The 110,040-nt window shown below is 32.3% G+C and overlaps 8 protein-coding genes and 1 long non-coding RNA gene across 22 annotated transcripts; 5 read left to right on the top strand and 4 right to left on the bottom strand.

Moving 5' to 3' along the window:
• The first annotated feature begins 18,287 nt into the window (after positions 1 to 18,287).
• On the top strand, positions 18,288 to 28,912 carry Syd (JNK-interacting protein syd). Of its 13 annotated transcripts, none has more exons than XM_074251061.1 (19): positions 18,293 to 18,872; positions 19,629 to 19,957; positions 20,225 to 20,399; positions 20,782 to 21,189; positions 21,260 to 21,466; positions 21,544 to 21,579; positions 21,779 to 21,796; positions 21,931 to 21,988; positions 22,065 to 22,121; positions 22,200 to 22,535; positions 22,612 to 22,791; positions 23,416 to 23,629; positions 24,315 to 25,219; positions 25,298 to 25,517; positions 25,650 to 25,935; positions 26,017 to 26,214; positions 26,352 to 26,441; positions 26,588 to 26,648; positions 27,079 to 27,215. In XM_074251061.1, exons 2-19 carry the CDS (start codon positions 19,664 to 19,666, stop codon positions 27,080 to 27,082), a joined length of 3,747 nt encoding a protein of 1,248 aa, XP_074107162.1. In that variant the 5' UTR covers positions 18,293 to 18,872; positions 19,629 to 19,663; the 3' UTR covers positions 27,083 to 27,215. The 13 variants fall into 13 exon arrangements, 12 of the variants coding, with proteins under 12 accessions (XP_074107164.1, XP_074107162.1, XP_074107155.1 ...); XR_012480120.1 differs by lacking the exon at positions 26,588 to 26,648 and adding an exon at positions 27,391 to 28,912 and having other exon boundaries at positions 18,295 to 18,872; positions 27,079 to 27,309; XM_074251054.1 differs by lacking the exon at positions 26,588 to 26,648 and having other exon boundaries at positions 18,295 to 18,872; positions 19,645 to 19,957; positions 27,079 to 28,912.
• A 137-nt stretch (positions 28,913 to 29,049) lies between these two features.
• LOC141532622 (catalase-like) lies at positions 29,050 to 40,343 on the top strand. The gene is made up of 7 exons (XM_074251067.1): positions 29,050 to 29,240; positions 35,748 to 35,922; positions 36,009 to 36,150; positions 36,306 to 36,636; positions 39,134 to 39,325; positions 39,413 to 39,649; positions 39,750 to 40,343. Exons 1-7 carry the CDS (start codon positions 29,151 to 29,153, stop codon positions 40,149 to 40,151), a joined length of 1,569 nt encoding a protein of 522 aa, XP_074107168.1. The 5' UTR covers positions 29,050 to 29,150; the 3' UTR covers positions 40,152 to 40,343.
• A 3,266-nt stretch (positions 40,344 to 43,609) lies between these two features.
• Positions 43,610 to 52,334, top strand: LOC141532501 (mitochondrial amidoxime-reducing component 1-like). Its single transcript, XM_074250864.1, has 4 exons — positions 43,610 to 43,724; positions 50,608 to 51,179; positions 51,249 to 51,526; positions 51,701 to 52,334. The coding sequence occupies exons 1-4, from the start codon at positions 43,721 to 43,723 to the stop codon at positions 51,837 to 51,839; spliced, it is 993 nt and encodes a 330-aa protein (XP_074106965.1). The 5' UTR covers positions 43,610 to 43,720; the 3' UTR covers positions 51,840 to 52,334.
• LOC141532549 (uncharacterized) lies at positions 44,942 to 46,556 on the bottom strand. The gene is made up of 3 exons (XM_074250937.1): positions 46,371 to 46,556; positions 45,962 to 46,285; positions 44,942 to 45,436 (listed from the first exon to the last, which is right to left on the bottom strand). The coding sequence occupies exons 1-3, from the start codon at positions 46,504 to 46,506 to the stop codon at positions 45,096 to 45,098; spliced, it is 801 nt and encodes a 266-aa protein (XP_074107038.1). The 5' UTR covers positions 46,507 to 46,556; the 3' UTR covers positions 44,942 to 45,095.
• A 3,704-nt stretch (positions 52,335 to 56,038) lies between the features above and the next one.
• On the bottom strand, positions 56,039 to 58,052 carry LOC141532667 (uncharacterized). The gene is made up of 3 exons (XM_074251116.1): positions 57,276 to 58,052; positions 56,255 to 57,231; positions 56,039 to 56,081 (listed from the first exon to the last, which is right to left on the bottom strand). Exons 1-3 carry the CDS (start codon positions 58,050 to 58,052, stop codon positions 56,039 to 56,041), a joined length of 1,797 nt encoding a protein of 598 aa, XP_074107217.1.
• A 16,166-nt stretch (positions 58,053 to 74,218) lies between these two features.
• LOC141532562 (uncharacterized) lies at positions 74,219 to 76,052 on the bottom strand. The gene is made up of 4 exons (XR_012480111.1): positions 76,007 to 76,052; positions 75,800 to 75,912; positions 75,462 to 75,633; positions 74,219 to 74,382 (listed from the first exon to the last, which is right to left on the bottom strand). It is a non-coding gene; the product is annotated as an uncharacterized LOC141532562 (long non-coding RNA).
• An 8,537-nt stretch (positions 76,053 to 84,589) lies between these two features.
• Positions 84,590 to 85,984, top strand: LOC141532583 (uncharacterized). Its single transcript, XM_074250997.1, has 2 exons — positions 84,590 to 85,365; positions 85,738 to 85,984. Exon 1 carries the CDS (start codon positions 84,618 to 84,620, stop codon positions 85,362 to 85,364), a length of 747 nt encoding a protein of 248 aa, XP_074107098.1. The 5' UTR covers positions 84,590 to 84,617; the 3' UTR covers position 85,365; positions 85,738 to 85,984.
• Positions 85,985 to 92,988: 7,004 nt separating this feature from the next.
• Positions 92,989 to 94,709, top strand: LOC141532553 (uncharacterized). Of its 2 annotated transcripts, none has more exons than XM_074250944.1 (3): positions 92,989 to 93,501; positions 93,678 to 94,262; positions 94,450 to 94,709. In XM_074250944.1, exons 1-3 carry the CDS (start codon positions 93,318 to 93,320, stop codon positions 94,506 to 94,508), a joined length of 828 nt encoding a protein of 275 aa, XP_074107045.1. In that variant the 5' UTR covers positions 92,989 to 93,317; the 3' UTR covers positions 94,509 to 94,709. The 2 variants fall into 2 exon arrangements, with proteins under 2 accessions (XP_074107045.1, XP_074107044.1); XM_074250943.1 differs by having other exon boundaries at positions 93,666 to 94,262.
• A 1,947-nt stretch (positions 94,710 to 96,656) lies between these two features.
• On the bottom strand, positions 96,657 to 97,923 carry LOC141532576 (uncharacterized). Its single transcript, XM_074250985.1, has 2 exons — positions 97,236 to 97,923; positions 96,657 to 96,887 (listed from the first exon to the last, which is right to left on the bottom strand). The coding sequence occupies exon 1, from the start codon at positions 97,853 to 97,855 to the stop codon at positions 97,238 to 97,240; it is 618 nt and encodes a 205-aa protein (XP_074107086.1). The 5' UTR covers positions 97,856 to 97,923; the 3' UTR covers positions 96,657 to 96,887; positions 97,236 to 97,237.
• Positions 97,924 to 110,040: the final 12,117 nt, after the last annotated feature.

The raw sequence follows: 110,040 nt of genomic DNA, 5'->3' as shown, positions 1-110,040 counted from the left end.
TTAATTTAAGAAAATCTAATTCAAAATTATTTTGAAACGATTTAAACTATTACAAATATTAATAATTAATATTTAATAATTTACAATTCAGACAAAATAATATCATACTAAAGATTTACAATCCGCGTGATAATTATCCGCAGCAATAATTTTAATATTATTTGTCATGAAATATGATATAATTTTTATAATATTTTGGAGTAATTATACATTAAAATTAAAACTCTCATGTCACATAAAATCGCGAAATTACACGAAAAATCGTGATTAAAAATTTTTTTCTTTTTTTTTTTTAAGAAAATTAAGACGATTTATCCGCGAAGTACTTTTTAAATATACATAATTTAATAATTCTCATTTTTAATTTATAAATAAAATATATTTTAATATTTTACTTTTGTTTTACCTGCCTGCAGGTAGATAATGAAGGGGAATGGGTAGAGTGCCTGAACGCTGGCTAGCGCTCTGGGCAATTTCACCAGGGTGAGAACAGCTAATAAGCGCTCTTACCCTGGGGGTAATAGTTAGGATATTTTTGGATAGGATACCCGAACGCTGGCTAGCGCTCGAGGTAAAGGAACCAGGGTGAAACGTTGATAAGCGCTCTCAACCCTGGTTGAAGGTTTCAATAAGTACCCATTTTAATCGATTGACAATTAAAAAAGAAGTATTTATTAATAAGGAATTGGCAGGTTCAGCCTCGGACCAGCAGAGATTCCTCCTCTGCTAAGTCCTCGGACTGACTGTTCCAGAGGAAGTCTGGAGACTGAATGTATCATACAATAATAATTACAATGAGTTTTATAATGAATTTAAGCAACGTTGCATCTCAGGTTACCTTATGAGAACATCAACGCAGTCCAAAACCCACAACGTAGACTGTTTAGTCTACTAGGCTGCGTTGACGTTCTATAAATCTGTTATCTCGAGGTATTTCCGTTACGAAATACCTCGGATAATAATTAAATGATTTTTAAAATAGATTTATAAAACTTTAAATAAATTTAAAATTTACGAGAACGTAACAGTATAATCAAAAGTTTTCACTTGCAAAGTGGCAGATTGAGTAATTAAATTCTGTCCAAATGTTCGATTGATACTGCAGCTTTTTCACATCGTTAATACTAAAATATTCTGTACAATAGATAATTGTTAATAATCTATAATCTATAATATACTAGCGACCCGGCCACGCGTTGCTGTGGCTGAGTGATTTAGAAAACGTGCACAACACTGAGAAAATTTAAATTAAAACTTACCGCCATCTATGATATATTTATGTCAGGCAGTACTACAGTGTAGGGTGTTTTTGTACTACCACTACATAAATTAAACAAAGGTATTCTTTGGCAGGTTAATAACATTTATTAGATAATTCAAATAATTTAACAAGCTTTAATAAGTGTACTGAAATTACTTCGATAATTAGTATTATATACATCCACAGCTGTAGCGTGTGATAGTAGTTGTGTTTTTCGCCACCATGAGTCTTGGCGCTGCTGTTGCTAAATTGGTTCACCGGCTGGTTGTAGGTACCGTCGAAGCGCGTTTAATTGCGACTCCCGTCGCTGTGGCATGACCGAGCTTATCATGCTGCCACAACCACTCCCCCCGAGTGAGTTTCCGCGGGAAGTTTGAAGGTGACTTTTCGTGTATAGGTCTTTTGTGGTCTACCAATGGTTGATCCCCAGTGATGTGATTGTGACTGCGATTGCGTCGATGGTGGAGTTGATGCTTCGTCGGTGACTGGATGAGAGTCGTCATTTTTGGCGATGTATGCCGGTTTTAATCGCTCGATTGATATGTTTTTTTCTTCGCCGTCGATGTCAAGAGTGTATACTCGATCGGAGATTCTGTTGAGGACTTTGTACGGTCCGATGTATGGGGCTTCCAATGGTGCTTTGACTTGGTCGCATCTGACAAGGACGTGAGAGCATGTGTCCAGGTTTTTTAGAATGAAAATGCGTGCTTTGTTGTGGTGAGCTGTCGTTGTTGGACGAAGACCGCGCATATACTCGCGATGTTTCTCAACGAATATTTGAGGTTCAGATGGCATCTCAGCGGATGTGAAGAATTCGCCACACGGAAAAAAGTAAACTGTAATATTCACTCGGATTCCGGTTAGTTTTTATAGTTTCAAACAGTAAAGCGGACATCGGGGTGGCAAAAATATAAATATTACAGAACTTAATGTAGAAAGTATAAAAGCCACAATTTATAATTTAATATCCAAAATAAGTAATTAGTAGTTGTCACTATAGTAAATAACGACTCTTTTATCTTTAAAAATTACAGTTTCAAACAGTAAAAATTGCCATTTCAATATATAGTCCATATTATAAAGAGAAGGGGAACTCAGATGAAAGAGAAGGGGGTCTCACTCTGGGAGAATTTAATATTTCAAACAGTAAAAATTATACTTTCAAAATATACATTTTACCAGTCTAAGCAAGTCAATAATTACAGTTTGATTTTTAGCGTTGCGTTTAAAATTTACCATTTTACTTTGTAAATATTGACGTTGCTTGTATTAGAAATTTACTAACTTTATTCTATACTTTTTACATATCATAACATCATTTTTTAGGTACGAAATGATAAATATTAAAGTCTGAATTCTTTATTATTATACTTTAACATTTTAGACATTTACATGGCGAATATTACTGTTTGAAATAGTATTTTCTTCCACGTAAAGAGTAAATTGTAAGGTTTAAATTGTAAATATTACAATGTGAATAGTAGAATCATGATTTTACTGTTTGAAGTGGTAATTTTTAGCAGTTGATCATTACTTATTATAAATCGACTGTTATTTATTACAGTTTACTTTTTTCCGTGCAGGTACTCGGAGACATGTTCCGTATAGAAGGTCGGCAGGAGTGGCCTGGATATCTTCTTTGAAGCTGGTTCGTAGTCCAAGTAGAGCTGTTGACAGGATTTCTGTCCAAGGTTTTGGAGAACACATAAGTGCGGCTTTTAAAGTCCGGTGCATTCGTTCGACGATTCCGTTTGATTGCGGATGATACGGTGTTGTCCGTGTTTTCTGGGCTCCGACGAGTTGTGCAAGTGCTGTGAAGAGGGCCGATTCAAACTGGGTTCCCTGATCAGTAGTGATTTGTGTAGGAGTACCGTAATGAGCAATCCAATGATCGAAGAATGCGGTGACGACGGTGTCAGCTGTCATATCCTTGATGGGAATGGCGACTGGCCATCGGGTGAAGCGATCGATGAGGGTGAGGCGGTATTGGTATTCACCGACTTTTGGTAACGTGATTATGTCTAGGTGGATGTGGTTGAATCTATTGTCGGGAGCTTCGAAATGGTTTGGCTTGATTTTGGTATGAGGGTGTACTTTGGCTCGTTGACATGCTAAGCATTCGCGGGGCCATTTTATTGCGTCTTTTCTTATTCCTGGCCATATGTATTTGGCTCGTAGATTGTTTGACGTGGCTTTACGTCCAGGATGCGACGGATTGTGCACTGAGTCGAATGCAGCTTTGCGGAGGGTCTGAGGAATGTAAGATTTGACAGTTCCAGATGAAATTTCGCAGTAGACATCAGAGTTTTCAATTGATAATTTTTGTAATTTTAACGACGTTGAATTTTGGAGTAAGTTCACCAGTTCTTCGTCGTTTTCTTGCTCTTGGTGAGTTGTTGCAGGTGTGAGTACTGACGGCATGTTGATGGTGTTGACTCGTGACAAAGCATCTGCAACGATGTTGTCTTCGCCTTTCACATAGACTATGTCTGTTGAGAGCTGTGCGATGTAATCAAGTTGTCGTAGTTGACGTTCAGATGCTTTGTCCAATTTCTGTTTAAATGCGTATGTTAATGGCTTGTGATCAGTTTTTATGATGAAGTTGCGACATTCCAGGAGATGACGGAAGAATTTTGTAGCAGCGAAAATTCCTAGTAGTTCCCGGTCGTAAGTACTATATCTTTTCTCGGTCTCGGAGAGTTTCCTGGAGAAAAATCCTATAGGCTTCCAGGTATCACCTTCGAGTTGTTCGAGTTTGGCTCCAATGGCTGTGGATGAAGCGTCGGTGGTGAGAGCCAGTGGTTCAGTTGATGACGGAAATGTGAGTAGCGTGGTTTTTGCTAATTCTCGTTTGCAGGCGTGGAATGCGTCATTGGCCTCTGGTGTCCAATCGATTTGTGTTTTGTCATTTTTTATGGACTTCTTCAAGTAGGCGTTGAGAGGTAGCATGATTTGCGCTGCATGAGGGATGTTTCGTCGGTAATAATTGATCATGCCTAGAAACCTGCGAAGTTTGCAGATAGTTTCTGGCTTATTGAAGTCTAGGATAGCATCAACACGTTCTTGAGTGGGCGCATAGCCGTGCTCGTTGATCGTGAATCCCAGGAAATTTATTTTTGATTGATCGAAAAGACATTTCTTAAGGTTGATGATGAGGTTGTGTTTTTTGAGGAGTTCAAAGACGGTGCGGACATGCTCAAAGTGTTCTTCCTCGTTGTCCGAGAAGATCAAAATGTCGTCTATATAGACGAACACGAAGTCGAGGTCCCTGAAGAGGTCATCCATGTATCTTTGGTAAGCTTGCCCGGCGTTTCTTAGATCATAAGGCATACCTAGGTACTCATATAAGCCCCACGGTGTGATTATGGCGGTTTTAGCAATGTCATCCGGGTGGATTGGCAGCTGCAAGTAGGCCTTTTCCATGTCAAGTTTGGTAAATCTTTTTTTGTTTTTTAAACGTGAAAAAAGATTCTGTTTAGCGGTGGTGGATAATTGTCATGCTCAGTGGTCTCGTTTAATTTTCTGTAATCGCCGCACATCCTCCATGAGTTATCTTTTTTACGAGTCATGTGGATTGGACTCGCGTATTTGCTTTTCGATGGTCGCAGGATGCCAGAGTCGAGAAGTTCTCGTATTTGTTGTTTTGCGGAGACGGATTTTTCCCCACCGAGCTTGCGTGCACGTGCTGTTACAGGTGCACCACGTGTGATGATTCTGTGCGCGAATTCCGTCGACGTAATACGAGGCTTGCTTATGGGCTTCGTGATGACGACGTATTGTTTCAAGAGTTCCGCATATTTAGGCGGTAGATCTGCGCTGATCGTTGAAATAGTGTGGTATTGCGTAGCACTGGTGTGACCTTTCGAAGTTATCTGCGTAGTTGGATCGATCAGCTGCTGATTTTTCAGGTCTATCAGTAAGTTGTAATACGTGAGAAAGTCGGCACCGATGATTGCAGTGTCGACATCGGCTATGATGAATGACCAAGAGAAGTCTCGGCGTAGATTGAGCTCCAGGTTGATGATTGTTGTGCCGTATGTGCTTATTTGTGAAGAATTTGCTGCATACAATGTTAATTGTTCTGCCTTTCGGTTTTTTCGAAAGGTTTTTGCTGGCAATATTGATACTACCGACCCGGAATCAATTAAAAATTTCTGGTGGGTAATATTGTCGACGATGTGCAGGCGGAGCTCTTTTGGACATAGAGGGTCGCTGTCACTCACTGCTCCTAGTGTTGACAGCGGCTCTAGTTTTCCTGGTTTTGTGTCGTCGTGTTCAGCGTGGATGCAAGTGTGCATGGCAAGAGACAACGACGAGCGGAGTTTCCGTATTTTTGATGATAGTAACAGATACCATTCCTGGTTGGCGTTGGTGATCTGCGTCTCGATCGATTTAGGAAAGGAAGTTGACCAGTCGCTTGCTGAATTTACGATTGTTGTTGTTGCATTTGTTGTTGACTGATAAATTGATTGTTTATCAGTTGTTGAGTCTGTTCCTGTTTTGCTTTTAAGTTGATAATTTCCTGCATGCAGGTGGCCAGGGTTTGTTGTAGTTCGTTGATCTTCAGCTCGAGGTTGTTCTGGCTTTATTGTGTTGCTGGGCGTGCAGAAGTTGCCATGACCTGCGTGCTGGGCATTAGTTCTATGAAGCGGTTAGCGAATTCTGCGATGGTGTCCAACGGGAGCTTGCTGGTCGTGATCAAATGTGGTCTAACCTCTGGAGGTAGTCGTTCTAGCCATAACTGCTGCAAGATGCTGTCGTCAATTGAACCGTCTGCTTGTTCGCGCATTATGCGTAGTAATTGAGACGGGGTTCGACCCGCGAGGGTGGTTTCCCGCAATGTGTACTTGTTTTTGCCTGGAATCAGTAACGCGTGAGATAATTGCATTTTTTAGTGTTTTGTACTTATCTGTTGCTGGTTCCTGGCGAACGACGTCTGCGAGCTGTTCGATGATATCTGGATCCAGCGCTCGTATGACGGTGAGATACCTGGTGGTATCATCGTCAGTGTTTGTCGTGGTGAACTCGGCGTCGACCAGGATGAACCATAAATCAGGTCTGGTATTGTTGAATGGCGGCAATTTTGGTTTCATGACCGTTGATTGATTTTGGCGGGAAAGTCCAGCCAGTAATTTAACAAGCTTTAATAAGTGTACTGAAATTACTTCGATAATTAGTATTATACTAGAATTCAAATTTGCGCGCGCAAGCGCCCGCTTCGACTGTAGAGTTTGCATATATTTTCTTGCTTATGATATATTCAACCAATCACGTTACGAATAGTTTGATTACATGATATATTTTCATATTTTTCATCTAAATTATAAAAGTGGACTAGACTTAACACGCTCGCTTCGCTCGCCTTCATTCTTTTAAAAATCCTGCCACTATCTCAGTCGACAAATCAACAACCGAATAAAATAGTCACAGAAGTGACGTAAAACGATACGGCATCCGGCCATCAACTTTTTAGAAGAGTTATATTTGTTTGATATATTTATGTGTCGTTTATGTATATTATATTCACTTTCAACCAATCATAATGAGAATAGTTATTTTCAACCAATCATATCACGAATAAATTGGTTTCACATACATTTCATCTCTATTTTAATATTAAGATACATCCACAGCTGTAGCGTGTGATAGTAGTTGTGTTTTTCGCCACCATGAGTCTTGGCGCTGCTGTTGCTGAATTGCTTCACCGGCTGGTTGTAGGTGCCGCCGAGGCGCGTTTAATTGCGACTCCCGTCGCTGTGGCGTGACCGAGCTTATCGTACCGCCACAACAGTGTGGCGGAATTGGCACCTCTGTCATGCCTCTACCGGACTCGGCAGGCAACAACGCTACCAAAGCGCCAACTACAGTTGGGATTAACAAACACACTCACACACACACCCAAACACACAAATACAAACAAAAACAGTCTCACAAATACATACTGAGACACGCCACAGCTATAGCGGACAAGCAACGCTAAATTAATTATTATTTATTACAAGTTTTACCGCCAAGTGCATTACTCTCTCTTACCTGTATTTATTAAATCGTTGTTAATAAAGTTAATCATTGATTGTTTAATTAAGCTAGTTATCATTTCTATAATTAAAGTAGATTTAGCCCCTTTTTAATCTACAAATGGTGACCCCGACGTGATTACTAAAGTGAATATCAGTGATTAAAAAATCTAACCCTCACCGCGAAAACAAGCCACACCGGCAGCCATTTTTCGCACTTTCCGCAAGCAGATCCTTTTTTTTTTTTGTGACTTCTTATCATATGATCACCAGATCTCCTGTGAAAGATTCCTCCAGAATAATCATGAACGACGACATTCCAGTGGGCTTGCCCTTGGCTGATCTTACCAATGTAACCAACCCGATCAACCCGCTAACGGACGAGGGTGCTGTAGGATACACTGGCGCCTACAAGAAAACTCAAGACCCTATCAGACCTCCAAACAACAACCAACCACTGCTGCAAATTAACACAGGTAACGCAAACCAAGCTAACCTTAATACATATCCTGAACATGTTTATGCAGTTAACCTAAACTTGCCACAATTTACTACCGATGAGCCGGAAATGAGGTTCGCAATAGCTGAAGCCGATTTCGTTGCCAATCGCATAACCAGTGACAATCAAAAGTACAGCCAAATCCTGAAGTCTTTACCAATCAAGGTGACAAAACAGCTCTGGGACATCATCGGCAACCCGCCAACGCAAAACAAATTCAACGCCTTGAAAGCTGCAATTCTGGACCGTTTCTCAGACACACGACAAGTGAAACTCCGCAAGCTCCTCAAGGACCTACGACTTGAAGACAAGAGACCGTCACAGCTTCTCCGAGAGATGCGGGCTCTAGCACAAAATGCCATCACCGATGAAGTGCTGCATGAGCTCTGGATAGCTCAACTTCCTACTCAGGTACGTCCCTACTTACTCATGTCACCTGATCTTAATAACTTAAACGCTCTAGCTGAGCTTGCAGATCGATTTGTACTCAACTCCACCAACAATTCGATTTTCGCGGTCAACAACTGCACCGCTCCTCCAACGATCTCGGGCAGCAAAACTGAACGTGCTTTACTTGAGGTGCAGCTCACCCTCAAAACGCTTCAACAAGAGATCATGAATTGATCGGGGAAGTCAATGACAGCCCGAGTAAAATTCCCATTCAGGAACTCCGGCTACACATCTACGATTTTTCCACTCATCAAAACTTCCTCATTGACTCGGGATCAGTTGTCTCCATCATACCAGTGCAATTTTTCAAGAAGAAGCTTGAAGAGGATTCCTTAAAGCTCTACGCCGCAAACGCCTCAGCCATCAGCACGTATGGCCGCAAAACCGTCCACATAGACCTAAATCTACGTAGGGATTTCGCCTGGTCGTTCATCATTGCGGATGTACAAATCCCAATAATTGGAGCGGACTTCCTCACTCACTTCAATCTTCTCATTGATCTCAGGAACCAACGCCTCATTGATCCACTTACGTCACTCTCAACAAAGGGAGAAACTCTACAGACCCGCACTTACAACGTTTCGACTGTTGACTCAACTTTACCACAAAGTTACGCAGAGTTGCTCAACAGCTTCATCGAAATTACCAAACCCATCAACAAACCAAATTTCGCTAACATGGATCACGCTCATCGCATCATCACCAAGGGACCACCAGTTACTGCGCGTGCCTACAAACTTGCCGGTGAGAAAGCGGCATCTGCAAAACATCAGATCTCTGACATGTTGGAAAACGGCATCATCAGACCTTCCAGCAGTTCCTACGCCAGCCCCATACACATGGTTCGCAAGAAGAACAAGGACTGGAGACTCTGTGGTGATTATCGTCACCTCAACTCTAACACAGAGCCGGACATGTATCCACCACCTCTGATCCACGATCTTTTCCTTCGTCTACATGACAAGCACATCTTCTCCAAGCTTGATCTGGACAGAGCGTATCACCAAATCCCTATGCACGAAGATGACGTACACAAAACTGCCATCATTACGCCTTGGGGTTTATATGAATATCTAGTCATGCCTTTCGGACTTCGAAATGCAATCCAGAGATTCCAAAGATTCATGGACACAATCTTCAGAGACCTGGACTTCGTTTTTGTATACATCGATGACATCCTCATCATGTCAAAAGACGAACAGGAACACCAAAAACACCTCAAAATGGTCTTCGAGCGTCTTCAATCTCACTCACTCAGCATCAACACCAGCAAATGTGTTTTCGGTCAACCTCAAGTTGATTTTCTAGGCTATCACATTACTGCTCAAGGTTACTCACCCATCACTGAACGAGTCGAAGCCATTCTCAATTATACTAAGCCTAACACGGTCGAAGAGCTCAGACGCTTTCTTGGAGTAATCAATTATTACAGAACGTGCATGCCACAGGCAGCACATTCTCAACTTCCTCTCTACGCCTACATCAAAAACTCCATAAAGAAAGACAAAACAAAAATTAACTGGACCACCGAGGCTGAAAAAGGTTTTGAAGAATGTAAAAGCAAACTTGCCAAGATCACTCTTCTTGCCTATCCATCTCCAGATGCAACTATGACTCTCACCACTGATGCTTCATCCACTGCAATTGGAGAACAACTTCAACAACTCGTCAACGACGTCTGGCAACCGCTAGGTTTCTTCTCGAGGAAGCTCAGTCCCACGGAGCAACGCTACAGCACTTATGACCGTGAGTTATTAGCCATTTTCTCATCCATTAGATTCTTTCAGCATCTCTTAAACTGCCGCAACTTCACCATCAACACAGATCACAAGCCTCTGATCTACGCCTTCAAACAAAAACACGACAAATCCTGTGAACGTCGTCTGCGACAGCTGGATTTTATCTCATCATTCTCTACAGACATCAGGTATGTAAAAGGTGATGATAACACTGTAGCTGATGCTCTTTCTCGCATCTACTCCATCAAGATGCCCACTGAACTCAGCCCTGAAAACATTCGGGATGAACAGGCCAAGGACATTGACCTTCAACATCTTTTACAGTCCAACACTAACCTTAAACTCCAGAAACTGGAAGTCGAACCTGACATTCACATACACTGTGACATCTCCACAGGTACAGTCAAACCCTACATTCCAGTCAGCCTAAGAAAAACAGCCTTCAACGTCGTACACAACCCTGCTCATCCGAGCGGTAGAACAACCTCCAAGCTCCTCAGAGAGAAGTTTGTCTGGCCCAAAATTCGTAAAGACGCCATTTTATGGTCTCGAGAATGTCTTGCATGCCAACAATCCAAAGTTCACCGTCATACCAAGCTCCAACCTAATCACATTGCAGTACTTGATTCCAGGTTCAATCACATACATGTGGACATCATCATCTTAACTAATGTCCGTGGTTACCAATACTGTCTTACCATGATTGACAGATTCTCCAGGTGGCCAGAAGCAATTCTCATACAAGACATGACAGCAGAAGAAACCGTTGCCAATGAACTCTTCAACCATTGGATCTGCCGTTTTGGTTCACCGATCACCATCACCTCAGATCAAGGTACACAATTTGAATCCTCTCTGTTTCAGGCTCTGACTCATCTCGTGGGCACACAAAAAATTCGCACTACAGCCTATCATCCTCAGTCCAACGGCATCGTGGAACGTATGCACAGAACTTTGAAAGCTGCTCTCATGTGCTCACCTAAACCTTGGCTGGAAATCTTACCGACAGTATTACTAGGTTTAAGAACATCTTTCAAAGAAGATCTCCAAACCAGCCCAGCGGAAATTCTATATGGAACATGCCTGTGGATCCCCGGAGAATTCTTCGTCTCAGCTGATCTATCTCCAGACCCGAAAATATTCGTCGAGAAACATCGCGAATACATGCGTAGTGTTCGTCCCACACAAACAGCACATCACAACAAAGCCAGAGTCTTCATCCTCAAGGATTTACACACATGTTCACAAATCTGGCTACGATGTGATCATGTCAAGGCTCCTCTTGAACCACCGTACCAAGGGCCTTACCTAGTCATTGATCGGCCTTCTGATCGTCTCTTCAACATAAACGTCAACGGAGAAGAAAAAATGATTTCAGTCGACCGACTTAAACCCTGCTACTTCAGCAAAACTGACGACCAACCTGCCGAGAGTGATACATCACCAGCTTCACAGATGCAACCACATCACTGGGGTTCATCCCTGGATCCACCTCAAGGCACCTATTCTCGTACCGTGACTTTTAAAAAACCCGCGAAAAGTCACTTGGAGGGGAGTAGTTGTGGCGGAATTGGCACCTCTGTCATGCCTCTACCGGACTCGGCAGGCAACAACGCTACCAAAGCGCCAACTACAGTTGGGATTAACAAACACACTCACACACACACCCAAACACACAAATACAAACAAAAACAGTCTCACAAATACATACTGAGACACGCCACAGCTATAGCGGACAAGCAACGCTAAATTAATTATTATTTATTACAAGTTTTACCGCCAAGTGCATTACTCTCTCTTACCTGTACTTATTAAATCGTTGTTAATAAAGTTAATCATTGATTGTTTAATTAAGCTAGTTATCATTTCTATAATTAAAGTAGATTTAGCCCCTTTTTAATCTACAATAGTTAACTAGAAGGCGCCATCTGTTTCAGACTTATGAAACTTACAATTAATAACAATGATCAACATAAGTAATCATTTTATTGTTAATTAATAAATATTGCGACCATGAATTGAAATGAAAACTATCCTATCTCTCAAGTTGGAACAAAACACACATTTAAAAGAAAAAATAACTAAAATCGGTTAAGTAGTTTAGGAGTCCATCGCGGACAAACATCGTGACAGGAGATTTATATATATCAAGATAAGATATACATAAAATGCTTTGTTAGTACGTAAATACGCGGTTTTCTTTATCACCACCAACTCCAATCAACTTTCCGTTGGGGTGGTAGATACCTCTTGGTCTTCAGGTGGTAGTGAGTTTGGTCGCGGTGGGTGGAAGTGGGTAGTTGTGGGTGGCGAAAATGTGAAAATATGTATTTCTGTCCTTTTTTAACTCTTGAGGACTTCTGAAAAGATCTAAAAATTTCTAAAATGGTCTAGAAAGTTCCAAAATGTGTATGACTGTTGTTATTGATCTGAAATGTTTTAGAAAGTTCTAAAAATATCTGGAATGATCCAGAAAATCTATCTATCTATATATATATATATATATATATATATATATATATATATATATATATATATATATATATATATGTATAGATTTATATTATAAATGTGTGTATATATTTATATAAATTTTTTTCCGCTAATAAACACAAAAGACTTATTTTTCATTCATTTGTTTTTAATACGATTTTCCTTTGTTTTTATTACATAAACTTAATATTTGATTGGTTTAACGTTATTTAAAAAAAGTAAGAAAGAAGCTAATTATATCTGGTGAACTAAGTGTTGAAAATTTATATTTGTATGCTGATCGTGTGTTTGGTTATGATAATTGCTTCCATGCAATGAAATGGTTAGATTTCTATAAAATCTACTAAAACCGATGTTGTTTATAAACTAGGACTTTTTGAAAGATGAAATTTAGGCCATGTCTATTGAGTTTCAATAACATTTACTAAAAATTTCCTTATAACAAACGTCTCTTTAGCAGCGGGAAAAAAGTCATTGTACGGTTTTCGAAACTTAACATTACATGTAGTAATTCAGTCAATGGACTCACAATTTTACATACATGTTATTTTTGCTGATTACATAATTTATAAATTGTTCTTTTTGCGGGATCGCGGGAATGTAACAGATTAAAATGAATGGATTTTCCAAACACTAAATATGTGAAAAATAAATTTGGCTCTTTATTTAAATAGAATTCGTAAAAAAAATGTTAAATTTATTTTCTATAAAAAATTGATCTCACTGAGAAAATTTTAAAGAACAGAAAAATTATTCGCACTTGAAGCTAAACAGATTTCAACTTGACTTATGAGACTTGCGATGACTTTAACTAAAACTTTCAATGCTCATTTGGAATCTGTAAAAATCAAAACAGTACTCCGATTAAATTTTGTCTAGATCTAAAAATGCAATTCTATAACAGAACCCAGCGAAGCGGGCGGGTAACAGCTAGTTCTTAAATAAAAACAAACTATTATAATCGATTCAATTTGTTAATTACAATTATTTCAATTTGTTAACTGTTTACTCCATTAGATATTCTCAATATATACCGTATATTTAAGGGCCGAATATGTCTCTTAAAATTAAAAAATAGATATCTATATAATATCTATGTTAAAAAATGGATCCTTATATATTTTTATGCCATTAAACATGCGATGCATTTTAACCCGAGCAACGCAGGGTTTCGCTGCTAATATATTAGTATACTCAATAAAACTTAAAAAAGTTATTTTTCATTGCAGTGGTTGTAACAGTTAAACTAAGTAATAACTGTGTTACACTTATACTGAAAAATGGTAGGTTAACTTGAGATGTTGTTTATATGTGACACTTCCCAAAATGCAATATTATGAGCTGATATTAGTACATTGCTTGCCGTTGAACATTACTTTAACATTTTGACGAAGTTGGCAGCATTCGACGTAGTTTCTTAAGCCCCATGAAGAATCTTTAAGTTTGAATTGATCGAAATAGAAATTTTGAAGCAATTCCAAAAAAAAATTTTTTCGGTTTTCTTTCGACAACGAGAACTCACGGACAAATCGATTGATTTCGACCGGGCCACCGGCGATCGATGTAGTTTTATGATGTTAAGAGCTAATTAATTTTTGGAATCGATCGGTTAAGCTGTTTAAAAATTATTCCAAAAAAACCACATTTGAAAAAAATTTTTTTGTTGTTTTTTTTTTATTTCTCAAAATCCACTCATTTGAATCGGTTTAAGTTGTATTCAAAATATAAGTTTGCTCAAGTCCTATTGAATAGCGTCAATTGCGATGAAATCAGTTAAGCTGTCAAAATTTATGAGAGGTTTACATACGGCCACACACGGACATCATTGCAAAAACATTCGGAGAAGCTTCCTAGGACCCCAACATCTCAACATCTTGAACAGCTTGAAAGAGAGCCTAAGTAAATATTAAAAAAAAAAAAAAAAAAAAAAACAATATTTTGAAGTTTAAAATGCTTAATCATCTTACTCATCTATATACTTTTCAGCATTTCAAGCGGGACATTTCAGGAACGGGATACAGTGTCAACCGTTTGTGAAATATCATTTATTTTTAGATATTTTACATTATCGGATTATATCAGTTACTTTATTGTATATTATTTTTATGAATTTGTTGATAAGTGCATAAACGTATTTTACGCGTTTCGCCGATACAGTCATATGCTTGCGTAAGCGATGATACATCTGGGTCGACCATGCACGGTAATGAGAGAGTTTCGAACCAGCTACGCAAACCAATTTATGTATATAATATATTATTTTAAACTTATCCCAATATGGTTGTTAATTGATTATAAGGTCGGTCATCAATTTTATGTTGAAAAATACTGAGTTATTTCATAATCTAAATCCGTTTTAAAACAAAAAAAAAAAAAAAGAAACAAAAAGATAAAACTAAACATTATTAAATCTTTAAATATGTAAGGCACTCCATGCCATATATTGGCAAATTTTTAATCTGGACTCTTCTCATTTGTCTAAAATTTTTTTCATTAATCCTAAAAATAAAAAAATTAGGATAACGATTAACCTTAAAGGCCATCATCCTGCAACTTCCCACTAACTCCATACATAAGCGCTCAACATTTCATTTCTTTTGTTTTTGAGCTCTTCGAGTTCAAAAATATAATTTTGTGTTATTTTGAGCTCTCTAAGCTCAAAGAGATAAATGTTCTATGATTTTGAGCTTTTCGAACTCCAAAATCTGATAGAAGCTTCATAGAACCTGATTTTTTGAATTTTCAAACCACAATTACTTTTGAATGAATCAACCGATTTTCTCGCAGTTGGCAGTATTCAACGCAGTTTTTTAGCTCTTTCAAGAATCTTAAAAGACCCAAAAAGACCCACAAAAGAATCAATCGATTTTGACCGCCCTGTTTAAAAATATTGATTGAAAAGAATTAAAAATAACGAAATTCGAATTCTTTTCAATAATTTCAATTCTTTTGTTTGTATATATAAATATACAGATTGCGTGGAGTGACCACTTCTCAATTCTTTTCAATCAGTATTTTTAACCAGGGCGGACCGGTGGTTTTTTGAGGTTAAGAGCTGGTTTGTTTTTAAAATCGATCGGTTGAGCCGTTCAGAAATTATTCCAAGAAAACAGTTTTTTAAAATATTTTTTCTTTAATTTCTCAAAATTTAACTAACTTAATCAATTCAAATTTTCACGAAATCTAATAGCAATGATACTCTTTGGATCGCTACCTATCTCGATTTGATCGGTCGAGCCGTTCAAAAGTTATAAGCAGTTTACATACACACTCCTACCCACCCACACACAGACACACATACACACACGCGCGCACGCGCGCGCGCGTACACATACATCCGTACGTAGGGACCTATCTATTTAATATAGATTTCTTTAGGTTTTAGAGAAACAATTTAAACGTTATATTAGGTCCGGATACTGCTAATTATGATTTAACCCTGATTAAAAATATTGATTGAAAAGTATTGGGAATCAGTCACCCTATGTGAACTGTATATCTATATATACATGAAAAAGAATTGAAATTATTCAAAAGTATTCTAATTTCATCATTTTCAATCAATATTTTTAACCAGGGAACAAACGTGGAAAGAAAGTCAACAAAAATCTCTTGTTTACAAAATACCAAAGATAATTTAACTACTTTATAACATGTTACTGTGATGTTCTCAGATACCTTCGGTAACTGATTTTCGTATTTCTTTATTGTTGTTTAAATTTTTTCACAATTGACAATAAGATTATCTTATGAAATCATGGGAAATGAAGGCAGTAGTTATTATTTCATAATTTTTATGTTGTTGATCGCGTAGTGCCACTTCCGTGAGAATCTATTCTAAAAACTTCTCATCCTCTAAAAAAAATTTACCAATAGTGAAATTCAACGGGCAATTTTTCGTTAAAGTTTATATATTATTACGAAATATCATAAATTTTTCGGAAGTAGATTGAAAAGTCATTAGACATTTTTTATCATTCTTTGTAGTTGTTAATAGTGCAATGCTATCGGAATATTTTTCATATGTGTAACTGTGTGTTTTGGTAATTTTTAGAAGCCCAATATAAATCAATTAAGACAGATATTAATCGTGACAATAATATTTTGAATAGCAAAATATTTTAATAGACTTGATGGAACCATGGTACGATTAAGTGATACTTTTATTACCTCGAATAAACATATTGTCAATAAAATATTTAAGAGTATATTTATAACTCTTTATTCTTATCAGGATTTTCGTCTTTACTACTAAAATTTGAAATTGTATTATATATGGGGTATTCCATGCCAAATCGACCACTTTTGACCCCGACCCTTTTCGATTTGGCCGAAAGTTTTCCATCCTTTTCTACCCTATAAAAAACGGTTCTCAGAATTTTTTTGAATTTTTTTACCTAACTCCAAAAAAGTTATGAATTTTTCAAAAAAATGGCTTTTTTATTTTCAAATAGCCATAACTTTTTAGCCCAATCTGGGTTCTACAGGGATAACTGTGGAATTGATTAAAGTTTATTTTAGAAAAAAAAATTAAAAAAAAAAATGTCGAACTTCGAAAAATCATTGATTTTTGTCAAAAAACTGAAAAATTCCATATGTATTGACTTACAAAAATTTTTTAATATTTTTATCGGAAAGTACATCTAAAAACAAAAATTTAAAAAAAAAAGGTACCTAAATGTTTAGTTTTGAAAAAGTTATGGCTATTTGAAAATAAAAAAGCCATTTTTTTGAAAAATTCATAACTTTTTTGGAGTTAGGTAAAAAAAATTCAAAAAAATTCTGAGAACCGTTTTTTATAGGGTAGAAAAGGATGGAAAACTTTCGGCCAAATCGAAAAGGGTCGGGGTCAAAAGTGGTCGATTTGGCATGGAATACCCCATATGCATTGATTTAAATCAGATTGTTCATAGGAGCCATCTAAAATTAAAATATTTAACAATTTTTATAAAATCACTTTTAATAAATTTTCATACACTTACCACAATTACCACAATTAATGCTACTTTTATTTGATGTTTGAGCTTCGAAATTGTGTAATTTAAAAAAATTTTCTGGACCTAAAAAATAATAAAAATAATAAATAAATATATTTTTCGTACTAAATCTTGGAATTTTTTGCATAAATCTTATATTTTTACTTTAAAGTAAAAAATTTTTTCACAATATCGAGTACATTATTGTTGTCCGGAAAATATGATTTAATTATGAAATAATAATAAAATAAAGCAGGATAAATGGGATAAATGTACACAATATTTGTAGATATACAGTCTCTTAGTTTTTTTTTATTTTATTAATTATAAATAAACAACTCTGAGTTACCTAGCCTAGTCATTCGTATTCGTTGACTTACAATTCTTTCAGAGAAATTTTTTTTCTAAATTTAACTTAATCAGTGGATTTTTTCGCAAGTTACAGTGTTTTCAGGGTTCCATGCATGACGGACAGGAAAATTTTTTCGATCGTAAAGCACTCTCTGAAGCTTCGCATTATAAGTCATGCAATTATCCCATGTCTCTGAATATCAATGTCATTTTTTTTATCCTAAAATTTATTTGGGGCGTAAAAGAGAATATTCTAAAAATAAATTTACTATGACCTAGCTTTAAATTTCAAAATTACCGCCGTTTATTTATGGTAATATTTTTTTTTCGGTAAGTGATTCATGAAAGATAACATACCGACTAAGCATATCAACATTTCTAACTGCCATCTAGTATATACGATTTTAACTATAAAATAAGCCTGGAAATGACGACTGACACCTGCAACAATATTATTTGACATCACTTTCATACACACACATACACACATACATTATTTATTATTCTTTGGACTTGACAAAAACGATTAAGTGTAACAATATTGTCTGTCAATTGAATAGTGGTTAACAATATTCAATAGGGTTGTAGATGGTAATTTCGTAATGTGTGAAGACGTCACCATTAATGTATTAAACATGTCATCATTACCACCACCACCACCATTATCAACTAGTGAAATTTATTAACTACTCTAATTTCGTTTGATTTAATTTAAAGGTTGTCAGAAAGATAGTTTATTTACTTGCATTGAAATTCCTCTTGTGTGTGGGTTTAAAAAATGGGACGGTCAACAGTAGTGATGGTGTAATGCCAGATAACGTTGATATTAAATAAATATAAGTGCACATAACAAATTGATAAGTGTCACTAGTTTAATTATTCATTTAAGTATACAAAAATAATTATTAGCAGAATGTCATCTGTAATACGGTTCGTTGATGATACCTGTTTCATCTGAGCGAGCAAGTGCTTCATGGAAGAGTGTTTTTGAACGGTGCTTCATCCTAGAAAAATCATAAGATTTTTAGTACTATAGCTACAAAGAAATAAAAATAAAGCATCACAATTCAACGATCCACATAAAAGGTAATTTTGATTTTAGAAAGAGTCCTAGTTTTTCACTAGTGAAAATCGTTAGTCAACTGCGACATTGAGAGGTAGTTACATATATAGTTACTTACTTTTAAATATATGTACACTGTTAACTGAATATGTACATGATTTTTACACTAGTCGGAGTTTTATTTATCCAAGGTTAAAATAGTTAATCAGAAGTAATGGTGATTCATTATTCTATTAAATGTCTACTTTTTCTAATCAAATTTTATAACTTATTTTTACCCATTTATTATCATATTTTATAATTACTTGCTCATTAAGCTAAAGATGATTATTTTCAGCAATGAATGTGAGAAATAGATTTAATACAGTTATTCATGTGTTAAATTTACGTAATTGTTTCATTTAATTGTTAATTGATAGGGTATTCTTAATGAGAATGATTGTAGCAAACGTTTAAGAATTATGTTTAAATTTGAATATAATTTATTTATTACAAAAATAATAATATAAAAAAAAATGCATTTGAAAATTTTAAAATACTTCCTGTGCAGTTGAAAAAAAAAATTTTTTTCCAGTTATTTAGGTACAAATTATTTGAAAACTTTTTAAAATTATTCATCTGCTAATTTCTCACTCACATTTTTTAATTTATTATTTTGTAGTATAGAAAAAACATTGATTTAACTTTAAAAATGTGAATGCTATGTAAACAAATTTTTTAATTTTTAAGTATTCATAATAAATTGAACTTATTTTTTATTACTATATTTATTGTTGTAGATTTTTTGGGTTGCAGAAAATAAAAGGACTTTAAAATGGATCAAGAAACAGTATATGGAACCCATGAGGATAATCATGTGGTGATGTCTGAAAAAGTTCAGTCATTAGCTGGAAGTATCTATCAAGAATTTGAAAGGATGATAGCTCGATATGATGAAGATGTTGTAAAAGAATTGATGCCATTACTAGTCAATGTATTAGAGTGTTTAGATATAGCATATACTGAAAATCAAGAGCATGAAGTTGAATTGGAATTATTGAGAGAAGACAATGAACAATTAGTTACTCAGTATGAACGAGAAAAACAGCTACGGAAAGCATCGGATCAGGTATTTTTTATATTTATTTCATTGATATTCATTCTCAGTAGTCGACAATGCCATGTGGAGTCATTATATTCCAATGGATTTTTTTTGTGTATAGTGATAATACTTTTTTACTTGGCAGAAATTTTTATCTCGTGTGATGTATCAAGTAACAAGTAAAAAGATTTTCTTTTCCACTGATACTAAACACACTGTTACTGTATAATTGATACCTTAAAGTAATAAGAAAAAAATAATTAGAGTTTAATATTAAAAATTTTTGTCATTTAGAAACTGTTGGAGCTCGAAGATGTTGCTGAAGATGAACGAAAGGAGTTGCTATCGAAGATTGATAGTTTGGAATCAATACTAAAAATGTTGGAGCTCAAGACTAAAAATTCACATGATCATGGTACAATTGCAAATACCACTTCGAGTTATTGCCCCCACAGTGCACAATCCTACAGTAGAGTAGATTATTTTTTTGTTATTATTTTTTGTAGCTGATGATCATCTATCTTGTATCATTTTTAATTGTTGATGATTTTTATCCAAATTTCCTGCACCTTGCTACTGATGTTTTATTTTATTATTTAAATTTTTCGAATTGCAACCTATGGTACTTGTGCTTACTTCAATGAGGTTTGCATGGTTAATAGAATATTGATATACATTTTTTAAATGCCACTCCTTTTTTATATTATATTAAATTTATAAGTTAATTGTGTGAATTTTTTGCATCATTATTATAAATGAAACTATCATAAAATAGCTTGAATTCCTCATTTGAGAATATTTATGTGCTAAAAAAGTTTGATAGATTTAATTTTAATTGTTATTGTTTTTAGTTGTTCGCTTGGAAGAAAAGGAAGCTGAATTAAAACGTGAATATTCACGTTTACATGATCGATATACGGAACTATTCAAAACCCATGTCGATTATATGGAACGAACAAAAATGTTAGTAGGTAGCTCGGAAAGACTTGAAAATTCAACAAATAATCGTGGTCCAAATAGATTACCTGGACTTAATTTAGCTCATATGTCACGAAGCTCTGGACCTTTAAGTTATGGATTTCAGAGTTTAGAAGGTAGTATGAATGCTGAAGATATACAGGAAGAAAGTCCTACACAAGGTGCTAGTTTAAAATCTGAAATGCAAGACAGTAGTAGTGAAGCAGTCATCGAAACTTCAGATAAAAGTCAATTGACGGACAATCCAACTCAAGATAATCAAGTACCGAGTTTATCACGACGTAAGTTTGTTACCAAGTATAATAATTTAATCATTGAAAATAGTCAATGAATATTCAATTTTTTAACCAGCATACATCGACGAAAGTCCAGAAACTGATGTTCCACCTCCTGCAATAACAACTCCAACAACACCTATTATAGATAAACAAGTAAGTACTCCTAGTGGACGAAGTCGAACTGAACGAGAGCAACGTAGTGGTAATACGTTGTATCAAGAGCTCAGTTTCCAAGATGCTGACGCTTTAGGAGAAATGGACGAAGGTGCAGATATTACTGGTGAGTAATTTTTCATCCGCGTTATTAACTTTATCATTTGTATAACTAACTTATCATGACAATTGCCGGATTTACAGGCAGTTGGGTTCATCCAGGGGAGTATGCATCATCGGGTATGTTGTAAATTGAATGAACAAAATCATTTCAAATAACTAATTTCATTACAATTTTATTATAATATAAATGATAAAATGTGAATATTGAAATACATAATTTTTTTTATTTAAATAATAAGCTTATTAATAATTTTTGATTTTTTTTATGTCGGTCTACTCATGTTTGATTAATAATGCATGCAACGAATAACAACAGTTAATGATAACTTTTTTGGTAAGATTTTATTTTTTATATTCAAAAATGATATAAATAGTAATAAAAAAAATAATAACTATATTTTTACTTGATACAAAAAATTTATTGTTTATAATTTATGCATTCGTAAAATTATTATTTCTTTTCAACAGGAATGGGAAAAGAAGTTGAAAATCTTATTATGGAAAATAATGAACTCTTAGCGACAAAGTGAGTATTTTCTCGGTGTACTAAAAATATAAATTCTTAAGTATTATTACACATTTTAATAAATTTTTTCTTTAAGGAATGCTTTGAATATTGTAAAAGACGATTTGATAGTAAAAGTAGACGAATTGACAAGGTAAAATAACATACTTAACGATGAATTAAAATGAAGTTTTAAAGGCTGTTAAACAAAAATGATTTGTAATACTTCTAGTGAACAAGAAATTTTACGTGACGAAATAAGAGTTCATCAGCAAGCTCGTGAACGACTATGCCAAAAAATAGCGACATTAGAAGAAGAATTGAAGAAAGTTAAAGAGGAAGCTGAAGCTGCTGCAAAAGCGACCAAAAGTGACGATGAAGAAGACGTACCATTAGCACAAAGGAAAAGATTCACCCGAGTTGAGATGGCAAGAGTACTTATGGAAAGAAATCAATATAAAGAACGATTTATGGAGCTTCAGGAAGCCGTTAGATGGACTGAAATGATTCGAGCTAGCAAAACAGATCCAGCTAGTATTTCTGGTGGAAAACAATCTGTTTGGAAGTTGTAAGTATTAAACATAACTTAATATTAATGTACTTAAAAATGATAAATTACATTAGTAAATTTTTTGAACTTTTAGTTTTAGTAATCTCTTTACCGGACCAGCTGATCGGGGGTCTTTACATCGAAATCCTCATGCATTGCCTCATATTCGATATAGCGCTCCGACTAATCAAGTTGTACCAGCTCCACCATTAGATGCAATGCGTAGACGTACACTAAAAAATCGTCATGAGATTTTTGACCAAGGAGATACAATGTGAGAATCAAAATTAACTTTGAAGCACTCAAGATTTTAAATAGTTGTAAATAGCTTTTTTCAAACTCCGAATTATATAGATTTTTATTATATTCTCTTGTTCTATTTATATCTCTATCTTCACTCAAATTATTCAATCTTGGCGTTCATTTAAAAAAAAAATTTAGATTTAATTAGGTGTGAATTCCTTCTTTGATTTTTACAACTGATCTAGATTAATATTTTTAATTAAAACCTGAAAACAATAAATATCACTCATCATATCTATTTTTATATCAATCATTTATATTTTTGATTTCTATTCTTCACTTATTTCATAATAGTTATTTCATCGCATCTTCAAGCAACATTCTCACTTGAAATATTTTCAGCCGTATCTGTTTTTTATATGATTTTTAATGAAATTACGTACTAGTCAAAAATTTTTTAAATGTAAAAAAATAATCTGTAATTAATGAACGGTTCTACTTACATATTATTTCAACTATCTAGTATTTATTGAAATAAAATAAATTTTCTTTTCCATCGCACGCTCGCTTTATATTCTTTTATAATTTTTACTGCTATTAATTTTTGTTTAATATTTCGCTTTTGTTGTGTGACTATGAAACCTTATTCACACAGTAGACATTTCAGCTCATCAGAAAAACGAGTGGCCAGACTTGCAAACGAAAGGAAAGAACAATATCGACAAGTTAGGGCACACGTGAGAAAAGAAGATGGCCGATTGCAAGCTTATGGATGGAGTTTGCCTGGAAAACCTAGTGCACCTGCTAGACAGCCAGTTCCAGTTCCTGTTTATTGTCGTCCACTTCAAGAAACTGAACCGGGAATGAAGGTACAGTGTCAATGCATATTATTTAAAAGTCGGTAAAAAATATTCTTCTAATTCTATAGATACGAAAACATCATGTGAAAAGAGAGTTGTTAATTAAAAGTTTGAAAAATATAGTATCGCGTATTTGAATTTAGTTGAAAAAAGACTAATAAACATGTAAACACCTTAAATTAATTTGTTACATTATTTCTTCATAGTTCATGATATATATCAGAAAGTATGGTTGAAATCTCAGTACTATTTTAATCAATTAACTCAAGAATTTAATATATAATTGAGGCCTATAAAGAAGCCATAAAAATAATATGTTCTTTTATATAATTTTGGGGTCTACCCTATTTTTAGCAATGAAATATAAAAAAATAAATATCTTTTCGCATTTTTTTTTTAATCATTTTATTTTTTGGCACATTTGCAATATCAATCATTAATATAATCAAAAATAAATTTTTCAGTTTATTTTTAACAAAAGTTAATAATTATATATCCTTTGAATTTAAAAATATAGTTCATTTATTGCAAGGATTCAAAAAATTGATGATAATCATAAATAATTTTTCTTTTTAATAGCTGACTAATCATAAAAATTGTTAGTTGTAAAAAAATTATAATCTTATATATTTCTTTATAACGTATTTATTATTTTATTTTTTAGTAAAAAATACTGTATTACAATATATTTCAGATATGGTGTGGGGCTGGAGTTAATTTAAGTGGTGGCAAAACCCGTGATGGTGGATTAGCTGTCGGTGGAAGTGTTTTTTATGCTGACGAAGCTAAAGAAACATCAGTAGTAAAAGGAGAGGTTGAGGATGCTGTTGAACATCTGGACAAAGAACTACATGAATCTGAACAACGTCGCTTGGAAGCCGAACACCAAGATCAACAATTAAGTTCTCTTGTATGGATCTGCACTTCAACTCAAAAAATGTCCAAAGTATCTGTGATAGATGCTAACAATCCAGCAGATATTTTACAAGTGTTTAACGTTTGTCAGAGTCATTTGCTCTGCATTGCAAGTGTACCTGGTGCCAAACAAAGCGATTACATTCATAATACAGATGACTGTTCACCTCGAACAATGAATGGAATGGGTGAAATAGATCTTGGTAATCTTCAAAATGCCAATCATAACAGTGATAACTTAATTGCTGGAGAAGCTACAACGAATAGTGACACTAAAAACTGCCAGAAAACAGAAGACTTTATTGATCGCAGCCAAGCAACCTCTGAAGGACCTAGTTCTTTGGAAGAAAAACCGAGTGATGATTCTGAAAAAATTACTGACATTGATCATAGTTCAAATACTGAACCTCAAAGTTTAGAAGCAACTGATGGTGAATCAGTACTTATAGGTAAAATACATTTTGTTCAAAGTAGTATTGACAATCCGTCGATTAAAAAAGAAATAGATTCAAACGTACCGACAGCTAACGTTGATAGTGATACAACTATTGAAAAAATGTCATCAATCCAACCTACTATGTGGTTAGGAGCTCAAAACGGAGCTATTTATGTTCACTCAGCAGTTGCTCAATGGTCTGTCTGTTTGCATACAGTAATGCTCAAAGATGCAGTGTTGGGAATAGTGTAAATATTTTTTTTTATTCATGTTTCTTAATATGTATTTAAGTTTCATAAAACTTCAGTAATAATATTTATTTGCAGTCACATACAAGGTAGAGTGCTAGTAGCTCTTGCTGATGGAACAGTGGTAATATTTCGTCGAGGATCTGATGGGCAATGGGATTTATCCAAATATCATGTTATAACTTTAGGAAGTCCACAGCATGCAATTAGATGCATGACATCTGTATCAGGAAAAACAGTTTGGTGTGGATATAGAAATAAAATTCATGTAATTGATCCAGTTCTCATGACTCTCGAGGTAAATTAATTATAGTATTATCAATCACTGTAATTCAATGTTAAATACTTCATAAAATGTTAAATTAATTATGTTGTTTATTATATTAAATTATTAAAAATATAAGAGTGAAAATTAGGAATCTGTTTTTAGTGTACCGTTGACGCACACCCAAGACGAGAATCACAAGTCCGACAATTAGCTTGGCTTGGTGAAGGTGTCTGGGTTAGCATTAGACTAGACTCTACATTAAGATTATATCATGCTCATACGTATCAACATCTTCAAGACGTAGACATTGAACCATATGTCAGTAAAATGCTTGGTACTGGAAAACTTGGTTTTTCTTTTGTTAGGATCACCGCATTGCTTATTTCCTCTAACCGACTGTGGATTGGAACGGGCAATGGTGTAATCATATCTGTACCATTATCTGAAAGTAAGTAATCATGCGAAAATTTTATCATAATTAACGATCATAAAAATTATAACTATGAGAGAATTATTTAAATATAAAAAGGTGCTGGAGGATCTTTAGCAGTATCTAGAGTCCTAAGTGTGGGAAGTAAAAGTGATGCGCCTGGAGTTGGAGTAAGGGTATTCGCGTCAGAGCACGGGGTAACACCGGGAAGTTTTGTACCATATTGCAGTATGGCACATGCTCAACTCAGTTTTCATGGACATCGAGACGCGGTCAAAATGTTTGTCGCTGTCCCTGGTAATACATAGTTAACACAATTTGATATTCATAAACATTTTAAACTTAGTTTTAGACATTTCTGATAGATTTACAATAATTATTTTGTGATCAACTGTAAAAAACAATTTTTTTTTTTTCTACTATTTAACTATCAGGACATGGAGGTCAAAGTGCTGTTTCAGATGGTTCTCAACCAGCAATGTTAGTTTTATCAGGTGGAGAAGGCTACATTGATTTTCGTGTTGGTAAGTTACAAAAATATAATATACTTTTTAACTAATGAACAACTTTTAATAAACAGTGCTTCCAAAATAATAGCTAAATATTTTTATGATGAAGTAATTGGATGAAATTATAATTATCAGGATAATTAGATAATTCATAATTTCAGCAGAAGAAGCTGAAGACGAAAATGATGTCGCAACTCATCTTATAGTTTGGCAGTTGGTCAGGTATGCCCCCAGAGAGTAACATCATGTGTTAGATTGTCACTCACAATTTTACAGTACTAACAATTAATAATTCTAATATCTTAAATAAGAAAATAAAATGCTTTTCTAACATAACTTTTGATCAATCACTTAAAAATAAATGAAATATACTAACAATGCGTATGAATGTATTGATTGTTATTTAATAGCAAAAATTTTATTGCATCAGTAATTTTGCACATAAATTATGTCAATCATAAATATTAATTTTTTGTCATAAAATCACTTATTTTCTGGCTCTCTGGGGGTAAAGTGGGACATCTTTTAACTGAAATATATTAGGTAGTCAATAATAATGAACTCGACTTCTTCAAAAATAACTACCACTTTTATAATTAAAACATTTTTATTTGTGAAATAACATTGATAAAATTACTGCAATATTTTTCAGGTGATGGTGATGAAACTGAAGAAGGTTTGGAGCGTACAAATGTTACAGTCGCTAGTCATGAAGAACACAGTGAACAAAGTCATCTTATTGTTTGGCAAGTTCAATCGCCTATTCAAATAAATGGCTAAATTTATTGTGGTTGTTGAGATTCAATATTTCAAGCGGTGCATACCTTAAAATAATTTATAAAAACATAATAAAATATTAAAAAAACTTTGGATCAACGGTCAGGTAATTAATAACTTAATGAAAATGAATTCTTTAAATGCCGGAATAATATTATACACTATCCAATTTGTTCAATTATTGTAGACACGGTTACTATAAGATGAATGTAGATTATGGCAACAAAGTATGACAATGATGGGGCTTGATTGTTTATTTTTAATTGATAAAAAAATTAAATTCAAATTTTTAACATGACTAATATAATTGTAAATTAGCTAATTAAATAATAATTTATAGAAAACAAAAAAATACAGTTATATGCGTCTCTTTTTGTACGGAGCAATAGTTCATCGTTCTAAAAAAAGTAATCATTGTTTAGTTTTATTATGCATTAAAAACTCAAAAGTAGTATAAAGATTCACGTGAAGTACTTTTTTTTTTAATTCTTTATCTCAGGTTTTGTATAAAAAAAAATTTTTTTTCATAGTCAATATCTTATTTATATTATAAATCCATAATATTGAGTTTATGATTAATATTAAATTAATTGAGTTATGTATATAGTTAATATAATTTCTTAATTTATGTGACACTTAGTTTTTATCAAAAAAATGCTATTAATGTTGTATAAATAATGTTATTCTTATTTTATATAATTCATTTTTGTAAACATTTTGTTGAATTGACGTGAGCTAGTCACTCATTAATTTTCATCGCCAAATTGAGACTGTATTAGCTTGAAATTCTTCAAGTGCATTATGCTTTAACATTGAGGGCCTTAGAGAGTAAGCGTAAATTTTAAAACCATTATAATATTCATAACATTAGTAATATTACCGTCATGAAGTTAAGCTCTGAAACACTTTGTATAAAAAATATTATTTTTTAAAAATACAATTATAATATATGCTTTCTCTCGCTTCAATGTTTCTGCTCAGTCTTTTACCAAAGATTTAACAAAATTCGATTTAATTGGTTTATATTTGTCGAGTGGAAAATTTTCTCGAGAAAGTTTTCATGCATTCCGATGATTTGAGTAATTGATAATTAAATTTGATCATGCTGTTTTATTTATATAAAAGTTGTACCTGGTTCGTTCAAACGGAACCCTAACAGCATTAAAATAAAAAAATAAAAAAAAAAAATTATTAAAATAATGATTGTTTTTACTCATTTTTCAAGTTTGTCAATTTGGTATAATTATTACATCTCTCAAAGAGTTTAAATTATTATTAAATAATACAAAAAATTGAAAACAACAAACGCCTGAGAAATATATTTTGTTTTTTATTTGTTAATAAAGTATATATTAATAAAAATTATTTGAAAGTATGCACAAGGTAATTCTTTACATGAACTAGCTAGAATTCTTTTTTTATATCTATTTATGATTTTATTAAGTATTTTAAATAAAAAATTAATAGGCGTTTGCTACTTTTACTACCATACTGTTACTATGTCATGAAGTTATGCTATAACCATACATTTTTATATAATTTATTGCAAGTAATGAGTACATTGAACTTAGTCTATAAGGAGTAAATTATTTTTTTTCTTTCACCGCCTAATACTACATTTTAATGACAGATGTACTTATAAGTAAATAAATCTATTGTCGTAATTAATTTATTTATAAAGGTGAACAATAAAATAGCTGCTACAATAATTGAGTGATGAGATTATCTATATCAAGACCTTGCCAGACTTTACAAGTTATATCAACACGTAAATCATTTTTGCAATTCGCGCTTGCTTTCCCCTGCCAAGTTCAACTGAACAGAAGTAATAAAACCGCGCGGTTGTTATCGGAGAGTGCAAATATATCGTTGTGGACTTCGCATTGTAACTTATGTTTATTATCTCTTAATTTTTCAAAGTATTCTTCGCTCAGTAATAAACGTTTTATGAGTAATTACGCCGATAAAAATAAGAATAACGAAATGGACCGAGATCCAGCTTCTCAACAATTAAATGAATACAAAGAGTCAGTAAAGGTATTATTATTTTTATATTTATATCTACGTTTAATATAAATACATAAATTTATTATCTATATCATTCATTTCGATTTTTATTCAAATGATTTGAGAATGATACTTCAATTTTTTAAAAGTTTTTAGAAGATAAAAACATGTTTATATTAGAAGAATGCTTTCTTACGAAAGCAAGCTTAAATAAATTATTAATGATGCATTGAAACTGGTTTTCTTTAAGTTTATTTACCAATAAAAGAAAAATAATATGCAGTTGCACGGAAATATGTTACTTAATTTTATACTGAAACTAACAGATATTTGACAAAATTTCAAATTTTTTCTAACAAATAAAATATGATGAAAAATACAAAATAAATTCTTTATTTAGAAACAAAAAAAAACTCATTTAAGTATGATTGTACAATTAAATTAATACATATTTTTTTAAACAATTGTTTACTTAACACAATCAATTTTTTATCAAGTAAATTCATTAATTTCTACAAATTATTTTTTTTTTCGATTAAGTGAAAAAATAATAAAAAATTTTTTATAAATAAAAGTTAGTGGTTTACTAAGGGATTGCTTAATTATATGTAATATTTCGAAACCGAAGGATTATACAGTTGAGAATGATGGCTAAAAAGGAAAATTTTTCTTAAAAATTAATATTTGACATCTTGCAATAAGATAAGTGATTATAAATATATTAGTAAATTTTCCAAAACGTTAACATGACATTGAGCAACGTTTATTATAAATATTTTTTTTGAATTCATGAACATTATAATTTTTTTTTATTTACTTATATTTATTATTCATTTATTATCAATTTATTATTTATATCTATTTATTTTAAAATACGCTATTTTTAACTTAGCAATTTATAATGAGAAATAAAATTATATCATTTGTAGCTTTAAAATATTTGGAATGATCCAATCATTTTATATTTAATATTAATAATAATACATTTAATATTGATTTAGGAAATACATTTATTTATTTATTATTTATTAAAACCAGAATATACAATATATACATGAATATATAATCATACTTAATACATAAGCATGCAATTATAGAGGCATATTGGCTAAATAAGATTACTTTACGTCCAGATTGCAGATGCAAATACTAGCATAAAAAGAATTTCATACTTGCGTCGAAAGACCTTCATGCCCCGCTGTCCATTTTACGGCTTTAAATAAAATATTTTATCTTTAGTTTTGAAATACTCGATATATTGATCAACTGCAAAAAATTTGAAATTTTGATTTCATACGTGTAAATATATTACTCATAATTCTACATGATATTTCAAACAAAATGATGCACACAATGATAATAATTATAAAAATCAATGCAATCAATCATATCAAGATGAACTGCGTAGTTATAATGTTAAATATGCCTATGCAAACACTAATGTTAATGTAATACACTTGTTTTCATATTTTATACTAAGTCATACATAACACCACAGAAAATGAAGGTTGTTGCAATTAAGTGATTATCCATATTTAAATTTCCTAATTAGTGGATAAGGCACTATAAAAATTTCCCATGTAAATTATTCATTATGATGAAAGATCACATACTTGTAATTATCATGATATTGTTATTTTTTATTAAAATTTTATACTCATCTAATCTTAACTCAGAAATGTTATACAGGGTGATTCAGAATGACCTTCACAGCGGAAAACTGTAGATAGAGGAGTCGATTCTAAGAATAAAGTTCCTTAGTCGCTTTTCGATATTTTCAATAGTTTTTGAGTTATTCAAAATGTAAATTGACCAATCACAGACAAGCTTTAGAAATTAAAAAAAAATAAAAAAGAATAATAAATAAGTTAAGTAACACTGCCACAGCAGACTTCAAGTTAAATGATATTTATTTAATTTGAAAAGTTCGATTTCTCACAGAAAAAAAAACAAAACATGCAATTACAACCTAGAACGTATTTGTATATTTTTTTTTATCTTTTCCTTTTCACAGAAAACATTATTGACTTCAGATGATGCAATTATTAAAAATATAACTTCCAGAGAATTGACAAAATAAATTACGTATTTTTAAATACGTCTCGCTGAATATCTCGCTGGACGTCTCGCCGGACATCTCGCTGGCCGTCTCGCTGAGAGTCTCGCAAATATGCTATGACATACATCAAGCGCTTAGCGAAGTCCTGAGCGAGACCGAGCAAGCAAAATCAAATATTTTTCAATAATTATTTTATGTATTGTCTATATCTATATTTTTGTCTGTTTGAAATTGCTATTATTTCAGTAAGACAATTTTATTAGTTAAAATTTTTTTCTTTATTCTTGGTTGAAGTTTAATATTTAAAAATACATAATTTATTTTGTCAATTCTCCGGAAGTTATATTTTTAATAATTGCATCATCTTAAATCAATAATGTTTTCTGTGAAAAGGAAAAGATAACAAAATATATATATAAATACGTTCTAGGTTATAATTGCATATTTTGTTTTTTTTCTGTGAGAAATCAAACTTTTCAAATTAAATAAATATCATTTAACTTGAAGTCTGCTGTGGCAGTGTTACTTAACTTATTTATTATTCTTTTTTATTTTTTTTTTTTATTTCTAGAGCTTGTCTGTGATTGGTCAATTTACATTTTGAATAACTCAAAAACTATTGAGAATATCGAAAAGCGACTAAGGAACTTTATTCATAGAATCGTCTCCTCTATCTACAGTTTCCCGCTGTGAAGGTCATTCTGAATCACCCTGTATTTCTATTTTATTCAATCGAAAATAATCTAATATTAATATAAAGTTGTATTTAATGTTTGTAGCACAGGTAAAAAAAATTATATATAATTGCAAATATACCGATATATAATTATAAATGAAAAATGGCCCTATATAATTATAAATGGTTATATAGAATTAGATATAATTATATATGATCTATATATCTATTCATAGATAAGCAAAATAGGGGTTCTTTGACGTCACTTAAGACTTTTCTCAGAAAATTTACACAGAATTCTTAAAAAAATTTCCGTTACTATGTAACATAGTAATGGTTACCATTCTACATAAGGAATAAGACCTATTATTTTCTCTCCGTGTAGAACTTCTTGAAACATGAAATTTAGGACATGTCTATCAAACTTCAGTAACATATATATATATATATATATATATATATATATATATATATATATATATATATATATATATATATTGACGAAAAATTTCCTTATGATAATCATCTCTTTGATAAAGGGAAAAAAGTCATTACGAGGTTTTCAAAAACTCAACTTTATATGTAGTTATTTAGTCAAAGGACTAAGAATTTTACATACATTTTTGCTAATCACATAAACGATTAAATGTCTTTTTGAAGGAACAAATATTGTATCATTACACAAAATGTTAATGTTTGATTAATATTTGCAATTTCGATGAGTATAATATTTTAAATGAATGTGAGAATATTATCTTTAGCTCTATGGGTTACCGTCACTTCCGTTGCGTTGCTATAAGCTTTCGAAAGAGTATTATTTTTAAATAACTATTTTAAATTTATTGTTGAATCAATTTTCTATCCTTGGATAATTTTAGTATTTATAAAACTGTATTCGTATTTATAAAACTTAATTGATAAATTAATTTAGTTCAGTCATCAATTAAATGAAAAATTTTTTTATCGAAAGATATATTCATTAATAGCTTACTACCAAAGTTTCAGATCGATTTAGCACATCCTTTCTGAGTAATTAATTTTTGAAACTGCTTCTTTTTTATGTAAAGGTATGGAGATCCGATAAAGTCAGTTTAAAACCTTTCGTAACGCACGAGTGACGCAACCAAATTTCATATACTAACTTAATGGAATCACCATATTTTCGCTAGTAAAAGAAACAGTTTCAAAAATTAATTACTCAGAAACGGTGTGGTGAATCAATCTGAAATTTTGGTGCATCAGCTACAAAAGTAGCTTTAGTTTTGTTGTCATACCACAAAAATACGTTTGTTACTGCTACCAGAAAAACTTCTGGCTACTATAGAATTACTTTGTGCAGAACAAGCTTTCCCAGAGAGAGGAAATTATGACAGAACTAGGCTTCTCTCAATGTTGTAAATCTTCGGCTGTGGCTTATCCAACAGGGTCAAATTTTCTAAAAAAAGTAGATTATGAAATATATTTAGATTTTAATTGATTCGTCTAAGTCTAATGAGTACTCAGAACTTAATTTCGAGTTAATTGAACCCTCTGAAAAATCAGCGAAATTTGATCAAAGGGTTGCATTAGTGGGTATAAAACAGATAGGTGTTGGTTAGCATAATGAAAAAAAAAATTTGATTTAATAATAATTTATTTTCATATTGATAAAGCACAAAAGCGAACTTAGGACGTTTAACACTAAATTTTGACCTAAATTTTACTAATTGTAGAGATAACATTAAAGTCGCACTTACTCTAACTATGAGATACGAATCTGAATCATGCGCTTGTTAAACCGATACGTAACCCTCTACGTCGGATGACTTATATGTTGTTTCACATCTTATTATTCTTATAATTTAATTCTATGTAGAGTAATGGAGTGTTACAGCTAATTATTTGTCGAGAAAAGGGAGGGGAGGGGGCAAATATGGTGCCACAAAAAGTTTTTCAGTTTTTTAAAATTAAAGACAGATTTAAATACGATTAAAAATTTGAATAGCGCGCTGCGCGCGAGCCTAACATTTAACCAATTATGAATCGTGGCCCGTTTTTTGCAAAAATTTTAAAATATCGAAAATCACTAACTTCAAACATTTTTTATAAAAAAATGAATATCGCTCGTTTATGTTATTTTTGATAGAAAATACGTGTTATATCTTCAATTAATGATTCCCAGTATTTTGAAACAATCCTAAGAAAAGTATGATTGATATTTAATAAAACGTTCGCTTCAACGTCGATCAGCATAGGGTTTGTTTGTAAAATATACAAATTTTAAATGCTAATATTTCAAAATTTAGTGCCGCAATTAAGAACTATTTAAAAAAATTTCCGCGTGTAGAGGATATTTATGAGTATAAGTACTCAAAATTTAGAAAAATTTTAAGAAAACGGTTTTTTCTCGGAATTTCCTTAACTGAAACATAATCATTGGTTTTTAAAGTCTAATCAGCCTATTTTACCTTCCAAACACTTTGAGTGTTGAAAATGTTGGGGGCCCATTCTGCCCCCAAATATTTTTGGATATCGAAAATTTTTGGCCCATTTGGTCCCTCCTCTTTCCCTACATACATACATACATGCATACATACATACATACATACATACATACATACATACATACATACATACATACATACATACATACATACATACATACATACATACATACATACATACATACATACATACATACATACATACATACATACATACATACATACATACATACATACAGATATAGTGACAAATCGCGGGGGTCATCAAGGAAGCTTTCTGTGGCCCCAAAACATCGAGATCTGATGAGAATTCAATTTTCGCAAAACGGAGTAAAACAATAACCGTTCGATTTTTGAAAATTTTTGATTTTCTTAGAAGGAAATTAAAAATTATATCACACAATAAATTCTTAAATTATGAGTGAAAAATCATAATTAATTTCTAATCAAACCACCGTGAGTTGTATGCACGAACTAATACAACCCGTTTACCAAAAACTGGCAGAAAATGAAATTCTTAATCTTAAAATAAAATTGTCATTCGGTAAATGTTTTATAGATCAAATTAAAGACAATTTTATCAGCCTTAAAATAAATTTTCAAGAAATAAGCTATCTTATTTTAATTAATCGTTTTTTATAAATAAAAAGACAGAAAATGCAATTCTCCCTATTTTCAGAAAAATTCAAATCGCTATTATTTCTAAACTTATTGACCGACTTAGCTCATCTTTGAATTTATCTGAGGTAATCGTCTGAGAAAGATGTGTACTAAATTTTATTTTGATCCGATAATAACTATAAGCATAATCGCGGAACATGCCCTGGGCTGTCCCTTCACTTACTAATTATTAAATTAGGATTGAAAACGCGATTTTCATACCCTAAACCGATTAATTTTCTGAAAGTTTTTAGTTGAATGTCAACAATCCAAAAACGTTTTACATGCATCGTGGTTTCATAAAACCACACAATGTTTTTTTAACTTCCCGTTAAGAAAATTGAAAATTTAAAAAAATCGGGAAGTTATTGGTTTCACCCTGTTTTTCCAAAATCGAGTTCTCATCAGATCTTTATTAGATACGGTATCTCATCGCCGTTCCCGGACCGTACATACTAGATATATGAGAATAAGTACTTATTATCACACGTGTGTTAAAATATTTGTCAAAAAGTTATGAATAAGTCATAAACGTTATTCTTGAACTAATACAAAATATAGAAGATTATTTGAAAAAATTGGAAATCTAAAAGCTAAATGAAGATTAATTTTATGTAAAATCTTGTGAATGTACACACATTGACACATTCTATTTTTAGGACAAGCCACCCGTTTTACTTACTGGAAACGGAGCTCCAATCGCCAATAAAACAGCAAGTCTTACAGTTGGGCCACGAGGACCTTTGCTTCTGCAAGATTTTGTGTACCTGGATGAACAGACGCATTTTGATAGAGAAAGAATTCCAGAGAGAGTTGTCCACGCTAAAGGCGCAGGTAATTAAAAATTATAATTTTATGATTTTATTATCAAATATTGTAAGTTCGAATAATTAGATAAGAAAATTGCTTAAATTTTACAGGTGCATTCGGTTACTTCGAAGTTACTCATGATATTACGCAATATACGAGAGCTAAAATATTCTCAAAAATTGGTAAAAAAACTCCTATAGCTGTACGTTTTTCTACTGTAGGCGGAGAAAGTGGATCAGCCGACACAGTGAGGTATACAAGAAAAAAATATTCTTAATGATTGGCTTCAAAATGTAAACTTTGTAATAATACTGTTTAAAAATTTAGCAATAGTAAATGATGCATTTTATGTAAGAAAAGCATTCAACACTAATAATTCATGTCGATTCTTTCATTTTTTATTATAGAGATCCACGCGGTTTTGCTGTGAAATTTTATACCGAGGAGGGAATATGGGATCTTGTTGGAAACAATACTCCAATCTTTTTCGTAAAAGATCCTCTACTTTTCCCAAGTTTTATTCACACACAGAAACGAAATCCAGTAACTCACTTGAAAGATATGGATATGTTTTGGGATTTTCTTTCACTCCGACCTGAATCAACTCATCAAGTTATGATATTATTTAGTGATCGTGGTATACCTGATGGTTATCCTCATATGAATGGATATGGTTCTCATACATTTAAACTTGTCAATAACAATAATGAGTTTGTTTATTGTAAATTTCATTACAAGGTAAAAATTACTAATCTTTTTTTAACATACGATTTCACTAAAAATACCGATCATCGTAGTTATTTAAAAGCAAAATGCATTCCATCTTGTAACGGTAGTATATTCTTGTCACTTGGTCGCCTCTACATATTTATAAAGGTCGCCATTGAAATTTTGCAACACGGTTTCCAAAACTGAACCGAGCAAGAGAAATATCGAAGGATCGAGAGAAATTGTGATTAGGTTTACAAAAATAATAACAAATTATATTTAATCTCAACTAGAGATTTATTTAAGAACAATAATCCAAATTCTTTTTGAAACCAGGGTATGTAGCCCCCATTCAATTGGTCACCCCTTTCCTCTTTGAAAAGGACGCCACTGGGATTTTAGATACGGTGTCCCAGAAACCGGGTAGCATGAAAGGGGAAAGACAAGGTTTTGAGAAGTTCGAGAGGGCTGTAAATAATGCTGAGAAAATTATTAATAACAACGAATTTTTTTTTTTTTTTTTTTAATTGGTTATTATTTAGAGTCGGTTTTAACTGCTGTGGTTATATCGCCGACTTTAAATGTTGGGAGTGGTATGTTGGGGTCTTTTTGGGTTGTGAAAATCTTAAATCTAAGCGGCTAGGGTCGAATATCAACCAAGATGGTTTCTAAGACCAGCTTGGGATTCGAACCCACGCCTGGCCGGTGAGCCAGTCCCGAGTGCTCTATAGGCCTTGCGCCTTAGACCATTTGGCTAACATCACCGATTAACAACGAAATTATTTATTCAACTTCAATAATAAAATTAACAAATGAAAAATTTATTACTAACAATTACTTTCAAAAATTTAACTTAGTACTTAACTGTGAGAACCCCTCACCTAAATTTTCCACTAGCGACTTGCTAAAAAATTTTACAACTAAATATCGCTTAACTCTTTATTTTTCCTAAACCTCGCCACCCTGACGAAATACCATAATATACCATAATCTACCTCGTCAACCTGACGGACTACCATATAATATCATAAATTTACCTCGTTAACCTGATGGACTACCATGTAACATCTTAACTAACAATTAAAACCTTATTTCCGATTGCGCCTCCGATTCGGGCGTCTATTCAATGTTTTTTAAGTGACTGTCTAGGAAACAGAAGAGGATACTATGAATACTTAGACAGCACTGTACTCACACGCTATCTTAATTCACAATTTTACTAATTACTAAATTTCTTCTAATTACTATTCAACTCAATTCCGGATTTTCACACTGTCATAATTCACAAATTTTAACGTCTAGCAATTATTCAATACAAAAATTCCGATTCACTAATTCAATTCATTGCTAGATTTCCTAACTAAATTCATTAACCAAATTTCTTTATTAAATTCATTTATTAATCTTTTTAACTAAATTCATTTTATAAATTAATTGAATTCAGCCCAACAGCGTAAATTTAATTTTACAAAATTTCTAATTTCAAATCCTACAAACTTAACACGTCTTATTATAATTTTAAACTACAAAAATTTCCAGAAAGATCTTGACTATTTAAATTATACAATTACTTTTACTATTTCAAATTTTGTCGTGATAATTTTAACCAAAATAATTTAATTATGCCAAAAAGTCTGTAACAAACTAACTGAATGATCTTGACGAATAATTTACGTATAAAAGAACAAACTAAACATTTTATATATATATGTATCATATACACATACGTTAAAAGTAATCGGAAGCAGTTTTCAATTTGATATAGAAGCATTTATCTAAATACAATTTACTGACTATTTTAAGAAGTAGGGGAGCAAGATACAATGAGACTTTTGACAAAAAATGTTCACAATGTTAGTTTTTCTCACTCGTTTGACTTTTTTTTTTAGTCCCTCGACACTTATTTGGTATTAATATGATTCGTCCGTTGAAAAATAAAAACTTTGAACAGTAAGGAGGGGGGCTCCCAAAAAACATTTGCTATTTGCGTTTTTTCACTCATTTTACTAATTTGGGGTAAAATGGACTGCCTATAAATTTTAATTGTTTCAGTATTTATATTTGTTTTACTTTACTTAAAGCTTTTACCCGATAGTAAAACTAACTCGAAACACGAGCGAAAATCTTCAACCCGAAAAATCACTTTGAAGAATTTTATAATCTTTAATCAAGCACCAAAGTTCTTGATCTGAGACAATTTACTTGATTAAAAACTTTTCTGCTTCAATCAAGATAATCAAATTCTTTAAAATGGTGTTCTTGGTTCAAGATTTTCGCTCTTGTACCGGGTCAATTTTTTTATAATTGGCCGTATTTGTTATCAATGGGCTCGCTAAAAAATCAACTAATATCGTTTCATTAGTTAGTCTTACTACAATTTATAATAAATAAGTCATTCAGAATATTGTTTTTCCACTTCTGATGATCTTATTTCTTCCCCTTTAGAGGATTATTGTGATAATTATCAGGACCAGAAACTTTCTATGGTAGTTGTTAATTGAAATCTTTTCTATCATTTATTTTTCAGACAGACCAAGGCATAAAAAATCTCACAGCTGAAGAAGCTGCAAAAATAAGCTCACAAGATCCAGATTATGCTATTAGAAATTTATACAACACAATTGCAAAAAAAAAATTTCCTTCATGGACATTTTATATTCAAGTTATGACCGAGCAGCAAGCAGACAAATTTCAATGGAACCCTTTTGATTTAACTAAGGTCCTATTATGAAGCTTGTCTTTTCATTTTTTACTCTTATTACAGATTTTGGTAAGGGAATCTATATAAAATGTGATTCTATAATAGGTATGGCCCCATAAAGAATATCCACTCATTCCGGTTGGTAAACTCGTTTTGGACAAAAATCCATCAAATTATTTTTCTGATGTTGAACAATTGGCTTTTGATCCTGCACATATGGTACCAGGTATTGAACCAAGTCCAGATAAAATGCTTCAAGGTCGACTCTTCGCTTATAGTGATACTCACAGACACCGTCTTGGGCCAAATCATCTTCAGCTTCCTATAAATTGTCCTTACAAAGTAATAATTTTTTTTTTTCAAGCGATAAGTATTTTTATATTGCTAAAATCAAGAAAAAATAAAATTTCCAATTTTCACACTAATATTCAATTTTTTATAGAGTATATCAATAATGAATTATCAGCGTGATGGCTCAATGACTATACATGATCAGGATGGAGCTCCAAACTATTATCCAAACAGCTTCAAAGGCCCTGAAGTATGTCCTGCTGTAAAATCTCCAGCATTTAGTGCTTTTGGAGATATAGATCGTTATGAACCGGTGAATGAGGATAACTTCGGCCAAGTTACAACTTTTTGGCAGATAGTACTTGATGTTGATGCAAAGACTCGACTTGTAACGAACATGGCTAACAGCCTTGCAAAAGCTTCAAATTTCATAGCTGAACGTGCGATTAGAAACTTTTCCCAAGTGGATGTTGATCTTGGTCAGAGATTAACGGATGCATTGCGGAAGAAGGGAAAAATGATAAATATTTCTGGAAAGGGAGCTAACTTGTAAAAATATTTTTAGTTACATAAAAAAACTTATATATGAGTTGAGCAATAATACGAAAAAGTAAAAAATATTTCATGTTTCACCACTAATTTCGAAAACTGAGAGTTATAGATTTTGTATGTATACCACTTTCTATTTTTTTCGACGTTTTACACTTTGTTTTCATTTACAATAAATCAAGTAAGAGCAAAAAAATTAAGATTTATTCACTTGTAAACAACTGCTTAAATAAATATAAAACAGAGAAATAGCTTTAATGAATATACACTGTATATTATACAGGGTACACTGAGAGAAAAATTTTCAAGGTAAACTTTTTTTAGATTTTTTTTATTTTAAAGCAATCAACTTTTCCAAAAATTAACTTTGAATTGAATAAATTTACGTTTTCGCTAAAAAAAAAAAAAAAAAAAAAAAAAAAAATATTTTTATGATTGAATTATATATTATTATCGAGCGAGTTCAGTTGTGGTTCAAATACGTTATGTAATAATAATCCGAATACTGGTTTCTAATTCGCAGCAACATTGAATGTAGTTACAAGAGTAAAACGCTGCGAGAAATCCGGAGTTTTTTCGGAAAATCTAAAAAACGACGATGAAGATAGGTTTGAATAATTCTTTTCTATTTTTTCCCAAAAAGAACATTTAATAAAAAAAATTTTGAAAAAAAAAAACTTCCCGATAAGTTAATTTTTGAAAAAGTTATGGCAATTAATAAATAAAAAAGCCGTTTTGTTAAAAAATTCATAACTTTTTTTTTGGTTGGGTAAAAAAATTTTTTTAAAATTATAAGAGACGTTTTTGACATGGTAGAAAAGGAGGATAGACTTTCAACCGAATCAAAAGGGGTCGGGATCAAAAGCGGTCGATTTGGCGTAGAATGCCTCATATACATTAAGCCACATTGTCCATAATCCGCTAGATTTTTTATTTTTGTGAAATGTAAAGCAAAATTTGAAAAAAATTTCCTCGAATTTTTTTATCACAAACCGAATGTGTATCAATGTTTCATTTTTAAATTATCTGAAATTGCTCGAATGAGAAAATTGTTATATAAATTTGTAATTATTAAATTAAGTTACTTAAATTTTAGTGATAATAGTATATTACACCCCTTGGGAAGGAAAATAAGAAAAGCCTCAGATCACATTTTTGTTTCTAGTAAATTGTTAATTAAATAATTTTTCGTAGATTTGATTTTTCATAAGATCTCCTATAAAAATTAAAAAAATGTGTCTATAAATTTGTTTTCTTTTGGGAGCTCTTATTATATAAATAATGAACAAGACCGCGTAGTAAAAGTTTTTTCACTTGTTTATAATCATTTTTCAAAGTTGTCAAAAATAGAAATATCCGGCGAATGTTATAAAAAATTTTTTTTTCCTAAATTTAAAATTTTTGTTATTTTTGTATCAATATATAGCGTTTTACAACTTGGCTAAAAAATTTTTAACAGTAATAAAAATATTTTTCTTAAAAAAATTTTTTTAATTTTTTATAATGGTTTTTTTCATTTATCCACCATTTAAATTATTTATTAAGAAATCATTTTTTTTTAAATCATCATTTATAAATCTCAATATAATTATAAAAAAAATTTTTTTTTCTATTTAAATTTTCATTATTTATTTTATAAACAATTTGTTATAAACAAATTTCCATTTTCGATTTATTTTTTTTTTCCGTTGCTTTAAAAAATTACAAATTCAGCCATGTGCATCAAACTTGTAAACAAAATTTTTCTCTATTTTTTATTGAATTTTAAAATAATTTACCTTATCAAAGTTGAAGCGCTCAACTATTTTGTCAACTTATAAATTGTTGTAACTTTTAAACTATTGATGATATGGTCTTTGACACCCAAGACGATCTTTTAGACAATTTAATGATTTTCATAATAAATTTTTCATATGCTCAATATCTATTATGGTTCAATTTTTATAAACATTTGTTTATAAAGGAATGGATTACTTGAATATTTTAATCATTAAATCTTCTAAACTATTGAAGTTACGGCTTTTATGATTCAGGACAATTTTATGGGTAATTATTGTACTACAATTAAAAAACAATTTTTTTTATGTTTTTAATTACATTTTTTTATCAGTTTTTTTATTTATTCTAATTATTACGCGGTTAAGGGTACGTTTTCTGGACTTTATTGTCCTTATTTTCTTACCTAACGCCAATAATTTATGTTGAGAATAAATGAAAAAAACAATTATAAACAGTTAAAAAAATTTTTTTTAAGAAAAAAATTTTTATTTTTTGAACCATTATTTTATTAAGACAACAAAATGATAAAACAAAATTTTTGAAAAGTATTGAATTTGTCTATTTATTGATAAAAAGTTTTTAAACTATTACTATTAAAAATTTTTTAGCCAAGCTATTAAACGCTGTATATTGATACAAAAACAAAAAAATTTAAAAATTAAGGAAAAAAAAATTTTTTGATAACAGAGCTCCCAAAAGAACAAAAATTTATAGACACATTTTTTTAACTTTTATAAGAGATTTTATGAAAACTCAAATCTACGAAAAATTAGTTAATTAACAATTAAATAACTTAAACAAAAATCGAGCTAAAATTTTTTTTCTGCAGGGCTATATTCCTTTAAGTGTCTAGATGTCACTATAATTGACTACTCATATATAATATATAATAGCCATATATAATATAGCCATATATAATAGCTAAATTTGTCATTAAAGACAAATTTGGGAATTAGGGAAATAAAGGATAAGGAGAAAGGGGAGGACCTTTACTCAGTAGGAATTTTCGGTAATTGAAAAAAGTAGTTCGGACAACCCAGACTGGGACTCGAACCCGGATCGTTTGGTTATGCGCCAAAGGCTCTACCAGTTAAGCTATCCGAGACACAATTAAATAACTTAAACAAAAATCGAGCTAAAATTTTTTTTCTGTAGGGCTATATTCCTTTAAGTGCCTAGATGTCACTATAATTTATTTAGATTTTTAAATTAATATTGAATGTTATAAAAATATTATTTTGTGTTGCATACTTTGCTTAGCGGCAACGCGTAGGCACCGAAACTGCCGCGTGGAGCCCAATTTTCAATGTTAAATTAAAATTATAAATAATGGAGCTACAACTCCGGGGGTGATCATTTATTTTACTGAAGTTCTTTTCTCTTTTAGGATCTTTCTTTAAATTTCAGATATCTTTAATATTTTTGAAGTTATTACAACGAAATTGAGACCATCTTTTTTTCTCTTCGTTTTTTGTTTATAGAAAATGAAATTTGTAATGGCGGTTAAATTAAAAAATACCTCTTTCTCAGAATTAGATTCTGAATCCAATGCACCAATTGCCATATTTTTAACAGGCTAGGATCGTTTTTTTGCAGAAAACTTACTTCTCGATTAGACTATACGTATATATTAGTTTTTATAGCGTGTGTTAGTGCTACTATCTCAGTTGCTCGGTAGCTATAGAAGAACCAACATTAAAATATTTTTATTACATATAGTATTTAGATGTGATATAACCTGTTACTAGAAGAAAAAAAATTAATGTTAATGTGAGCGAATTTATACATAAAGTGATGGGTAAGTACTGGCTCACAATTGTATATTAAAATGGTTGTATTGTTAGAAAAGAATTTCAAGTAAGCAAATTGGGGTTTTTTAAAAATTATTTTATAATCTAATCTGTTTATTGTATATTTTGTATAGAGTTGATAATTTAATCGAAGAAGTTCAAGAGCAGACATTTTTTATCATTATAAAGACGAATATATAAGATGATATGTATATGGGTCATTCCATGCCAAATCGACAAATTTATTACCTGACCTCTTTCGATTTCGCTAAAAATTTTCTATCTTTTTCTACCCCCCGAAAGACATTTTTCAGAATTTTTAAAAATTTTTTTCCAAACTCAAAAAAAGTTACGAATTTTCGAAAAAAACCCGCTCTTTTTTTTTTTTGAAAATGCTAGAACTTTTTCAAAAATTGACCGTTTGGGAACTTTTTTTTCAAAATTTTTGTTTTTAAATGTAGTTTTTGAAAAAAATATGAAAAAATTTTCAGAATCCCAGATATATGAAATATTTTAGTTTTTTTGAAAAAACCGTGATTTTCTCAAAGTTGGACCATTTTTTTTTTTTTTTTTTTCTAAAAAAACTTCAACTAATTCCGCAGTGATCCCCGCATATTTCAGGATGTGATCGCTATTGCTTCTAATTTTTTTACTGTTTAAAAAAAAGTTTTTTTACAATTTAGTTTATTTTTTTAACTTTTCGGCCAAATTTTTTTAGCTTACTCGTGAAACTTCAGAAGTTGAAAAATAATGTATCTTTCGAAAATTTTAAGTCGTTATCTTCCAAAATTTTTTTTTTTAAATTCATACTTCCAACCTCATATTTCTACATAAATAAAAATCACTTTTATTACTTGTCCTGAAATCAACACGGAAAAAAAAGTGATACAAATTTTACGTCAGGTGATGCTATATTCGGTTCACTACTATAGAAAATGCTGTATCATAGTATAGTAAAGTATAGGACATAATACATTAGATACAAAATTAGCGTCTACAGTGATATAAATTTTACATCACCTTTTTATCCGTGAATGTATTTCATATAAAACATTTTCTTCTGACCAGGTTCTAATATTTATTGATTTATTTATTCATTAATTAGTTTATTTATTTACAATAACATCTATTCTTTATGATAACATCTATTTCCTTATTTCTTTTTACTTAATGATTGTCTTCTTTTTTCACTGTGCTATGAGTTAAAGACTGATCCGAAAAAGAAAATGACTTAACTTCCACTATACCATCTTCCAACGGCGAAATTTTATGTATTTTCTGTGTTGCTGGGATGGTTTTGGCATTTTTAAAACGATCTTCTAGTTTGTCTTTCATCAGATTGTAGGCGTCAACTGTTGAGAATCGCACATTTATATTTGTCAAATTTTTGACACCCATTCAAAAAATTGTACAGGTGTTAATATTTGCTCATCAGGTGGTAATTGCAGACTTGCTCTCGAGGCCCTCATTTTAACCGTCCCACCGACTCCGTCACAAGGCCCTTTGCCGTGAGCCGTTGCAAAAAAATTCCATTCAACTGGTACACCAAAATCTTCACGATAATGGGATAAATTACTAAAATGCTTATAATTTTTATACTGTTGCGGTGCACCATCCGAAAAAAAAAATACTTTGGAGACTGTGGGCGAAAGAGATTTGATAAAGTCGAAAATAATTCCAGAATAAACATGGACAGCAATAGAATCATGGTTTAAGCAGTCTGAAATTATAACCATACTCTGATGAGTTAGTTGATTATTAACCTTATAATAAATAACGACTGTGTAAACTGTTGCTTGATCGTTATTCCAATGGAATCCCGGTGCAGCATTTTGAACAATAAACGCATAATTTTCAGCAAAATCTACAATTACTATGAATTCGTTATCGGTTATCGATTCTTTTAGCGCTCTTAGATATGCCGATTGTTCTTTTGCAATGAAATTATGTGGTAATAGACCAACAAGCTTATCACAAAAATCATCAACAAAATCCGAAGCATTTTTCAGCGTTGTTTCAAGAGTTACTTTTGGGGTAGACACCCATTGTTTGTAACGAATTTCATCGATTGCATGATTATCCATTTCTGTGAAAATTAATTGTTTTATGTTGTCAATGCCTGGACAATTTAGACATGTATTGAAATAGCACTCAGTCTTGGGATTGTCACAGATAATAGCATTCACACAGTCGCTGTAAGTTTTCAATGGCATATTTGAACCTTCTGTTAATCGATTTAATTTACCTCCTAAAATCATTAATTTGACATTCTGATGAATAGAACAAACGCAAACTGTATGAGTCCCCGAACCACCAGCTAAGAGACAGTGTTTTGGACGTAAAGATGCAAATGACGAAAATCCGATCTTAATTCCGGGAAATCTTGATTGAAATATCTTATGTAACTCCTTTAAATTACAGAGTACTAAGCGTTTTTCAATTTGAATTTTCGTACCATCATCATTACGCAATGAAACAAAATCTTTTTTCCCTGGCAGAGGACTGCTCATTTCATCGTCATTATAAAAATTTATAACAGCTGATGACACTTCAACAGATAATCCATGCCCTGAAAAATTGAGTGATGATTAAAATTATATATAAATACGTATAAATTGTTCATACAAAAATTAGTTAGTAAGTCAATATCTCACCCATTTTCTTTTCAGGTATTGATAATATTCCTTTATCAGCTTCAAGATTTATTGCTAATCGCGCCATATACGTAGTTGTGCCCATTACTTCAACAATCTTCTCAATACTCCAACTTGACGGCATAAGAGTCAACATTTGTATACGTAAAGATTTGGTCGTATTGGTATCATGGAACTTTTCTCTTAATTTTTAATTATTTCAGCAGCATCTGTGTTGCTGCATTGAAAATCTACAGGATTTGGAATTCCTAATGCCTTTTTCAAACTATCAGCAACACGAGAAACTTTATTGTTTAAATACGTTTCATCACTTACTCTTCTAGCTAGCAATGGAGATTGGTTTAATAATAATAAAGCTTCATTTACGATCGGACGAGTTATTTCCAAACTGAGTTCAGATAACGACGAACTACTTTGCTGAATTTGTGATTCTCCAACACTTGTTGTTGGATCTAAAAAAAAATAATCAATAGAAAATACAAAGAACAATGATAGTTGAACATCGAAACATAAAAGCTTCAAAAATACCTGTCAGGTTATTGCCTCCGGAATTATCAACTTCTATAGATCCGGTAAGAATATTTTTATCATTCTCAGAACGCTCATCGGGTTCATTGTCATCACTTTCATCAGAAAGACTTTCAGCGTAATGATGAAGTAATTTTTATAGCATGAACTGCATATTCGATCAACAGTTGACAAATTGTATCGATTAGCTAAATTTTGTGGTACATTACGCAAAGATGATGTTTTCCGATGGTTCTCCAAATTATGTGGATTACAACATCGATCGCGAAACTTTGGCATTGTAATCACTTGTAAACAAAAATTCGATAAAAAGAACTCTCCGTCAAACTGTGTAAATTTATTTAATAATGTTATATCTTTGTGACACTTTGAACACATCAACGATACGATTATTCTTTTAACATAACCTTCATTTTAACAGAATAAAGTAGAGATGATCTCTTTTTACCGATAGACGACAGTTTAAAAATTATCGGCTGAGGATATTTTTCTGCACACTTCAATAGTGCAGTTGTGATTTTTTAGTACAAAAAAATTGAACAAATATGAAACAAAAACATAATTATCATTTAATTTAAAAAAAAAAAAAAAATTTGGAAGATAATGACTTAAAATTTTCGAAAGATACATTATTTTTCAACTTCTGAAGTTTCACGAGTAAGCTAAAAAAATTTGGCCGAAAAGCTAAAAAAATAAACTAAATTGTAAAAAAACTTTTTTTTAAACAGTAAAAAAATTAGAAGCAATAGCGATCACATCCTGAAATATGCGGCGATCACTGCGGAATTAGTTGAAGTTTTTTAGAAAAAAAAAAAAAAAAAAATGGTCCAACTTTGAGAAAATCACGGTTTTTTCAAAAAAACTAAAATATTTCATATATCTGGGATTCTGAAAATTTTTTCATATTTTTTTTCAAAAACTACATTTAAAAACAAAAATTTTGAAAAAAAAAAGTTCCCAAACGGTCAATTTTTAAAAAAGTTCTAGCATTTTCAAAAAAAAAGAGCGGTTTTTTTCGAAAATTCGTAACTTTTTTTGAGTTTGGAAAAAAAATTTTTAAAAATTCTGAAAAATGTCTTTCGGGGGGTAGAAAAAGATAGAAAATTTTTAGCGAAATCGAAAGAGGTCAGGTAATAAATTTGTCGATTTGGCATGGAATGACCCATATATAATGAAACAGATTGAATCGAATTCAACTTACTATTTGTTTCAATTCGATTCAATAAGTTTTCTGAAATCTCTGATTTTCAATTCGTTCCAATGCGATTTAATCTGACACACGGTTCCGGGCAAGCTAGAAATATTTCTTACCGACCTATTAACATAAAAATCCTAATAAACCAGCTCACAAAAAAAACTAGGGGTGTGCGAATATTCGAATCTATAAATTATTCACCTCGAATTCGAATCGAATATTCGAATAATTCGAGCAGTTCAAATAATTCAAACAGTCGTATTTTGTTGATAAACTAACTAATTTTTAGGTAAAAATTAAGTTATTTTGTTTATTTGACTAAATGTAGACTTCACTAATTATTTGATAATGAAAACTCGATTTTTTTTTAAATTAGATCTACGACACTTGATATAAAATTAGCGGGAAGTTGCACGGATGGCCTTCAGGGTCTACCGTTTTTCTAATTTTTTATATATTTTACAAATATGAGAAATATCATACATATAGAATATATGAAAAAATCGTGTGGGTACTCAAATGAAAGATCTCGATGAATGGAACATCAGAATGAGCTTACATCCCGAAAAATGTCATCAGTAAACACAATACGCAGCCATTTCTTAATTATTGACATTTTTCAGGATATAAGCTTATCTTGATGTTTCATTTATCGTGACCTTTCATTTGAGTATCCACACGAATTTTTTTATCTATTTTATATAGTTCACAAACATGAGAAATATATGTATATATAAAATATATGAAAAAAATTGTGTGGGTACTCAAATGAAAGGTCTCGATGAACGTAACATCAGGGTGAGCTTACCCTTAAAAAATGTCAATAATTAAGAAATGATGTTATATTTTGTCCACTGATGATATTCTTAATTATGTAAGCTTATCTTGACGTTACACTTATCGAGATTCTTCACTTGAATATTCACACGGATCTGTTATATGTTTTATATATTTCACAAATATGAGAAATATCATATATCTAAAATCTTCTATTAAGAAGCTTATGCGACGTTTTCATTATTGTTGCTTTTCGTTGCTACATTTACACTCTTTCAATGTCTGATACATCGTGTCCTAGATCTCATTTAAAAAAAAAAATCGAGTTTTTCCGGAGAAATGTCAAAACGGTGAGGTGCCCCGAGGCGGGGGGTCCGAATACACCAAGAAATATTTATTACCACTAATAAGCAGACTTTGCTATCAAATAATTATGAAGACTTCTTTTAGTCAAATACGATATAATAAAACAAATTAATTTTTACACAAAAATTAGTTAGTTTATCAACAGAAAACAACTGGTTGAATTATTTAAACTATTCGAATTTCGAATCGAATAGTACTATTCGATTCGATTCGATTCAAACACTATTCGCACACCCCTAAAAAAATCCTAGTAGCCATGCTGAACAAAACCCTGATAGCCACACTTACTACACAAATAATGGTAGCATAGAAAGTTTAGTCGAAGTTAACGTTAAGTTCACTCTAATACTTGTACAGTAAAACTGATTTATACAATATGTGTTGAAATTTCATAGTAACTTTACGTTAAGCTACGGCCGCAATTTGAATCTGAGTTTTAAGCAACTTTTAATCTGTAAAAAATTATCGTTACATTAGTTATGACTTCTTAATCAAAAATAAGGAAAACTTTGACGGCAAAATTTATAGAAAAATTAATGTGACTTCGAGTTACATTAATTTGGACCTTCAAGTTTATTAGAAAACCATGATTTAAAAAAGTGATTTGCAAGTTTATTGTCAATCACTTCTTATAAGAAATTACTGAAAAATAATAGCACGATAAAAAAAAATTTTTCTCTATACCTCATTCGAAAGTACGCATATTTTCCACCTATTTCGAGGCAGAAAGTTAAAGATTTGTGCATTGGTAAAGCTGCATATTCACACTCTGTAACAGCAGGAACAAAAAATCCTTTCATTAACCCGACTGACATTAGTTATTTGTTACTAACTATGTTTTGTTTACGCTGGTTATTTACCATTGATAGTACTAAAATACAATTTGACAGTGACGTGTATAAAATAAATCAAATTTCATTATTATTGATTATTGTCAATTTTCAGTTAATGTGCTCGTCTTTTTATTTTTATGTTTGTTGAATTTCAGAATTTTCAGTTTTATTTAAGCTCAAAACATATCAAATAAAATGTTGGTCATTTATCTACGTTGATTTTTTTTATTTGATGCCTGCCTCCCCGACCAGTAGCACTCGCTTCGATTGTGCCGCAAATGTCGGAGGCAGGCATCAATTTTTTTTTCGATCCAGTACATTACAATATTTACGTACTTTCGACCGGCTATAAAGAAAAATAGTATACACCACTTGGGCAGAAGTTTGAGAGCTCTGAACTGCGCGCCAAGATGCCCGAGGCGTAGCCGAGTGCAGAAATCTCAAACTTTCTGCCCTAGTAGTGTAGTATACTATTACGTATTTTAATTAGAATGTCCCCTTGTTTAATTCAGTTTATAATCTACAGTATAATTTTCAGAGAAAATTCATATGAGCTACATAACTGCTCTAGCAATAGGAGTGACAGCTCTATCTTATGCACTTTGGAAATGGAGTGAGCAGAGAAAATTGCCAACCAAGTGGTGTAAACTTGGCGAGTTGAGTGACATCTTGGTGTACCCTGTGAAGTCCCTTGGGTATATTCGAGAGACAGAGGTTGAATGTACTCAATTAGGTTGCAAGAAAGGCTGGTTGAGGGATCGTACCCTGATGGTAATCAACTTAACTGATAGATTCGTGACCGCAAGAAAGTATCCGCGAATGGTTTTAGTAACTCCAACCATAGAAGGTTCAATTTTAACCTTAAGAGCGCCAGGATTGATCGATATCAGCATTGACTTGGCTTATGTAAGTTCCAAAAAATTGAAAGTAGTAATTTGGGATCAGGCAACTCCTGCCTGCGATTGTGGGGACAAAGTTGCTCGCTGGCTATCTCAGTTTCTACTTCAAGAAGACTCGGGGCTTAGACTGGTCTACTACCCTTTAGAAAAACCCTCTCGTGATGCAAGGAAACATAATCAGGGGTTCCCACTTGTGACCAACGCTCATATTGTACGTAAATTTGGGAATTTTAGTAATTAGGTACATGGAGAAATTGTAATTGTTCAATCTTATTTACAGGGTGTGTTCTCGGATGAAACGTCATTCTCTTTGATGAACCAAGCTTCGATAGATGACTTGAACACACGCATGAAAGAACGGATTCCTTCTCTTCAGTTCCGGTTGAACTTTCTTGTAAAAGGACCAGCTGCTCTGGAAGAAGATTCTTGGGAGTGGGTCAAAATTGGAGCTGTTACATTTCGGAATATTAGGCCTTGTACAAGGTGCTTGCTGACAACCATTCACCCGGAGAAGGGAGAAAAAAATCGTGAAATGGAACCAGTGGCTACTTTACGAAAGTAAGTTCTGCGCTGACCGGAGTTACTTTTCTTGATCAAGAATATAATCTTTGAATGTACAATATTCCATTATTTTTTCGTCATGCTCATTCTAAAAAATTACTTACACGATGTTAATGATTTTTTAAAGGTCTTGTTAAAGATAGTTTGACAAGCAAATGGACTTTTTTCTAGATACAGAAAAGTACAAGACCCTGCTATGCGGCGCTTCACTGGAGAGAGCCCAGTCATGGGTATTCATTTGGGGCTTCATGGACCAGAGGGCACTGTGAAGATTGGAGACCCTGTTTACGTGGGTGTTTCTAAAGCTTAAGAAGACCAAAAAATGCATTTTTAGTTTAGATTTTCTGAAATTGAGTATAATTAAATTTTTTGATTTCAGTCGTTCGTATGTTTTATTTTAATTTCCATCTAGTTTAATAGTGATTTATATCTGTGCTTATAAGTTGTCTATTTATTAATCGTCGTGAATTTTTAACTTTCCGCCATGAAAATGGTACTTCCAAACTTAAATTTAAAAAAAATTTTAACCGATTAGACTTTGACAGATCTTCAAATATCTCAGAGATAAAATTAGTGATACAATTGTATGAGGGGCATTCTACCCCTATTCATCAAAAACTCTTCCAGATAAATTTTGAGATTTTTTTAATTACCGGTTCAGAAGATATATTTCGAAAAAATTACGATTTCTTTTGGTTTTTCGCTCATAATTTCTTTGTAACAGTTTTGATTGCTCAAATTGGCTCCTAATCAATTTATAAACAAACTAAAAATTTAACAATAAACAACAATAATTATTAGGGCGCCACCAGGTTTATTATCACGGTGCCTGGAACCGGTCCAGAGCTGAGAAAACTTATCTTAGGGTAGAGAGAGTGGAGAAAGGTGCTGTTGAATAATAAATATTTAATTAACAATCTGATCAGTATTTATTAACAATAAAAAATTAAAGAATTTAACAATTTAAGCGCTCACTTATACACACTATAATTAATTTATTATCTAACGAAGCGGAGAATAACTGCGAGATAAACGATATTTACAAACGAACCTTCCCAAACGACGATACGACGACTAGACGAGCTTTTTCTAATAAACGGTCTCCGACACCTGTCCTAAAACTAAGCTTAAAACTATAAGTCCACCGGACTGCCAAAACAAACCAAACTAAACTTTTCCAGACTTTTACTTAAAATTAAGTCTACTGGACTACCAAAACTTAACACTATAAACACTCTCTATCACACATTACCCATACAATTCTTCACACACATAACACACACTTTACTTAATTGATTTATTAATTTATTTTGAAAATTGATTTTTAATTAAATTGATTAAAATTACTTAATTAAATTATTCAATCATTAGCTTCTTTAATTAAACACTATTTCAAATTAACAACCAAATTCCAAATAACTTTGAACTAATATCCAATTTTCAAATTCCGATTGCTAATTTTATTTTTGATTAGATGTATTAAAATAGATTAAAATTCCTAACTCATTTATTGCCGTGGTCTTAATAATACAACAATAAATATTTAATTACAAGAGGTCTTAATATCTTGAATTAATAGATTAAAATACGCAGACAGAGATCTTAATAATCTGCCGAAATAGTAATTGTCCTTTCCGGGAATTTACAAGATTAATTTTTGATAATTAATTTAATCTTAATAAATAATTAAGTTCCGAACTGTTCCCGGGAAAAAAAGATTTTGCCTAATTATATATGGTTATATATTAGGGTGGGTCAAAAAAATCGAATAATTTATTTTTGATTTTATACTCTGAAAAATAGGTTCGTAGACACCTAAAAAGAATTCTCTCCAAGTATAAGCTCTTAATTATAACGGGAAGGTCCTCCGCTTTGCGGGTTTCTATTTTTTTCGAATAATCAGATAAAAAAATTTATATCTCGCTTCCAACTGCTTGGAAAAATATTCCGTGGCATAGATTTTGTGAGAAATTGAATGCTTTACAAAAAAGGTCTCTTATGACTTTTTCAAAAACTCAACCGATTAAAAGATATTCATAGTTGAAGTTTGGCTATTTTAAGGAAAATATTCGTTTTTATTATGAATTTTATAAGTCGATGAAAAAAATTATTTCGGATTGCGGAACTCATGATTTTGTAGGAAATTTACTGCTCTACAAAAATGGTCTCTTATGATTTTTTGATTAAGTGAAGCCGTTACGAGATATTCATCGTCAAACATTAACGAATATCAATATTTCCAGTTTTTGATCAATAATTCGATAAATTTTAATTTAAACTATGAGTTTCAGGAAAATTTACATAAATTTGAGTTTCGATCGATAAAGAAATGTTATAAACAATTTTTTTAATATTGTTTTCAGTCTTGAGCTTGTTTGATTGCATTAAAACAAGAAATTAGAGCATTTTTTCGACATATAGCCAATGATTAGTTTAATTTGAAGTGAATGACATATTTCTTTGTCAAATTTAATATGAAAAGTATTGAATCAAGTGAGAAACAACCAGTATTTAACTTTTTTATAGATAAATTTTTTATTGAATTATCAATTGCAATATAATTGTCTATATTTTTAACATAACAGTACGCTATTACTATAAATAATTTCTTTTATTACAATTTGGGAATGTTTTTGATGTTTTTGACAACTTGCAATAAGTACTGGAATTGTTCTTCATTTTTGTCAAGCATTGATTATATTCACTAACTAATGCAACAGCTCGCTCTGCTGAATCATTGACAACTTTTAGTTGTTGAAAGTATTCTTTATTTTCGAGATAACTCTCATTAGTAGGCCATAATTCAACATCGACATCAAGAAAGTCATACGGTAGATCGAAGATTTTGAAAAGATTTAATGACTTTTTAGACACAAAGTCACTCAGAGTTCTCTGCGCCAGTGAATTCAAATCTTTTTAGCAATTACAAATCTTTTAGCTTTAGAATCTGTACCTTCACGAGTATTAACAGCTTCAACAATACTTTTTTACTTCTAATGGAACGCCATCGTCAAACAGTGATAAAATGGCAAGTTCATCGCTCAAATACCATAAGTGCGAAATCATTTTTTCACACGTAGCTGAAGAAATCAAAGGATTGATATGTTTGTACTCCAATAAATTTTTCATAAACTGCAAGTCATGATAAGCAGCAGTTGTTGCAGAAGTTGATGAAAACCAAGCTTTTAAATACAATGTGACTATAAAAATACAGAAATGACGAAGACCATGCAATTCTTTCTGAGAAAGTTTGAATTCATCTCTGAATAGATACATTTTCAAACTATAAATGGCCTTAGCCATCCATCTAGCATGATGAACAGCACCAGGACGTTTGAAAGAAATCTTTTCTTGAGGCATTTCTCCAAGGAAAATCAATGATAATTCCAATAATTCTTTATCTAACTTATTATAACATTTCTTTATCGATCGAAACTCAAATTTATGTAAATTTTCCTGAAACTCATAGTTTAAATTAAAATTTATCGAATTATTGATCAAAAACTGGAAATATTGATATTCGTTAATGTTTGACGATGAATATCTCGTAACGGCTTCACTTAATCAAAAAATCATAAGAGACCATTTTTGTAGAGCAGTAAATTTCCTACAAAATCATGAGTTCCGCAATCCGAAATAATTTTTTTCATCGACTTATAAAATTCATAATAAAAACGAATATTTTCCTTAAAATAGCCAAACTTCAACTATGAATATCTTTTAATCGGTTGAGTTTTTGAAAAAGTCATAAGAGACCTTTTTTGTAAAGCATTCAATTTCTCACAAAATCTATGCCACGGAATATTTTTCCAAGCAGTTGGAAGCGAGATATAAATTTTTTTATCTGATTATTCGAAAAAAATAGAAACCCGCAAAGCGGAGGACCTTCCCGTTATAATTAAGAGCTTATACTTGGAGAGAATTCTTTTTAGGTGTCTACGAACCTATTTTTCAGAGTATAAAATCAAAAATAAATTATTCGATTTTTTTGACCCACCCTATTATATATAATATAACTTATATATAATTTATATATAATTTAGACCTGAAAATTGGCCAGGTCTAATTATATATAATCATATATAAGTTATATATAATTTTATATACTCATATATAACTACATGTAACAACATTAAATTATATATCATTACCCCTAATTACATATGTGGTTATTTTTAGGGATATAATTGATTGATCAAACGAGGCCGCCGAAGGCAGCCGAAGTTTGATTCTAATTATCCGAGTATCTCGCACAAGAGATTACAAAGATAGTATCACTACTTTTATGTTTCAAACCACAAGTTCAAAGCTTAAAAATATTTTATTTACGCGCGGCTACTGTCATCTGTGGCGCCACCGCGCTGCTATTCCTCATCTAGTTTAAAGTTAATTAATTTTTTCCTATTTTAATAATCGGGTGGGTATCTCCGGATGGCAGTCGGGTGGGAATCTCTCGTGCGAGAAATCAATCAAGATCAATCAATCAACAAGGCGGCCTCGTTTGATCAATCAATTATCCTTCGTGTCTCGCACTTCGAGATTACGAAGGTAACTGTTTAGAGATAACGTTTAAAAAGAAAATTAAAAAACTCTTTCCTTTTTTTTTTTTTAAATGTTTATTAAATGTATTGAGCAAACTGTATTGGACAATCAGAATAATAGAGAAAACATTTGTTTACTGATAATATTTCTATGTTTAATCTACTTGTTCGATAAAATTGATACCACGGTTGATACCACTTTCTACAAGGTTGCTTGTAGAAAGTCGCAAATATTTGAGACGTTGGGGACCAACCGGCAACCTTCTTGATCTCTTGCACACTAACACCTCTCTCATATGCTTTGGAAGTCGACGCATGCCTTGTGGAATGCGCGGTAAACTTCTTATCCACTCCAAATGATATAAGTGCTGCTCTTATCCAGCGACTTATGGCCTCACTTTTGACTGGACCATGAGGCTTATTAAATGAAATGAATAAGGTGTCCGTATCTATTCTCAACTTCTTTGTCACTTCCAGGTATTTAATTAGAGTCTTGGCGACACAAAGTTCTGGTTTTTCTGTGAAGAAAGGAACTTTCAACAAGGGTTGAGGTACCCCTCGTCGACTCGTTTTAATTCTATCCGGTATTCGGATCTCGATTCTTGACTCCAAAATCTCAATATTAGTCACTTTAAAGGCCAGAGTCTGCGCTCTGTGTGCAGTACCTAAAGCCAGAAGCACTATCAGTTTATTTGAAAGATCTTTTAAGGATAAAGAATCCAATGGAAAGAATGAAGCCAATTTTTCCAAGACAGGATCCACGTCCCAGGTGGAATGGTATTTTGGTAAGCTAGGACGCATTTTATACGTTCCTTTGATAAATCTAGTCACCAAGGCGTTGTTAGCAATATCTATACTCGATATCAACGAAAGGGCAGCTCTTGCTGCGTTGAGCGCACTGTGTCCAATCCCTTGCTCAAATCTTTCCGATAAAAATTTGAGAGTTTTGCTGATCAAAACTTCAAAGGGATCCTCCGAAGCCTGTTGATTCCATTGCCACCATAAATTTAAGGTCCCGTTGTACTGTTTTAATGTTGAGTCCTCCAGAGACGCAATTGTAATATCAATTGCTTCTTTTGGAGTTCCTCTTCTTAAAAGCGTCTGGCTGACAACTTGGCGGCAACCAGCGTAAGCTTCGATGACAACGGGTGATGCTTTAACCTGCAAGGGGAAATAAGTAAATTAGCATCTGGATTGAACCAAACCCAGTCGCCCACAATCAATCTTTGGGAGGCAGGAAACCAATTTTGCGTGGGCCAAAAAGGTACCACTAAAATCCCTTCTGCCCTGTCATCTCTTATTTTTTTAATTACTCGAGCAATCAAGGAAAAGGGGGGAAAGGCATAGAAAAACCACTGTGTCCAACTAATTGTCAAAGCATCGAATGCAAAAGCCTCAGGATCTCTTCGCCATGAACAGTATAGCTGGCATTTAGAGTTTATGCGCGAGGCAAAAAGATCAACTTCCATTGTCCCGAAACACTTCGTGATCTCATCAAATGTAGCATCAGCTAACTCCCACTCAGTGTCCGTATTATCAATACGAGACGAGTAATCTGCCTCGCAATTCTCCTTTGAAGACATGTAGGTCGCGTGTACCCATAACCTTCGTTCCTCACACCAACTCCAAAAATCACAGGCTAGATCATGCAAACCAGCAAACCGTACACCACCCATTCTATTAATGTAGGCCATGGTAGTTGTGTTGTCTACTTTGAGCAAAATTTCGGCATCCCGTAAGCCTGCTGCGAAACATTTCAGTGCTAAAAGCGCTGCTTTTAACTCTAGGTGGTTGATATGAAGACTTCTCTCTGTCTCGTCCCAGAGACCGTTAGCACTCTCACAAAACGCTCCCCAACCTGACAATGAAGCGTCCGAAAAAATTGTCCTTATGAATTTATACTCTGTAATAGCCCTATTAGCTACCGGTATGATCCTCATCCACCAGTCCCAATCTCTCTGTACAAATCCTGGCATTGACATCATGGCATCGAATGACCCTCAATTACTATTGAAGGCCCGAACCTTAGCCCTCTCGAATAATCTACAATGTAATAACCCATATTCGACTGCCGGACAACATGCTACCAATGATCCAACTAACTGAGCAAAATCTCGGATCTTGAATTTTTTCTTCTTCTTAAAAATTTTCATCTGAGCTAATAATAATAACCTCTTATTTTCAGGCAACTCAACTTTCATAGTGACTGAATCCAGTAAAAAACCCCAGGTATTTAAACCTAGTTTTAGGAATCAAACATGATTTCTCGTGGTTGATAATAAACCCTAAACGATTGAGTAAGTCAACTGTTTGTTCGATATTGTCTTTGCATTCCTCCATTGATCTACCAAGACATAAGAAGTCATCTAAATACAACACCGATAAATAACCACGCGACCGCAGATTATTTATAACGGGTTTTAAAAGCTTAATGAACACAAATGCACTAGTATATAAACCGAAAGGAAGACATAAAAATTCGTACAATTGACCATCGAAAATGAATCTCAGGTATTTCCGGTGTTCTTTAAAAATTCGTATCAAAAAATACGCATCTCCGAGATCAACGGTGCCCATAAAACAATTAACTTCTAGTAGGTTACACGCCGATCGAAGGTCTTCCAGCTTAAAATGCTCCGTTTCGATGAAGAAATTTAGACCTTTCAGGTTTAAAATAAACCTTTGTTTTCCATCCGATTTAGGGACTAGGAAAAACGGAGACAGAAATTGATTGTTGACTGCTTCTGCTGCAGCAATGGCACCAATTGCCAGCAGTCTTTCAATTTCTACCTGAATCAGCGCAGACTCGAGAGGTGTCCAATTTCTTGTAGGTGGAGGGCAAGTTTGAACCGGAGACGAACTAAGGGGTATTTTATAACCTTTAATATATTAGATCACGGATTTATCATCCGTTATTTTCCTCCATGCTTCCAAAAATTGACTTAACCGTCCTCCTGTTATACTTACGTCCTCCCCTATCGGTTCTGCGATCGTGGATTCGAATGGCGAGGCTGGCCTAGCTTCTGGTACGCCGACTGTCTCGTCTGGTTCCTCGAAGTCGGTGGCTTTCTGTGTATCGAAGGCTTCAAGCTCGATTGAGGCACCGACTTCTGGCTCAACGAGCTTTTCCAGTTTAAAGAACTAGGTGGAACCGTAGTCTTCTTGGAGGCCTATGGGTTCATCTCATCTCGTACCTTCCCCATTGCCTTGATCTCTTTTACTTTGTCCACCAGTTTATCGCCGAATAAAAATTTATCCGTGACTCTTTTTTCCAAGGCTGTTGCCCATTGTTTTGATAGAGTTGGTAGTATGCATGCCTTACGAGCTACCGTCTGAGAACGGTGAATCTCAATAAGAAGCTTAGCTGCATCCCAAACCTTCTCCAGCATGCCTATGCGCTCAGAATCTTTTGATGGAGCAAGTGATTCCACTACTGGCGCCAGAGCAGATAAAGCTGACCCAGCCAACTACTGTGTCCAACAAAAATACTTGTCACGCTTCTGGGCGGAATCATTTAAATATCCCATAACCTCTTCATTCAACAATGGAGCCTCGAAGGATAATTCACATGCACGTGAATATTTTTCTAACAAGGTGTCTTTAACCTCCTTGATTAGGCTATCCGTGAGGTATTTTTTCCACCTCTTGGCAACATTTGAGTGTAATACCAGTTGTGGGTCCTCACCGATTGGTTCCTCTCCAAAAATGCGAAGAGCATCTTCCAAAACCCAGGGAACCTCAGTTTCAGCTTCTTTATTATTTTGAGTCTCAGACCCATCAATCGTAACAACGGGTACATTTGTCTCAGAATTAACTGGCGGTTGCTTATTAGTCACGTCTTTCAAGACTCCAGCTACCTCCGGTTCGTTCATGATTTCTGAAGGTGGAGCATCATTTATTTTATCTTCGACTTGAACAATAGGATCACGATTTCCGTCATCACCTAACAAAAAACAGGAAAAAAAAAAAGATATAAAACACTTGGTACTGGTATGCATGGACCAACATATTTGTTTATTTATTTTCTTTAAGAGGTTAGCTGATTTTTTTACATTTTTAATTACCTCCCGGGCAATTAAAATAACATCATCTCTACTTTACCTTCCAGGCAAAGTAAGATTATCATGTGAGAATCTATTGTGCCTCTCAGGTTAAATAGATTCCTCTATTATCCGCCTAAAAAGACGCTACCAAAAAATCAACCTCTCGGGTATACTGATTCAATGATATAAACTAGCCTCTCGGGCTAGTTTAAGAGCATTTCAAGAGATTTACTCTTGAAATGAATAAAAATCCAATTTACCTTCATCAGTTTTATCTCCAATAGACTCATGGTCATGGAATTCGGGTGATGCAGGCAAATCTTTCGTCGAAATGGCTTGTTGGATAGATGCAATGCTGGACAACATTCCACTCATCATATCTTCTAGTTTACGCAATCTTTTCGAATTACTTCTTTCTTCCGAACGATCTTGATTTCGCGATCTGTTCTTTTTGCCACCCATCGTGCTTGATACTTATAAAAAAAAACTCAAAACGCAAAAGAATTATAATTTGATTGAATCTAAACGTGTGGTCTGTATAACACAAAAACAATGAATGAAGAATAGCAGCGAGGTGGCACTACAGATGCCAGTAGCCGCGCATAAACAAAATATTTTTAAGCTCTGAACTTGTGGTTTGAAACATAAACGTAGTGATACTACCTTCGTAATCTCGAAGTGCGAGACACGAAGGATAATATTTGATTTCGTCGTACCTAATCCTGTTACCAAAAAAAAAATCATTACAGATGATTTTACAGCTATAACTCCGACGCGGTCATCCATCCAATTACTAACCGCGCTCAATGCTGCTTAAATTTGATGATCTCAGTGCGTCTTGAAATTCCGGCTGCTATGCTGTCGTCTTATAAGTATTGATAATTCTATGAAGTACATAACGTATCAAATCAATTTATCAGAAATATAATATAAAAATTAATTTTATATTAAATTTTGATACTTTTGATTTGCTTATTTCACTGAATCTAATTATAACAACATATTTATTCCAATAATCGCTTAATTATTAAACAGTAGCAGGGCAAACCAAGACATCCTATAGGAAGTGCAATAAATTTTTTTATTTTATAACTATTTAAACGAATTGTTAAACATCATTTTGTACTTTAAGTGATATCCAAAAAAATGTTTGCTTAGGTCTGCCTATGCATGAACGTATGTATAATTATATATTAACTTATATATAATTTAATAATACATGATAATCTATAAAAGGCTAATTATGTTAGCCAAGTTTGATCACATCCAATTATATATGGACCCGTATATAATCAGATCTGATTATATACAGATTCATATTAGTCAAGTATGAGTAGGTATAATCATATATAAGTTTACATATGGTTATATATAATTAGATATAACTATATATGATTAGGCAAAATCATTTTCTTCGGGAGTATGATCAGATCTAATATAACAAAGTATCCTCTATTAAAATACTAAAAAATATATCATGTAAAATTTAGGAAATATTATACATAATCTATAATAAATGTATTACTTCAATATATATAAGCAAAATGTATTATTAATTTAGTATTGATTTATAAATAATAATAATGAAAAAATAAAATAAAATATAACTTAGCTCTTCATCTGCAATTATTAATAAAAAAATTCAGATCTTATATTTATGTTAAAATCACTAAAGAACATAAAATCAATAATCATTGATAAATATATAATTTACATTTGATTAGATGTAATTATGTACATAGCTTTACGTTTGATTATATATATATATATATATATATATATATATATATATATATATATATATATATATATATATATATATATATAGTCCTATATAAATTAGATCTGATTAGATATAATCATATATAGATTTATATATAATCATGTGTGAACCTAGATAATTCAGGTCTGATCAGATTTAATTATATAGAGATTTATATATAATCATATATAGCTCTAGATAACTCAGATCTAATTAGATCTAATTATTTATAGACTTATATACACTAGTCACAAAAATTAAGGGATATAAAAAAAATTCCAAATTTTTTGGTGATTTTCAGCGAGCTGTAACTCCGAGGAAAATGATCGCACAGAAAAAAAAAAAAAAGCAAATTGTAGCTCCAAGTGTCTAGTTTTTAGATATGACCATGAAAATTTTTGGTCATCGTCAGGTCTGGAGAAATCCTAAGAAAACTACTGAAAAAAAATTTTTCGAAATTTTTTTCGTCTTAAAAAGGTCTACGGGCTTCAAAAAAATTTTCGATTGTTTCGTTTAAAAGCTCTTTTAGTAAATTTATTACCCTTTAATTTGACGTAATCAAAAAGCCTGTACGATAATTTGCCGCGGAGTTATCGTCAATCAAAGCAAAAAGTTTTTTTGACTTTGGAAATCAATAACTCTGGAAATAATGACCGTATAGGAAATCGAAGGAGGGTTTTGAAAACTACACAATATTCTCTATAAGAAAACGTAAACCGCTTTTGAAGAAAAAATTTTTTTTGAATTGAAAACTCGGACTGAAAAAAAGACAAAAATTCGCATAATTAAGGATATTTGGATAACTCGGTATAACCTTGGATAAAATGGAAGAACGAAGGATATCGTTGGTAATTTTTTAACTTCAAAGTGTCCCCTAAAATCCCTAAGAAATTCAAAGCGCTGCGATTTTTTGTTCATAGTGCCCAGAAGCTTCAAATTCTGTGTTTTCGCAAAAATCACCATTATGAGCAATTTTGTGATTTTTATTCATTTTTCCATTGAAAAAATTTTTTTCAAAATTCTTTATTTTTCGATCAAAGAGATTGATTTTTCAAGAAATTTGAAAAAAAAAAAAAAATATTTTCAATTTTTTCGAAAATTTTTTCGAAATTTTTTTATCAAAAATTTTTTTTTTTTTTTTTTTTTTTATCGTCTTCAGAATGCTTCACTATTGTCAAAAAAATTAACTCAATTTTTTCTGTCCGCTACAACTGCCTTAGTTTTAAATCTCATTTTAAAAATTCAATAAAAACAAATTGATATACCCCCGCGGAGTTCGGCTTTTCCTCACACAAAACTTGAATTTTACGTTTTCTTTTTAGCCTAAATTCCTTACGTGAATTTTATGTAAGCTTTTCTTTGATAAGCACCTTTTGATATGCCTCGTCGACATTTAGCTGCCACAGATGTGGCTCGCATTGTTACCCTCCTTCAAGAGGGCTACAGTCAGGTGGAAGTAGCAGCTTCTATGGGAGTGAGCCAGTCCGTTATCAGTCGGGCCTATGCCCGATTTAACGCGACTCAAAGTTACGATCGTCGTCCGGGTCAAGGTAGACTACGAATCACTACCGAGCGTGATGATCGAGCTATCATTGGAGAAGCTCGTCGAAACCCTACTGCGCATGCCCACACGATCGCTCATCAATTTCGCAATCGTCGACAACGTCCTCCCCAACAACACATATCGGCATCGACGGTTCGAAATCGCTTTCGAGAGCAAGGACTACGCGCTAGACGCGCAAATCGCGTGCCTATGCTCACTCCACGACATCGCCGAGCCCGATTGGCCTATGCTCATGATCATCACCATTGGGGTCGTAGACAGTGGACCAGTGTATTATGGACTGACGAAACTCGATTTTGTCTTCATGGCAGCGATAGACGATCTCTCGTTTGGCGTCGTCGTGGAGAACGAGATCGGGATGGTTTTACGAGACCAGTTACAGCTTTCAATGGTGGATCAGTCATGGTGTGGGCAGGCGTGTCCTTCAATACCAGAACCCCGTTGGTCATCGTTCGTGGGACGTTGACTGCCGATAGGTACGTCGACGAAATTCTGGAGCCACACGTCCTGCCTATGCGCACACGCATGGGGGCAAGACGGTTCATTTTGATGCAGGATAATGCTCGTCCTCACACTGCAGTTCAGTGTGCACAGAGGTCATTCGGCAGCTGCAAACAGACAAACACGCAGACAAAGACACACGCACACACACACACACACACACACACACACACACACACACACACACACACACACACACACACACACACACACACGTGTGTGTGTGTGTGTGTGTGTGTGTGTGTGTGTGTGTGTGTGTGTGTGTGTGTGTGTGAGAGAGAGAGAGAGAGAAGCGTAAATCCGACCGAGCAACCTCCACGTGGTACGCTTTGGGTAACGCTAATGCCGGCGGTAAAACAACAGTCGAAAAAAATTTAGATAATTTCGAAAAAAATTTTCGAAAAAAATTGAAATTTTTTTTTTTTCAAATTTCTTGAAAAATCAATCTCTTTGATCGAAAAATAAAGAATTTTGAAAAAAATTTTTTCAATGGAAAAATGAATAAAAATCACAAAATTGCTCATAATGGTGATTTTTGCGAAAACACAGAATTTGAAGCTTCTGGGCACTATGAACAAAAAATCGCAGCGCTTTGAATTTCTTAGGGATTTTAGGGGACACTTTGAAGTTAAAAATTACCAACGATATCCTTCGTTCATCCATTTTATCCAAAGTTATACCAAGTTATTCAAATATCCTTAATTATGCGAATTTTTGTCTTTTTTCAGTCCGAGTTTTCAATTCAAAAAAATTTTTTCTTCAAAAGCGGTTTACGTTTTCTTATAGAGAATATTGTGTAGTTTTCAAAACCCTCCTTCGATTTCCTATACGGTCATTATTTCCAGAGTTATTGATTTCCAAAGTCAAAAAAACTTTTTTGCTTTGATTGACGATAACTCCGCGGCAAATTATCGTACAGGCTTTTGATTACGTCAAATTAAAGGGTAATAAATTTACTAAAAGAGCTTTTAAACGAAACAATCGAAAAAATTTTTTTGAAGCCCGTAGACCTTTTTTAAGACGAAAAAAAATTTCGAAAAATTTTTTTTCAGTAGTTTTCTTAGGATTTCTCCAGACCTGACGATGACAAAAAATTTTCATGGTCATATCTAAAAACTAGATACTTGGAGCTACAATTTGCTTTTTTTTTTTTTTCTGTGCGATCATTTTCCTCGGAGTTACAGCTCGCTGAAAATCACCAAAAAATTTGGAATTTTTTTTATATCCCTTAATTTTTGTGACTAGTGTAGAATAAACTTATAATATATTAGTCTATATATGATTATAGATATTTTATATAAAAATTTATATATAATCATATATAATTCTATTTATTTAATATATAATCATATATAAATATATATGATTAGGCAAAATCATTTTTTCCCGGGTATAGACTTATATATAATCATATGTAGCCCTAGATAACTCAGGTCTAATCAGATCTAATTGTATATAAATTTATATATAATCATGTATGGACCTAGATAACTCAGGTCTCATCAGATCTAAATATATATAGACTTATATATAATCATATATAGACTTATATAAAACATACATATAATACATTAGTCCATATATGATTATATATATTTTATACACTACTGGAAAAAATTAAGGGATCAAAAAAAAATTACAAATTTTTCGGTAGTTTTTAACAGGCCGTAACTTTGAGAGAAATGGTCGGACAGGAAATAAAAAAAAAGGAAATTGTAGCTCCAAGTGTCTTGGAACTTCAAAATTTTGTAGCCTCCGCGGTTTCTGAGTAATCGTAGAAAAACCAGCAACAAAAAAATTCTCAAAATTTTTTTAGTTTTTTTTTTTTTTTTGGTCTACGGGCGTGGAAAAAATTTTTTTAGCTTAACCACCATAAGAATCGGATACTTTGTTCATTTAGCTTTAATTTCTTTTTTTAAACACCCTGATACGTCCACTCCTCGCTGAGATATCGGTCTTCAAATGGAAAAGGATCTTTTTGTCTTTGATTATCGATATCTCAGCAACCAATGATCGCACAGAAAGTTAAAGGTGGGTTTCAAGAACTTGAATGAATTCCCCTTAACGACTGTCCATTGTTTTTTCGAAAAAAATTTTTTCTTTCCGTCACATGAATTTGGAAATGCAACAAAAAAGGGATTTTAGTGGTTTTTGGAAAATCAAGCGCTGGATCGAAAATATTGAGGAAACCACTAATGTTAAGTGTGCCTTTTACAGTTCAATATGTCCACAAAAACCCTACAAAGAATCAAATTAATCCAGCCAGCCGTTTTTTTGTTTCACTTGATCGAATTTTTGAAAAAATTAAAGGATCACGTTTTTTGCTCTGAAAAGCTCATAATTTTTAAAAATGAGAAAAAAAATTGTTTTTTCGAGCTTTTTCCACATTTTTGTTCCAGAAAGTGCTTAAATTGAAAAAAAAAAAAATTTTTTTAAAAAAAAAATTTTTTCGAAAAAAAAATTAAAAAAAAAGAATTTTTTTTGGAAAAATTTTTTTTTTAACAAGTTAAGGAAACTCAAAAAACCATCGCCCAATGATTTTTATCACCTTTCCACCGCTGCATTCCTTGATTCTACTGATCTCCTTTTAATTAAATTAATAAAAAAAGTTAATACCCCCAATCGAATTTCGATTTTTTTCATACGCTTTTCGGAGTTTTTTTTTTCTTTTCTTTTTGTGAATCCTTAGCAAATCGCTTCATTCAACAGTTTTTTTCAAAACTAATCCCTCTGCGCTAAAAAAAATTTTTTTTAATTTTTTGGTCAAAATTGAAAATTTCTGACTTTTGATTCTTAATCATGGTTAGACGACATTTATCGGAGATGGAAGTCGCTCGGTTAGTGACTCTTATCGACGAAGGTTACACTCAACATGCAGTTGCTATCCGGATGGGTGTAAGTCAATCTGTCGTATCTCGAGCTTATACCAGATACCAAGAGACGAATCAATATCATCGTCGCCCCGGACAAGGTCGCCATCGAGTCACTAATGCCCGCGATGATCGAACAATTGTTAGAGAAGTTCGACGACAACCTTTCGTCAATGCGAATATTGTCGCTCGAAACTTCCCCAATCGCAGACAACAGCAACAACAACAGCAACAGCGACGACGGCATCAAGTGCGCAACATTTGCTCTCGAACAATCATCAACCGTCTTCGTGAAACTGGGTTACACGCACGACATCGTAATCGTGTACCCCTGTTGACAGCAAGACATCGTCGAGCTCGTTTAGCGTATGCTTAGGATCATCGAAATTGGAACTTGAGGGAATGGACAAATGTTTTATTCACTGATGAGTCTCGTTTTAATCTGTATGGCAACGATTGACGTCCTCTCGTTTGGCGCCGTCGTGGAGAACGTTTTCGCCAGAACTTTGTCCGTCCAGTCGTTGCCTACGGCGGTGGATCAGTTATGGTGTGGGGCGGCGTTTCACGAAATTGGAGAACACCTTTAGTAATTGTACGCGAAAATTTGACAGCTAGACGTTACATTGTTGCGACACCCAGCAATGAGTCCAGATCTCAACCCCATATAGAGCACGTTTGGGACATAATGGGCCGTCGGTTGCGCAGAGAGTACCCAAATTTGCAGCACTTAGCTGCTTTGGAGCGCGCGCTTCAGCACATTTGGAATACCATTCCGCAGCCTCAAATTACCGTCTGCATAAACATGGCTGAACGTTTGAGAGCCGTTATTGAAAACAGGGGTGGTAATACCCGGTATTGAACCAACAAAAACCTTCAGAGAATGAGTTTGGAGTCATTAAATACGGTGGAACTGACGAGCCACCGGGTCTCAATTCTCCTGAAATACTTTACACACACACACACACACACACACACACACACACACACACACACACACACACACACACACACACACACACACACACACACACACACACACACACACACACACACACACACACACACACACACACACACACACACACACACACACACACACACACACACACACACACACACACACACACACACACACACACACACACACACACACAGAGAGAGAGAGAGAGAGAGAGAGAGAGAGAGAGAGAGAGAGAGAGAGAGAGAGAGAGAGAGAGAGAGAGAGAGAGAGAGAGAGAGAGAGAAGCGTAAATCCGACCGCGCGACCTCCACGTGGTACGCTTTGGATAACGCTAATGCCGGCGGTAATTGTTTTATTAAACTTTTCAAGAGAAAAAATTAAAAAAAAAATTTTTTTTTTTAATTTTTTTTTTTTTCAATTTAAGCACTTTCTGGAACAAAAATGTGGAAAAAGCTCGAAAAAACAATTTTTTTTCTCGTTTTTAAAAATTATGAGCTTTTCAGAGCAAAAAACGTGATCCTTTAATTTTTTCAAAAATTCGATCAAGTGAAACAAAAAAACGGCTGGCTGGATTAATTTGATTCTTTGTAAGGTTTTTGTGGACATATTGAACTGTAAAAGGCACACTTAACATTAGTGGTTTCCTCAATATTTTCGATCCAGCGCTTGATTTTCCAAAAACCACTAAAAGCCCTTTTTTGTTGCATTTCCAAATTCATGTGACGGAAAGAAAAAATTTTTTTCGAAAAAACAATGGACAGTCGTTAAGGGAATTCATTCAAGTTCTTGAAACCCGCCTTTATTTTTCTGTGCGATCATTGGTTGCTGAGATATCGATAATCAAAGACAAAAAGATCCTTTTCCATTTGAAGACCGATATCTCAGCGAGGAGTGGACGTATCAGGGTGTTTAAAAAAGAAATTAAAGCTAAATGAACAAAGTATCCGATTCTTATGGTGGTTAAGCTAAAAAAATTTTTTCCCACGCCCGTAGACCAAAAAAAAAAAACTAAAAAAATTTTGAGAATTTTTTTGTTGCTGGTTTTTCTACGATTACTCAGAAACCGCGGAGGCTACAAAATTTTGAAGTTCCAAGACACTTGGAGCTACAATTTCCTTTTTTTTTATTTCCTGTACGACCATTTCTCTCAAAGTTACGGCCTGTTGAAAACTACCGAAAAATTTGGAATTTTTTTTTGATCCCTTAATTTTTTCCAGTAGTGTACTTATTTTTTTATTTGATGATTAGTTTTGTGTAGGGGTGTGCAAATAGTATTCGAATCGAATAGTAGGGTAAGTGGGGGGGGTGGTAAAATGGGCCACTTAAAAAAAATGTTGAAATCCTAAGTGTTTTTAACTGGTATTAATTTTTTTTAGTCCCTTGCCAAATATTTGTTTGACTTTCATTTGCTCTGTCCATTGAAAATGAAAAATTAAAAATGTGGGGCAAAATGGGCCACTTTCAGAAAATTTCGATGTTATGAGTTTATCAGCTCGTTTTACTTTTTTTGGCCTTTTACTGAGTTTATGGTATTAATTTTTTTGTGTCTATCGAAATTAAAAAATTGGGGTAAAATGGGCCCCCAAAAAAACTCAACATGTTTCTTACTTGTTTTATGCTCTGAATCTTTTTATTATATATTCAATAAAAACAATAAAAATAAAAATTCGATGGAGTACAAGCAGGCCAAAAAGGCTCTGAATAAAGCTATTAAAGCGAGTAAAGCGATATTGTGGAAAGAGATCTGCAACGACCTCAAAAATGACCTCTAGGATAAGGCCTACCAAATCGTAACGAAACGAGTTGGAAAGGCTTTGCCAGAAGCGCCAAAATGTCTTGCCTTGATGAACAGCATCGTGGCGGAGCTGTTTCCCAGACGCCCGCTCCGGGAGAAGAGACATTATGCGAAAAATGACAAAACAACACCCTTTACCACCAAGGAACTGCAACACGCGGCAAAGACTATCAAGACAGGAAAAGCACCTGGTCTTGACGGCATACCGGCATCTGTCATCAAGATTGTAGCCCTGGAGTACCCAGACATACTCTTAAGCGCTTACAATGTCTGTCTGACAACCAGCACGTTCCCTAAGATCTGGAAGCGACAGAGATTGGTCCTTTTGGACAAGGGGAAGGGAGCCCCTATAACACCTTCGTCGTTCAGACCACTCTGCATGCTGGACATTGCCGGAAAGCTGCTCGAGAAGCTCATTCAAGGGAGGCTACGCAATGACATCGATCGTGCTGGAGGTTTTGCCTTTAACCAACATGGCTTCCGGAAAGGACGATCAACAATCGGTGTAATTCAGAAGGTAACGGAGATAGCAAGAGGAACATGGTCTGGTAGTCTCAAAGCTCGCACGGTCTGTCTTCTCCTAACATTTGACGTTAAAAACGCCTTTAACAGCGGGAATCGGGAGGATATTTTAGACGCTCTGGAGCACAAATTTGACGTGGAGCCAGAAAATCTGAAAATGATCGACGATTACCTTGATGAGAGAAAGCTGATTGTGGAAACAACAGAGGGCTATTAAGAACATCAAGTAACGGCTGGCGTGCCCCAAGGCTCAATTGTGGGGGCCGACCTATGGAACGCTGACTACGACGAGTTCCTGCGAATTCCGCTGCCGAAGCAGGTGGAACTCACGGGCTTCGCGGATGACGTCGCGGCTACGATTGTAGTAGACAGTGCCGAGGAGGCAGAACTGCTAGTTCGAGACACCACTGATGCTATCGAAGCCTGGCTTGAGAAACACCACCTAAAACTCGCCAAGCAAAAAAAAGAGATGGTTGTCCTAACTCGACAAAAATGGTTTCCAAAACCATTCGCTGTGGACTTGGGAGGAACAACACTCACGTCAACAAGGGCCCTGCGCTATCTAGGGGTAATGATAAACGAGAAATTATCTTTTCGTGAACACCTCGACAATGCATGCAAGAAAGCCAGCAAGACTGTGTCTAGCCTAGCACGAATTATGACCAACACCATCGGACCAAGGACAAAAAAGAGAAGAGTTCTTCTAGAAGCAGTCCACTCGGTAATGCTTTATGGAGCGGAGATATGGGCAGACATATTAAAGCAGAAGACCTACTGGCGAAAGATAGCAGCAGTACAGCGGCGAGGCGCTCTCAGGGTTGCCTGCGCCTACCGCACAGTTTCAGAAGCGGCTGTATTGGTCATTGCGGGAGCCGCGCCCATCGACCTATTAGCGTTCGAAAGAGCAAAACTCTACGACGCTAAAATCGGCGGCGAAAACATGAAGGAGGCAAAAACGAAGATAAAAACGGAAACGCAGCAAGAGTGGCAGGACCGATGGACGTCGGGAGAGACAGGCAGATGGACAGCGCGACTGATCCCAAACATCAACGCCTGGCTCTCTCGGAAACACGGGGACACGGATTTTTTCCTGATCCAACTACTGACAGGACATGGGCAGTACAACGCCTATCTCTTCAAGATGGATTTACTCAACACACCAACATGCAAATACTGCCCAGTTAAAATCGACGACGCCGAACACACATTCTTCGAGTGTGCTCGGTGGAAGGACTACAGAAGAAGCACCAAAGAGATCATTGGCACCAGACTCTCCCCCTCAAGCCTGGTGACCTATATGATCAAACAAGAGAAAAACTGGTCTGCTGTTGCAGCTTATGCACAGCACCTTCTGAAAGACCAAATCGCAGAAAGAGACTAGTAGCCAGGAGTAGGCGTCGTGAGACGCAGCACGGCTGGATTTAAGTAATGCTAACGCGGTTCCAATTCAGTTCTCCCCGTACCATCTAGGGGAGAGGGGAAGAGGAGTGTTTTTTTTAGTGGATAAAAATCTCCATACTACCGACTACCGATATCTGCCGCAAGATGGGCGACAGAGTTAACGATAGCAGTGTCTTTTGAAGATCTTTTTTCGTACCTCTTTGGAAAAAAAAAAAAAAAAAAAAAACACACACACACACACACACATACACACCATCGTAAAAATAGTCAGGGAAGCTATTGTAAAACTGTTGATAAACTAACTAATTTTAGTGTGAAAAGTAATTTGTTTCATTTAATTTGACTAAATGAAGTCTTAATAATTATTTGAGAGTAATGTCTGCTCATTATTTCTAATGAATATTTCTTGGTGTATTCGGACCCCCCGCCTGGAAGCACCTTACCATTTTGACATTTCTCCAGGAAAATTCGATTTTTTTTTTAAATGAGATGTAGGACATAATGGATCAGACATTGAAAGAGTGTAAATGTAGCAACGAAAAGCTACAACAATGAAAACGTCGCATAAGCTTTGTAATAAAAGATTTTATGTATATGATATTTCTTATATTTGTGAAATATATGAAACATAATACAGATCCGTGTGGATATTTAAATGAAGAGTCTCGATAAATGTAACATCAAGATGATACATTTATCGAGATTTATCGCTTACTTAATTAAAAATATCATTAGTGGACAAAATACATCATTTCTTAATTAATAACATTTTTGAAGTGTAAACTAATCCTGACGTTACGCTCGTCGATACTTTTCATTTGAGTACCTACACGATTTTTTTCATGTATTTTGTATTTATAATTTATGATATTTCTCATATTTGTGAAATATATAAAATATATGGAAAAAGTCGTGTGGGTACTCAAATGGAATTGATAAATAGAACATCAGGATAAGCTTATATCCTGAGAGATGTCAATAACTAAGAAATGACTGCATATTTTGCTTGCCGATGACATTTTTCGGGATATAAGGTCGTTCGCATGAGAAACTTTAGTGCAAAAGCTTATATAGAAGTCACGGCATTTTGTAAAGATTGCAATAAAATCAACAACCATTTTTTTAACTTCCCGCTATGAAAATCAATGATTGTTAAAAAAATAAGGAAGTTATTGGTTCACCCAGTCTTCGAAAATCGAGTCTGCATCAGATCTCTACGTTTTAAGATATTAAGAAGCATACAGCTTTCTGACTATTTCCGCGATGATATGTGTGTATGTGTGTGTGTGTGTTCCTGTAAATTTGAACCGATTCGGACTGACAGATTTTAATAAATCTCAAAAAAACTAAGAAAAAATTTTTTTTTAAATGTGTTTTTTTTTGGAATAACATTTTAACGGCTCTATCGATCAACTCCAAAAACTAATTAGCTCTTAACTTCGAAGAACCACGTTGATCGCCGCTAATCCGGTCCAAATCGGTTGATTCGTTCGAGAGATATCGCGAACGAAAGAAAATCGAAAAAAGTATTTTTTTGAAATTACTCCGAAATTGTATTGATAATAAAGAGAGACATAAATTTCAATGCAAATATTTATTTAGTTACCCTTGCGACTAATAAAAAAAACAAACATATGTAAAGACATATAGTTATATATAAATTATATGAAATCATATATAGATTATATATGGTTCTATAGAATTATATATAATTTTTTTTTCCCGGGATCAAACTGATCCCTATGTGAATTTCTAGTATTTTCAAAATAAAATCTTTTTAAGTCATACAAAAATTCATAACATTTAAAAATTTTTAAATAGGGAATCAATTAATAATGTATAATACTAAATTCACCTGTTGACTTCATAATTTAATATAATAAAGATAAAAATAGACCTTTAACTAATTGAAAGTATTTTCAAATTACAAAATTTGTTATCTCTTATTTTGTAGAATGAAATGGTTGTTAATTATGTAGTCGAAAAATGCTATATGATTATCAATTTATTAACCATTTGTCGTCTAACTGTTAATATAATTAGGTAAATTATGAAAACTCAATACACTACACTCGTGTTAAAGTTATCATAAATATACTCAGGACAAAATTGAGAATTATTCGAATTTACTCTGAAAAGCGCTAAACCCACGTTGAAAACATTTTCAAGACATTCTAAAAACACTCTAGTTTCATTTTGAATTCACTCTGAGATTACTCTGAATTCACTCTGAGATTACTCTGAATTCACTCTGAGATTACTCTGAATTCATTCTGGGATCACTGAATTCACTCTAGGATCACTCTGGATTCACTGTGATTTGACTCTGGAAAAAAGGCACAAAACCACTCCGGATCCACACTGGTTTCAATATGATTTCACTCTGACTCTGAATACAGAGTGATTCCAGAGTGAGGTGAAGGTTGCAAGGGTTAATACTCAGTAATTCTAGGTGTGATTTAAATGATAATCATTCTATTTTCTTTCTAGTGGCAGAAACAATATAAATTCGCGTAGATTCCATTCAACAAGCAAGCACAGTGAGAAGAACAATATAAATTTCAATTTTATTTCTTAACAAGTTATTTTTAAATTAAATATGTCATTAAGTAAGTAAATGATGTTTTAATTACTATCGATGTAAGTGTTAGTTTTGGGAATAATTAAAGTAAATTTTTGTAAGAAATTAAATTTTTTTTCTTTTTAATTTAATACTTTATTTATCGCAACAAAACTTATACAAGAGAACTTTAACATTAGTATTCAAAATTTCATTTTTGCTTGATAAAAATGAAAATAGTAACAATTGCAATTACGTGATCTGCAGTCGTCGACCAAGTAAGATAAGAAATTAAGAATAAAAAAAATTTCTTTTTCGACAATCACCACCAACCTGCAATTATTAAGATTTATTAACTAAGGTTTCAATTTCAGCATATATAATTAAAATATATATATATATATATATATAATTAAAACTAATTAAAATATGAAAACAAGAAATTGAGCTATCTCTTTAATGGTAACCTACTTAATCAGATTTAAAAGTTATTCACAAATTTACGTTTTACTTATTTGTTACATATCATGATATCGAAAATGATTGTAACATGTAATGATATCTATATAAAAATAACCGTCGTAATTCTTCGCAATGAAAGTTTATAGAAATATCAAAATGAGATTATTTTTAGTTATAAACAGATAGTATAATTTTGAATTCTTCAGCAAAATTCAATTTTTTTACAATAAAAATAATCTTGAGATTCGCTGTTTTGATAAAACAGTTTATTCAACTGGTGTGAGACGATATTATGAATGAACAAATAAAAAATTGCAGATTGTCAAACTTTCAACAAATATGGTAATGAACATTTTTTCACTCGTCTATATCTTGTATTGTTTATTTGTTTGAGTAACGAAGCGGGCTAAAATTGCATTAAAAAAATGCTGTCAATGTCGAAAAAGTGTTTAATTAAGCACAAAATTATTTTGAAAGATAAAGAATACCTTTCTCCAACTGTTAACTACATTGTTTACAATAAAAACAAAAAGTTTTTTTACTTCAAAAAATTTTTTCACCACAACTTTATGTTTAATACTTTTTAATAAACAAAAAATTTCATGTTTCGTAAGGCTGGAAAATTTGTAGTTTCGTCTTTTTTTGCTATCATTTATAATATCATCTCACACCAGATTCTACGCTTACCTAGTGGTTAGGAATTTTTTCCAATCTCAGTGCTAGTCCCTTACCTGATTTGTGAATGGATGAATACTCATATAGTTTTTTGATTACTAGAGTTTATGTTAACAATTAAAATAAAGTTTTTTGTCACATATTTCTGGATAAAAAATTTACATATTTAATTAAGATTCCTGACACAAAGTAAATCTTTAAAAGAAAAAAAAATGAATTTGATCATTTAAATGTATCTGATTATAAAATATGAAGTAACTTCAGTAAATAGTTACCTTCGCTGGACCAACCACTAGGTTGCCATCCACCATGACTCCATCCAGACGGTTTCCACCCTCCACCAAGCTTCCATCCATGGCCATAATCGCTTCTGTACTTGTAATTATTAGTTGGCCATCCACTTGAGTACCCGCCACTTGGCCAGCTATCCCCGCTTATCGTTATCACCTTTATGAATTTATTGATTTTTTAATTTTTTTTATCTTTTCTTAACAGAAATTTAGGAATGTTGTATCAGTAAGATTATAGGTTAAATAAAAATTTACTTTTGTTTCCTGAAGTTGTGTAAGATTTTAATTAACTGTCAATTTTCAGCATATTTGAGTACACTTACTTTAATTATTTTTCCTTTTGTAGCTCCGCTGTGCCAACCACCACCATAATTTGAAGCCTCGTAATTCCAATCATCGGCACCCGGATTATCAGTCCATCCATGGAGGACACCACCTTTTCAAAAACAAAAAATTTTTCATTGGAGTCTAGAAAAATAAACTATGACAAGTTTATAAATTATGAACGAGAAGTATAAATAATAGTATACCATATGCAGTTGCGATAAGCGCACACAAAAGAATAAGACTAAAAATCTGAAACACATAAGTGATGTTAATTAAATAAGTAAAAAATTTTCAATTCTTATTAATTTTTTTGAAAAACTTTTTATTTCAGTTAAACGTACTTTCATCTTTAGACGTATGTAAGGATGTCTCTCTGTTCGATTGCAAACTTCATATATATATAGCCCCATCCTTTCTTCATAGAACCCCCGCTCAGCTACCTTGGTGAAGTTGTAATCCAAAACCTACTGGACACTTGTCACGATTATCTGGACATTATTTTAACAACCTGTACTACTGATCCTTCTATTGACTCACTTCTTGAACATTGTATTGTTTTAAATTACATGAGTTCTTACTTACAAGATAAACGCAAAATAGAAAAATATATTTTGACATTTACATACTTTACCATATCTTTTGTTCGCAATTTTCTCATTAATAAAATTGATGATAATTTTTTCTATCTAATTAATCTTAATTAGTATTTACAAGTCATTGTGGAAATATTAAGAAATTTGATCATGAAATACAGATAATAAAAAAATAAAAAATAATTAGTTTCAAAAACTTGGAAGGCCACAAATATTGCCCAGCCTTTCACTAATTAACTCTCGATGCAACGAGCAAAATATCTTGCTTCTTAAATGATCAGTTTCATTTTCAATATCAGTTATATAATTTATTTTAATTAACTCGTTCCATAGGTTAATGAATTTTAAAGATAATTAGGCAGCACATTGAGAGAAATTATATAATAAATTTAACAAGCATCACATATATTTAATTTAATAATTTTGGAAAAAACTATACTGTCACATTAAATATTCCAACTATGGACAAAAATAGTTGCGTGAATTGGAGGAAAATAAAAACTTAAAATGTTTAAAAATATAACTTATCTTGTTTCTGCTAAAAAATGTGGGATGGTGTTCCATTCTCCGACAATTATACTCTTGGCATATGTCGTAAAAGTAATCAGTTGAATGACCGGTTTTACGTACCTTTCTTATAACGTCAGTCTCGATCCATGTACCAATCGTAATTACGTTAAATGAAGACGAGACAGTTTATTGTGAAATTAATAAGATTTAATAAGTTTATGACAATAAATTATATTGAGTAACAATAATTCATTCAGTGATTATTCTCACAATTCACAGCGCTTATCACATGGGGATAAATGTGTACATGATAATTAATGAAGCTTCACAGAAAAATATTCAATAAATCCTCTAAATTAAAATACATGATAGTCTTGAAGTTAGTCAAAAGTCGAAACTCGCAAAAAACGGGCTACGATTCATTATTGGTGAAAGCTATTCGAATTTCTAGTATATATTAAAATCCATTTTAGATGTTTCACACGCTAACAAAGTATTTTTGTAAGACTCATGATGCGAAGCATCGGAGAGTGCTTTACGATCGAAAAATTTTTTTCGCCTCATTTCGGCAACTATTTTTAGTAGATTTCATAGAAATCTAACTATTACATTAGTCCTCATGACGGAACTTTTGAAAAATTGTGCTATATTTAGACTCAGCTCGTCAAGCAGATTCAGAAAATGCATACGGTTCAAAAATTTATGTATTAGGGCGTTTCAGAGGAAAAAAAATTTTTTTTAACTTCCTGCTAAGAAAATCGAAGATTTTCAAAAATCGGGAAGTTATTGTTTTCACCCCGGCTTATAAAAATCGAATTTTCATCAGATCTCGACGTTTTAGGGCCACAGAATGCTTCCCTGATTTTTTTTCAGAATTTCTATAAAATTTTTAGTCTGACCAGTTCGCGCTCTAAGATTCCTTGAAGAACTCAAACGATTGGGTTGAATGCCGTTAAGCACGAGGAAATTGGCTCATTCATTCAAAAGTTATTGCGGTTTTAACATTCAAAAAATAGTGTTACATGAAACTTCCATCAGACTTTGGAGCTAAAATAGCTCAGAAGCATAGAACAGCTATCTCATTGAGCTTGGAGAGTTCAAAATAACACTAATTATATTTATATATAAAGTATATAATATCACATAATTGTTTATATATAAATAATTGGCCTTGTCTCTTCTCTAACTTCTGCAATTCTATACGGATCTCAATAAAACGTAACATACTCATTCTTAAGATAATTTTTGAGGTTGAGTTTTAAGATGAGCCAAATCTGCCGATTAGTTTCGAAATGAGATCAATTCAAAAATTTTTAAAAATCGCAAGAATTTTTACTTTTACCGCATGCCTGTGTAACAACAAATGAACACGATATAAGAGCTCAAAAGTTTGGGACAGCTAACTCTTTGAGATCGGGGAGCTCAAAAACGTCACAAGTGCAATTTTAAGCGCTTAGATATTAAATTAGCGGGAAGTTTCAGGGATGACCTTTAGGGTCATCCACTTTCCTAATTTTTGTTCAAAAAATTCTTCGAGAGAATTGTAGGTCACTGAATGTGAATGACTATACGGAGAGAATTTTATGTTAACAGTAACCATCCCTATTTTGTAGCTCCTACTATCCAGTATAGTAACTAACTTTTCCAAAGTTAAAATGATAATTATAACTATCTGGCGATTATAATGAGCACAATCATTGGATATTAATTCCCACAATTATGATTATACGATTTACTATCTAGATGGTAACTTTTATCACCGGAGATAGTAAAAATCATATCATGATTGCAATCATATAAAAACTACACAGAAAGTATGAAAAATGAAACTTTTTCGATTTTACAGTCCAAATATAATAATATTCTAATGTTTGATATAAGAGTGAGTACTGAAAAAATTTTAATCTATATTATTAAGAGAATAACAAAAATTTTGTCTCCAGGATAGTCATGTGATAAAATCGGTTTTTTTTTTTAGGGAAATTTAGTGTCATTGCAAAGGCCTTGACTTGAATTTGCGTCTTTTCGAGGCTTCATATCATTCTCATCGATAGTCAATTTATCATGATAAGTATTTAGGCTGCATTCGAAAATGTATCTCTAGACACATAATTAAGAAATGACCTCATATCTCGTGAACTATTGACATTTTTCAAGATATAAGCTCACCCCGGCATTACACTCATCGAGACCTTTCATTTGAGTACCCACATCAATTTTTCATATATTTTATATATTTCACAAATACCATACATATAAAATATATAAAAATTGCCACGTGGGTACTTAAATAAAAGGTCTCAATAAGTGTAACATTGGGATGAGCTTATATCTTTAAAAATGTCAATAATTAAGAAATGACATTGTATCTTGTGAATTATTGACATTTTTGCAGATATAAGCTCACTCCGACATTACACTCATCGAGACCTTTCATTTGAGTAGCCACATCAATTTTTCATACATATATATATATATATATATATATATATATATATTGTAACGGGTAATTTTTTGAGTGTTTCTTCTTTTTGATCGAATAAACGCTGAACGATATGAACGATACTGCGACACAAAACGCCCCCTTGCTCGAATCTGAAGCTCGCCGGAGTCCATCAGGGTAAAAGGGGGTCAAACCACAATATTCAATCAGAAATAAAACCGACAGGACTCAGTTACCTATAAACTATAAATAATTACGTCTAATGATTAAAGTCAAAATGTCAGACAGGTTATGATAGAGAATCAAAATAATCATTTAATTATCAAAATCAATTCATTAGGTTAATGAAAAAGGTTACAAAAAAAAAATAACAACACTCTCGTAGTACAATTTTAGGTTATATCAAACCTCAAAACTAAATCTAACGACAATAATATAAAAAAATGACTTCACAACGTCGGTCAACGCACGAGTATCAAGGCCTGATCAAAACTGATCTGTACAAGACAACCTCTCACACACTCTCACTCTCGAGAGCGTCAAAATCGCGAACTAAAACTCCAAAACTGGTTACCCGTTTCCCCAGGAGACTAGCCGTCACCCTGGGCCTAAATCTCTACCCCGAGAGCGGATGGAGAGTATCCTCTCCGCTCCCACCTGCACGGCGTGTGATTACCTACCGGATTTTTGACAGAGGGTCAAAAATCCAGGGAAGTCAAATCTTGCTGAGAGTTCAAAAGGTACTTACCAGTGTTCAAGACGAACCAAGGTAATGTCCCTCCAGCTGTTATTGGTAGAAGAATATTCCCTCAATAACACTCTGTCACAAGACTCGCTTTTTTGTGAAAAGTTTTTGGGCTTTATCATTTTCCCAAAAACTCACTTACAACGAACCGGAATGATCGTTTTTGCCATCTATACGGTGTTTACAAACTATCAATTTAATTGGTATTCCTTCATTCTATATCCATTCGGTTCGTCAAATTCCGAGTTTTACTTTTCACTTTGAAAATTAAATATCAAATACATTCGATCATTTTCAACAGATTACATACAAATTCGACAGAATACATTCCCATACTAAAACTTGCTCGGGACTTAGAATAATTTCTTTTATAAATTGGAAATTTACAATAATTTGTTTCCAAAATAATTAAATTAATTTTCTTTGAATAAATTTTAACTAAAGAAATATAATCACAATTAATAATCGTCATAGACAAAATAATACTTTTATAACTAAACTAATTATTATCCCGTCTAGATATTCCACATTGGTAACTAAAATAATAAATATTAATTGTTTTAAACAAGCAATATTAACTAACAAAAGAATAGTTTTCGATCTTTATAATCAAATCTAAATTAAATAATAATATTTTCACAAGTTTTTAGTGAATAATACTCTCAATATCGTAAATTATCATTATTAATAATTAGAATAATAATACTGCACTCGTAAACAACAACTTAAATAAAGAAAAACGGGTTGTTTACAATGTTAGATAATAATTTCTCGAGAAAATACGCCCGAAAAATATATCAAAAATGCATGTGGGTACTCAATTGACAGCTCTTGATGAGTGTAACATCGGGATGAGCTTATATCTTTAAAAACGTCAATATTTAAGAAAGTACAGTGCAATTTAACGAAAGAAATTATTTAATAAAGCAAAATTTTTGTTTATTTATAGTTCACAAGTCACCGTAGTCACATAGTGACTGCAAAGTTGCTAGTATATACATGTATTAGATCGAAATATGACTGCAGCACTCGACATTTAAAAAAAAAAAACTTTCTTAAATCGAAATAGTGACTATAGTGACTATTCACTATTTTTGCAGTGCAGAGTAGATCACTAATTTAAATAGTGGTATACTTTTCACTACTAAATAGTGAATGGTCACTATTTCACAAGCGACAGTGACTATTTCGATTTAAGAGAGAAGTGTATCATATTACTAGCTACGATGGCAGTAGTTACCATCATGATAGTAGAATTTATATCAACATTATTTTAGCGGTTAATACACTAGTCACAAAAATTAAGGGATATAAAAAAAATTCCAAATTTTTGGGTGATTTTCAACAAGCTGTAACTCCGAGGAAAATGGTCGTACAGAAAAAATAAAGAAAGCAAATTGTAGCTCCAAGTGTCTAGATTTCAGATATAACCATGAAAAATTTTTTTCATGTCCAGGTCTGGAGAAATCCTAAGAAAACTACCGAAAAAAAATTTTTCGCGAACTTTTCTCCGCGCCAACAACGTAACAACGCTTAACCATCCAGCTATGAGTCCTGATTTGAGCCCAATTGAGCATGTTTGGGACATGCTTGGGCGTCGATTGCTGCGAGACTATCCGCAACTGCACGATCTTCATCAGTTGACTCAAGCGTTGTTACGTTGTTGGCAAGGAATTTCGCAACGTGACATTCGACGATGCATCAACATGCAAGAGCGCTTACGAGCTGTGATTCGGAACAGAGGTGGCAATACACGGTACTGGACTGTGATTGCCGTGCGTACAGAGGTCCTTCAACAGCTGCAGACAGACAGACAGACAAACACATAGAAGCACACAGAAGCGCACACACACACACGCACATACACACAAGCGTAAATCTGACCGTGCAACCTCCACGTGGTGCGCTTTGGGTAACGCTAATGCCGGCGGTAAAACAGCAGTCGAAAAAAATCAAGAAAATTTCAAAAAAAAATTGAAAATTTTTTTTTTTTAATTTTTCAAAAAATCAATCTCTTTACTCGAAAAAATAAAGATTTTAGAGAGAAAAAAATTTTTTTCATTGAAAAAGTGAATAAAAATCACAAAATTGCTCATAATGGTGATTTTTGCAAAAACAAAGAATTTGAAGCTTCGGGGCACAATGAAAAAAAAATCGCAGCGCTTTGAATTTTTAAGGGATTTTAGGGGACACTTTGAGGTTAGAAAATTACCGACGATATCCTTCGTTTATCCATTTTATCCAAAGTTACACCAAGTTATCCAAATATCCTTAATTATGCGAATTTTTGTCTTTTTTTCAGTCTGAGTTTTCAATTCAAAAAAAATTTTTTTTCTAAAAGATGTTTACATTTTCTTACAGAGAATATCGTGCAGTTTTCAAAACCCTCCTTTGATTTCCTGTACAATCATTATTTCCGGAGTTATTGAATATCAAAGTCAAAAAGAACTTTTTTGCTTTGATTGACGATAACACCGCGGCAAATCGTCGTACACTGAGAACACCGTTTATTTAAATGAAATGAGGCTCGTTAACTATAAATAAATCTCTTATTTAAATATCACCAGAAATATTTATTTGATACAAATAAATTGATTTATTTGAGACAAAGTTCTAGTATATTTGAATGAAATCCAGATTTGTTTATAGTTAACAAATATTTCTTTGGTGCAAACAATGATATATTTCAACCAAATGAGATTTGTTAACTATAAACATATGGTATGTTTGAATATACTCAAAGCAATGATTTTTAGTTTTAGGTTAGGAAAGTAGTAAAAGTAGACATATCGAACGTTTGGGGTAAAATGGGCACTTCTTTTGGAATTATTAATTATTCTGAAATTAACAATAAAACTAAAGTTAGCCGACGTTATTAATGTTTTTTTTTTCATTTATTAAATTAAAATTGAAAAATATTTTAAAAAATTGCACTTATAATTTTTCAATTTTTTTACAAATGAATTTTTTTTTTTTTAATTTCTTTTGTAACAATTTTTTTAATAAAACAAATTCTAAAAATTTTTAGATATCAGGTAACTTAATTTTCATAAATTAAGGGGGATAGCCACTGTAAAATTTCGGAAAAAAATTTTTTTTTTTTTTTTCATTAAACTGAAGTTTATATATTCAAAATTATGTATTTCAAATTTTATAGAAAAATTCCGAATAGTTTTCGAGTTATAGTCATTTTTATAAGAGCGCGTCGATTGACCGTTTTACGCGCGGCGCTTCGACGAAAACGTCGCCTGCTCGCTCCGTCTTTGATTCGTACGGGTTGGCGATTGTTTTCCCTCACGATTGTCAACCGTTACAATTATTTGACTTTTAACGTATATTTTTTCTTATTGTTGAGATACTGTACCTCATAGTTTAGTTGTTTTGTATGAATACACACTCGTTCTTTAATTTATTGAGTTTCTTAGTGTACTCGTTATTGTTTACTTACTTATTTTTTTAAATCTTCTGATCTTTTTTTTTTTGTTTATTTAACAAAAAAATTTGTTAAATAATGGATCGTAAACAAAGTAAAGTTATTAAAAACGAAAGAAAACTGCCAAACGACAGGAAAAAATTTAATCGACCGCTCAACAGATATGAAACTGAAAAAATACTGGCTCTCAACGACGTGATAGTGCTTCCAAGAGGAAATTATCACAAAAATCTGATTGTACAATCGATTCGAGTATTAGCTACAAAATTATAAATTTTTTTCGATATTTAATTTACTAAGTGGCTGTGTATCGTGTAAAAAGTGTGGTGGTGATGTAAACTTTACTGAGACAAGTATTCGAGGATTAGGTTTTAAACTAGTTGTGAATTGCAAAAATGTGATCCAGTTTTGATAAATTCATGTCCACTCATCAAGAATGCGTATGAAATTAATCGCCGTTTCATCTTTGCAATGCGGATAATTAGTATTGGGTTATCTGGAGCTGAAAGATTTTGTGCTTTCATGGATTTACCACGACCAATGTTCCATAGCTTTTACGATCGTCTGGTCACACAAATCAGAAATGCAGCTAGAAACTGTTGTGATTTAGTGTTGAAAAAAGCTGCTAAAGAAGAAATCCAAGAAACCTGCAAGCATTTAAAATCCAATGACATTCCTGGAATTTCTGTCTCCGGTGACGGTAGTTGGAAGAAAAGAGGGTTTAAATCTTCATTTGGTATATCTTCTCTAATTGGTTACTTCACTGGCAAAATCGTAGATGTAAGTATGAAATCCAGTTATTGTAAGATGTGTGCGCTAATGAGCTCAAAAAAGGAACAGCTGAATACGATCAATTTATGCAAGACCATGCTCTAGACTGTCCAATAAACCATGAAAATTCTTCTGGACAAATGGAGGTAGATGGAATAAAAGAGATGTTTATGCGATCAGAGTTATTACATAACGTTAAGTATGTAAACTATATAGGTGATGGTGACACTAAAACGTATAAAAATATTTGTGATGCTAAACCGTATGGGGACATGGTGAAGATAAAAAAAAGGAATGTATTAATCACGTGCAAAAACGAATGGGCAGTCGACTAAGGGCTTTGAAGAAGCAACGAACTAACAAGAAGACAAAAACAGGAAAAGAAGAAAATACACAGAAAAGTTTAGGTGGGAAAGGTCGATTAACGGACAAAGCAATTAATGAATTTACAAAGTATTATGGTTTAGCAATCAGACGTCATTCTAATGATGTTGATGAGATGTATAATGCTATTTGGCAAACATTTTATCACAAGTTTTCATCACCCGAAGATCGGCAGCATTTTCTTTGTCCTGAAGGTGCAAATTCGTGGTGTCAATTTCAAAAAGCTGTGGCAACAAATACTTTGGACTCATTAGTTGAAAAACCACCACTTCCTGCAGATATTGCGGAAGCTTTAATACCGATTTATGAAGATCTATCGAATCCAGAGTTATTGGAACGATGTGTCGGTGGGTTTACACAAAATAATAATGAAAGCTTCAATGCATTAGTGTGGCAGCTCGCCCCAAAAACAAATTCTTCTTATTCCCTTATTGTTGAAATAGCTTTATATATTTCAACAATTACATTCAATGATGGGGCTCTAGCAACTCTGAAGATATTAGAGAATCTCGATGTTAAAGTAGGACCAACACTCTACTCATACTGCGCTGAGCGCGACGCTACTCGGGTTAAAGCTGCTGAAAGCCGCATGGAAACGGCCAGTAAAAAAATAAAAAAGTCAAGGTCAATACTAAAGATAAGGAGGAAGAACCCTCATATGGCCCAGGACTTGATAGTTTGATGTGAGTATGAATATTTTGTGAAAGACTAGATTTTAAAGTTGCGAGAATCTTCTTAAAACTTTACTCGCGTTTTTCTCAAAACGACTTTTTCAAACTTTCCGGTACTGTAACTTTCGTAAATATGAACCGATTCTCAATTTTTTTGTTTCCCCGTATTCGTCTACTTAGTGGCTATTGTCGCACGTAGGGGATTTTGAAAATTTTAATTTTTAAGATTTTTAAGGCTGTTTGAGTCCAAAAAATGAGGAAAAAGACGAAAAAATTTTTCAATATGGCGCCATTTTTTCTCAAATCAAAATTTTCAAAATCCCCTACGTGCGACGATAGCGACATTCCTATAGATTAAAATGCCGTTTGGTTTTTTTGTTTCAGATAATCCGTTTTTGAATTACAGTACCGGCAATGGAGGGGGAAATTTTTTTGGTGCTCTACAAAAATGTTTATAACTTTGTGATAACAAAATATTTTTGAATAAAAATTTAGGAGAATTATCCTCAACATATACTTTATAAAACAAAAAAAACCCGATCCCCAAATTCCTTTATTATCCTAGTAAAAAAAATTCCCGAAAATTGCCTATTTTTTCCAGCGTCACAGTGGCTATCCCCCTTAAATAATAAGAAAAGACGCTTACTCGTTTTACCGGTCTGGAAATAAAGTATATCCGAACAAAAACAGTTTCACTGTAAAAAAATTGCGCCAAGTCCACGTTCATAAAACTCATCTCAATAACGTTTGCACTTTACAAAAAAAATAAGACTCAATATAATAATTGTCATTCTCTACAAAAAAAAGTGAAATACAAAAAAATACCAAGAAACTGTCATAATGTTAAAAAAATTGAAAGAAAATTTGTTGAAAATTTAAAAATTAAAAAAAAATTTTTTTATCGTACTTGGCGCGCGTCATTGAGTACCCCAAATTTTTTCGGAAGAATTTCAACCCGAGAAAAAACGATTTTGCTCGAATTTATGTAATTATGTATAGTTATACATATTCGGGCTGATCAGCTCTAATTACATAATATATGATTTCATACATTCTTATACTTATAAATTTACATTAGTCAAGCATACTCAACTCATTAAAAACACTGCTTACTCGATTAATTATCAGTTTCAGTGAAAAAATCCGTTTTAAAATTTTTTTTAAAATTTTTAGTGGACATAACTATCAATATGGTGGTGTGGTGAAATCATCTGAAATTATATAAAATTTTTGGATTCAATTTTTTTCAGCTCTGTCATTAAGCTTCAATGAAGAAACTTGATATTGCTTAGTTTAATTGTAATTAACACATTTTGATTGGCAATCACACCGCATTTTCTCAATTTAGTCGGCCATATGTTTTCTTTTCTAGAGCACTCAATTGTATCTACTTTGAAGTAGTTTTCATAACCAAACACGAGAGGGCGTTTTAGTAAAATCATAAATGATGTCTGGAAGATTAAAAAATTTCAAATAACATATGTATGACATGTCGATTTTACTTAAATTTTGTAAAACTTATTATTAAATAATAATAGTTGATTAATTAAATTCATGCATTTTATAGGTTGACTTAATTATAAATTTTTAATCATTCAAAGGATGTTTATTTATCCTGAAAAAATTTGGGGTACTCAATGACGCGCGCCAAGTACGATAAAAAAATTTTTTTTTAATTTTTAAATTTTCAACAAATTTTCTTTCAATTTTTTTAACATTATGACAGTTTCTTGGTATTTTTTGTATTTCACTTTTTTTTGTAGAGAATGACAATTATTATATTGAGTCTTATTTTTTTGTAAAGTGCAAACGTTATTGAGATGAGTTTTATGAACGTGGACTTGGCGCAATTTTTTTACAGTGAAACTGTTTTTGTTCGGATTTCACATCTTTTTGTAAAGAATGAAAATTTTTGAAACGAGTCTTATTTTTTTGTAAAGTGCTAATGTTATTGAGATGAGTTTTATGAACGTGGACTTGGCGCAATTTTTTACAGTGAAACTGTTTTTATTCGGATTTATTAATAACAACAATAATTTTAGTAATAATAATGATAATGATAAACATTATTATTGCTTTCATTTTTAACATCAATTTATTATTACCGATATTAATACTTTCAGTATTATAATTACTATTATTGTTATTTTTATTATGGTTACCAATATTATTTATTGTTATTATGATATTGTTGTTAGTAAATGACGCAATATATCAAACGCGCAGTCATGTTTCGTATTATCAAGAGATTAAGATTATTTGAAACCCGCTCAATTGGATGACAGTGCCACCTACAGGCAATAACCATAAGATCACAGAATGTTCACACTTTTTAATGCGAATTCCCCAGACACTGAACATCTGGTTTATCCGAAGAAAGTATAACTCATACAATATTTGTGTGTTTATTAAACACTGTTTAAATTAATTTAAACACTGTTTAAACTGGTTAACAAATAAAATTTAATTAAAAAAATATGTTTCAAACATAAACATGGAAGGTTGTATGATAATTTGTTCTATAAAATTTTTTGTTTCATAAGATACTTTTACATTTATAATTTCAAACGTAAACTTTTCCCGCGCAATATTAAAAATTCATAAATAAATGAATTTTTTCAGGCAAAGCTATAATCATATGAAAAGTCGTTCGTTCTTTGATTTTACAGCTCAAATTATGATAAAAAAAATTAAAGTTTTCTTTTCTCATATTAGCTAGTGGTATTAAAAAATTTAAATTGACTAATCCGCGAAAACGCCTCCGGTTTAAATCGATAACTTAAATTATCGATGGAAATTATACATTTCTTATATATACAAAGAGAATTTTGACATTTTCTTAATAAGAAAAAATTTTAATTTAGATTTAATACTGCAATACACATTAATTCAATGAAAATAACAAACAATTATTTTAGTAATAATAATTATAATGATAAATATTATTATTGCTGTCATTTTTAACATCAATTTATTATTACCGATATTATTACTTTTAGTATTATAATTAGTATTATTGTTAAAAAGTGTTCCTATGCATAGATATCTGAATAAAAAATTATAATAGGGACAAAATTTAAGCAGTTATATTTAACGCTGTCTGAACCGAAATAATTCTGATTCATAGAACTAAACAATTTTTTCATATTTTTTCAATTAATTAATATTAGGAAAAAAAGGTATGAACTACTGTTATAATAGAAATTTAAGAAAAAGAAAGAACGTAGAATTTAAAATAAAATTTGCAACCTCAGAAAAACGTCATGCTTACAGTAAACACAGTCGGTAGTCTGACGCTCCGTTTACAACGTAATTTTTGAACGGAACTTGGTGCCAGATTCTACCGAATCTGTGGATTATTTTTTTTTTATTTAGTATTATAATTTAAAAAATTTTTGTTTTGTTGTTTGTGCTCATTTACTTAAGTATTTTTTTTAACTTTAAAAGAAGTTAGTAGTAGTTATTTTATTTAATTTCTTGTCAAGTTTAAGATAAGTTAATATATTTTAAGTATTAAGATGTCATATATACATAGAAAAAGAAAATTTCTTGAACTAAGAAAATTGTAAGGAAGACCGAAGTTATTTTGGAGCAAGAAGGAATTTTCTTGGCTTAAAAAAAATTAACTTCATTCAAGAAATTTTCAATCTTCCTTAAGATTTTTTTGATTTAAGAAAATTTACGCTTGACGTAAGACTTTCTTTCTTTCGGTGTACCTCAAGTTTTCAATTTACTTCTTTTGTAAGAAAAATACGTAAGCACTTTTAGAATTCGCAGGCCATCTTACTGATTGTACAGTCTCATCATCTATTTGGATCCATGATAAATTATGTTTAATCATCGCAAATAAAACATTTGTCCATTCCCTCAAGTTCCAATTTCGATGATCGTAAGCATGCGCTAAACGAGCTCGACGATGTCTTGCTGTCAACAGGGGTACACGATTAGGATGTCGTGCGTGTAACCCAGTTTCACGAAGACGGTTGATGATTGTTCGAGAGCAAATGTTTCGCACTTGATGCCGTCATCGCTGTTGCTGTTGTTGTTGCTGTTGTCTGCGATTGGGGAAGTTTCGAGCGACAATATTCGCATTGACGAAAGGTTGTCGTCGAACTTCTCTAACAATTGTTCGATCATCGCGGGCATTAGTGACTCGATGGCGACCTTGTCCGGGGCGACGATGATATTGATTCGTCTCTTGGTATCTGGTATAAGCTCGAGATACGACAGATTGACTTACACCCATCCGGATAACAACTGCATGTTGAGTGTAACCTTCGTCGATAAGAGTCACTAACCGAGCGACTTCCACCTCCGATAAATGTCGTCTAACCATGATTAAGAATCAAAAGTCAGAAATTTTCAATTTTGACCAAAAAATTAAAAAAATTTTTTTAGCGCAGAGGGATTAGTTTTGAAAAAACTGTTGAATGAAGCGATTTGCTAAGGATTCACAAAAAGAAAAGAAAAAAAAAACTCCGAAAAGCGTATGAAAAAATCGAAATTCGATTGGGGGTATTAACTTTTTTTATTAATTTAATTAAAAGGAGATCAGTAGAATCAAGGAATGCAGCGGTGGAAAGGTGATAAAAATCATTGGGCGATGGTTTTTTGAGTTTCCTTAACTTGTTAAAAAAAAAATTTTTCGAAAAAAATTTTTTTTTTTGAAAATTTTTTTTTTTTGAAAATTTAAGCACTTTTTGGAACGAAAATGTGGAAAAAGCTCGAAAAAAACCATTTTTTTCTCATTTTTAAAAATTATGAGCTTTTCAGAGCAAAAACGTGATCCTTTAATTTTTCAAAAATTCGATCAAGTGAAACAAAAAAACGGCTGGCTGGATTAATTTGATTCTTTGTAGGGTTTTTGTGGACATATTGAACTGTAAAAGGCACACTTAACATTAGTGGTTTCCTCAATATTTTCGATCCAGCGCTTGATTTTCCAAAAACCACTAAAATCCCTTTTTTGTTGCATTTTCAAATTCATGTGACGGAAAAAAATTTTTTTCGAAAAACAATGGACAATCGTTAAGGGAATTCATTCAAGTTCTTGAAACCCACCTTTAACTTTCTGTGCGATCAATGGTTGCTGAGATATCGATAATCAAAGACAAAAAGATCCTTTTCCATTTGAAGACCGATATCTCAGCGAGGAGTGGACGTATCAGGTGTTTAAAAAAGAAATTAAAGCTAAATGAACAAAATATCCGATCCTTATGGTGGTTAAGCTAAAAAAATTTTTTCCACGCCCGTAGACCAAAAAAACTAAAAAAATTTTTGAGAGAATTTTTTGTTGCTGGTTTTTCTACGATTACTCAGAAACCGCGGAGGCTACAAAATTTTGAAGTTCTAATCCAAAAACTAGACACTTGGAGCTACAATTTCCTTTTTTTTTATTTCCTGTACGACCATTTCTCTCAAAGTTACGGCCTGTTGAAAACTACCGAAAAATTTGGAATTTTTTTTTGATCCCTTAATTTTTTCCAGTAGTGTAGTATATTTTTATATAAATTATAAGAGTGGATTCGCTACTTAATTTTTAATTAATTTACAAATAGTTTTTATGTATATTAAAGTATAAATTTTTTTTACTTACATTTTATATCCAATTAATTATAAATAATTTTATTTGGTGGAAAATCGATTATAAAAAATTGCATTTTTTAATTAAAATAAAATTACTTAAAAATTATTATTCATGAGACATTGAAAAATTATGAAAATTAATTTAGCAGATATTTAATAATTTTTCTGACAAATAAACTGTCGAAAAAAATTGACAAGTTTGAAAAAATTTTAAATGTAATTTTTCAAAAACAATTATAATAATAAAATATGATGAAACTTTTTTTTTTTAATAAATATTGACAGTATATTTTTATGTAAATTATGAGAGTGGATTGCTACTGAGTCGTTACTTAATTTACAAATAGTTTTTATATTTATTGAACTACATATTTTTTATACATAAATTTATTTTTTACAAAAATGCAATTATAAGTGTTACAAAAATATTAGTTATCCCATATAAATGTTATTGCTACTCTCATTCGTGACTATTTATGGGCATTGCAACATAATTTTGATCCTGAATTTGTATGTAAAAGCAAGGTGTGATTAGTGACTCAACGGCAATGACCTTCACATTATCAGTTTCTTGGCATTTCAGTAAAAATGATCTACTGTCATATACAAAGTGATCACCATTAGCAATAAGTGCGTCAGTACACATAATTTCCCGAATAATTGCAAAATGATGTTTATCACATTGACAAACATTTTGAAAGCAAATACAATGTGACCATAATATAAAACAATAAATCAATCCCCATCGGAGTTGGTTATTTTCAGAATATTGAACCACAGACGATAATGTTTGCAAATTATCTTTATACATGTCAGATACATATAATTTTTTATGCTTCATAAGTCTAAAATACTATTTAACTGAAATATTATCAATTAATAATCTGCTTTGGTGCAATGCATGCATAACAATTAATGGTAGCTCATCAACCATGAGATTTTTATAATTGCCAACAGTATAACAATGGTCAGATATTTGATCAATAATTTTGACTTGTAATTTTTTTTCGGAACAAAAATTGCGTACTTTTTCATTTTGAGATTGATCGGTAAGCCTAGTCATAGTTAAAAATTGACTTTGAGATCTTGCTAATTGGGTGTCAATATTAGGGTGATTCAAAAAAAAAGAATATTTTTTTTTTCGTTTGGTACTCTGAAAAATAGGTTCCTAGACACCTCTAAGAAAGCCTCTCCAAGCATGAGTTCTTAATTGTAACGGGAAGGTCCTCCTTCTTACAGTTTTCTATTTTTTCTTATTATCAGATAGAAAAATTTATATCTCGCTTCCAACTACTTGAAAAAATATCTTGTTCCTTAGATTTTGTAGGAAATTGAATGCTCTACAAAAAAGGTCTCTTACGATTTTTTCGTAAACCCAACCGTTTAAAAGATATTAACGGTTAAAGTTTGATTATTTTTGGGAAAATTTTTTATTTCTTATGAATTTTATAACTCAATGAAAAAAATCATTATGAATGATGAAACTCATAGTTTTGTAGGAAATTTACTGCTCTATAAAAATGGTCTCTTATGATTTTTCGATCAAGTTGAGCGTTTACGAGATATTCATCGTCAAACATCAATGCATATCAATTTTTCTAGTTTTTGATCAATAATTCGAAAAATTTCAATTTATTCTGTGAGTTTCAAGGAAATTTAGACAAATTTGAGTTTTTATTATAAAAGCAACTCCTATAGATGTTTTCTGTTCAAAAATTCATTTGAAAGTTTTTATTCTAATAATATTTTTTTAATTTTATCTTTAATAATTTAAAATCTTAATCGCGTTGTCATTTATTATTATGAAATTTGTTCAGTGCGTATTTTTAATTTGTTTTTCACAAAATATACATAAAATTTTCGTTCGAGGGGATTTTTGTTTTGAATTCCATTTCTTCTTCTGTTTGTCTTCTGAAACTAACGCCATCTATGTTTTTACTCTCAACTATCTTCAGTATCTACCCATTTAATACCGTATTTTCAGTGTTCCTAAAATTGATCATCTTGAATACGTAATAAAATAATTCATTTTAAATAAGTCTTATAATCATCACATAAATTTATTTATCATCAATTAACCTACAATGAATAAAGAAATACGTTTTATCGGAATACCTCTACAAAGAATTTCGGAACGTAAGTTACCAAAAGTGAAAGAGGTTATGCGTGTGTTTTTCTACCAACTTAAAATTTTAAAGTATTCAATCAAACAAAGTGCTAAAAATTCAGTTGACCAAGTTATTGAACTATGGAGAAAAAATTAGATTCCAACTAGTGGAGCTCCTAATGCAGTCAAAAAATTTCTTCGCTATCACAGTCAATAGTTAAAATTACAAAAAAATTTCGATAAAAAGAATTCAGCGCAAAACCAAAAGGAAATGAAATTTCAGACTGATCTTGAACAATTATTCGACATTGTGAGCGAAAAATCCTTAAAAGTGCTTGATGATAATATTAGAAAGTTGTATTTGGATCAAAAATTCGGTACCCATAAAGAGATTCTTTCTAATAATGTACCTGTATCAAACTTAACCACAACTATGATGGGAATAGATGAGAGTAGTAAGTATCTGAGATATTTAATTATTATAAAGTCAGGTAGTAGTGTAACTTTTCATAGATGACTAGATGACATTTGACTAGACAATTTTTGGAGTCCTTTCTTAATTATTTGTCATCAAAATGAATAAATTCTATACATTTTCTTCGTTTAATTTATAAAACAGATCTTATTCCAGACTTAGATCAACCGTCTACCAGTCATGCGATTGTTCCAAGTGAAAAATCAGAGTCGTTCTCTACGTATACATTAAGTGGAGTTACAAATTTTGGATCTGATTCAGAGTATGAACCTCCAATTCCGACAAAACGAGCAAAACTTGATGTCTTAACTCCTGAAGTCATTTTTGGACTCGACCGAGCTAATGTCAGCAGTAGAAATGCGATGTTTATTATTGCTCCGGTTTTACTAGCAGTAGGTATTAAAATTGAAGATACAACGCTCAGTTATAGTTCAATTCAACGAGCTCGTATCCTTCAAAGAGAAGACATTGCTAAAGGACTTAATGACAACTTTAAGACACACGATAAATACGTTGTGCATTGGGACGGAAAAATGCTGAATGACCTTGTTGGATCAAAATCTGTGGAACGGCTACCAGTTATTTTAACTGCATTTGGTACCGAACAATTACTTGGGGTTCCAAAAATGAATTCTGGGACGGCAGACAATCAAACATCAGCCATTTTATCGACATTGAGTGAATGGGGTATTACTAATTATGTTAAGGCGATGTGTTTTGACACGACGGCAGTTAATACAGGTAACTTATCAATGATAATTTAATCTAAAAAATATTTAATTATTAACGTTCTAGTTTAATTTTTATTGCTTACTGAATTTCACTTTTGAAATTATTGAGAATTATTTACTCATTTGGATTTTAAATATAATCTACAATTTGTTGAAAATATTAAATTTAACGATAGTTATCTATTTTCTTTATACAGGAATTCATAACGGTACATGTAAGGCAATTGAAAAGACTTTGGGAAGAGAGTTAATCTAGTTACCATGTCGTCACCACATTTTTGAGATCATATTGAGAAGTGCATTTGAAGTATATTGGCCTGTGTCATCTGGGCCAAACGTACCAATGTTCGGAAGATTTAAAAAATCATGGGATGAAATAAATAAAACTAATTATAAATCTGGAATTGAAGATACTGTTGTTGCTGATATCATTTTGGATAAAAAAATGAAATATCTAGTTTAATTGCACAATCCTTACAGGTATGATTTAACTGCGATTTTAAGAAAAAAATTTTCTTGTTTCTGACAAATTTTTAATTGTTTTTGATAGTTACTACAACCCCGAGATGACTATAAAGAATTGTTGGAATTGTCGTTGATTTTCCTTGGAGAAATGCCTCAAGAAGAAATTTTTTCAAACGTCCTGGTGCAATTCATCATGCTAGGTGGATGGCGAAGGCAATTTACAGTTTAAAAATGTTTCTATTCAGAAATGAATTTAAACTTTCTAATAAAGAATTGGACGGTCTTCGGCAAATTTGTATATTTATAGTTACACTGTATTTAAAAGCTTGGTTTTCATCAACTTCTGCAACAACTGCTGCTAATCATGACTTGCAGTTTATGAAAAATTTATTGGAGTACAAACATATCAATCCTTTGATTTCTTCAGCTACGTGTGAAAAAATGATTTCGCACTTATGGTATTTGAGCGATGAACTTGCCATTTTATCACTGTTTGACGATGGCGTTCCATTAGAAGTAAAAAAAAGTATTGTTAGAGCTGTTAATACTCGTAACGGTACAGATTCTAAAGCTAAAAAATTTATAATTGATAAAAACGATTTGAATTCATTAACGCAAAAAAGTCTGAGTGACTTTGTTTCTAAAAAGTCTTTAAATCTCTTTAAAATCTTTGATTTACCATATGACTTCCTTGATAAAGATATTGAATCGTGGCCTACTAATGACAGTTACATTGAAAATAAAGAATACTTTAACCAATTGAAAGTTGTTAATGATTCAGCAGAACGAGCTGTTGCATTAGTTAGTGAGTATAATCAATGCTTGACAAAAAATGAAGAGCAATTCCAATACTTATTGCAAATTATCAAAGAACATCGAAAAAACTACCCAAACTGCAATAGAGGAAATTATTTACAGTAAAAGTGTACCGTTATGTTGAAAATATTGAAAATTATATGGCAGTTGATAATTAAATAAATAAATTCTTCGATAAAAAAGTGAAACACATGTGAAACACACTAAATTGAATTATATATTTAAAAAAATGCACGAATTTTTTGTTTTAATGTAATCAAACATGTCCAAGACTAAAAAAACTAATTAAAAAAATAGTTCATAACATATTTCTATTCATAGAAACTCAAATTTGTCTAAATTTCCTTGAAACTCACAGAATAAATTGAAATTTTTCGAATTATTGATCAAAAACTAGAAAAATTGATATGCATTGATGTTTGACGATGAATATCTCGTAAACGCTCAACTTGATCGAAAAATCATAAGAGACCATTTTTATAGAGCAGTAAATTTCCTACAAAACTATGGGTTTCATCATTCATAATGATTTTTTTTCATTGAGTTATAAAATTCATAAGAAATAAAAAATTTTCCCAAAAATAATCAAACTTTAACCGTTAATATCTTTTAAACGGTTGGGTTTACGAAAAAATCGTAAGAGACCTTTTTTGTAGAGCATTCAATTTCCTACAAAATCTAAGGAACAAGATATTTTTTCAAGTAGTTGGAAGCGAGATATAAATTTTTCTATCTGATAATAAGAAAAAATAGAAAACTGTAAGAAGGAGGACCTTCCCGTTACAATTAAGAACTCATGCTTGGAGAGGCTTTCTTAGAGGTGTCTAGGAACCTATTTTTCAGAGTACCAAACGAAAAAAAAAATATTCTTTTTTTTTGAATCACCCTAGTCAATATGCCAGGTACCATGAAATAACTTTAGTATTTGGCCATTTAAATCTTCGGATTCATAGCAGGTGTGGGCCCATAAGGGTCCTAAATTTTTCACTGAGTCTGGTAAATGTATCAATAGGTGGATATTTATAGAACAGTATCTTAATCCATATAGCTGCTCGAAATCGCGAACAAAGCAATTTAATAAGTCACGGCCTACTTCAATCATATCGTAATTAAGGGGCACACCTAGTGTAACGGCCTAAAAAAAACGTGATTTTTGGGAATTTTTATTAAAAAAAATACTTTATCAATTATTTTAAAATTTTAAGAATATATTTATACATGTTTTAAGAATACATAATGAAATTTTTGAAGAAAAAAATTAAATATTTTTTAAGTTATCGTCGATCTCTAACGGCGCGAAAAAAAAAAGGTCCTTCACTGCTGCAGTGATTCCGGCCTTCTCCGTGGATGAAATCTAAAAAAATATCTCGTTAAACTAGATAATATTGTCTGTACAATGACCTACGATAAAAAAAAATCAAAAATTGACAATATGGCGGCGTTTTAAAAAAATAGTCGAATTTTACCTAAAATTTTGGTCGTTTGTGGCCTGCGAAAATTCGATTTTTGATCAGATCAAAAAATCGATAGGTCATTGTACGGAGAACTATATATAGAACATGTAAAAAAATTCGATAGTGATCGGATCATTTGTTTTTGAGTAATCACTGCAGCAAATTCGGAAAATGCTGTTTCGAGAAAAACGCGTTTAAAGATAAAATGATCGTTTCCACTGTTATAAGTGGTTTAAAATCATATTTACAGCTAATCTGCTATTCCAGGGCCATATAATACACCTTCTTCTTCTTCGAAAAGGGCTTGTTCAGCTGAAGAAGCTTTTCTTCGAGATGATCGACCTTCTTTTGAAGAAGCCCTTTGGCGATAATCAGCGATTCGTATTCTCGTGTCGTCCTTAAGAGCCGCAAAATCTCTTGCTGCAGGTCCAACTATCACTCCCATTACATTGAATATCTTCAAAATTGACGAATAACCGTCATTAAATATTGCAGTTGTAAAATTATTTGACAATTCAATAGTTTTGAAGCCATTATGAAGATGCTTGGGTGAAAAGTGCCAAAGTAAACCGTTGTAGCTTTCATTGTTGTTTTGAGTATTGTTACCTTTACATCTATCAAGCAATTCATATCGAGATAAGTCTTCATAAATAGGTTTTATAGCTTCTTGTACTTCTGGATCCAGTGGGAGGTAATCGTGTTTAAATGTACTAGTGATTCCTTCAGCTTCCGCGCGGCGATAAGCGCACCAACTTTCAGCGCCTTCTGGACAATTTTTATGATTTGGGTTTTTGTCAGTTGAACAGAAATGATAAAATGTTGCCCAGATTGCTTTATACATTTCATCTACATTATCTTGATTCCTCATAATTGCTAAACCATAATATTTTTGGAGTTTATTTACAAAATTTACAGTTAACTTTTGTGATGTTTTACTTTTTCCTCCTAATTTCTTATTAATGTTCTTTACACTTCGGCAACGTGTTCCCATTCTTTTTTCACATGTAGATAGCATTCCAATTTAGCAACAGGAATATCATAAGGATTCAAATCTATAAGTCCTTTGTGGGTAACGCTATCACCATCACCAATATAGCGGGTATATTTTACACCATATTTACTAATGGAACGACCAAACATGTCTTTTACACTATCCACTTCCATTTTTGAGGCAGATCCTTTTATGATTGGCATCACATTCTTCATCGTGTAATGATAGCCATTCCTCATAATCTTCAGGTTCGCTATCTTTTTTTTCTTCCAAAAACACAACTCTGACAATATGTAGATTTTACGCATGAATCAAGAATTTTCTTGCTGTATTTTCCTGCCAGCGTAACTACTCCGAAACGGGAAGTATGGCCACGTTTTTTCCAGGTACCATCGCCGCTAACAGTCAAATTTGTCTCCAAATTTTCTTTCTTTAATGTAAGCTCTTTTTCTTCATTTATAGCTTGCTGCATACTGAGCTTACAAACAGTTTCGGCTGCAATCTGTAAATTCGTAAAACATCCCGCAAAAGTTTGGTCGTAAAATTTGCATGCTAAATCCATTAATCCACAGAAAAATTTATCCCATTTATTCCGATGCCCAATAGACGCATCACAGCAACAATACGTTTATTTATTTCAAATGCGTTATTAATCATTGGTCCAGAATTAATATACGAATTGCCACATTCACAAATAATAGCAATTTTGAACCCTAGACCTCTTGAACTTGCTTGATTGAAAGTAACTTTTTTTTGACAGGTTTTACACACCACTAAATTACTAATTGCACTAAAAACTGATAAAAATTGCAAAATACAATATCCATGAGATGGGTCAATCACAACATTATTGTCATTATTTTGTAATAACTTTTCTGCGGACGTACTGGTATTCGCAGTAGATTGCTCAAATGTAAATCTATTTCCGGTAAACTTGCGTTTTTTCGCAATTGATCGATGCTTAGGAACATTGTAAGTTCCTTTTTTATTTGAATATGAAGATTGATCACTCATTTTCAAGAAAATAGCACGTGTAAAATTATGATGCGCTCGATACAACGATCACAATGAGACTAAATGTGTCTGGCTCTGAAAATAATTTACGTGGCAGTAAACGAAAAATTTCTAGAAATTTCTAGAAATTATTATAATGATATATTTTTGTATACCTGAGAGCCAACAATAGAAACTGGAATCGTGTTATAGGGGCTGGAAGAGACAGTAGACTCTGAACAATACTTCAGGTACGTTTCGCAGCTAATGACACTCTAGCTGCCGAGCGGCTGCTCTTTAAAATGTTATAACTCAAAAACTATTTGCGATATCGATTTGAAATTTTAATATGTTATTTTTAAAGGTGTAATCTACCGAAATATGAAAAAAAAAATCGACTTTTTCGAAATTTCACACTAGGTGTGCCCCTTAATAACATCACAGCTTAAAATATACAACCCAATAATTAGTTTTAACAAATGTTGAAAGTAATCAATGCGCATGATACCTTCAAATATAGGTATCGCATAATAAAAGCAAAATATTTCCAACTCAGATGCTTTCCAGTGTTTTAAGTCAGTAATTGTTCGAGGTAGCCGATGGATGAACTTAGGTGGTTTAATACCTATTAATCGATTATCAATTTGATCGATGACGGCACGTAATGAAAATGCATTATCACTATAATTAGAATCAAATAATAAGCTAAGAATTTTTTAACCACGCCACCATCACAGCAATGCATACGGTCTATAGCTGTGCCTCTGATAAAATCCGGCATAATTAAAAACAAAGCTGAATTGCCCTTAACTCCCATTACCGGTTGATCTGGCGTTGCGAGGTTACCGTGTGCCACTGTTTGTAATGATGTTCTTAGTTGTATTTGAGGCTCATTTGGATAGACATGAACGTGCCCACCGGCATCTGTACGCAATGACTGACCTCTTAATAAACAAGAAGTACAGCCAAAATCAGCATTGTATAGCATAAAATTGAAGCAATCGCTCTTCGCCGGCTGATCACAAACACCCATCAATACTACTCCTCTTACGATTATTTGACGGTTTCCAGGAAGACAAATTTCAACTCCTTCAGCTATACTTTGTAATTCTTCTCGAAATTGGTATATAAAGTTGTTCATGTATGGTTTTTTATCATCAAACCAGTAGCCCAGGAGCAGCGTATTTTGTCTTTTTTTACGCTCATTGAAAGGCAGTTCATTAATAGTAAGGTAAAAAGGCCATATACTGATATGAGATGATTTGTATACGGGCACACCATCAGTATACCAACTGAAAGATATATGATGAGGATTTGATAAAAAACCATTATTAAACCATTCTCTGTAAAGTTCACCATCGTAAACATCAGAGATAACACCAGGAAAAGGGATTGGTCTTCTAAACCTCCATTGAAGTTTCTCATATAAATTTTGTCTTCTATACATTTCTTTCAATTGACTCAGTATCGGTAATTGGACGAAGTATGAATTCTTTTTTTTTTGTACACGACGGACATTCGTCATTTTCATTGGCCAGTTCTCGAGTGCAAAATTTACAATAATAGTGTTTGATAATATCTGTTTGATCTAGCTGAAAATACTTTCTGAATTTAAATAAACTATTTTTTTGTAATCCATTGGGTATGCAATGTAATTCTATTGCTGTAATAATGTCCTCAATACACGTCATAGACAAATTATGGCGTAAAAGAAGAGATAATATAACCAACATGCTATCTCCAACGGTTATTGGAGCACCATTAAATAGAGGCTGATTTTGATTGATGTTATTGTCGTTGTTGTTATTTTGCTGGTTTACATTATTGTTTCCATACTCAGGCTGTTCATTAACATGATCATATGCTTGATTTTCATCGTCATTATCATTATCACTATTATCATCACTATGAACAGAGGGTTGGAAGACATCATCATCATCATCATCATCATCATCATCTGAACTTTCGTCATGACCATCAAATTCGTTTTCCAAGGCTCTCATCTCTTCATGTCGAAAAATAACTTCATCAGCATTTCTGAAAAGATCAAATTTCAATTATAGAAGTTAATTAAAATTATTTTCATATGATATACCATTAGTCTATAAAATGTAAACTTTTTTTGCCATACGAAAATTTACATCTGATTATTAATGTACTGTGAGCTTCGAATAAAAATATACTCATTAAAAAAATTAACACGTGGGGGTTTTTTTGTAACATTGAAACACATAATTTAATATTAAGTACAATTATTTATATACTGATAGAAGAATTTGTTTCTATTTAATAAGCTTTATTAACTGTTAATAAATATTTATGATGGTTAAAGAATATTTGATAACTTTTGACAATCATTTATTTAAAATAAAAAAACAAAAATGGCAGTATTCTTTCTACACTTTTTATAACCTGGAACTTTTTATAGCTGGAATACAAGATAATTATTCGAATTGATCAATTCAGTAAATAAATCAACGTTTATAATAATTTAAAATATAAAAGATAATTTTTAGATGTTATAGAATTTGGTATTTCACAATAAATGTTTTTATAATATAATATAAAAGATGTCAATGTAATATAAAACATTAAAAAATATTCATTAAAATTTTATAAATTAAATAATTGTCTTAAAATAAATTAAATTATTAATATTTCATAAATCCTATTATCTCTCTATTCACTTAAATGAGAATAAATTACTAAGCAATAAATAGTTATAGTTTTCCACAAATAACATAAAAAACGTGGGTGTACTTCAAACGATTTCCTCACATTTAATGGACAAAAAATTTTTAATTGCTTTAGTAATAGGTTTATAAATTTATCAGTTATAAATTAATTTTACTCACAGAGGGTTTAAAAGTGCAGCTGGAAATAGAACCTCTTGGTTCCTGTTAAGTATAATCAGACGTTCAGCATTCTGGTCCACATCATCAACATTTTGATTCTGATCCACATTATGTACATTTTGATTCTGGTCCACATCATCAACATTTTGATTCTGGTCCACATCATCAACATTTTGATTCTGATCCACATTATCAATATTTTGATTTATATTAACATCATCAACATATTCACGTAGACGATTAAATCTATTTCGAAATTGTCTAATACCAATATCATCAATAGATTTATAAGCCATCACTACTCCTTGTCCACCAAGTTATTTTCAAACAAAATATTTTTTAGTACTATATATTATAGCACAACACTCAGAATTTTTATTTTCAGTAAACACCCTGGTTAAAAATATTGATTGAAAAGGATTGAAAATGATGAAATTAGAATACTTTTGAATAATTTCAATTCTTTTTCATGTATATATAGATATACAGTTCACATAGGGTGACTGATTCCCAATACTTTTCAATCAATATTTTTAATCAGGGCACCGAACGACTTAATTCTGGTACATTCACTTTACAGTAAATGTCAATGAATCACATAATAAATTATTATTATCAGCTACGAAACAAAAATATATAGCAGTATCTTAACCTTAGTTTTAAAAATTATTTTCGCCAAAAATTTTTTTAAATGTGTTTAGTTGTAAGTAATATATATTCTATTTTTAAAAATTAAAAAGTTTTTCACATGAGTAATTATAATTGTTGTGTTAGATTTTTTAATCTTATTAATTTATAATTGTATATAATATTTATGATAGAATAGAGAGTTATGGTTGAAAGACTTGTCGTACTATATTTTATATGAAGTTTAATTTCCACTGTGATAGGCAGTTTTAATCGTAATAGTTTTTATTGGCCACATAGTCGCGGCATATTCAAAAATAAAGATGGGGTTATTCTTTAACCAATCAAATATTTCTATGCTTGGAGGTGATTTCGCGCAACATTCTATACAAACAGGCCTTTAAGTCATTTCTGAGCAACGTAGCGCACTAATGTGAGTTCGACTTTACCGCCACTATTCCAAGCCATCCACCATCTTGTTAACTCCATTCTTATTGTTTTGGGTTATCTTCTATTGGAATTGAAAAATTATTATTATTCGTACGAATTAATATTTAATCCACAATGTCATCCAGTAGAAAGCGAAAACACGCCTTGATTTGGTGGATGAAATGTAAAAAAACTAACGTCGTTGAATTATCATTGATTCCAAAAAAATTTCAACAAGTGAATGCCATAACCGTGCTAGACTGGATTGATGCTGACACAAAAAGAAAAGAAAAGTACGAAATAAAAGTGTTAAAAATAGGATGTAAGTACGATTTATAATTATATTTTGATAATTAATGTTTAATTTACTTGTGAGAATTACATAGGTGATATAACCTATCATTCACTAAATGATGCTATAACGTTAAAATTAGCAGTCTCTGAAAAACTTTAAGAATTTTTTATAACAAACAATTTTTTTGCAAAAAATAATTTTAAAAAATCGTCAAATCTTTTTTTTTCCTTTTTTGCCAAAATTTATTTCTTAAAAAAATAATTAAAATTTAATAAATATTTGCTCAATGAATTTTTATAAAGATGCTCTAGACTTTCATATTGTGAAGCTAGTTGATAAAATATTTGTTTTTCAAGTCCACAAGCATAACTGAAATTAGACATTACACGTTTTAGAACAACTCGGGAAAAAATGATCAGACCTGACCATGCCTGTTCATGTATGATCAGGCCTGAAATTAGACCTGATCATGCCTGTTCATGTATGACCAGGCCTGAAGTTATACATGATCATGCCTGATCAGTTCTGTTCATGCCTGCTCATATCTGGAGTACTAAATACGCTCAGGCCTGATCAGGCCTGTCCATGCCTGACCAGACCTATCCATGCCTGCTCATGTCTGTTCATGTCTAAAGTGTTAAATACGTTCAGGCCTGTCCATGCCTGATCAGACCTCTCCATGCCTGATCAGACCTGTCCATGCCTGTTCATGTCTGAAGTGTTAAATACGCTCAGGCCTGTTCATACCTGTTCATGTCTATTCATGTCTGACCATGCCTGTTTATGACTGTTCCTCTCTGACTATAGTCAGAGATATGATAAAAATTTTTCTTTGACGAAAAAAATTTTTGGTCATCACAAAAAGTGCAAAATTATTTTTAACATTACGTTTATTTAAATAATTTTGAAATAAAAAATTTATTACATTTTCTATGGGATGTTATGGTCTGCTCTGCTCCTGCCTAATATGAAAATCATTACTTATTATATTATTTAAATAAATGTGATATTATAATGAGATTCGGTTACATAAATAAATTAGGACTATCAAAATATATTATAAAACCAATTTTAACATTATATTTATCATAAACTTATTCGATACTCTATGTACTTCATAGAATTGTTACATCTAATATAGCAGCACAGCAGGCGGGAAATTCAAGGCAAACGGATAACACCAGAGTTAAACAGCATTGAGCATGGTTGGTAGTTGGATGGTTGACCGCTGGTGTTACATCCTTACAATAATATGTAATTATTTTTTTTTTTATTTTATTTTATTATAGAGAATTGCGTACGACTCTATCAAGTACTACAACCATAAAATTAAGCAAAATAATTAATTAAAAATAGTAATGGGTTTTCAGACCTGACCATGTCTGATCAGGCCTGATCAGGTCAATTCATGCCTGATCAGGCATGGTCATTTTTCATGTCTGATCAGGGCTGAAGACTCATGCCTGTTCATGTCTGATCAGGTCTGATCATTTTTTCCCGGGAAATTAAAAAGTCATTATTAAAAAATTGTAAGAAAACTTTTCCAAGTCAAAGCAAAATAATAATTTTCAATGTAGCTTCCTGAATAATACTGAGGTTACCAGACATTTATCAATTTTCTTAACTTCTATACATCCTAAATTATAATAAAATATATTTATGACACTGAAGTTAAGAGACGTCTTAAAATTTTTGATTTTTTTTTAAATAAAATTATAACTAAAAAGATATTTCTAAAAAATTATACTTATCGGTTTTCAAGTTTTTTACGAGTGTATTTTTATTTCAAATTAATTAATTAAATTTTTTTTAATAAAAAATTTCAAAAAATTTTGATAAATCAGCTAACTTCATTTTCATATATATTTTAATAAAAAATTCCACGTGTCGATATTAAAAAAAAAAATTTTTTTTTTAATTAGTTCTTATTTTAGATTATTGTTTACTTCACTACCATATCTTTCAAAATAGCTTTTTAGTATTAATGTTATTGATAAATGAATTCTCACAATGAAATTCTTGGTTTTTTTTTTTTTTTTTAATGTTACAATTATGTATTTTTTTTTTTTTTTTTTTTTTTTTTTTTTAAGGATAATTGACAATCAGTAAATAATTTTAAAATAAACGATTTGATTCGAATAACATTAATTACTTTTAATTTTACAGATAAAGAAGATTCAGATAACGAGATGGTAACATCTGAAGGAGAACTCCATGATCGCAGTAAGAAAATATTTTCTTCTGAAGTCATAAATAATAAAGGAAATGCAACCAAAAGAAACAAGTTATTAGCTAACTTGAAAAGTAGTCAAAAAAGGAAAGTTGATATAAAGATTGGAAATAATCAGCCAATTTTTCAAAATGCTTCAATAGTTCCACCACAAAACTCACAACTATTAACCTTAAACCCAAATTTACAATGCATACAACCACAATACCTTCCGTGGTTCCATCAGAATATGCAAGCAAGTCTATCAAATTTTTATCAAAGTTCATCAGCACTTCAACACCCTCCTACGGGACAGTTTTCTCCAGTAATGACAAATAATTCTTCTTCACTAAGTCAAAATCAACGTCCGGAGTCAAAATCCTCTTTGCTTATGAGTCAAATGGTACCTACTATAAATATGAAGTCTCCTGATATTTGTAAACCAGCATCATCTACTATTACTTCGGGTTCCGAGTATATTCAGGATAAATCACCTTCAAAAAAGCCAGCTAATAATTTAGATAATGAAAAAAATGATCCTCGTCAAACGAGTGAAGATGAATTAGATAACGATCTTCAAGTTGAAGACTCTGATGGCGATGACGGTGGTATTCTGTCGAGGATCGAATTTGGAGGTGGTAAAAATATTAGTTGCAGCACTGCAATATTTTTTGTTATCCAAATATTAGTTTAGGGACTAAATTTAAAATTAAAACTCAACATTTAATGACTTCTTTAATTTTTTTTTCGTAAACTCTTGAGAAATGCTAAAAAAAATTTTAATCACTATAAAAAAAATAGATAATTATTTTTTTCTTCGTTTTTTAAATGCATTATAATAAAGATTCATTGATAAACTTCAAGTGAATTATAAAATTATAGATTCTAGCTTTACTTAATAAAGTGAATAAATAATAGAACTATTAAAGTTTGTAATAATATTTTTTAGTGACTTTACGAGATATTCATTTTCAAGAGCAGTTGTTAAAGGCTATGAAACACAAGTATGCTGATCAAGTAAAAATGAATGCTAAGTCAAGCAATATAATCCCGGTAATTTAAATAATTCCAGTAATAATATTGGTGATTAACAAGGTTGAATATATTCATTAGAATTTAAATAAATACCGATTTTTATTTTTCAGATTGCGGAATGCTACCATGATAAAGGAAATGATAAAGTAACACTGTTTGATTTTTTCATTAACTTTAATGCTTACACACTTAACGTTAAAATTATTAATTATAGGTTGAATTGTCTCCGAACGCGGGGATTTATTTATCTCAAGTACGTGCATCTCTTATTGAAGCAGAAGCAATAAGAAAAAATAATTGGAAAATTATTGTAAAAGAGACACTTCTCGAAATTTACGGTTCCAGTATTGTTAACTACAGTGCGAAAGGTCAACGAGGTGAACGCTCGGCTATAGATTCGGATGTGTTTAAAGGATTGTTTGGTATATGAACAAAAATTAAATTGTTTTGCATTTTATTGTGTATAATATTTACTTTACTTTAAATGATTATTTTTTTAAGAATGGGTAAACCGTAAATTCGACAATAAAATTTCAACTAAATTATTTACAAAAGCTGTAAATAAAGTCAGTGAAAATAAAAGAAAATATAAAAACAGTAAATTACCCAATAGTAAAACTACATCCGTAAAAAAAAATAGTTCATCAGGAAATAAGTCTCTTACGACTACGTCACACGATAATCAAGGTAATTTATTTTCAAAACTAATTTTGTATTATATTTTTTTTGTTTATGACCGATGAATTGTAATTTATTTGATTTTTCTATTTTAGGAAAATTATCGGAAAAAAAATCTGTATGTGCAAATGAAGATACAGAAGACGAGTTTCGGAGCGGAAACATCTCCGTATCACCGATTGAAACACCAGCAGCTAACTTAACATGGCCTACTTCTAACGTTGAGCGAATACTTGAAACACCAGCAGCTGCTTTTAATTCAATGCCAACGTCGACTCAATTTGTTTCACCCACAGCCGTAGAAAAATCTTTTAATTATAGTAACAAAAATGTCCATTTTCATCAAAATTCTTTAATTGCATCATCAATATTTCCTGGTGAAGTAAATGATCCAAATTCATATATACCGGCATACTATCCTACAAACGATTACCATAATAACAGAATGGACACTGATGAAAACGAACATAGTTGTGAATCTGGTAAATCTGATACATGTTAAAACAAATTTTTTTTTTGATAAATTATAAAATTTATTCATTATCAGAATTTTATATTGAATTAACTCTTATTACAGAATCGAGCATAAAAAGTGACGATGAAAAAAATTTCATGCCTTTATAAGTTACCGGTCACGGTCATTAACAAAACCAGAGAATAGTCTTCTTTTTACAGTCATTATTTAATAATGAAATTATGTTTTACATTTATAAGATATTAACAAAATGACTAGCATGCGATGAGTCAAACTTTTATTAAAAATAACTTTATCCAAATTAATAAATAAAAAATATAAAAATCTTTATTTCATTTAATATAAAGCAAACGAACCTTGTAATCAAATTCTGATACAGTGAATTGCACGTTGATAATCAACGACAATTACAATACAATAACAGTAATAGTGATAGTAATAGCAATGTTAATAGTAGTAGTAATAATAATTGCAACAATAATGATAATAATAATCTTAATATTAATAATAAATAATAATTTTGAAGAAAATTTAATTTTCATAAAAAATTGTACTCTTAAAATGAAGAATATTACATATTATTATAATATATAATATTCTTATAATATTTTTAAATTATAAGAATACTCTTATAATAAAACAATATATTATTATAATATTTTTATAATAATATATTATAATTATTATTATATATTATAATATTATATAAAATTATTGTAATAACAATAATATTATTTAATAAAAAATATTATTATTTGTTATTAATTGCTCAGGGGGGTTTTCCCCGGAGTCCGACTCTCCGAGGGCCCAGCCTGAGCGCCATCCATTACTGCTGCACCACTCCGCACAACAAGGCGGTTAGTGAGTGCAGCAGGCCAAATTCATTTGCCTAAGTAGACGCAGGGATCCCAAAATGACAGCCTTTTGCATCCGCACTGCTAGAGACGCGGCTGCTGAACTGCAAGCCGGTATCTTCGCAAGTGAAGACACAAAAGACTGTTTCATCCCTCCAAGGACGCCGACAACCAAAACGACGAGCTTGACACGGTAACTTGGGTAGAGTTTGCCAATTTCAAACAGGAGATCCTGATATATCTGGTGTTTGTGCTCTTCTTTGGCCGAGATATTGTATTCGGCTGGGGCCGAAAACTCAATAACATAAATGTCACGAGTGGCCTTGTCAAAGAGCACAATATCAGGTTTGTTGTGGTCAATCCGCCGGGTTGTTGCGAATGGTATGTTCCAATAAATTTTGGAACTGTCATTCTCAACAACCTGCGGAATATCTCCTGGCAAATAAGGCAGCACTGGTGTCTCATCGATACCGTAGCTATATCTGAGATGATAATAGAGTACTCGCAGGGCAGCATTGTGACGCTATATGTAGGCACCGCTTGCCAGCACAGGACATGCTGTTATTATTATTATTTTGTTATTAAATGCTCAGGGGGGTTATCCCCGGAGTCCGATTCTCCGAGGGCCCAGCCTGAGCTCCATCCGTTACTGCTGGACCACTCCGCACAACAAGGCGGTTAGTGATCACAGCAGGCCAAAGTCATTTCCCTTAAGAGACGGAGAGAACCAAGTAAAACAGCCTTCTGCATCCTAACTGCCAAGAACTCAGCTTTTGATGAGCAAGCTGGAACTTTGGCAAGTGAGGATACAAAAGACTGTTTCATCCCTCCTAGGACGCCAACAATCAGGACGACAAGCTTGACACGGTAACCTGGGTAAAGTTTGCCAATTTCAAACAGGAGATCCTGATATATTTGTCTTTTGTGCTCTTCTTTGGCTGAGATGTTGTATTCAGCCGGGGCCGAGAACTCAATGACATAAATGTCACGAGTGGCCTTGTCGAAGAGCACAATATCAGGTTTGTTGTGATCTATCCGCCGGGTTGTTGCAAATGGCATGTTCCAATAAATTTTGCAACTGTCATTCTCAACAACCTGGGGAATATCTCCTGGCAAATAAGGCAGCACTGGTGTCACGTCAATACCGTAGCAATGACGAAGATAGTAGTACAGTACTCTCAGGGCAGCATTGTGACGCTGGATATATGCACCTCTCGCCAGCACTGGACATGCCGACAAAAGGTGCATAAGCGTCTCCGGATGTTGTCTACACCTCCTACAGGACGTGTCCGGAAGCTGCACCTGGAGCACCTTGCTACGGTACTCAAGAGTGTTAATGACACCATCTTGGCAGGCAAATATGAACCCTTCAGTCTCGGACATCAGGCCCGCTGACTTTAAGAAGGAAAACGTCAGCTGGATGGACAAGCCATGATCACGCACGTGTTTAAAGAACACGCTGTGCATGGACTTGTCCATCAGTTCGCCAAGGAGTAGTTTTTCCTCGGCGTTCCTGATGACGCTCTTAAATTCCTCCTTTCGGAGTTCCATAAGAGCGTTTATTTCTCCAAGACCAAGGGTTCTTGCCGCATATATTGCTGCCTTATACAAG

The sequence above is a fragment of the Cotesia typhae genome, unplaced genomic scaffold (genome assembly GCF_013202065.1).
Source record: "Cotesia typhae breed Kobodo isofemale line unplaced genomic scaffold, CoteBio_Ctyphae contig_65, whole genome shotgun sequence".
Lineage (NCBI taxonomy): Eukaryota > Metazoa > Arthropoda > Insecta > Hymenoptera > Braconidae > Cotesia > Cotesia typhae.
This window is presented reverse-complemented; position numbering and strand designations above follow the sequence as displayed.

Bases quoted from the DNA above. Each gene is read 5' to 3' on its own strand.
- Syd (XM_074251054.1), top strand. From the start codon at position 19,664: ATGGATCAAGAAACAGTATATGGAACCCATGAGGATAATCATGTGGTG. The intron at 20,400-20,781 runs GTAGAGTAGATT...TATTGTTTTTAG, and splicing joins CCACAGTGCACAATCCTACA to TTGTTCGCTTGGAAGAAAAG. The intron at 21,190-21,259 runs GTAAGTTTGTTA...TTTTTTAACCAG, and splicing joins AGTACCGAGTTTATCACGAC to CATACATCGACGAAAGTCCA.
- LOC141532622 (XM_074251067.1), top strand. From the start codon at position 29,151: ATGAGTAATTACGCCGATAAAAATAAGAATAACGAAATGGACCGAGAT. The intron at 36,637-39,133 runs GTAAAAATTACT...TTTATTTTTCAG, and splicing joins ATTGTAAATTTCATTACAAG to ACAGACCAAGGCATAAAAAA. The intron at 39,326-39,412 runs GTCCTATTATGA...ATTCTATAATAG, and splicing joins ACCCTTTTGATTTAACTAAG to GTATGGCCCCATAAAGAATA.
- LOC141532501 (XM_074250864.1), top strand. The intron at 51,180-51,248 runs GTACGTAAATTT...TCTTATTTACAG, and splicing joins TTGTGACCAACGCTCATATT to GGTGTGTTCTCGGATGAAAC. The intron at 51,527-51,700 runs GTAAGTTCTGCG...ACTTTTTTCTAG, and splicing joins CCAGTGGCTACTTTACGAAA to ATACAGAAAAGTACAAGACC.
- LOC141532549 (XM_074250937.1), bottom strand. From the start codon at position 46,506: ATGTTGACTCTTATGCCGTCAAGTTGGAGTATTGAGAAGATTGTTGAA. The intron at 46,286-46,370 runs GTGAGATATTGA...TCAATTTTTCAG, and splicing joins AATACCTGAAAAGAAAATGG to GGCATGGATTATCTGTTGAA. The intron at 45,437-45,961 runs GTAAATTAAATC...TTATAATTTCAG, and splicing joins CAAATTAATGATTTTAGGAG to ACTGCTTAAACCATGATTCT.
- LOC141532667 (XM_074251116.1), bottom strand. From the start codon at position 58,052: ATGTCAATGCCAGGATTTGTACAGAGAGATTGGGACTGGTGGATGAGG. The intron at 57,232-57,275 runs GTTTGGTTCAAT...TTCCCCTTGCAG, and splicing joins GATTGATTGTGGGCGACTGG to GTTAAAGCATCACCCGTTGT. The intron at 56,082-56,254 runs GTATCAATTTTA...ATCTCTAAACAG, and splicing joins AGAAAGTGGTATCAACCGTG to TTACCTTCGTAATCTCGAAG.
- LOC141532583 (XM_074250997.1), top strand. From the start codon at position 84,618: ATGGGCAGTCGACTAAGGGCTTTGAAGAAGCAACGAACTAACAAGAAG.
- LOC141532553 (XM_074250943.1), top strand. From the start codon at position 93,318: ATGAAATTTCAGACTGATCTTGAACAATTATTCGACATTGTGAGCGAA. The intron at 93,502-93,665 runs GTAAGTATCTGA...TTTATAAAACAG, and splicing joins GATGGGAATAGATGAGAGTA to ATCTTATTCCAGACTTAGAT. The intron at 94,263-94,449 runs GTAACTTATCAA...TTCTTTATACAG, and splicing joins CACGACGGCAGTTAATACAG to GAATTCATAACGGTACATGT.
- LOC141532576 (XM_074250985.1), bottom strand. From the start codon at position 97,855: ATGAGGAATCAAGATAATGTAGATGAAATGTATAAAGCAATCTGGGCA.